The 144,179-nt window shown below is 29.2% G+C and overlaps 1 protein-coding gene across 1 annotated transcript in view; it reads left to right on the top strand.

The window, feature by feature from the left end:
* Window positions 1-1,454, top strand: part of LOC129984295 (uncharacterized) — a 10,580-nt gene extending 9,126 nt beyond the window's left edge. Inside the window, exon 2 of the mRNA XM_056094154.1 lies at window positions 1-1,454. This exon is cut by the window's left edge and continues 1,407 nt beyond it. Within this exon, the coding sequence (XP_055950129.1) occupies window positions 1-1,090 (1,090 nt within the window). The 3' untranslated portion in view covers window positions 1,091-1,454.
* The last annotated feature ends 142,725 nt before the right edge of the window (window positions 1,455-144,179 follow it).

Raw genomic sequence — 144,179 nt, 5'->3', positions numbered from 1 at the left:
TCATCCTATGGCAGGAACCTTCAATTATTTGAAAAGAGGTTTCTACGATCCACCAACAGATTATTATTTTCGTCCTTTGGCATTAGTGCTAGCGGGTTCAACTCTTATACAAAACAGGACAGAGCCTTGTTTGAACTCCCAGTTAGAAACAGACATCATTTATGACTATTTAAGAGATTTTGTAAAAGCAATGGAAGATAGACCCTACTTCGCTTTTGCGATGGTGTCAACTCTCACTCATGATCTCCTAAATTATGCATCTTGGGCTGATAAACCCACAGTGGATCTTCTTGAAGATTTATCGAGTCTAGGTGCACTCAATAGTAGTCTCCTTGTGTTGTTTAGTGATCACGGAATACGATTTGGCAAAATTCGGTATACTTACATAGGAAAATATGAAGAGAGAATGCCATTTATGTATATTCACGTTCCCGAATGGTTTCGTAAGATGCATCCAGTATTCGCAAAGAATCTGCAAATCAATCAGGATCGCTTAATGACTCTCTTCGACATTCACGCTACAATGATTCATCTATTGGATTTAAATAAAACTCACGAAGAAAGATCAGCAGTCACACTTGGCACAAGTCTTTTCGATGAAATACCTGCCAACAGAACATGCGATGATGCTCACATACTACGACATTGGTGTCCGTGTGAGACATTCGAAACTGTTCCTGTTAATGCATCTCAAGCTATAAAGGCTTCGCGGGCCATTGTGAATGATATTAATTTTCAGTTAGAACCACATGACGACATTTGTGAAGTTTTAAAAGTGGAGGAGATAATGAGTGCACTAGTGGGTAAAGCGAATGATATAGTATTGCGTTATATAAGGGCTGAAAATGAAGTGTTGTATAAAAAAATCATACTAGGGAACAAAATAGAGCCTATTGCAGATTACATGATAACACTTGTTACGAAACCTGGTGGAGCAGTGTTTGAAGGTACTGTACGCTACGATCCTGAATCTGATTCATACACCGTTCTGGGAATCAGTAGGCTTAATTTATATGGAACAACATCTTGGTGTATAGACAGTCAGAAATTGAAACTGTTTTGCTATTGCAGAGTCCAAAAGGAATCATAGCAATCTTATTTACAATAAAAACAAGGTTGTTTGCAATTTTTTAAGACAAAAATTATTTATTGTCCGTTTTTACATTTGAATTTGCATGCATTTTCATTTAAAGTAATTCGCATTCTAAATCAATTGCATCATTTATACGGACAAGCTAGAATTCAAAGTGCTGTAATGTAAGACCACAAGCCAGATAGACTTGGTATTTGATTTGAATTCATGTGAAGAAATCAAATATCATTTTATAAAGACAAAAAGATGCTTCAAACAACTACTAAAAGTTAGCTTTGTAAAGGCCATCTTGAAAAAAAAAATGAATAAAGAAATAATCAGAAATCACAAAGTGGTGGAATACTAGACTTAAGCCCATTTAGAATCCTACCAAACTCGAACTTATTTTTTTCTCTTTCACGAAACAAAATTCTTTATTTCAGGAGTATCTAGCTCAAATTTCTGAACAATGTTTCTAGATTTACCACGTTTTGAAATCCAAATTTAAATTATAATCCTTTTGTATTTTAGTAGAATGCATTTCATGATCTTTTTAAACCTACACTTCTCCTCAATATCTGAACTTATCTTTGAAATTCTTTGAAACTGTAGTTTAAATTCTTGCATTGCCATTTGTGGAGAGCAGGAGTCACAAATAAAATAGCACTAACATGAATTTTGTCATATTTTATATATGAACATGACATAAGTATATAAAACAATAGCGAAAACAGGAATATAATCAAGCTTTTTCCTTGAAAAATAGTAAAGTTATCTTTTTTTCAATATTATTATTTTTCCGTTAAATATTTATAATGTGGTATTCATAAAAAATGTAGATTAGGATTTTTATCGGAAGCTATAGAATATTTTATAAATTTTGCACGTTTGTTGATTCTTCTAGTAGTGCTAAACGTGTTTTTGCATACATGCGACTGTTGAAATCAATGTGTTTAGTAATGGTCATTACATGTACATTTTAGTAATTATTACGAATTAAGTATAAAGTATCATATATTTAATATTTAAATTATCAAGCATATATTTTTTTTATTTCAAATGTTTAGTTCTTATTTTAAAAATTGTATACTTTTATTCAATGAAATCACATGTTTTGATTTAGTTTTTAAGTTTTTTAATTTTTACGTTTTAGTTTTTAAGTTTCATAAAATTTAAAAGATTTTGTTATAAAATTTTAATTTCCCTTTTCAAATATAGATGGCCGATATATTATTTTCTCTGATTAAAAATTAAAAATCCAATTTTTTTAAAAAAAATGAAGGCATTTATTATTTACTTAATTATAAAAGTTTAAATGAATAAAAAAAAATATGTTAAGGCATGCTTACAAATCTGATAATGAAATATACTGGTAATATGTAGTGTTTTTGGTGCAGGTCCGAATACAAAATACTGCTGAAAAGAATTCCGAATTGTCATTTGACATTTAAGGTAAACACACAATTATTTTCTTCGGCTTTCATTGTCTTTATTACATCAAGTAAATAAAAAAGTCTTTTATAAATATATTAGTTAAACGAATAAAAGAAGAATTAACTAATAGTATAAAGCGTTCGGACATAGCTTCTTGTAAAATATCAAGTAAGCCAACAAAATCACACATATAATTAGTAAGGAGTTAAGAAGTTTGTTAGGAGACTTGGCCATTTTATGTATATACGCTAACTATGTAAAACGAATTTTTCCAAATCTGATTATACCCTCTTTTTAATACGGAAGAAAATGGAAAATCCGACTATAAGTGTGTTGCAAAAAACTATATATTTTTTTTTTCATTAGAAAAATTTTAGGGTTACATTATCATTCTATTATTAATATTAACATCGCTAAGAAGATAAAACAAATGAAATGTTCATTACGCCGTTAATTAAACAGACTGTTCATAAATATCAACATAAGAAATGAATCTATCTTTAATCGAACAAAAAATGTTTTGACGTTATTTTTGGCGAAAGTGTTAAAGTGTTTCAATTGACATTTTTACATTATTATTCAAACCACGTTTTTTTGTAATAAATCTAATAAAAGATTCTATTTTTTATTAGAAAAACCACATTTCTTTATCAATTATTTCTTCATATAATGACTTTATTTGTTGAAATGTAATTCAAGTTCATTGTCTGACATAAAGTAATCAATAATTAGTTAAAATTTACTAATATTTAAATCAGAAATTCTGATAAACATTATAAACTATGCTTGGCTGAAATTCTTTAAGACTGCTTATAATTTTAGCAAAAAAAAAAAAAAAAAAAAAAAAATGGCGCAAGCCCGCATTTCGGAGGCATATTATTATAGAGAGTAAGATCTTATTAACATATATTAAATTGATATGGAATTTATAAACATTTTAAAATGCATTATTCGATTAATTTTTAAGCATTCAATGTACTTAAGGTAAGCCAAAATATCCATGAAAGCAAATATTTTATACTAAAATCATATCCAATTCCATATATATATTAGTTGAATAAACTTTTCTTTAATAAAATTGATATTAAATCAGCCTATGACATCTCAGCTTTAAGTTTTAAAATCGAAAGAAAAATTACACATTTTTTTTTGTAAAATTAAGAATCATTTGAAAATAGGGCTGAAAGTAAACCAACATAATATAGAGGCATTTTAAATCGCAATAAATTTCCATTTTCGATTCGTCAATAAAATTTTTAATTGAATAAGAATCATGAAAACAAATCAAGCTGTAAGAGCTTTTTTCTTTTCTTTTCTTTTTTTAGATTTCTTTTAATAGGATGGGAATATTTAAAAAACCCCTCATTAATGAGATTCTTGTACTTTGGAACTATAACAAAACTTTCCGCTCTTGTGACAAATTGAGAAAGGGTCGAAAATGCCTTAGCGCATCTTTATAAGGATCTTTTTTCCATCTTATCGATAAATTCGCGGAACTTCATCCACTATAAATAGTTTTTGCTAAGAACATAAAATTGATAATTGCAATGATTATTAAATTTATTTCAATTTAGCATCATTAAATAACATGTTTAAAGAAGGAATTGCACATTTACTAATAAGCAATTTAATTCCTAACTCATAAGAAATTATATACCATTGATAAAATAAAATTTAACTGTTAAAGAATGAAATGAATATTTTAGAAATTAATTTTATTGAATGAACAAAATATTTTTGTTCATACTGCATTTACAGAATTCTATATAAAAATTCTACATATATTCTAAAAACTTAATTGATAACTCATTGGTAGTGATTCTTCAAAGGTATTTCGTTATAGGTTATTAATATAGTTCTTTTTTATATAAGTTAGTGGTAATTTGCAATATTGAATATTTTCACACAGTTATTGACTTTTCGTCGTTTCGATTACTTGGATCGCGTACTGAAACTGATTAATGGCAGTGATTCTAGACATTAGATAATTATTAGACATTATTACCGTCTGGAATACGTCAGATTTGCCAGGAGTAAATTATTCATTACTGATGTGACTGCATTCGTAATGATAGAGAAAAAAAACGCAAAGCACAGATTCACAGAATATATATATATAAATGATTAAAGAATTGGTTGATTGCTTTGAAAACAAAAGAAGTTGCCATTATTTCAATTGAAATATTTAGATTTTCAATATAAAATCTCAGAAACAATATGAAAAGAAACAAAAATAAATTGAAATGTATGAATAAAATGCAAGAAATCAATTTCATATTCATTTCATTGTTTGAGTCAAAGTAAATATGCTCTAAACATGTAAATTCCTTTAAATTCTCAAAGTTAAAATTTATGATTGTCGCGTGTTTGTCCTTTTGACTGGTTTACATCTTTGTTTACCTTATTACGCACCATTCACATCATTAAAATCTAATTCTGCCTTTCTGTTCAACATTTTTAGCTCGCTTTATAAAAAGTTTAGTGCTCTTCGTTCAATGTATTCTTTCATGAGTATGTTTACGAACAACCGCAAATATTTCTTTCTCAGCAACTTCTCTTCATTGTTTGTCAAATGAATAACGTATCTGTTGATTACAATTATATTATTTTTAAAATAACAAAGAAAAGAAGATACAGCATAACTTTCAAGAAGTTCCATTAACGCCTCAAACTTTAGTTAAAATTCTGAGTAAACTTTTAATGAAAGTTTCAAACTCTGATTAAAAGTTTCTTGAAAAGAGCTGCAAGAATAGCCTAAAGTCATACTTTTGTAAACTTCTGACGAAAGAACATAAAACGTAAAAATATAAAATGAAATTTTTATCTCGTGCTCGTTGGAAGATTAATAAAGTCACTCATTTCTATACAGATGAGGAGCTTGAAGTATCAAATCTTTGTATGAATTACAGAAGGTAAATATTTGACTTCTCAATCGTGAAATAATGAGAAAAAAAGTGCAAAATGTGACTTTATAGAATGTACAAATTATTATCTACTGACCCTATTTTCAATAAAATTTGTAGGGAATTTATTTCTTCTGATTAAATAGTACACATATCTTTCTAGACATTGATGTTTATAAATTTAAAATATTCTCCAATTTTTACATTTTGAATATATTTTCATCTCTCTCTTTTCAGTAAAGAGTTGATATTGATACTTACAGTATTTTCGTACTTTAAAAATCTTTTTTCATTTGCTTTTTTTGTATGATTTCTATTTGTTTTAACACAGTTAGCAATGTTGCCTCTTTTCCAAAGCTTTCTTGCTAACGCTGTTTTTTTAAAAACTACAAATATTTACCTACTATATCAAATTTCTATAAAATATAAAACCAGAAATCGGGATAATGATTTCATGATGGCTTTGAAGTATCTTTCTACATTACTAGTTTACAGATCAATTGAAAGAAAAAATAGTGCGGCAAATTCTGTTCCAGTTTATGGTAAGAAGATATTGAAAAATGTCCTGAACATATAATATTCTGAGAGAAGAATTAGTTATTACATGCGTCCAACAATTTCTTGCAATAACTTTCTCAGATCATAAATAAGGTAGAGTGACTTGAAGAGTTTCAAAATTGCAGGGTCCTGATTTGAGAATTACTCCGAATCAAATTAGACTTGCAAACAGGTTTGTGTGGTGTGTTCTGACAGATTAGTGGTTAAAAAATTCTCCTGATAGTATGGTAGAAAATTTTGACGGTGGGTATACCTGATTTATGTCATTCAAGCCATCTGACTCTTCTCAAGAATAAGAAATCCATCCTACGTTTGGACAATATAAGTAATATGACTATTGTAGATAAAAATGGTTATTATATTAGATCCTCCAAGCACCAAATTTCATTTCTATTTAAAATTGATTTTATTTTTTTAATCTAAACACTATTCTAAATTAACTTATTTAAACGGGATAAAACGATTCTTATCTTAAAAAAAAAGCAAAAAGAATTTGTAGATTACGAGAAAAATATTGTTTCATTTACCTTCTAATTTAAAGGCCAGGAATGAAAATTGCATTAGTAAAATAATAAATTTTTCTGCAAAGATAAATAACAAATTTAATAAGAATAATTTTAAAAATATATTTTTAATTCTGTACAGAAAATTAAGATATTTTTTTTATCGAATTAGTTTTGTAATTTCTAGTCTTTAATTTAGATTTCGTTATTATAAATTTTCTAATGCCACATAATGGCGAGAAATTAATATTTCATCAAATTATTTGATTGACCAATAATTAAATTCAGAAATAGAAAAAATAGCGTATTTTCTTCAAAACTCCAGATTAAACTTACAGAATCAATTACAATGATACTTCTTTGTAAATATGAAAAGAGTCAAAATATACATATTTAAAAAGAATAACAAGAAAAACCAAGCTCTTAATCAAAATGAGACTTTACCATTTGCATTATAACTTTTATATTTCAAAAAATTTGATTCCAAAACTTTCAAGTGACGACAATAGCAAAGAGATTTTCAGACTATTTAAATAACTCTTATTTGACCCGAAGACGTCAAAGAGATCAAAATTATCAAATAGAAATGTTATCTATCTATACTTATAATAAAGCTCAATGTGTGTGTTGGCGCTCTACAGGCCAGGTCATTTGACATACAGCTATCAAATTTGGTGCATGTATACCTTAGAGGTCGGGAATGTGCACCTAAGGTCCCTTTTTTTGAAATTTTAATTAGAATTTTAATTATTAATTAAAAACTAACATACCCGCCAAAAAAATCTTCCATTTTCCCCACCGCCAAAAGAGTAAGGCTTCAGTTTTTTTTCTCCCAACAGAAATGAGGCTAGGGTTAACGCTTTTTGGCGGATTATTTCAAACGATTCTGTTTATTTTCTTAACGTTTTATGCATTTAAAATTAAACATTATAAATTAATCCATGTTTCAGATTCATTCTGAAGTACTTTTGAATTAAAATAACACAGAATAAAGGAAATTAAAAATGTATAATCTGCATAGCGTTACCCCAACTGGCGTAGAAAAATTTACGCATTTGCGTTACCGTAAGTGGCGAAGAAAATTCACGCATGCGCATTGTTTTCTGATTGTTGCCATGACAACCATTATCAACGGATGATTTAAATTATTTTTAGGTTAGTTGCATGCTTTTGTAAGTAAATTGTATTTATGTTAGTTATATATTTTTTGTATATGCTTATAGTTTTAAGTACATCGTTTTTTAAGTAGTTTTTTTAAACCTGTTTTCGACCGATTATTTTAAACGATTCATTTCCTTTTCTTAGTGTTTGATGCATTTAAAATTAAACATTGTTAATGAATCGATCTGTTCATGATGAATCTGAGAAAATTTTGTTGACAAATTCTTGAGATATTACATAAATTAAGAAAGATATTCTTTAGTGCCCATAAAGTTTAAACGCTCAGTGACTCTATTATCAGTAATCATATTATTAAAAAAAATGCTTAGTTTCAGTAAAAAATATTATTATATTAATTGCAGATTAATCATTTACACTTTAATTTAAAGCATAAATTCTACGAGGGGTAACAGAAAATTAGAGACATACATATCACGTTATGACTGAAGGCCTTTATAATATTATGATTGAATTATATGACTATCAAAATTTGAAGTTTTAAAATATTTTGCTGAAGAATCTATTAAAGTTGGAATTGTGTAAAATATTTAATGGTACGACCGGAGTTTAACCCCCTGCTTGGAGCAATTTTTAAAAATCGTCAACAACGGCCTTGCGAAATGTTCAAAAGCAAAGGAGCAGATGTTCAATTATAGTGCATAATAAAGATTGCTAGCTTTGGCGCGTTATCGCAACTTGGCGAAGTAGGGGGTTAAACTCCGGTTCAAGCTATTCAATTATTAAAATTTAAACGAACACTAAGATTGGCGAACCGACTGGTCGCCAAAGGCGGCTAGTATAATATAAAGCTGAAATTCGAGATTCCATGATAAATATTTCTGCATAATTTTTTCCTTTGAAAAAAGAATAATGAAAGTGGAATGGTATAATTCAAACTTTTGAAATTTCGATTCTTTTTTAAATCTCCAAGATGGATATTCAGACATTTGCTTATCTTTGGATGATTTTTTGATGTTATATATTACGTATAAAAGCTGAGTCAGATTAGAACAGCTGAATACAAATAAATAACTTTTTTTTCTTATTCAAATTACAAATGTAACTCTAGATACAAATCTATTTTCGTTTCAAAATGTCCTTCATGAATTATTAATCATTTTGCCGACTGCAAAATTATAATTGTGTATTTCGTAATTCAGCATTTTCTTTATCCATTTATTTCCCAGACTTCTAAAATATTTGATTTTATATTCACTTCAAGCAGAAATAGAAAAAAAAAATATTTAACATTTCGGAAATTAGAATTCTTTGCCCTTTAAAAAAACTGATTACAATAAATAAATCTTCTTGAATGAGATAATAGCCATTTTTTAAATTATTCACTGTCTTATCCGTCATTGTTTATCCCTCATTTTCTTAGGATTATACCACATTTGGTTTAGAGCCCATTTTAACCAGTGGGAGTAGTTTCGCCAAAAGTTTCTAGCATACTTTCTAATAAAGGTAATCCCTTTCCCTCTACAAAAAATTTGGAACGCTGATCAAGGCCATGAAGGCAAAAAATGCGCAGGTTTTTATTTTCAGAGCCGCACACATGAGAGTTGCGAGTTTCATTATATAACTTGAACGTAGACAGTGTGGGCTATAGTGGCAAAGACTGTTATCCCTTGGATATCAAGAGATTAGAGTTAATGGATATCAAAATATTCGAAGTCTTGAATAAAGATGCTTAAATGATACTTACTTGCGAGAGATTGGGCCAAAAGAAAGGAAAATGAGATGTCCGCTTTTATAATACAGTAGAGAGAACTGGTACCTATATGTCAGTTTAACGGCACTGGCAATTAGTAGTTATGATCTTGAATATAGCATTTTTATTGAATCTAGCGGGCGATTTTCGGCGATTACTCGAGGTTAGTACTCAAGTACTAGAAAATCAAGTATGTAATATAGAGGCTTTCTTCCCAGTTGAGGGAAACAAAAATTTGGTATAGAAATATAATTGCAATCACAAAATCACATATCATATTTTATTTATTTAAGACATGCTGTTTTTGATATATTTTTTTTGTTGTTTTTGTGTGACGTCAGTTAATAAAAATTAGTCAATAACTGAATTTTTGAGAGGTATATAAAACAATGTATACTTGGTTCGGAAATTTACAAGTCACCCAAAGTCACCCAAAGAATATACATAAATCTATCATACTTGTGAAAATTAATAATACATCACTAACCCAAATTAACGATACAGATGTCTGAAATATTGCAACACTAACTGGCCAGGATTATAATAGGCAAATAATAAGTACCCAGTAACTAAGTTTAGTTTTTTATTAGTTAGGTTTTTTTTCAGATATTTGTATTCGCATTTATATTAAAATTTTAGACGAGGTTCACTCGATTTGAAAATCAAGCTTTCTTTCCATAGAAGGAACATAGTTGCGCTATTCTAATAAAATTTGATAAATAGTTTCTCATTAATGATAAAGTATTCAATAAAATCTAAAACACGATTCTTAGACGAGAAAGAACCAGAACCAAGAAAAGTATCTCAAGTTCATTAATCTTTTATATCAACGCCTCGAAAAGAAAAAGATCTCATTAAAGTGATAAATTATTCAATGTTAATAAAAAAAAAAAATCTAATGTGCAAAAACCAGAACTTATTTTGCGTTATATTTTTTTTCATTTTAATTATCGTTTTCAACAGTATTTTTTCACGCAAGACGATTATTTCGTTTGTTAAGGGTTAGAGAAAAGTTAGATAATGAAGCAATTAAATAAAAATGAGGTGTTTTTTAAATGCTGCTAAATAATGTCTAATTAGCTCTGATAAAAGAAAAATATACCCAGTGTTGTCAATGATAGTATGGTTGTAACATTAACACGTTAATCGGAATTTAAAGAGTGTCTCACCAGTAATGTATTCATTAATGTCAGATGAATCATACATTCTTCACTGAAATTTTTTCTCTTTTGTCTCTTGTTCAGCTAAGATATACAGTGGCTATATAAATTCACGATGAATGGCAAAATAAAGCTTACCGAGCAAGATAAAGAGGTTGATCTACAGTTAAGACAAGATTTTTACTTTATCGTACACGGAGTATAGAGAAAATATAGTAATCTTCAAATAATTCGAACTCGAGATTTTGACAAATCTCCACATTTTAAACCATCCTGAGTTAAAAAACATTTTTGGAAAATGTTCGTATGTCTGTCTGTGACAGATAACTCAAAAACTCTTTGAGCTAGACGGTTGAAATGTGTTAACTGTCTTTATAACAAATTTGCAGATTTTTCATTAGTTTTTGAGTAAAGTACCTACAGAGGAAATTCTTCTGTTCGGTTATAAGTTAACACGATAATTACAAAATGGAGAAATCTATATTGATAAAATTCGGCACACAGGTTTAACATTTATAGAGTAAGCAACAGTGAAATTTTCAGTCAAATCCAACGAAGAGTTGATTGTCTGTCGGCCTGTGCATTCAGAAACATATTAACACCAAAATTCACAAACTCGGTAATAAATATATGGAATTTGGCAAGTGACTTTGTGACTACAAGTGCAGTTTTGTGTCAAATCTTTGTTTCAATCATTTGAGAAAAATGTGTCTAAAGCATAAATTCGATTTTCAGATATTATTAATAGCATACCAGGGATTAATAGCACGTCAAATAACTCGCAAAGGACGACACGATAGATTCAATAAAATGTTATATTAACCTTTAACAAAAAGTTAATATTTCGTAGCTATTACGCGCCAATGCCATTCAAGGCGTTATCTGGCATAACAGTTTATCAGAGAATATTCTAGAAAGTTTTGGGGGAACCACTGCAGCAGGTTTACTTCTTTATTAAAGGCGCATTTTTATATGCTGATTTATTTTATAGCAAATTTCTGAATTCGGGTTGGAATTCATCCATGGAATTAATTCATGATTCTCCTCATCGAGTACTATATCATTTGTTAATTTCTAGAAATTTTGATTTTTCAGAAACTCATTAAAAAAAACATGAAAGAAACCACCATTTAAAAAATCTATAAAAAATTATATGATGAATCTTGTGGTAGGAGGAATTTGATACTGCATTACTTTACTCATTACTGCAATGTTTGCTCTAACATAATGCAATTACAAATAAACAAAAAGAATCAACATGAACGTGTGTTGAATCGCTTGTTTTTCAACGGTCTATTTAACTGTTTTAATCAAAGAGACCGACGAGACACATTTTTCACGTTTACGATTATTAACTTTGTCAAAAAAGTATATTTATCAATAACTATTATATCAATATTTTTATTATTTGGTATGTATAATGAGTACGTCGCATCCTTTGATCCAGTAGGTCCAAACGATTTTTTTAGTTGTTTAGTAGTAAATGTGAAAAAAACAATTGAAAACTAACATCTCCGTTTGAATATTTCACTCGCGTTTTATCATTGAAAGGTAAAAGGGCGACCAGTTAACAAAACATTAATAAATGCATTCAAAATGGAATGATTTCAAATATTCTCTTTATATTAAAACTTTCAAAAAGAAATATTCAAATATTTACATATCTTTGATGGATTTATTGATGTTATGAAAGAAGTTTGAGATGTTAATGCTTAGATAGCAAAATAGTACCATAAATATTTTTTAAAATTCGAAATAAAATATCATGCCAAAAAAATGAGACTTAATTACAAGGTAACTAACTCTTCATGAATTATTAACTATTATGCTAACTACCATTTTTTCTTCTATTTTCACATCAGCATAATTACTTATTTCTGAACTCAGCAGTTTTGGTATGCATTTATTTTTCAAAACATTTTTATGTCTACTTAAGCAGAAATGCTAGGATATGAAAAATATATCAGTTTTAGAAAAATCGTTTGCATTATTCAGTATAAAAAAAATTGTCATCTAACAGTAGGAATAAAGAATTTTCTCGAAATAGAAAATTGTCATTTCTGTTTGCTTATTTTGTCGCCATTTTTATTTTCAATTAAATTTGCAAAGAAATGGCAAAATACAGAAATAATAATAATGAAAAATTAATAATAATTAATAATTAATAAAATAATAATATTAATAATAAAGAATAATAATTAATTAAAAAATAAATAATAATAATAAAGAATGCTCTCGAAATAGTGAATTGTCATTTCTATTTGCTTTTTTTCCTCGCCATTTTTATTTTAAGTTGAAAAGAAATGGCGAAAACTAATATGGATTATTTCTGCATGTTTAACCCTAGAGATCAGAAATTTTTAGAACATTATTTAACTCAAAAAATTGTTCATTATTCATTCCTATCTAGAATTATAATTTATTAATTAGAAAACATATTATAAATTTTAATTATTTATTTTTAAAAAACCTCAATGCATTTAATATACATTTATAAATTTATTTAAATTATCAAAAATTGAAAGAAGTTTGAAAAAGATTGACAATAATTCGAATAATCTTTTTAACCTAAGCTTCGATTACTCATTGTAATCTAAGTAAAAAAATTCGTTTGCATAATTAAAGAATAACAATTACATATCGGAATGTCATGTCAAGGAGATATCAAAATTAAGAAAAGCAATTATTTGTGTTAGCAACAATTGCGAAGTTTAAAGAGGCTTATTAATTAAATAGAAAAAAGAAATAACTGTTTTATATGTACATTTATATGTGCATTTTTATTTTCATTTCGTAATAATGGAATCTAAATAGTTGCCAATCTTTAGTATGGTATCATTTATCAAAACAAAAGACAGTAAAATATTTTTGAAATAAACTGCCGCATTGCGGAAAAAGTTTCGTCTAGGAGGAATATTATTTGGTAAGCATGCGAACGTGCTGTCAAATATTTGAAGTATTTTAATATCGAATTAGTTTAATCAGAATAAATGCTGGAATTCAATTTACGTAAAACTGAATAGAATCCCTTTTGAATATTTTTTTCCTTCGACTTTTATTGGCGAAAATGCTATTTCCTTATCACGAATTTAAAAATTTTAACTCGCCAATTAGTTTGAACAAAGGTCGTTTTGAAATAACTGTGTTCTATGTTCGGAGACATTTTTTTAAAAAAATAATTTATATATTTTCTTTAATGTTATTTTTTAACTACATGCATTTTAAAGCTACAGAAATATTATACAATTAAGTTTCCAAGATGTTATTTTTTAAATTGAGAAATATGACAAAAATTATTAAAAAATTAACCTTATACCAACAACTATAAATAAAATTATAATTTAAAAGTACATAAATATTTGCAAAAGTATATTTTTATGACAATTATTTATATTATGCTCTAAAATATTTCTTGTAAATGAAAAAAAAAAAAAAATGGGATATAGCTAAACGAAGCAACTAAACTGGTAATTTTTTCCCAAACGATGCTTTTTATTTACATTTAAACAAATAAAAATGTTACTTATATTCAGTCTTGATTTCAATTTTTTCCCGTGATCTAGGCGTCCCGGGTTCGAGTCCTGGTTCGGGTATGGTTGTTCTCTTCCTTGTGTTCTTTCTGTGAGGTGCGAGAATGAGCCCCCCTGTAAAAAGGGGTTATGGAAGTGAGTGTGTGTATGTGCTATCTTCATTTGAGCTAGAAGTCAGACTTCTGCCCTCTGGTGCTCAGGGGCCTTTACCCTCAGAAGCTACTGCATAATATTTGGCTTAAATAGTCACACGACAAAAAAAAATATCAATTTTTAGACGAAACCAAAAAAATATTCCAGAGAGCAGTCTCAGAAGGTTTATACTTGAATGACTTTTTAAGAAATCGTTGTTATAACCGAGCATTTTTTTCAAAAGCATCATTTCTTAAAAACAGTATTTAAATTTTTGATATAACACAAAATAATGATTAAACTCAGTAAGAAAATAGCTACAATTTCATCTGCAATTTACATACAGTAAGAAAGCTTATAAAACAAACAATATAATTAAATCATAAATTCGATAATTGCATGAAAATGACGATTTTATACCAATCGGGTACCTTAAATCACGTAACTCAGTTGAATGAAGACTGACAACTTGAAGTAGTCATAACCTAAAATTAACCATATCTTGCTTTTATTGAGAGAAATTAAGTTTTTTACGACTCATCAAGAGGGCTGTTTAAACACATCGTTCATATAATACTATATCCATGATGATCCTAATAATACTATATCCATGATGATCCTAATAATAATATATCCATGATGATCCTAATAATAATATATCCATGATGATCCTAATAATAATATATCCATGATGATCCTAATAATAATATATCCATGATGATCCTAATAATAATATATCCATGATGATCCTAATAATAATATATCCATGATGATCCTAATAATAATATATCCATGATGATCCTAATAATAATATATCCATGATGATCCTAATAATAATATATCCATGATGATCCTAATAATAATATATCCATGATGATCCTAATAATAATATATCCATGATGATCCTAATAATAATATATCCATGATGATCCTAATAATAATATATCCATGATGATCCTAATAATAATATATCCATGATGATCCTAATAATAATATATCCATGATGATACGGCCTGTAATGTATATACTTGTACTGTTTTAATTTTTTGTTTTGTGACTGTATTTATAATAGATTCACGATTAATATCTTTGGAATAGTTAAGGTTCTTACTGAAATTGCTAAGAATACATTAGTTTGAAGCAGCTGAAAACCAGACAAACCAGTTCTGGTTCAAAGAGATGAGCTTAGACAAGACATAGTAAATAATTTCTATCTTCACAAATAACAAAGAAGCATGTATATCTGTGCGCATGTGTACCTATATTTGACAGATCATTTGACCTACAACTATTGAATTCAATATAAATAAACTTCAGAGGAAATCTGCAACCGGGGGATATTTTTAGAAATCTTAGTTCGAAAATTAATTAAAAATTAAAACAAATAGGCATATCACTTTGTAGACCTCCAAAGATATTACTGCGCTAAAACTATTTCTTTCCGTTTGAAAATCTAAAGCATTTTCTTTTTAATGATGCAAATTAATTTACTTCGCAATTTTTTTATAATACATCACCGTTAATTCTAATAATTTTTGCAAATATTTTAAATCCATTTTTGCTTTTTTTTCATCAGTAAGTTTTCTTGTTGGAATAAAATTAAAATTGAGGTTTTCATTTTCCCATCAAATATTTAGTCTCGGAATCTTTTTTCTGCTGCTTGAAAGTTACATAAGAAAGAATCTGCACTTTATATAAGTAATTAGAAAGTTGTGTTATGTTACGTCAAAATACATTGTATGAGGACTATCTAAAAATTATCCGACCTTTGCCCGGGAAAAATATATTACTTACGTGATGAAAACGGGACCCTAATCTACTTCAAAGTAGGCCTCTTGCGCCTTCATACACTTAGCCCACCTATCCTTCCACGCACTCCGAAAACACTCCTGGAAAGCTTCTTTAGGAATGATGTTCATCTCCGTTGTCGCTGCCATTTTTTGAATCGGTTAAACCACATCTTCATTTGTATTGCTTTGTCTCCAAACACTTGCTGAATCTTACGAATTCTTTACCTTTGATAGTGACTAAGTTTTAGACAAAATTTGATGCAGTATCTTTGTTCAATTTATTTAGTCATCTGGAGAGAAAACAAAAATCCAACGAACATTTATGATAGCATCTTACACAGCGGCCAGTAGGCAGGGACTGACACATTCGAATGCCGAGAAAAAAATCAGGCATGCTTATTCAGGAGTCTTTTCACACTGGGCACAGTGACGCCGCTCTAGCATCATTATCGCACACAAGAAAATTAAAGGTCGGATATTTTTAGACAGCCCTCGTATAATTTGAAATATCTTATCCAAACACTTGAATTTTCTATGAGAGTAAGCTGCCCTCGGACTCGACACCATTATGAAAATTCAGCTAAATTAGAGACAGATCATACAAAGCGAACTTAAAACATAACATTAACTTTTGTCACAATTTCAGGCTCAAAAATTCTTTGATAAGGGAAGTATGAACATCAAACTTTACATAGATTCAAATGATAATAAACAAATGAAAATGCCTAAAGAGCCAGTCAGTCATGAAACATAGCTTGTTATTTAACAAACAATAAATAATTAATAATAAACTAATGACAAACTATTGAATATTGAGATAATCAATCTATTTGAAGCTCTTGAATCCCTATTCCCAATTAATTGATTCTTTTAAATGTTTTAAAACTGCAAATATGTAAAAGTAATTCTGTGTTTAAAATTTTAAAAGCTGTATTATATTTGCATAGTTAGTCATATTTGAAGTTGATACCGATAAATATTATGTTTTAGGATAAATGGATAATGATATAGCATTTTATACGTATTATTATAAAGCAATAAATAAAAATTTATTTAACTTGAGGTTACATTTAAATGTGAGTTGAACAGTCCGTTCGGAAATAAGTTTCGATGTTGAATATAAAGAATCAATAATTGCATTCAACATTTTATCACGTTTCAAATTTCCTCTTTGTATTACATGGTATTGCATCAAAATCAAGCATTTTATTAATAAATAAATGGCCTGCATAAGACAAATTAATATTTATTTTTATCATGTGAGAACATGATGTTGTTTTGGTAAGGGGATTTTGAAGCTCGAAATCGCTTAGACAATGAATCAAGCATAAATGGCAATTTTCATCATCATTTAGTCGTGTATATTTTTTACCTGCTTTTATTGTATTACTAGCCGCCTTTGGCGACCAGCCGGTTCATCAATCTTAATGTTCGTTAAAATTTTAATAATTAAATATTTTATGCAATTTCTACTTTAATAGCTTCTTCATCAAAATATTTTAAAGCTTCAAATTTTGATTATCATATAATTCATTCATAATATTATAAAGGCATTCAGTCATAACGTAATATGTATCTCTCTCATTTTCTGTTAGCACCCGTAGAATTTATGCTTTAAATTAAAGTGGAAAGAATTTATCTTCAATTAATATAATAATATTTTTTACTGAAACAAAGCATTTTTTTATAATCTGATTACTGAAAATAGAGTCACTCAGTGTTTAAACTTTATGGGCACTAAAGAATATCTTTTTTAATTTATGTAATATCTCAAGAGTTGGTCAACAAAATTTTCTTAGATTCATTATGAGCAGATCGATTCATTAACAATGTTTAAATTTAAATGCATCAAACACTAAGAAAATAAAACGAATCGTTTAAAATAAACGGTTGAAAACAGGTTTTAAAAAAACTACTTAAAAAACGATGTACTTAAAACTATAAGCATATACAAAAAATATATAACTAACATAAATACAATTTACTTACAAAAGCATGCAACTAACCCAAAAATAATTTAAATCATCCATTGATAACGTTGTCATGGCAACAATCAGAACAGAATGCGCATGCGTGAATTTTCTTCGCCGGTTACGTAACGCAAATACGTGATTTTTTCTACGCCAGTTGGGGTAACGCTATGCGGATTAGAAATTTTTAATTTCCTTTATTCTGTTTTATTTTAATTCAAAAGTACTTCAGAATGAATCTGAAAGATTGATTCATTAACAATGTTTAATTTTAAATGCATCAAACATTAAGAAAATAAACAGAACCGATTGAAATAATCCGCCGAAAAATGTTAACCCTAGCCTCATTACTGTTGGGAGAAAAAAAAACTGAAGCCTTTCTCGTTTGGCGCTGGGGATAATGGAAGATTTTTTTGGCGGAAAAGTTGGCGGTGGGGAAAATGGAAGATATTTTTGGCGAGAAAGTTAGTTTTTAATTAACAATTAAAATTCTAATTAAAAATTCGAAAAAAGAAACCCCAGGTGCACATTCCCAACCTCCAAGGTATACATGTACCAAATTTGGTAGCTGTATGTCAAACGGTCTGGCCTGTAGAGCGCCAACGCACACGCACACACACACACACACACACACACACACACTGAGCTTTATTATAAGTATAGATTATGTATGCTTCTTTGAAAGCAGATGCGTTTTTAAAAGGTTGACCTGCTTTCACCAGTATTGTTTTATTATTAAGTATACTTCTTTGACAACAGATAAGTTTTTAAAAGGTTGACGTAGAATTATGACATTATATCTATTATTTTCATGGAATGTAATTTTTTTTCGGAAGAAATTAAATAATTTAATTTTTAAAATATGTTCAAAAAACTTCACTCGCGTTTAATAACAGTTTTGATAAAAGTATTTTCTCTTTCCCACAATGGGGAAATATCATTTTATTCATTCTTAAGTTGGAAATATTGAAGAATTTGACTCCTGTTTTAAGATTAATCCATTATGAAACTGTTTTATTATCTCAGAAATTAGAAAACAGCAGTTTGTATTTACAAAAATATTGTTTTCATAAAAATTCTAAATAAATTAATATGTTTAAAAATTTATTGGTAAATAGTTTATCATTTGGAAATCGCATTGCGACAGAAACGCTCGTTATTCTGCTTCCAAACGTGGCATTAATTTTTGTGAAAACATATGTTGTTTTGGTTAGGAGGTTTTGAAGCTCGAAATCACGTTGGCAATGAATGGCAATTTTAATTTTCAATCTTTTCTTGGTTGCCAAAAAAAGTTTTGGAACTCTCGTCAATTTCGAAAGAAAAATTAACGCATGCGCATTAATATAATCACGTGATCAAAGAAAATTCTCACATGATAATTTGAAATTTGCGATAGCAGATTTCAATTTTTGCATTTTTTTTCCATTTGTTTGTTGTAGAATCACTAACATAGTTATAATCTTGAATATGTTTTTATGGGTTTTTTTTCAATACTCTTTCTCTCTATTCATATATTCTATACATTGAGAGTATGGAATTGTATTGAAAATTTTAAAGAATTTAATAAAACACAGAAATTTTTTTTATATAATAGAAAGAAATATTATTTATTTCACAAATATACTTCTCAATAATTATCCAATAACACTTATCAACATCGTTCCACATTATTTAGTTTTCTTTGCGAATTTGCTTAATGTTTTTCAACTCGAACCATTTAACGAATTTTGAAACAAGTACAGTCAATAACACAATTTTCGTACATTCACTCCCTTTTTCAGAGTTGAGTCCTTTTTACTAAGAAATAATCACCTAATTAGAAGACACATTCTCTCCTTCGTTTTTCTTATGAAGGCTATTCCTTCCAAATGGTCGATCACAGGATAAAAATAATTATTTTCAGAGAAGCATTCAGAGGTTGGACAACAGGTCGCTAACGAGGACTAAGTATCCATTTTAAGCTAGTATGTAGGACGTAGCGTGGGTAGCTTTATGTCTTTCAGGGCTTTAGATTGATTCCAGTGATGAGAATAATAAGCTTGTAAACAAGTCACCTCACTAACTGTTCTCGGTATTGATGAAAACATCTTTTTCCTTGCTTAATGTCCTGAAAGGTTTGTGAATAGCATGCTTAAGATTGAACCCAGTTTAATCCGAGGAATATTTCAATGAAGCTGATTGCAGAGGGTATTTTAGTTGGTTCCAAGTAATAACGTATTCACGTGGATATTTTGGGGAACTGAATAAGGGATGCCATTAGATTGTAATCGTATTTATAAGTTTTATTTGAATGGCAGAACTCTAAGCAATTTAATGCAATTAGTTGAAATATATCATGGCATTCAATAGTTTAGACCATCTTATTGATAGTGGATGTTTAAATAAATTGAGAATTTTGTATTAAAAATTATAATTTTTGAATTTTGTGCGGGAACAAAAGGGTAAATTAATCAAGATTCATTAAGTGTAACCATAAAAAAGTATATAATTGCTGAAATAAACTTTGGCAATTGAATTAACAGTTAAAGAATGAAAGAAATATTTTAGAAATTCATTTTATTAAATGAAAAATATTCTTATTCATATTCCATGTTAGGATTGCAAATGGCATGCTTAGGTATAAACCTAGTTTTATCCGGGGAACATTTTAGTGAAGCCAATTGTAGTGGATATTCTAGTTCCTTCTAGATAGTAACGTATTTAAGTGGATATTTTGGGCCATTGAATAAGAGATGCCATTAGATTATAATCACCTTTATAAGCTTTACTTGAATCGGAAAACAACGAGCAATTTAATCAGTTAATTGAAATATATCATGAGATTAGATTGTGATAGTCATGAGAGCCCTTCTGATCCTGGAATATTTATAGAAGTTAAGAATTTTATATTAAAAATTTTAATCTTGCTCGAGAAAAAGGATAAAATTAATCTAAGCTGAAATTTTTAAATGAAGTATTATTTTTAATAAGATTTTCTCATCTGTATATATTTTAATGAAATATAATCATTCAAGCTTCAACAAGAGCATTAAAGTTAATAGCAAACAACATAGGAGAAAAGCTTTCTATTTTGAAAACAATTTTTGTACAGTGTCCAGATTAATTTTATGAAATCTCTAATAATAAATAACATTAGTCTTTTTTAAATGGAGTGTTTGTTGTTAATTAAATAAATTGTTCTTAGGATCATCCAAATAATTTCTTGTAATTCAGGAATAAGTTTAACAGCTTTTATTAAGGCAGTATAATAAAATACTATTTACCCCTTGATCTACAAATTTATTTAACTTTCAAATGAGATGGCACATCCTATTTGGGACATTTACTGCTGGTTTAATTACTGTGATAATATAAGAGGAATTTTAAATAATAATAAGTACAAAGATTTACCTTCAGGTGGCGTTAGTTAAATTACTTTATTTAACAATATGTTTTATAATTGTTAAATAAAGTAATTAAAAATGCTCAAATGTTCTCTTTCATTTTCAACAATATGCTCTAATCGGAGAACCATATTTTCTATAGATAACCGAAGTGAGTCTGCCGGAATATTAAGAATATAGCACCTAATGTTGTCCTTCAGATTTGGTAGAGATGACGCTCTTTGATGGTAGATATTGTTTTCTAATAACACCACAACCAAAGTCCCAAGGGGGGATGTCCTGCGATCATGGAGATAATGCTATTGGGAAATGATGGCTGATTACTCGTGTTTCTATGAAATCCTGTATTAAGAATCTCTTTTCACGACGATCAATACGAGGTAGTGCACCATAATGCACGAAAATGTTGTCTTGAAGGCATCCACGCTATAGAAGAGTAGGCATTACAAAATCCCTCAGCATATTATGGTACCGTTGTCCTGTGACCGAACCGGTTTGGATTCCATTTGAAATTATCTCTTCAAAGAAATACAGTCCAATGATAAAGGTAGCTGTAGTACCACACCATACTGTCACTTTTACAGGATGCAACGGTTGTTTTTGGATAATGTGAGGGTTTTCCTCTGCACAAATTTCGACAATTGTGGCTGTTTACTTGTCCATTGAGGCAAAAGTAGGCCTCCTCATTCCACAAAATGTTCCATGGCGAAGTTGTGTCACCCACCATTAGAGCAAATAACTGAAGTGCAAAACTTTTACGGACCTCTAAGTCCCCGTCCTGCAACAGGTGCACAGACTTGATTTTGTATGGATAAAAATGCAAAATCTGCCGTACGAGTTTTTGTGCAGTTGAGTACGGCATATACAGAACACGGGAAACAGTTGGAAAACTCACACTATCATGCGGTGACTGACTGCTAGCTTCAACAAGCGCGATCGCAACATTTTCGACGCTGGAAGAAGGGATTTATTTCGTCCTCTACGTGTAAGAATGACAAGTTGCCCAGTTTTTTCAAATTTCTGCATCATCCTGCGTAGGGACCTGAAGATATCGTATCTCTTCGTATCTGCTTTATACGACGAAATTCCTTTAGAGTTGCAAGTTCTAAAATTCCACTAGAAATTCCTTTAGAGCTTCGGAGTTTTGTTGGTTCTGGTAGAACAATTTCACCAGTAGTGCTTTTTCTTGAAACGTAGACATGATGAACAGAGAAGAAACTAATGTTCGTGCAAAATCCGCCATCTTTTTATCCAAAGAAAAATGTTAATAGACATGCGTTGTAACGCAAATTATGTTTCTCGTTTCCAATATATGCAAATAAATGCCATTTGTGTTACAGTGCCATCTATTGGTGAATTCTTGTAATATTTTTAATTAATAAATATAAATCGCATCATCTGAAGAATCTGTAGTTCAAATTTTATCGTATTTGAACCAAAAGAACGCATTTTAGAGCCCTCTGAAGTGGGTGACTTATTTCTTGCTAACCCTGTACATATTAACTGTGATATGCTAGTAAAAAGTTACAGAGTATTATTTCCTACTTATTTGATGGCTAATTGTTCGTAAAAGAACCGAAAATCATTCATAAACATCAAGATAATTTACTCTTATTTAAACTGTTATCAGAAACAAGATGTTGTAAGCATGATAAATGTAATGTTTCCCCACTTTGTGATTTAAATCTATGTTCAGTTTGATTAGTTTCGCATCCAGAGAAAACTCCAAATGAAAAGATAACTAAATGGTTCTGCTAAGCAAATGTTTCGTTAAATTCGAAGCGGAATCTCTTTGGGTTAATGGATCTATTTCCGGAATTGCGTCTCTGGGGTTCTTTTGGAATGGGTTTAGTTCGGAACCTTTGATTGCGCTTTTATGAGAGCCGGAAAAAAACTCTCTTTACATACGTTTTCAGAATCTATCTCATTTCCATATCAATCTATTTTGTAGTTTAGTTTTCCCCCCCCCCATCAGCAAAATGATGGTGAATGAATGAAAACTCTTATGGAATAATATGCTTTAATGGATGCAATATTTTTTTTACCGTGTACTACAATGGTGTTGCTTTGAGTTGAATGGTTAGTTGATGCTAGGCAAATTGAATAAGCAACAAATAAAGAAATATTTCACTACTATATTAAGACATAAAAGAATGCTTGCTACTCAGCAACCAATAGGAAAGCCGAGTTTGTTTTATTTTTTAAAAATAAAATGGAACTTCGCTTTCTTCAACACAGTTTGAAAATGGTGTTTTTGTTGATATAATTTGAGACTTTAATGCCAAGATTTAACTAAGAGTGAGTTTTCTTTTCAATCTTTTCATTTCAGGAATGATATGACGTATTTTCGTTGTATCATCAAATGAAATAAGATGGAATTTTGAAATTTTTCGAACTCAAAGTTTGAAATAAATATATAATTTCGGTGTCAAAACTAAACGCGAAAATTTAGTAATGTAATTTGTAGAATTTTTGAAATATTGCTTTAGCATATGTATGAATAGACAGAAAAATAGACAGTTATGTACTCATTTGAGTGCCTATTAAATGATAATTTGGCAAATATTTATTTGATGGACTTTCTCTGACACTTAATACCTTTTAGTAATTTTCAAATTATAAAACCGTAAGTTAAATTTCATACATTTTAATCATGACTTTTGATTATTATTTATATTATTATTATTATTTATACATGCACAGAAAGGAAGAAATAGAGATAAATTAGTTTTCTTTTAAATCTTAAATTACTTTGCTAATATACTATGAACTGATAGACAAATAGATAGTCAAATACTGTCTACTTCTTTGTGGGGAATACCTCAAAAGTGGGAATGAGAAATTTTCGGCATGGCAGTTGCTTCTCATCGCTTGTCCTGATTTGTATTGAAATGGCTATGGAGCTGATTACTCCCTACCGATGATATGACGTTCCTCCTACAGGAGGGGTTGTACTGTGGCTCTTGATGGTTTTTAGGACTCAACCAAAGTTCCTATCAATGCTGTTCAACTGATCCGATCATTTCGATTTTTCCAAAGTCTGTAGGGAGAGACGGAGTCGATTTTTATGGCTGTGTTTAGTCAAATACTATCTTACTGTCTAATAACTGAGAATTTATAAAATAATTGTTTAACTAAATGTTGGTGATAAGCTCAGAAATCAAAGTTTGTTCCGTTTAATTGAAGATTCGTGAATTACTAGATTCGAATACATACAAAAGGGTGGGGGAGGGGAGAAAACATTCTTCTTAAGTTTTTGAATTATGTGAACAAACACATGAAGAGACAGAAAAACAGAAAACTAAATATTGTTTAACAATCTGATAATTACTTGAATATTTATATTTCAATTAAAAAGAGTATAAAAACCTTGAAGAAAAGCCTAAAATTTACTTTACTTTTATTCCGTTTTATTATACGTATTTAGCATTTGCATCGGAAGAAAATTTATTTATAGGACAGAAATATAAATCTTTTATTAAGTTATTTCCAATAGTCCGTTTGCATTAAATTTGTACAGTAATAAGCTAAAGACAAAATCAACCTAATAAGGGAATAAATACCCATAAGCATACATTATTCGAAATTTTGCAGTAGCATTTTCCTCGATATGTAAAAACATTGCATTTATATATTATATATATATATATATACATATATATATATATATATATATATATATATATATGGGATTGCCAAAGCAACTCCTCTGGTTCCGAAAGGAGCGAGTTTGAATTGGGAGACGATGCGATAACTGGTTCTTCAACGAGACAGTTGAAAAGAACAGTTGACAACAGGTTTTCAAAACAAGATAGTCGAAAAGAACAAAAAAGAATTGGAAAAGATGTTTATAGGGCAGAGAGTGATCTTTAAATAGCTCGTTGTAAATAATACATTTCTGTAATCACTATAATTAAACATACATATAAAAACATAGTATAGTTAGTGTGTGTGTGTGTGTGTATATTATATATATATATATATATATATATATATATATATATATATATATATATATATATATATATATATATATATATATATATATATATATATATATATATATATAATGATATTGCCGCATTGAAAAGAGTCAGTCGACTCTCCATGGCCGAATAGTCATAGCACTAATCTCATAATCAATGGATTGTGAGTTCGAATCCCGCGATTCACAGTCTGTGTAAATATTTAATTAATTGATTTTATGTTTCCCTTTATTTCATGTTCCAGAAGATTCTGGACATTTCTTTAGTTTACCAGACAAGTGCTCTGGAATTTTCTTACTGTCTCCAGAAAAGTATTCTGGAACTTTCCCTGCTAGTATAAAAGTAGAAGATTTGTCAGTCACTGTGTTCTCAGTTAAGAGTTGAGTTAATAAATTGGTTTAGCTCTACTTCTTGTGTGTGTCATTGCGTTCCACACTAAAATATCTACGTGACAATGTAATATAATTAATAATACATTCTGCATATTCATTTTAGTTGATAAGAAATGGTTTTCCTTACGCGGACAAAAAAGAAACATTTAAATATATATTTTTTTATTGCTGGTAGCAGCAGAGTGACACAGCTATAATGTCTTACATTAGTCACTAGTTAGGGCCTTTAATTGTAACACAAAAGTAAAAATTAAGCTTGTGTTTACTGTAAAACTCTCATGGAATAACAGAAAAATTTACAAAAAGAAAAAAAAAGTCAAAATTTGAGCAAAGGATGGAAAAAAAAATGAAAAAGAGTTTACGGAAACAGCTCAAATTTTTTAAAAAGTAATTTATAGTTTCCCAGATGTAGAACTCTGAAGACATTATCCCATTCACGCCTTTCAAGAGTTATTTTCAACCAGTATACTTTCTACCCAGAAGTTATCATACTTGTATTCATGCCATTCACTATCCATCTTAGTGACTTAATCATTGGATGAAAATAATCTCTGTCTGAGACACATCCAACACCATTGTGTTAGATGTCTGGGATTGGATAAAAGTATCCATTCTGAGTTGTCTTCTGAAAAGGAGGGTAAATCTCTTTATATCCCTCTTGCTATTGTATTAATCCTATCAGGCGAAAACAAAAAGCTTGTAAACAGAATTTCTCACATTGGCATTGCTCTATTCCCATTCCAGTACTGATGGTTTCGCATATTTTTTATTTAATAGTGTGGCATTTAAAGGAAGAAAATATTATAATCTGAAAAAATTCGAACTCACGATTTTGATGAATTTCCACCTTTCAAATTTCATTTATCCGAAAAACACATTTTAGGAATTATGTCTGTTTGTCTGTGAACTGATAACTCAAAAGCAGTTCTGGTTAGATGAATGGAATCTAGTATATTACCTTTAAGCAAATTTGTTAATTTCCGCCAAATTTTGAATGAAGTACAATAAATCTATCTCTTCGAATACAAGACAGCATGATAAATAGAAAGCAAAAAGATAAAATGTCGTACACATTTTAGCAACTAAAGTGTAAAGCTAAATTAAATTTAGTGCCAAATCTAGGGTTTGTGCCTATTGATTTGTAATTTTGCATATATATATAACTGCGATAACTTATATAAATAAATGATGATCTTGCGACTGCAATTGTAATCAATGCTAAATTTTAATCTCAATCAAATAGAAAAAAGCATCCAAAATGCTTATTCGGTTTTCTGGTATTTGTAGTACCACAGTTCAGTGATTATAGTCAATCACACTTATCAAAGATAGTATGCAAATAAGTTCTTACGCAAATATGGTTCGCCAAATGGTATGATTAATTATACACACGTACTTGTTTTCTTTACTATTCTATGAAGTTCATAATTTTTATTTTGATGTACGGGAGTCTAAATGTAAAATTCTGAGTATTCGTGGTATTTTCGATTTTCCTAAACGATCACGACGTTATACAGGTTTGGGAAGAGGAATTAACCTTTATTAGAGAGTAAATTTCGGATTGACCACTTCAGTTGGATTCTGCCTTTGCTCGTACCTTTTATCCAAAGGGAACGAAGTTCCTTCAACAGAGGACTCTAAAAATGCGTTCACTTTAGGTAATGCCGTAGCCATATTAGGCGTTGTAATGTTTATCAAAAGATAATAGCAATTGAAATTAGGACACTATTGAATTTTGATTTAGTTCATGTGGTTTCTTCTGAAGAACAGATTACAAAACGATATCATCGGTCAATCATCGGCCACTGTTGATTCCATTTTGATATAAACACTATTCGCAAGGATAATTGCTGAATTGGCAAGGGGAATTTTCAGTTTAAAAGAAAGAAATATCATCAGTCAATATAAATAAAATGATTCAATTATGGTTATATATTTCATTCGGATATAACCGAATTTCGCTCTTTCTCTAATGCAAAATATAAGAAGAACCAATAGCAGAATTAATACACCATACACCATCTTCTTTAATGTGTACTGCAGTGTATTTACTTATTAAATATCTTCGCTATATGAATATATTTTAGGGTTTTAGATTATTTTGAAGAAATTGAAATTCACTATTATTTACAACTCCTTTAGCGATTAAATGGTTTTCAGGTTTATTCATTGCATTTAATTTCAATACAATTCTCTTTTTTCATAATTTGATGCGCCTAATTCTCTTTAAAAATATTTTTAAAATTCAAATTATGACACATATTAAAGCCATATATGTAAATAACATTATACCAGATCTATTCATCGTGTACAATAGTGAGTCTCTCCTATGGTATCATAGTGCCAATATATACCTAACAGTCAAGGCAGTAACGACTTTTTTAAATCGGACGTTGACTTTTGCAGTAACGTTATTTCACTTTCTTTTGCAGTAACGTTATATGTAAATAACATTATACCAGATCTATTCATCGTGTACAAGAGTGAGTCTCTCCCATGGTATCATAGTGCCAATATATACCTAACAGTCAAGGCAGTAACGACTTTTTTAAATCGGACGTTGACTTTTGCAGTAACGTTATTTCACTTTCTTTTGCAGTAACGTTATATGTAAATAACATTATACCAGATCTATTCATCGTGTACAAGAGTGAGTCTCTCCCATGGTATCATAGTGCCAATATATACCTAACAGTCAAGGCAGTAACGACTTTTTTAAATCGGACGTTGACTTTTGCAGTAACGTTATTTCACTTTCTTCTGCAGTAACGTTATATGTAAATAACATTATACCAGATCTATTCATCGTGTACAAGAGTGAGTCTCTCCCATGGTATCATAGTGCCAATATATACCTAACAGTCAAGGCAGTAACGACTTTTTTTAAATCGGACGTTGACTTTTGCAGTAACGTTATTTCACTTTCTTTTGCAGTAACGTTATATGTAAATAACATTATACCAGATCTATTCATCGTGTACAAGAGTGAGTCTCTCCCATGGTATCATAGTGCCAATATATACCTAACAGTCAAGGCAGTAACGACTTTTTTAAATCGGACGTTGACTTTTGCAGTAACGTTATTTCACTTTCTTTTGCAGTAACGTTATATGTAAATAACATTATACCAGATCTATTCATCGTGTACAAGAGTGAGTCTCTCCCATGGTATCATAGTGCCAATATATACCTAACAGTCAAGGCAGTAACGACTTTTTTAAATCGGACGTTGACTTTTGCAGTAACGTTATTTCACTTTCTTCTGCAGTAACGTTATATGTAAATAACATTATACCAGATCTATTCATCGTGTACAAGAGTGAGTCTCTCCCATGGTATCATAGTGCCAATATATACCTAACAGTCAAGGCAGTAACGACTTTTTTAAATCGGACGTTGACTTTTGCAGTAAAGATATTTCACTTTCTTTTGCAGTAACGTTATATGTAAATAACATTATACCAGATCTATTCATCGTGTACAAGAGTGAGTCTCTCCCATGGTATCATAGTGCCAATATATACCTAACAGTCAAGGCAGTAACGACTTTTTTAAATCGGACGTTGACTTTTGCAGTAACGTTATTTCACTTTCTTTTGCAGTAACGTTATATGTAAATAACATTATACCAGATCTATTCATCGTGTAAAAGAGTGAGTCTCTCCCATGGTATCATAGTGCCAATATATACCTAACAGTCAAGGCAGTAACGACTTTTTTAAATCGGACGTTGACTTTTGCAGTAACGTTATTTCACTTTCTTCTGCAGTAACGTTATATGTAAATAACATTATACCAGATCTATTCATCGTGTACAAGAGTGAGTCTCTCCCATGGTATCATAGTGCCAATATATACCTAACAGTCAAGGCAGTAACGACTTTTTTAAATCGGACGTTGACTTTTGCAGTAACGTTATTTCACTTTCTTTTGCAGTAACGTTATATGTAAATAACATTATACCAGATCTATTCATCGTGTACAAGAGTGAGTCTCTCCCATGGTATCATAGTGCCAATATATACCTAACAGTCAAGGCAGTAACGACTTTTTTAAATCGGACGTTGACTTTTGCAGTAACGTTATTTCACTTTCTTTTGCAGTAACGTTATATGTAAATAACATTATACCAGATCTATTCATCGTGTACAAGAGTGAGTCTCTCGCATGGTATCATAGTGCCAATATATACCTAACAGTCAAGGCAGTAACGACTTTTTTAAATCGGACGTTGACTTTTGCAGTAACGTTATTTCACTTTCTGATTCCTTCCATAATGTAATGACGTTAACAGAATCTTTCGTCTACTGTTATTTAAAAGGTAAAGAAAGGAAATCACGCGATTAAATATGTAATTGAACAATGAAAAAGTTTGAATTTCCTAAAAATGAATTCCTTTTACTAAATATTATGCAAAAACGAAATCGAAAAACTTTTCAAATCTAAGATAAGATTACAGGGTAGCTAAATTCATCACACTAAAAGGATAACTTTTTACATTTTTAAATGGTATCAGTTTTGACTATAAAGTTTTACGAATTAAATTGAATGATGAAAATTAATTAATGATAAAATGAATTAAAATTCTAATTAAAATTTCAAAAACTGACTCTAAGGCAAACACCACTCCCTCCAAGGCACATTTGTATCAAATATGGTAGTTCTAGATCAAAAGGCATTTTTTGTGAAGTGCAAAACACATTTTTACATGCCCGCCCACATGAAAGGCACCCATACATTTAATTTAATATTATTTTTAATTTTTAAAAAATAATTCAAAGGAACAATTTTCTTTATCTAAGTTTACTTCCTCATTGTATATTGTTCAGTATTCAATGAAAAAATTTTCAAAATACAATATTTTTTTAATCACTAGTGTGCTACACCCTCTCCTGCTCGTTCCGTTCATCTCCCCCCTCCCCAGAATCACATTATCATTTTTTTAGAATCACTAGGGGATTCTCGCCATATATACATTTGTTTTTACTTTGCTGGCTCATTATATCTACATATTTCTGAAAATTGTTTGAAATACAAAATACATTCATTTCTAAAAGAATATTTAAATTATTTCAAATAGCATGAACTGATAGTTCCAACGACTTTCATTTTCCTTATTTGTTCTAACAATAAGTTTTTATATCTTCTTAGATATTTTTCTAGTGCTTCTTTTCCAAAGAAATCTTAACAAATTAAAGAGAGTGATGGACCGAAGTCTTTACTTTTAATTCTTTTTGGAAACCTTACATTATTCTTATAAATCTAAACCGTGTTACAACATTGTTTTTTTCACATTGAGTCCTCATTTTCAACAAGTGATCTTTTTTTGAAGAAATAATCACCCAATCAAGCTCCGACTTTTCTTCATTTTCCTCACGTACTCTCCAAAAGAGCAAATAACTGGATAAAAATATTCTCTTTTCCTAGAAAACTTCATCGTTATTGGGTGATAGAGAGTTAAGGCCAGCGTAGTATCCAATCAGAACTCTCGTGAGAAATGAGCGTATCTCTTTATGACCATCCTAACATGGAGAACAACAGGTATATAAATAGTCTGCACTCACATCAGCTGACATCGGAGGATTCAGGTCTTCGTATCGATGCTTCACTATTTTCTCTTATTTCTTTTCCTTCGTGAAAAGGTTCCAAATAGAGTGCTAGGCTATAAAGCCACTTTTAGAGAGAAATCTCTTAGGTGATAATAGCAGGCAGTGCCCTGGTTGGTCTGAATTAAATATAATGTAATGTGTTACGGGAATTCGAAATAATGATTTTGCACTGAACTTGAATGTGATTCTTGAAAAATTTCATCGGAAGAGAATTATAGATTTTCTCTAGATTTAGTTAAAGTTTATTGCTGATGTGGTTTATTAATCTTATTCAGTCTGGCATTAAGTAGATAAATTTAAGAGTTTGAGGTTTATTTTAGAAAAACTTGAATTTGTCTAAAGTGCGCCAAAGGAATAACAAAATTAAAAAGGAATTTAAAATTTAGAAACGCAAGAATAATTTTTTCTTCGAGGTTTTTAATTTTAAAAATAGTTTCAAAATACTGAATCATTCAAAATAGAAAGGAAATCTCAATAAATATAACAAAGAAAAACTTTAATAAATATAAAAAAGGAGGTTTTAAAGTCTTTTAAATAATTTTTTTATATATAAAATACACTTTTATGAGTATTCTAAAAACTAAAATTTTCTTTTTATTTTCATTCATTCATTTTTTTTATTCCTTAGCCTTAGATTTACAATTTATCATCATAAATATAATGAATTTAATTCCGGATAGTATTAATTTTATATTAATTAAGCTCTAAAATATCAAAATAATATATTGTAATCAAGAACACACAAGTGTAGAAAATTTTAGAACTATGAGAAAACCTATGAGAAAAGACATGAAAAATCTACAACTAAATTCCATCTTAACAAGCATGAAACAAATCAAGTTAAATAATGGTATGTAAAATCTGCCTTTGAAATTTTAAATGAAAGACACAATAAAAGTTATTAGAAATCTGTCATTTCTGTTAATTCATAATCTTGATGGACTTTATATATCTCGGTGATTTGTCGGTATGCGCCAACAAGACTTGAGATTCATGTTTTGTACTTGTACTTTCTTTTATACGCTATTTAAAGGAAATATTAATCGTCAAATTTTCGAACTAGAGATTTTGACAAATATCCATATTTCAGATACTCTCAAGTCCAAAAAACAATTTTTTTATATTATATCTTTCTGTTTATCAGTCAATCAGTTGGTATGTCTTTGAATATGATAACTTAAAAATATTTTGAGCTACACGAATTAAATATGATTTATGGATTTAAAATCAAATTTGTAGCTCAATTTCCACTTTTGAACGCATAGGAATTCTATGTGTCTGTTGATAACAAACAAATTCGATAAATCTAAAACGCAAAAAGCAAGGCTGATAAAATTTGGCAGAAAGATTTAGCATCTAAAATATATAGACTTTTAACAAATTTCGAACTAAATCTGTCGTAGGGCTGATCGTTTGTTGGTGTGTATCTTTACATGTATGTAACTGTATTAATTCATAAACAAAATGACTTAAATCAATGAAATTCGGCATGTTGTGACTACATCTGCAGTTCACTGTCAAATTTTAGTTTCATTCAGTCAGCGAAAAGATGTGCGATATTCCGGTGTTCAAGAATATAATGTTCAGTAAAAATATTATATTCCAGCTAAAGAGCTATATTACGCAACTGTTCTTCACTCGTACATTTCAAGGAATTAGCGTCTATTATTAAGGTCAAAACCGCTATACGAAGGAAGGGATCTAGGACCTTAATAGTATAGTACGCGAGAAATTATCGTGGAGACCACATTCTTTGGTTTAAAAATGCTTCAAGATTAATAACAATTTACTGGTTCTTTGTGTCATATAATCACAAAGAATATCTCCGCCTAGCCATAGCAAACGAAAAATCTAAATGACCAAATAACCACAAATAATATGAACTGACCCCCTCGTGAACCCTACCCACATTCTGAGTATCCCATGAACAGAAAATTCATAAAAAGATACACTCTGTTATTGGTAATAATACTGTTACGAAATTTAGTAGGGTTCGTTTGGATAGTGGGAGTTATATGGTGTGGAGAACGCTCAATCAGCAGGCGGCAGTAGAAAACAAAACAACTACGTTTATTTACACGAAGACACACAGGACAGCACAAAGACGACAACTATATACAGCATAGAAGACGATTATCTTCAGCCGAGACGTGCAGCATACAAGACTCTCTACTGCAGACAGTAGCGCACAGCTTAGTTCAGCACTAGCTTGACTCCGTCGCTGCTCCGCTTAGCCTTGGAAGACCAGTTCTTCACCGTCGACTCCACTGGTTCGCGACTACTCGGCAGCTGCAGGCTTCTCCTTTTATAGGTCTCAGGAGGCGGGGCTAGAAGCCTCTCAACCAATCAGGAACGTTCGAGGCGTATCTCGGTTCCTACTGGACGTATCGGGAAAATTCTCGATGTTTCGGGTATAATCTATTTTGGCCTCCAAAGTCGCTGAATTCGCCGCCAAGTCGCCAAGTGTTCTGGGATCTCCTATGGGACCGACTATGCTGGGAAGCCGCATCACGGATTCGTAACAATACCCTTATTTACCTTTATGCATACGCCATATGGCATATCCAAGGTAAGCGAAAACTTGTATAGTAGTTGGATAGCATTTTAATCTCAAACACGAGGTACCTTGTTGAAAAAATATACCCTCCGAAGAGGAAAACTCTTCCTGCCTAGTCATACTGAATATAGGGTTCGAAGCTGAAATAAGGGGACAATAGTCTCAAAAAGAGTAAAACTGCTATTTGTTCCGATATGGCTTTATTACGAGCAGCAAATGCCCAACTTCATTATCGGGGATTTATAATAGAGTTTTTAAACTATAGAAACCACATTACGTTTGACACATGCATCGATCTCTAAGAGGTCAGTGGAGCCGTCATCAGCGATGGGCCCGTTGAATAGGCAACATTGTCATTTCTATACTATCCAGAGAAACAAAGATCTTAATTTATATACGATATATTTGCGATACATACGATATGTTTGCATTCCTTTATTTGAGTTTCCTCTTTCCCTCCAGAGGGCGTTGTGCATCTTATAATCTTATATAGGAAGTTACTTCGAAGCAACGATAAACACCGAAAGAGGTTACAAATATTTAGATGACAAAAATTGCTATATAAAATTGTACCGCAAACAAAATTTTGTAGATAAAATCAGAGAAAAAATGTATAAGATAATGTCTATATAGATGATATCATCAAATGAATAAGATGCAATAATATATACGATGCGATTAATTTTATGTACGATTTGCAATAATATATTCAAAAAGAATTATTTTGGGGTAACTACAATACAACGGTGGCAAAAAATATATAAAATAAAAAAAAATGCATAAAATAAATATAAATTTGAAAAATACATACAAAAATGAGAAAGAAATATTTGCTATCGCATTTGAGCTTCGAAGGAAATGGGATATTGAGATTTTTCCCTTTAATTAATTATATTGAGTTAATATTTTTATAGTCCTATATACTTCATAAAAGAAATATATAATATTAAAATGAAATATATTATTAAAGTACATTTATTTCCTTTAAATTTTATTTATATTGTGCGTTCGTGTAATGATTACATGAGGAATACGGAAATAATGTGACAACAGGAAATAAGAGAATGTATAATTATGATGGAGGACGCGGACCCTCAGATTTTCATACAAATGAGAATTAACTGAGTTAAATCTTTTTTGCATAATTTGATGTTCACGATTTCCTCCATAAATTAATTACATTAAATAATAAAATTGAGAGGAATATATTAAAGCTGATTAGCTGTTTTAATACTTTACACCTGTTATCTTTTAATGTATACATGAACCTTCCTAATGATTTCAAATCCAATGATATATCACAATGACATTAGAAGCTTAATTGTAGAATTTAATTATCTTTTAATTGCACGTTGTCTTTTGCAGTAATGCAATTTCACCTTCCGATTCCTCATATGAACTCTGCAGATAATCAGCAAATCTTTATATCTAAAATTTCAATAATGGAAAAAGATACAAGCGATTATTTTTAAAATAATGACTATGGATTGATCTCTTTGCAACAACAAAATCCATTTTTGAAAATTACGAGAAAAGTTATTTTAAAGAAACTGGCAAAATTGAAGAAAAAAATTGAATGTTAATTGAATTGGTATAGCTTAAGAGGAAATCTTTTAAACTTTGAATTAAAAAGAAAATGTTTTTTTTCTTTCCCAAAAATATTTTTCGCATTTATTACGGAAAACCAACAAAACCTAGTTAAAATTCCAGTTCACTAAATTTAAAATAGAAATTTTATACAAATTATTCAAGATGCATTTTTTTTATTCTCGAAAATACTACTAAATTTGAAAGCTCTAGATCAGACATTAGTCCTGTAAAGCACCAGCTGCTCTAAAATACAAAGTACATATTTACACTTTAAAATAAAATATTAAAAGAAGAAAATAAATATTCCCTTACGGATTTATATGTATTTTGGATTCAATAAAAACAATAATTATTTTTTATAGAAATTCTTTATACGCACCATTAAACGAAAGCAATACGTTGAACTGGCTAGATTCTCTAAAAATTCTTTGAGATTTCCAACTATATTTTATGAAACATTGAATAATCGTTAAATCTTTATTAATCTTTTATGGCATTCGTAAACTGATTCACTAAGCTGTAGATGTCAATTTTTTTTGTAGTTTTAACGTAGCGTTATACTTGTGCAAAAGATGTAATTTCGATAAGAAACGATGATGTTAGCCACCTTCAGAGAAAAGTCATACTGAAACGAGAATGCTATTTTCAATGTTCACATAGCATTCGGTATTCATTCCATTTTAAAAAGTTTGATATTTTTTTTGTTGATAAAAAACGATATAAAATAATATGTCTCGATTTATCTTAATTTTATTTGAAGTCAATAAATTATTTTATTTTATTTCAAGCAACATTATCATTTTATGTTTTTACTATCTCGTGTACGTAGTACAGAGGTAGTTTAGTAATCATCAAAAGTGTTATAATCGAGATTTTGACGAATCTTCATGTTACAGACCTCCCCCCATTCGAAAAAAAAAAAAAAAACATTTCAGGATCATCTTTACCCTTCAGTTTATCTATCTGCGAACTCGATTAAAAATGTTTTGATCTTAAAAACGTTTTGAGCTAGATGGATGAAATGTGGTATATGACTAAAGACCAGAATTGCAGGTTTCAGGCAAGATTTGAATGAAATTCATTCACAGAAAGTCTATCTGTATGTCTGTTCGATTACAAGATATTTTGATAACATCAAAATGCAAAGAGTTAATAGATAAAATTTAGTAAGTTTAGTGTCTGATATATAGATTGTTATAAAATTTTGAGCCCAATTTGCCAAAGAGTTGTCCGTTCGTTGGTCTGTATTTTCACATTCATGTAAACTGAATAATTTAAATCAAAGAAATTCGATATGTTATCTTGTGACTATTATCGTAGTTCCGCGGCAAATATTGACTCCACTCAATAGGTAAAAAAACATTCAAAATACATATCCGCAGGACAGGTTCTATAAAATGGTTAGATTCACGCCAAGCATCTACATTTCATTCTTGCACTAATACTATGCAACTTATTTGCGGCTTAACCCAAGGTAAATAATTTTATACAAAGGGGAAGGAAATAAAGTATGCAAGAAAGTTACGTGTGGACCATTCTCGCTGGTTTATGTAAGAAATCACACTTTAATTTTATTGCTATTATGAGGTTCTTGTTTAAAAATTAAAAACAAAACTCTTCTTATGACAATATTCCTGTCTATCATTTTATTTTGAAATGGCTTCCAGCGATAAGACATACGAAAAAAAAATGTATTTAATATCGTCGCAACGCACTTGCATATAAATACAATAAATAAAACAATGAAATTTTACAAAACACAATTAAAATTATTTTAAACATATATTTAAATTCGAGAAAAATGTACAATAAGTGAAATCATATCAAAGAAAATTTGTTTGAATTTTACAGCGGCGTAAGTGTGAAGGTTTTGTAATTACATACTTTGAAATTGTTGATGAGAAAAAAGTTAAAGTTTTAATTAATTTGTTAATTATATATCTAAAATAGGTTTTAAAATATTTTTTATTAAGTGTTTAAGATTTAAGAAATAACTAAGTGTCAAATTTGATAATCTTAAGTTCAACGGTCCGGCTGGAAGAGAGTTTTCAACGACTTTTTTCCCCATCAAGCACGATATATACCTATCGCAAATAGATTTTATGCCATTGTACAAAACATAGCATATAAAAATAGTGTTGTTGTTGTTGTGACTTATGGCACTTTATAAGCCCGCTGATAGTTATCTGTCAGCGATTTAAGCCGAGTGAGCGTCTCTTGTTTTTTTCAATAGCTCCAACTAGGACCGAGAGTATGACTTAGCTACTTCATGCGTCACATTCGCTTGCACAAACCCTTTTTATAAGGGGGAGGCACATTCACACTCCTCACACATAGAACACAGAAGAACAAACATACCCGAACCTGGGAAGCCCAGATACGGGGAAGACGCGCTACCCTTATACCCCTATACCTCCCCTACCCCAGGACGCCGGGATGTTAAAATAGTATAATATATAAGATATTTAAGATATTAGAGTCTTTATTCACTCATTATACAGAAAAGAAGCGAAATATTTGTTAATTCATGAAAAAGCTGATAATTTTATTTTTCAAAATATGTTTCTATTATTGGACGAATGATCAAGGAGACAAATTATGTGGGCTAGATTAATTAGTTTACTAATCCGCAATTTATTTATTCTCATTTTAACGAATTTTCAGCCTTTATTATCAAGATCTTCATGTAATATAATTTTATATTATCCTTCATGTAAATATAATTTTATCCTAGAATATTTTTATTTAGTCAGCTTATTTTTGTCTTTAGAAACCAATGGATACTCAGAAAGTACGATAAATATGTAGCACGTGTTATTCTTGCGACTTAAGATTTATTTTTTAGAGACCATCCCAAAATTGCATTTGTTCAAGGAAAAAACAAACAAAAGAGTTTTTGTACTTATTTCTCATTAAAAATCTAAATAATTAAAAAGAAAGTCAATAAAATCCCATGACTTTCAACTTCTCACAAATTGAGAAAAATTTATAAAATATGCAACTGTAATTTATGGAGGTATATCACTCGGAAAATTATTTGAAAGCCAAATAATAAAGTAGAAGTTACAAACAAACAGCAAAAATATTTCCACCTTTAACTGTTAGTGAACAATATGAACTCGAATAAAAATTTAATATTATATATATATATATATATATATATATATATATATATATATATATATATATATATATATATATATATTAATTTCAATCAAAATTCTTTTTGCAATTAACAAATTCTTTTTAAAAACACTGAAGACCTTAATAACAAAATGAATACGATAATATCCATTTGAGGTCAATTTTAAACCATTTTATCTAATATTTATTTGAAGATTGCATTACTGTTTGCTGTGATGCCAATTTCTTTATTTAACTATATTATATGAAAAACAACAGTATTTGTCTTGCAACACTGAAGTTCAAATTAATTCATTTTTACTTTAGCTCAGTCTCACGGGGAAGCACCTCTTAATTGAGGATGAGAAGCTTCCGGTATGATGGTTGGTTCTCTCCACCCTTGTGTACTTACACGAAAGAGAAGGGGGGGGATCTGGCCCCTCCCAACGATGACGGAACGCGTTTCCTTAAGGAAGGGTTGTACCGTGGCCGGTGATGGCCCTTAGGATTCAACTACAATTCCCATCAGTGTTGCAGTCGCGGCGGTCTGGTCATTCAAGTTTTTCCGTGTTCTTTCCGGAAGGTTGGAGTAATCATTTTGTGTGATTTGCGATATTTCATTTATTGAGGTTTAAGGTTAATGAAATTGCTGCAGTCTCTCAAAACTTTTTCTATGAATCTCCATGTCATATTTGGTTCTCATGGGAAATAAGGCTGTATTTCTGTGAACAAGACATTTCAAAACTGCAACAATTTAGAAGCTTAAATTTTTGTAGGCAGCCATTACACCAAAATTACTATCATATTTTACATGACATGTGCCAAGGATTTGTTGGATTTTTCTGGCTCAGGAGCCATGGTTTTGATTATGCTGCGCCAAATCACGGATGAAATGCGCCAAGAGAAAGAGTTTTTGCTACAAATATAACAAAACTAAACAATGACTTAGACAAATGAAATTTACTATGTTGTCTTGTCATAAAGTTGCAAATTTGTTACAAATTCGAAAATATTTAAAATATATTTTCAGTTTTCTACATTGTGTTATGTTAGTATATGGGAAAATTAAGGAATGAACATATCAATTGTCTCTGATTTTAGTACATTTACCCTTTGATGAGATATGTAATGCTAAAAAAGCACATTATTTTCTGCCTTTTTCCTTGATATCTATTTAAAAAATATATAACTTCAAGGCACATTTATATATATGTTGTATTCATTAAATTTAACCAATAAGTATATCATTATCTTTCATGAATTCTGAAATCTTAAAAAGCTCCTACATAAATCTTTCTAAAAGCATTCGAAATTGTGTTTAGAAATAAGAATAAAAAATTGTCATTCAAGAACAGTTAGAATGAATGAAAAATTTAGAATGCCTTTTAAAGTCCTAATGCTTCAGTGTTTACTTATTTAAATTTATTTCCTCAAGGAAACGAAGAGATACAAATAACGAGAGAAAATAAATGATTCTGCGAAGCAAAGGCTTCATTAAATTCAGAACGAGATCCATTCGAGCAAATGGAGCTATTTCCTGTATTGCTTAGAATTTTCTAAACATGGGGTTCCGAATCTTTGATGCCATTTTCATAATTGCTAGAATGATGCATTATACATATTTTTTTTATTCTTTTTTAATTTTGTATCAATCTTTTTAGGTTATATTTTTATCAAAATGTATCTTATTTAGAAATGATTAAATGAGTGCTGTCTTCTGAAATGGCTTTGAAGAAGGATACGTGGAATGGAATGAAATATGCGTGACCAAATGGAGAAAATACTTAGATAAATTATTTCTTTTAGAAATAAAGAATCTAAGGATTTAAAACTAAAAAAATAATCAATGGAATTTTTCTTCCATCGATTTTTTTTTTGTGATAACACTTTTTTTTTTTTTTTTTTTTGCTTTTGTTTTTTTTTTACTTTCACGTAGCTTCGTAACTAATGTATACAAATGCCATGCAAGACATTTTCTGATTTTTGATATAGAAATATTTTCATTAAAGGTTTAAAAAAATCTAGTGATTCTATTAAAATTGAGATCAGGCGTTGTTAGTAATGAACACTACGTCCTTCAAAGTGGTAAGATAATCCTCAAACTTATGTAATCTTTGGAAAATCACTTATTATAAATGCTACATTTCTTTGTAATTTTCCGGTTTATTACAGATCTTATATAATAATAAAGAAGTTCAATCAAAATTTTCAGTTTCTTAAAACATGTTTTATGTTTTATATATAACAGTTTTTGAAATACAGTACACTCTCGACTATCCGACCTAATGTGGCGTAAGGGCAGGTCGGATAACAAAAACGGCGGCTAGGCCGAAATTATATGAACTCATTTCTTTGCCCACCAATACCACAAGTCAATGTTTTTATATCAGAACTTACTGTTATAATATTTTCTCACTTCTTAAATGATCATGCTACAAAAAGAAAGCTTACAAACTACTTTATGTTTACGATATCCTTTCAGCATGGTCTTTCTTACTTTTATTTCACCTCCACTAACTCGTGCTACAAACCTCTTTTCAATCTCTCATCGATTTTTTTTCCAGTCTTCCACTGTACTTTTTCAACTCTTAACTCTGAAGCTGTAAGAATCTAGTCACTGTATAGCGCATAATTTCTCATCCACAGTCACAACAACTTTTTATCGTTTATCACCCAATTTCAAATCTTCACTGTGGCACACTTAAAAAAATATTAAACATATCCCAAAATCAATTTATGAAACCTGTACGTACTGTGCAGTTATTATCAGGAACAGCGGCAACAATTAAGGTAAAACTGACGAAACAATGAACGAGAAGAAAGCTGCTTCTTTCCTGACAGAACTTTTATTTTGCTCGTGACTCATAGGAAGATCGTAGCAGACGTCCGCTTCCACTGATTCCAATGCAAAGGCTATCCTTCCTAATTCTATTACAATTAATAAAATCTAAGCCGGATAGCCATGAGCAGGATACGCGGGAGTGCACTGTATCTTTAAATAAAAGTTTCCATTCAAAAGACGCCATTTGTTCTAGCATATAAATATTTCCTGAATTTTATGTATGTTTGCAATTTACATGTAAAGTGATTTATGGACATAGCATCAATAATTTGAACATACGCCATATATAAAATCTACGACTTTTTTTAAGTATCGAACGATTCCTATAGTTTTAGTTGCTCAATACTCATCCCGGTAGATATTTTTGCAAATAGTAAGTGTAAAATTTTTTTTTTTCGCTTTAAGTCTTTTTAATCAGATATGCATTTGATCTGTGCATTTAAAATAGTATTTGTGGAATGATGAGTAAATTGTTTTTTAATACTAATATGGGGAATTCACAAATCAATAGACTAGAAAATGGGACTTAAATATCTATAATTTTAAATGCCGGTCTTAGCTTGCGATAGTATCATTATCTTATATGCAAATTATTTTATTTTATATCATTTAAAAATACTACATACAGTTAGATTCTTTCAATCAGTCTATAAATATAGGCTACAATTGCAAAGCCAAAATAAAGTTCAGTATATATACCTATACAAAGGAACATTAATTAATCAAAATATTTCATTAAAATTTTTTTTAATAAAATCCCCACAAGCATTATATAAGAGTATGTCATGCATTATTTTCTTCTATTGTTTCTATATTTGGAATATGCGGCTTCTACATATTGAATATCAAATGGCTCTATAAATTGAGAATTATTAAAAACCTTATATAATGTTTTAATTTTTTTTATCAGTATCTATTAAAAATTTTCTCTACTAATGTTCTTTGCAACGATGTCATTTAGTTTACCTTCAGTCCTCTTTAAAAAATCTTGTTCTACAAGTGACTTCTCTTCCGAAAAATAATCTCAATTCAGATATTTTCTTAATGTCTTTCACATACACCGTCCTGTCTTAGTAGCCTGATCAGAAGATAAAAATAATCTTTTTCTAATATTTTTTCAATGTTACTGAGCAGCAGTGTTAGAGCATCCAATCAGAATACTCATGGGAAGACGCATAGTTTGCTTTATTTCTTGTCTACCACCAATCCTAGCCGAGGAGATAAACAGGTTTGTGAACAACTTGGTTCTACGCTGACAGGAGACTATTCAGATCTTAGTATTGATGGGCTCTCTTATTTCTTTCCGTCTGTGAAAAGTTTTGTAATCGGGTACTCGGCAATGAAGTTACTTTTATCAATGGCAGATCATATAACCTGCGCTTATTAGGGAACTCTTGCTAATTGTATTAATTCAAACTATATTTTTTGGAGGTTTCACGAAGCACAATTTAGGGAGTTGCGTCAAAATTGAAATTGGTTTAATAATTTTTGCTTCAACGGAAAGAGTGAAAACCAATTGATTCGATTAAATACATTAAGCTAAGAAGTCAGATTGTTTTCAAATATTATATCTGATTTTACTTTTATTATTAAAATATATTCATATTGCATGTAACAGAGTATAATTTTTGATACTCTCTAAAAACACACTCTAAGTATTTTTAAGCATCAAATTGCGATAGGAAGTAAAATTCTCAAAACTTTTCTATCAAGATCAAGCGCGTAGATTTCTACCCAAGTTAAAATGAAATCAATTCACAGAAAGTGTGTCTGTCTATCTGTTCGATTACAAGAGTTTAGTTTAGTTATTTTAAAGTCCCGTAGTATAGGGCTATTTTGGGACGGACCTCGTAATTTTGAACCGCGATCAGATGACGAGGACGACACCTGAGCTGGCACCCCTCTCTCCACACCACACCAGCGGGAGGACGTTTGGTTTGACGGATTTAACATGCAATCGGGTCTCGAACCTGAAATCCTACGGCTCACAAGCTGAGACCTTACCACCAGGCCACCGTAGCCTCGATTACAAGATAATTGTATAATAACAAATAAAAAGAGAGCTGGCATATAAAACTTGGTGCTTATGTTTAGAATCTAAAATATCGATACTCATCAAATTTTGCAACAAATTTGCCAAATGGTTGGCTGTTTATTGTACGGCCAACCATCTATTGTACGGTCTGTACTTTCGCACGCATGAAAACGCAATAACTCACAGATAAAAATCGATGAAATTCGGTATTTTATTTTGTGATTACAACTGTAGCACCGTTTTAAATTTTGGTTTCATTTTGAACGCATTTAAAATACATTTTCACATGCTAGATCTAGTAGATTCTGGTCAAAGATTTACATTTCGTAACTATAATTCGCTAATACAGTGCAAGGGACTCATCAAAGGTATATAATTTTATGAGGAGAGAGATAATATCTAAATGGGAGAGTTTGGTGAAAGTATCAATGAGACCATTCTCGCTGGTTATCTTTTGCTAATCAACAATGGTAGAAGATCATATGAATAAATATTTCAAGGGGAAAACGCTGGAAATAAGTTGAATTTCATTTCATAAATAAATATTACTGTTGAAAATTATGATTTAAAAAAATATCACAATTTGGAAGCGAAAATTGGGATAATTAGTTTAATGCAATTATGTATTTTCGTAACTGCAGAGCAAAAATTGAAAATCCAGCTTAATTTTTATAATTAGAGTTTTAAAAAAATCGCCCTCAGAGTATTAATTATTTTTTGACCAATTAAATGATTTTGAGAGACTATTTATAATGAAAAAAAAAATTGTATGTTTCAGTTTTTGATATCACAAGTTATACAGTTTTTAATATATATATATTCTGTTTGTTAAATATTGTAATTAATGAGTTTTTTCAAGTAAATTTTGGAGTGATTTTAAGCAGAATTCCTTCCTTTCTGATTATATCGGTTTGGACTGTCAAACCTATTTGCAATTCTAATTTCAATAATTTTAGTTATTTTCAATGTTCCAATTCTCTTTAAGGGACTGCTCAAAATGAAATCATTAATATGTGATCTTCAAATTAATAATGCATTTTTTAGAAGATTGCAGTTTGATTATTAATTTCGCATTTCAGTCGCGCAATTATAACAGAAGCTCGAATTTTTTTATAACATTAGTAAGAAATTAAATTGCAAGTAAGTAACTACTGGTTAACTGTAACTTTCTATCTGTCTGGTAACACGCAAATAAAATTTTTCAGATAAATAAAGTTAAATGTTTATATTTAATAAAATGGTTATCTTGAAAGATCATTAGAAACCAGTAATGGCCTATAATAAATAATAAATGGCCTATATTTCGACAAATATATTCCATTTATTTATTGAAGTGCGCTGACAGTAACTTTACTAATTTGTATACTACAATCTGTTGAAACATATGCACTATATGATATTATGTATTTTGCATAATTTTTGTTTGGATTAATTACATTAATATCCTTTTGGTAGCAACTTAAAGAGCTTTTTATTATTTATTTGAAAATTAATTCATTTTTGTCGGTGTAATCTCATGTTTTAAAATTTTTTAGCTTAAAGAAGTATATATTAAGCGAAAAGGAAATTTTTGTAATAAAAACATATATAATTAATTTCAAACTTTATAAGAAATTATGACCAATAATACATGGCATTATTAAAAATGCACAGAAGATGAATATAATATATAAAAATACCTGAAATATTTTTGCATATTTTAGTGATTTTATCTCTTTCGTCTTTTTATAGTTGCTAAAAAAAAAGGTAGTTTTCAGAGAAAATCTTTGTACAAAAATTCTTGACATATTTCACATCCGAAATCTTGCAATAAAAAGAGAACTTTGTTTCCTACGTTGTTTTCGATCCTTTTTCACTTTATATGCTGGTCTCATATTTTTATGAATGCAGGAAACAGAAAACTGCGAAATGTGAAACTTCAATCAGAAATAAGAAGAAAAAAATCTCTTTACTTTCTTTCAAAGCCTTGGTCGATTTGCTGCCACCGGTTCAGTATGTAAATAGAATTTGACACTTTTTAGTTTATTTAATTTAATCAAGATTTTGCCAAGAAAAGTTTCTTTTTTTGGGGGGATGGCAGCAATTCTACGTCAGCTCCGCATTTTTGTATCCACTTACTTATTCTATCTGGTGTTTCAAGAAAACAGAGTTAAATCAGAGCTTGCATTTATTAATAAATTTAATCCTCGACTTGAAGCTAAGCCATATGGAAAGCGAGAACCATTCCACAATTTTTTTATTTTTTGGAAAACTGTTTGCAAGGAATGTATGTAAAATATAACAAAATTTCTGGAACTGTGAGATATTTTGTTTTATAACATAAAACATTGATTTTTTTCCGAAAGGTAGATTCTAAGAATATTTTAGATTTAAGTATGAGCATGCAAATTGAGAACAGAAACAAATTTGTCTTTTTTTTTAAAATTCTGATTTTGATCACGTTAGATACTTAGATATATTATATATCTTGTGTTCCTATGTAGAATAAGCGAAAATACAATAATTGACAGCTGTATGATTTTTTTTCATGGCTGTACCAAGAAATCTGGTGAAAAATATGAGCACTGATTTTTGTAAGAAACTTACAATAGGTTACTGTCTTTTTTGAAAGGGATTATTATTTATGATTCATATGTTATTTACTGATAGTCATTGTTATTATTTGTTACATTTTACGGTTTCATTATGAGTACCCGATTCTGTAGTTCAGCTCTGTAACTAATTTATTTATTCCTTATTATACATTATCTGTATTATTTTTTCTAGCTTTCCCTATTTATTTTTACTATAATTATTTTTGTTTTTCAATATTATTTTGTTATTAGGATGAAATTCAATTTATTAATTTTCCTCTGATACTTTCGTAACTATGATTGCTTAAATTAAGTCTTTAGAGAAACATGTACCATGAATTAGAAATCACAATTATTTTTTTTCGTTAAAGCATAATTGGATAGTGCCAGCAGTTGACTGAATGATAGAGGTGTCGGATTTGAAATATGTCATGATTTTATTACTCATCTAACAGATATCCAATATAATTTAACTTTTCTCAATTTAAATTAGAATTGTACTTCAAATAACGGCTATGCTGGCATTCTTCGGAATATTAAGTGGTTAAAAATAATATAATCTAATCTTAAGGATAAGCCAATTATATTACTGCTTCACAAAATTTATATTACTTTTAAAAAATCTAAAATTTACATTTTCCTTTTACTTTATGGTGCTTTGCTTCAAAACGGGTGTTTGATTTTAATAAGCACAATATTTATAAAGTATTCATGAAATAAAATCCTCTGTGCTCAGATGGATACCATTAATAGCATAGCGTAAAAAATGAATTCAGTAGCAGTTGCATTACAATTCAAATTCTGTCTCCTTGCCGGGACGTCGTCGGAGCAAGAGGGGGAGGATTTAGCAGTTGCACTACTCTTATCTTCTCTTTTGGATACTAGATGGCGATGCCTGTTTAGGGCATCCCATAGTGCATTGCGATTGTAATTAGAATGAGATGTGACGCTGAACTGTGAAGCCGCGCGCGTGAATGTTTTGTGTTTGTGCTTGTTCAGTGTGTGAATGTGATTATTAAAAGAAATGTTCCTACAAACATTCGTCCTGTTGCTTCCTGCACGGATCATAATAACCTACATTCCACCACATTGACGCCCAATGAAAAAGAATTGCTGATGAAACGAAAGTGATGTCGTCCCAACGATCACAAGAAAATTTTCTCGCCACCACAATTCTATTTTTATTTAATAGAGACAGTTTGATATATTTTTCAGAGCAGGGACATCAACACTTCAGTCTTTAATTAATTAACTACTTCATTATCACAAATTCTTTTATTTAATTGCACTGGTTTCAACAATTTACCAATTATTATTTCAGAAATAAAAGAAGAAAATATACTGAAATCACTGCTTATCAAAATTGTGTGAATTCATTAACATAAACTAAGGAAATTCAACCGGAAATATCAAATTATTTCCCTTTGCTATAGCACCAACATTATTTATTGGTTGAATGTTCCACAAAAAGTTAATTAACTTTTCAGCTTTAATTAATTAAATTATAAACTTATTGATAAAAAGGGCAGAAACGATTATGTCAATCGTCATCTAACAAAATCAATACTGTTCCACAACATATTTTAAGCTTCAATAACAACATAGCTATTCAAAAGAAATATCAGATTTCCTCCTCCTTTTTAGAATTGATTCAACAATGCAGTGACACCAACATTATTTTCCTCTTAAACAACTGCCTCCTGGGGAACGTTTTTTCGCCAGATAATCCTCTCTAGAATTCCACTCGAGCACACCCAGTCGTTGTCTTATTGGAGCAGACCCTTCTCTGCTCTCAGCCAATATTTATGCTGTCAAGAGGATGGAATCTGTCTTAGCAGATTCTTTGTTACTGGGGCGTTATGTGTAGAGTGCCTCACGAATAAAATCTTGAATCCAGGTAAGATATCTTTCGAATTTTTTTCTAGAAGAAACGTGTCCCGCTCATCCGAGATCACAGGTCCAGAAGAATGGGAAGGCATAAGAAGAGCTGAGCATTGAAAATATTTTATTTGTCAATTAAGCAGTTTTGAAAAAGATTTTTTTTAGTGATGTATTTTATTTCATAAATATTAGTGAGCATTGCAAGTAGTAACCTATATTCATTGAAGCTATTTCTTGTCAGAGAATTATCTGCCTTACCTTCCGTTGAAGGCTTTTATAATATAATACGGAAATTGTAAAACCTAATTTTTAATGTGCAATTAACAAATATATTCAGATATATCATTTAAAGTTTAATCAACAGATATAATTTCTGTTGATATGCAACATATGTATAATATGTAATGATATCCTAAAATCTAATTTAAATTTAACATATTTAACAGTTTCTAACATATTTTACACTTCATCGCTGTTTGTCGAATATAGGGAACATTTCCTTAACGAAGTATTTCTGCACTGTTCATGAGCTGTGTTCCTGTTTGCAGAAAATAGAAGATTCACACAAGAAGAATCAGGAAACAGTTTTCTTGAATAATCATCCTTTTATTCATATCGACCCAGACCTAATTTTTAAACCATTTCCGATAATCAATTCCATATAACGGTTACGAATATTTTTTAAAGATAATAAAAATTATTTTCTTCATAAACTACTCATTTCACAAGAAACTATATGGGTTTCCGCGTAATTGTTAAAATAAATTTGCTCTGCTTTTCTTCACGAGCTACTCATCGCTGACACTCCACGTGAACGTGTACTTTTCTTGATTGCCAAGCAAACAAGAAATCTTTTCTGCATAACTTTCAAGACAATGGGAATGCGCTGCCTTCTGGGGTCAGGAAGGAGAAAAAATCTCGACACTGTAACATCACAATGTATTATGTCAAAAGTCACACAATTATTATGACATAATACATTAAATATCATAATACTTTTGACATAATGCATTAAATGTACAACATATAAAACTCGTATATTAGAGTAAAATGAGAGCAGATGAACTTTACCTAGACAAGACATGTGCATGTATAAAATGTTTCGGGAAATTTGATGCACTCATTTTGGTAAAATAATGTTGACTTTATAGTATGTTTGACAGCTCTGTAAATTATAAATGCTATTCAGAAGGAAAAAACGAAGATACAACTTATCTCTAAACATATATCTTTAAATAATATGCTGAATACTCTCTTCCTCATCAGTCCTTTTATAATTATTTTGAATGATAAATTCAAAATTTGCAAACCATGTGTGAATAAAAAAAAAAAATGAAAGAAAATTGGATTCAAAATTCGTTTATTTCATCTTTTAATGACCCTTCATACAAAAACGCTTTATAAGAAGTTTTGAATAAACAGTTTTTTTTATTATTTATAATTATGAGTTATTCTTTCACGTGATTTAAAGGAATTTTAAAAAAAAGAAGGAGAAAAGTTTAACTTTCCCATTTCCATTCTCTTCTTATTTTCTACAGGCGATGGAATTGAAAGGAAAATAGGATATATAAAAACATAATTTTACAATTCTTGGCCGAAAAGGAGAGACACTATTGGGATTACTTTCATTTATTTTTTCCATTCATTCGATCATTCCATTGTATAAACCATGGGTGAGAGCACGAATTATACAATGCAATGATCGGTGGAAAAATTTGTCCTTTCACATCTAGGACATAAACGAAAAATACTAGAAATTATTTAAAATTACTTACATATATGCAAATTTCCATTTAATATTTTTAAAAATACTTTATTTATGATTATTACATGTTAATTAAAATCCAACAATTCTTAAATTTATAATTCTATAATTAAATACAACTTGATTTAGTTTTTTTTTTTATTTTGAAATAATTTTTGTCTCAAGTATTTGAGTTATATAAGCATGCGCATTTCTTTTATGTAATATTCAATATTTAAAAAATAACAGATTTGAAAAGTAACAAATATAAATTTCATGACTCGAAAAATATTTTAAATAATATAAAATTTTAAAAGGATTTTTATTTTCTATTTAATATAATAAATTATACTTTCACCTTTGCAAAAATAATATAAATCAAACCCTAAGAAGATGTCTAATGTAAAAAAATCAGTTTATATGCAAAAAAAGATAATTTTCAAGATTTTCTGCGTTGCTTTTAAAAATTATATAAAAAATTCTTGTAATGAATATCAACTTTTGGGTAATTATATGAAGTAAAGCTCACCACTAAAGCTTACTTAATAAAAAGCAATAACCAGATAACACATGAATCTTTGAAAAAGATTAATATTTATCCCTTCTTCTAGATTACTCTTTCAGCTGATTTTATTAATTGAGATTCCTTAATTGAATCTGAGGTCTAACTCTCTGAACTAAATAAAACATCTTTCAATAAAGAAAAATTAATTTTCATAATCCAATATAATTCAATTAACTGCAAAAATGGATTAAGTATAAAGATGCTACGGACGATACTGAGAAGGATTTTTTTCTACTTATCAGTAATTAAGCGAGAGCTTAGAATAAATATATTAGTACTCTATTTACAGAGGATTAATTATAACTTTTGTTGGGGAGACAGGAAGTATCCATAGAGAATTCCCACTGGAAGTGTTTGTTAAGCACTTCAATGGTTTCTTAGACGGGTGCATTGGAGAGTTTGGTGCTCTAGATGCAGGGCAATAACCTCTTCACTATAGAAAGCTTCTCGGAGGAACTACATTTTTTATACATCAGAATATCTAATCTTAATCATGAACATTAACTAATTTCTAATGCGTTAAAGATAAGCATGTGCTTTTAGATGTAAAAACGTTGTAAATTATCTAAAGAATTATATCTTGAGTCTACAAACGTACTTCTGAAAAATTTACGAAGTTTATATTTGTATACGATCCCTCTCCTATCAGTTACCTTTAGTAAAATAATTTTAACAAACTAACAAATTTATTAAAATGTTTCAATAATTTTGCAATATTCTGAGATATGCAGAAGCGAGTTTTATTGTTTTAAGCCTATTAACATCTTCTGCTTCGGCTATACATCTGCTGATTGTTACATTTTGGACGAGGAATTTGTTAACTGAAATGGTTAAAAATCGTCTACTAGTTGATATTCAAAAGTATTTAGAAGATATCCTGCACATCAGTAATCCAGAGTTAGAAACAAGATATTCATTAAATAAGCATTATTTCAAACATTGAAATAGATTAAAACTTGACTTCTAAAGTTAATGTTCCGTTTTCAAGCAACACTAGGGCTATTTTGGGACAGACCTCGTAATTTTGAACCGTTGTCAGATGACGAGGACGACACCTGAGCTGGCACCCCCCTCTCCACACCACGCCACACCAGCGGGAGGACTTTTGGCCAGGACGTTTAACGTGCATCGGACCCGCTTACACGACGGTTCTTCGGTGGAATCGGGTCTCGAAACTGAAACCTCCCGGTTCCGAAGCCGAGACCTTACCACCAGGCCACCGCGGCCCTAAAAGTTTTTATTAAAACGTTTATGTAGGCAAGTTTGAAGACGGAAGGAGGCGTTTCCCCAAAGGGATAAAAGAAAATTTTACATTCCATTATTTTCATATTCAATTTCGTTAAGATTGGAATTATGGTAAGAAAAAAATGGGGAAAAGAAATTCACTGACGAGAGCTTTACAATAAAGTGTCTCATTTATTAGTCAATCAGAGAGATTACTTGCCCAAAATTTACTAGCGTACTCCTTAATAAATGCACTTGGTATTATTAATCGGACACCATTGGCGAAAAATAGTTACGAAAGACCCTATTAGGTACTTCAGCTAATTTCGGAACTGACTGACAGAATTTTGAAAGTTTTAATTCAAAGTCTGGTCATATATCCAAGTCTGATGGTAAGACAATATGTAGAAATCCATCAATTTTCCGTTGATTGGTGATTATGGATATAGCTTTCATTTGCGCACGAAATGATTTTCTTTTTACTCATTGACGAAAATGTAATACAAATTTTTAAAATCTAGAAAAGAACACATACAAAATTTCATTAGTTTACTTCATTCCAAGTTTGTGTACCATATTCATGCACAGATTAACCGACCGTCATAGAAATTTCTAGAAATAATTTTTTCAGCCTTTCTTGCACTGAAACTTAGATTAGAAATCTTGCAACTGAATTTTTTGTTATTATTTAAATACTTTTTCTTTTATCTTTTATATATGAGAAAACAGAGTTGAAATAAATGTAAATAAAGCTTAGGTATTATTTCATTAGGGCAATCAATTTACAAATAAATTTTTAAATATATACGTAACGGTACGTTTATTTTGACAGTTGAATAGCTTGTTGCGATTGCAGATATAATAAATTATTTATGTATAGCCAAAGTTAGTTTATTTATTTAGCTTTTAGAGAAACATTTTGCTAGAAATAAACAGTTTAAATCAATATATAAATATATATATGCCCAATTAGTAAAAATAAGAAAAACTATTTTGTAAATCTTAAATTTTAATCTTAGAAAAACAAGAAAGAATTTATGCTATTTCGATGGGCATTTTTTCCCAGAAAAAATGAGTACAGATTTAAAATCTAAAGAAAAAAAAATACTCAAACTGTTAGTAAAATTATGTGATAAATTTTTGAAAATTTTGAAATGAAATATAAATAAATAAGTGCTGCTCCAGCAATAATTTCTAGCATATACATCACGAAATAAAAAAAATTCTTTCGTTTAGGATAAAAAAACAATGCGCAGCCAAATATTCTTTTGTCTGTAAGAAAATTGCAGTTTGTTGGAGAAAAATTCTGTATACCTCCTTAGATTTCGAAATTGTCTGCAGCGTATATTTAAGAATTTCCATAAAGCTCCAGGCTTATTTCTTTGAAAGAGACACTATAAAAGACGGGAAAAAAAAAGCCGACGGATTTTCTCGAAGGAGCAAATAGATACCGAAAATGACATCTCTGTTGTTTTCAAGAGCTGTTGCAGACGTGTTAGTCAATTGAATGGATATGTCTGATGAAAGAATGAAGACAGGGGAAAAAAAAAGATGTTAGATCTTTGACCTTGTAAAGAAAGGGTTTCTTTCGGAGTCAATTATTTTCCTGCTGATGCAGCCTTATATTTTCAGGACGGCAAACAAACGTTTTCCGATAGGACACAAAGAAGACTGTATTATGTTTCTTTTGTATTTTTTTGTAGTCAAAATGTTATTTTTACTTAACTGATTCCGTGTAAATTTACAAATAACATCTAAGCTGAGAACGCTGTTAATTAACCCTTCATTTACTGACGATACTTAAGTTCCAATGACTTAAAGTACCATTTAATTCCGGCTTATATCTTCTTATATGGTTATTTTTTATGATGGTATTCAAAAGAATGCGGAGAATGTAACCAGATAGCAAGTAATTCATATAAGTTAAAAGTAGAAATTAAAAATATTTAATTATTAAGTAAATTAATTGAGATATTTCGAATAATTAAAAGATTTCTTTGGTTCCCTTGGAATATTCTACATGGAAACATAGCTACTGGTGCAAAAATAAAGTTGAAAAATTAATGTTAAAATAATTATGTAAATATAAGGCTAAAAGGATATTTAAATAAAACGAATTAAAAATATTTAAATTTCACATATTGTGATATATATATTTTAAGGGACTATATAAACATTAAACCTTTAATTTTTCGAAATTATTTTAAGATTTCATTTAACAGCCAGTTCTGAAAATTTTCAGACATTCAGAAAATTGTTTTTGGATTGCACTTGTGTGTATGTTTATTAATTTAAAAGATATAGTCAAAAACGTGAGTGTTGAATTTTTCATTCAGAAACGTTTGCTTTAAGAACATTTTTCTCAATACTACATTTTCAGAGCTTTCGTGCAAGATTAAACAATAATGATTCATTGTATCAATATGAAATTTTCAGGTAGGCCTACATAATAAAGAGAATCGTGTAAAATCAAAGCCCTATTATGTATACTTTTTCAGTGCTTCTTAATATGCTAAAAATGTTTTTTAAAAAGTGCTATCAATTTTTAACAAAATAAAATAGTTCCAGTAAATCTATATAAATATCTATGATTTTGCAAGATTATCCAGTTATTTTCTTTATGAGTAAATTGGGAAAACATTTGTTAATATAAGTCGCTTATTTTTTTAAATTCTTTGCTCAGAAGCAAATTCTATTTTCGACAATTTATATGGAACATGTTTTCTCACATATTTCATTTACTGAATTTTTTAATGATTTAAATATTCTTAATTATAAGATTAAATGTCTTATAAAACTGCGATAAAAAATCTACTGCGCTTCAGAATTGATTTTTTTTACGTAAGGGGAGTCGCATTCGACTAAGCTGTTAAAAGTCCAATAGCTTCTTAAACGAAACAAATGTTATGTGAAATCAAATCTTATAATATGTATGCATGCTGCATTTAATATTAAAAATGGAATTGGAATTCTCATATTTAAGCCCAAATTCTATGGAAATTTCGAATTTTGCATTATCGAAAACGACAAATGCTAAACAGAAGTAAGTAAGACAAGCATTAAAAGCTTCAAACTAAAATAATTTAACCTATATGAAAGGAATGATTTGATGAATTTATAAAACTACGGTATATAAATAACACCCCATATATATAAAACGGTTTCGGTTAGCAGTTTATGGAAAACAAATTACAAACATGTTAAGTACTGTAAGTCCCAAAAATATTCATGTTAGTAAAATTATAAAGTTAAGATCTTAAAGTGCACTATATTTTCATAACGTGGACAAACGATATAACATTTGTTAAATTTTGAGAAAATGACATTTCGGCAAATGAGAAGCATACATTTACGGTCAGCTATCTGGACAATATTTAAAAATTTCAAAGAATCTAAGTGTTAGAAATATAGCAAAGAAAATCTTTCTATCAACAGAATTCTATAAGAGACACGGGCATGAAATGTTGAAAAGCTTTCAATTCTAATCCACATCGATCTTTCTTTGCAATTGATATAACTAACCACAATAAGTCGATTTTCACAAAAGAAATATCGATTATTTATAACATAGGGAAACTTTACAGTTTAGGTTTTTGTGCTTTCTTTACCAAAGTCTGTAGGGTTGTGCAAAGCTTTAAAGGAAGAAATGAAGGATTTTCAGTTTAATTTTACTGGTATCATTTTTCATAGAAATCCTATTCCTCTATGCGATAGCCTGAAACTGCCTTTTTTAGGCCCAAAGCGATACAAACCGGAAATTTAATGGTAACTACCGTAAGTTTAATCTCTGACAAAAAGTTATTTCAGGAGCATTTATTTTGTGCAATTCTGAAAGAGATTAATTGCACAAATGTTAGAAGAACTAATACATTTGTAATACATACTAATACAAATGTTAGAAAAGAGTTAGTAGTTTTACTATCGAACTAATATTTTTCTGATAAATTAAATGAATTTATAATTCTAAAGTATTGATTTCCCTATTGAATAGTTAGAAGTAATTGTATAGAACTAGGTATTCCACAGAATAGAAAAAAATAAGAATAATTTTTGGAAGCAAACAAGGAGATAATATTTTTCAATTTTTATGAGACACAACAGCAAAAAATTAATATTTTGAAATATTTATTGATGATGAAGTGATCACTGAAGGTGCAAATTTTTATGATTGTTAAGAAAAATGCATTATGAATTCAACAAACGGTATTGAAGAGAAGAAGAAACCATCCATGGCGATGAACCCTTTCGGTCTCTTAAATGCGGTGAAGAAGGTGGTTCTAGAACCAGGTTATTTAAACTTATTGATTGAAAAATAAGTTTTTCATTCACAGGCGTAACAAATCGAATCACAGATTTTATAAAATCCTGTGATACATAAATAATGTAAAGTTATATGATGCATAAAATTTTTATAAATATGTAAAGTGATCTGTGGACTTTTATTTGAATAAATGCAACAGCCTCGCTCAAAAAAAGAAAATAATATTTAAATGAAAAACAAAGAAAGATATATAATTAAAATGTCAACGCAAATAACTCTCAGTGTGAAAATACGTGCTTTTCATAAGATAAAAAATTAATGAGACCGCATGATTATTTCAAATGGTAAAATGGCTCTGATGAAATTCAGTGTTTCAGACACAAATAGGGAAAGTTTTTCATATGAATTGTGTACAGAATTTTGTTAAACGTTTGAGTTTACAAATATTTTTGGGTTGTATTTATAGCAATAGAATAGGTAGCTTGTGATTTCTGATTGAAATTTTCAGTCACATTATTCAGTCACAGTTTTGATCAAACAGTTCAGTCATATTATACGAAAAAGGTTTCTTTGCCCCACTTTTGATCAATTCTACAGAGTGTAGCTGGATCATCAGGAAAATTTCAGCACCAGGGAATTTCAGACAAAAATTACATTTTAACACTTTTAGAATGAAATAATGAGCAAAATCGTCTGCTAAATTTTTGGAATATCTCGTTAAGGAAAATATTAGGATACCGAGTAAAACTCTGATTTGAATCTTAAGGAGCAATGAGGTTTCCTCCTGAGAAGCTGCCAGGGAGCTATTGCAGAGGGAAAGTTAACTGCAGAATGCAATGATTCTTCTATAAAATCCAGCAATCAATCTTAACTTACATTTTTAAGTTACTAATTTTAAATAACCGAAACTATGTTTTTGTATTGCAATGTTTGTTTTGTATTAAGAAGTAATCAGACTCTACCTCCTCTATGACTACAGCTAATTGCTGAGTTGAAGTTAGATTCAATTCTCCCCATATTAGAAGCACAATGCCCCAAGATGATGTCATCGGCAAAAAGCCCCACGTTACAGTAGTACTGATTCGATACCAGCAATATATAGTGAAAATAATAACGGGCTCAGTACTGACCCCAGAGGTAAAATTATATTTAAGTTACTTAAGTTGCTCTGAAATATGATTTTGGAAAGAAATAAAGTATAACGTTTTCTTTAAAATTTTTGAGTAGTTTTGCAATTATTGATTTAAAGCCAATAGTTTATTTATGTAATTTTTAAAGTTTAAAGGTATCTTAGTAAGAAATTATCTTTGAAATCACCAAAACGTTTTATGAAATTATTATGCAACTATTTTGAATAATTTGACAATGCTTTAGAAAGTATTTACATTAATCGTACAAGGATAAAAATATACCCCCATGACGATATTCTTTCTTAAAAACATTCTTAGAAATGCATTTTTAGAATTCAGGTAGACATTCGTAAAAAATTTAATATTCGTAACAACAATTTTACAATTTGTAAAAAATTAAAACCTTAAAATGTTCGAAAAGAAATGTAAATGAATAAAGCTTCGATATCCAAGAAATCACTTTTTTATAAAGATTCTAATATATTCTAACAAATCATTGAAAAGTTTCAAAAATATATATGAAGCATTTACCGTGCAACTTGCCGTCCTACTGAAGCCTTTTTTGTCTTAATGATAAACGGTGAAAAAAGCAAATAAATGCCAAGAAAGGGATGTTTTTAGGAGGTGTTTTGGAGGTATCGTTCAACAGAATAGATGACAATGATAAAAGAATGGGGTTGAATAAATGTCAGTTCCCTGACCTTGTTATAAAAGGACTTCTTCCTTTGTTAATGTACTTCCTTTCTCAGAAACATATCACTTTTATTTTCAGTATGGAAGGAGACGGCCTTCAGACTGGGTATGTAGAAGACTCAAATGTTCTAACTTTCTATTATACCTGAATCAAACAGCTAGATTTCAAATACTATTAAGAAGTATGTATGTAAACATTAAAGCTCGAAAGCCGTTAGTGTGCAGATTACCTAGATAATCTGCAGATTAATTGATTTGTTCCGTTAAAGTGCGGAATCAAGAGCTTTACGAATTTTAATTAGATAATGTGCATATTATCGGCTTCCGTATCGTTAAAGTTCAAAAGTTTGTTTATCTCTGTAGACAGAGAAAAACTAATGCCCACTCGATTGTAGCTGTGGTTCTTAGTAAAACAGAGAATAGGTTTTATCACTTGGTACTAAAACGGATATTTTAAAACAATTATATGCAAGATCTAAATTCAGTTTTTTCAAAGAAAAATTTTTAATGAAAGATGTTTCTACTGTAGAAATATCCTGACGTCAAACAGCAATAAAACAAATCCTTGGTACCTGGTAGAGCTTCAAAAAATGTGACTGCCAATCAAACTGTACCACAAATAGGTGTGCTTGTTGCAAAAACCAATTGCTGCGCAATTCAAAATGCCACCAGTCTTTAGATTCCACTAATAAGTAAACAAAATTTTATCACATGTTTCGCAATTCCAATTCCTTAATAGTAATAATATGTTAAACTATTTGATTCTTTGTATTTTAGTTTTTTAATTGATTGATGATTGATTCTATCAACTAATTTGTTGTTTACTTGACTGTATTAACGTGATTCTTTAAATATCAAAAAATAAATAACATTATATTAATTTCCTAAATTCAAATTATATTTTTAACTTTTTGATTCTTTGTATTGAAGTTTTTCAACTGATTGATTGTTCGATCGTATTAACCTAATTCGTTAGATATCACAAAATATGTAAATAACATTTAATTTAAGCGTACAGAGACATTGCTGTCGTTTCAGGAAAGATCTTATATCTTCATTTTAACGAAGGCCTAAGTAACTCGGAAATTCGCAGATTATCTAGGTAATTTGAAAAATGAAACAACTTTCACCACTTTAATGGATCACCATAGTTAATGTTCAGCTTAACTAGTTAATCTGCAGATTAAATGATTTAGAGGTAACATATAGACAGGTTTTTAAACTGAGAAAGCTATACATTTGATTCGAATATAATTATGTAATTTCAGATAATGGAAAATATTGCAAATTATGATAAATTCATAAATGAAGAAAATGTTAAATAAAATAAAATGCTAATTTTTATTGCACTTTACTTTATACCTCTTATGGAGTTCTTCATGTCGTATTTACGTAAATCGGAGCTTTCGAATCATGCATTATTAAATACAGGTTATTGGTTGTATATTACGCAGACCTGAATATCAAAAATAATTCTTCTTATAAATGGTTTGAACATTTTTTAACAACAATGGCAAATACATACGTCATGTGTATTGAAAAGTGATGAATCACGATTTCATAACTACTGATGTCTACTGAATTTTTTTTTTTTCTACTGACACATTTATAATTTTTTGAAAAATATAATTCAAACATACGAAATAGTGTAATCAAATGAATTAACACAATAATTGCTTAATTTCGAGCAAATGATAGTATAGTAAATGAGAAGCATGAGCGTCTGATCAAAGCTCTATTCATAATTTAAGACTACAACTATTTACAAATCAAGGATACTTTTTTTAATAAACTTGGTAAATGTAGATTATCAGCTGGTTGCTTTACTGGCGCAAGACCAAGGACCTTTGACTATATTGAGCCAAGTATATGGTTTGGACCCTTGGAAAAAAATCATTTACCAAATATATAAAAAGAGAAGATAATGATACACCTAGCACACTGGTATAAAATGAATGTTTAAACATTTAAAAATTATGAGATAAAAAAAAGAGGAATAAAAGTTTAAAGCAGAGATCTCCATAAGAGATCTCTGCTTTATGAAATGAAGATCTGTTGGTGCAAATAATAAATAATAAAAAGAGCGAACAAAGTAAGAAATGTTAAATTCATACAAAATGCCTAATAGCCTTTAAGAAATTAAAAATGCTTAAGTCGATGGGATAGGAGATGAATTTCTCGTGAGTTCGCAAAATGTACAGACTAACTCTATGGCAAAGGATACCGACGTGCTCTGATTGGTCGATTTCTTTCGCACAGACTTTATATGCTGTAGCTGTGGCAACCCTGTTGCATTGTTTGGTTTCTACGAATTTTTTTCCCTGCCATTTTTCAAAATGGAGGAATTAAATCTTCCAGAGAAATACAAAATTGAGATTGATGACATAGACCTATTTTTCATATTTCAGATCTTGTAAATAAAGAATTAGCACAGGTAGCAATTTTTCTGTGAACTATTATTAAAATAAGACATGAAAATTAGTCTTTTATTTTATGGGAAATGATCGGCCAATTTTTTAATTAAATTTTCACGTTAAAATCAGTACCATAAATTATTTATATGCAAATATACTATATTTATTAAGATATTTAGACGACATTAAACGGAATAGAAATCATTATAATTCTTATTGAATATTCATGCAAAATAAAATAAGGAGATATTTATTTATTAATTTCGTATTCAAATTATTACCATTAGATGTCTATCTTCAAATGTGCTATATTTGTTAAGATATTCACATTCATATAGTTATTAACAATCTAATTATTAATCTTGATATTTGTTATTAACTTAATATTAAGATTTATAAATATATAAATAGTTTATACATTTCTTTTGAATACTTATTTTTTGCATTTCTGTAACACATATTTTAGGAATGGATTCAAGAATATCAACAAAGATCAGAAACAGTTTGGCAAGGTCTGAGCCAAATAAGCGATAACTATACTATAATGAGTGCAAAACATTGCCAGAAAGATGCCAAGGTTTAAACCAATCAGAGCACGTCGGTATCCTTTGCCATAGAGTTAGTCTGTACAATTTGCGAACTCGCGAATTGCTCTTAATTTTATTCGGAGGTAAACTTTTATAACAAAGAAAATACGCAACAATCAGGCTCTGTTTGTAGAAGACAATCAACATAGAAACCGCAGATTATTGGGACTAATTGAATCCTGTAATTCAAGCGCAAACATGGAGCTTTTAATGTGGATTGTATTTCATGAGTTTAGGGTATTCTTCTCGTTTCAGAGTTCTCAGATGCTCTAAATTTCCATCTCTTCAAAATCAGAATACCATCAAAGCAATTAACAGATTGCATCTTCAAACGGAATTTGGTACGAAATTAGAAGAAAAGTCTATTATCCAATTCTGCTTTAGGGTCTGAAAATGATAGGTGGAAGGATTTATTTCTCCTGCGGGTATTAAATTTTAATTCATTCAGATAGAAACAATCGACACACTTATCTGTTCAATTTAAGAAATTTATATCTTAAGGGAATATGCAGCAGGCCCTTAGAATGCACTGATACTGAGAATTCATCATTATATCTTGGTCAAATTACACGCATTGTAACAATAAATTACAATACTTGTAATATAATCAAATTTTAATCTTATCGAAGATGTAACAAACGTAAATAAGTTTTTATCATATGTAAGAAATGTAAATAAGAATTTAATTATTAAATTAAATTAGGCAAAGCACTTTCAAATAAAGAAAACATGACGATTATTTTGGTAAATAGATTGGTGCATCGACAAATTCAAGTAAATAGATGGTTCACATGTATAACTAAATAAAGTTATAACGAAATACGCAAATATGAATCTAAAAAACGAGATTTCAATTCAAAACGTATTATCTAGTTATTTTTATGTGTATAAATTTATTAAATAACTTCTTAGTAGTTTACAAAATAAGTACATTAATCTTAAAAGTAGACAATAGTCAGATTTATCCAAATATCCGTTTCTTCCTAGGAAATGCTCCAAAATGCAGCTTTGAAATGCGAGAAAACACATTCGAAAAAGTACTTTTATATCTTCTTACAAATCCTTGAAAAGTTTCAAAAAGAGATAAATAAATCCGCGTTGAAAACGTTACAGCCAGGATGACATGCACATTGGAATAACAATAATTTGAAATAGAATTCCTTCTCTTGGGTTCCAATTGAGCGCAGCGAAGTAAAGCAAACATTTCTTTTTATTGAGTGAGCATTGTAGTTTATTTGACAACGCTTCAGCAAAACCCTTATAGATCTCGAAATTGTTAATAACTTAAAAATTACTATATATGCAGAATTGTATTTCTTACGACGAGAGATATCGTAAAATACAAAAGCATAATATCCTTTGGATGTACTGAGTAGAAAAAAATCAGTACTGACAATGATTTTTCTGGTATTTTTTTCAGTCTTCAACCCTTTTTCTGTTTTTTTTCCTGTTTTGAAGTTTCGGTCAACATTTATGATGAAAAACTGAGATTGAATAAATGTTAGCTCCTTCATATTGTGAAAAAAGGGTGTCTTTTTTCACAAAAGCAGCTCTTATTTTCGACAGAAGGTTCAATACCGTTTTGCCGATTGAATACAAATCTGTAAAATTGATGTTATTCGATCATGTTGTAATGTGAATGATATGTTTACATTACTGTTCAAAAAGAAGTATATGCATAATGTTCTAAACTGAGGAGACTACAAATTTATTAGTGGCTGCATAATAATAATGTAAAAAGTAAGTTAATAGCTAAAATTTTGATATTATGACTTATTTATCATGGAAATAAACCTCAAGCTAAGTTTAACTTATAAATTTAAGTTGTTTTCACATATTTTATTTAAAATCCTAAATGGTATTCGAAATTTTATATTTTGTCCAGTCGGAGATTTCGAGCTTTGTGTAACTTAAAACAGAAAATGTAAGATGGGCTAGGATTAAGCAGGCATTGATATCTATTGTCTAAAATAATTCATCTTATAGGATGAGAATTATCCGATAAAATTCGACTGCAAAAACAAACAAAAAATGGGCCCTGTTCATTAGAAAGAAACAGTTTAAGATTTTATACATGCAAGATATTATCTGGTGAGGTACTGAAAATCAAGCATCACTATTTTCTTTTTTTTTATTTAAAATAATTTTAATAATGAGAAACAGAAGTAAAAAGTGAATTAATAATATGTCTTATTTAATTTGGGTATTTTTGGGTGTTGTAAACGAGAATTGTTGTATTCTTACGAGAATCAGTCCTCTAGGCAATATTTGATAAAATTTTAAAATTATTTACTGATTGAAGATACTTCCTTCTGGATTTAAAGATGTAGGGAAAATGTTTGTGCGTCCCATGAAACTTCTCAGAATTCTAAATTCAAACAGGTTTGTATTCATTTATAGCTGAAAATCTGGATTAAAACGTTTTAAACCATAATTTTGCTTATTAATTTTAAACAGCATTTCTCCCATATTTGTCTTCTCTTTTAGAGGGCATTGATTTAAATTATGAAACGTTTAGAGCTGAAATAAAGCTATTAATTTAGCTAATGTAGTATAATTATATGGATGTTCCTTCTTAAAGCAAAAATAGGGCTATTTTGGAACGGACTGTGAAATTTTGAATCACTGTCGGGTGATGAAGATGGGATCTAAACTGGCATCCGTCTTTCCAATTTTTTGCTCCATACCAAAGAGAGGATATTTAGCCCCCACGGATTTAACATGCAATGATCCTCTTACACTGCGATTCTTCGGTTGAAACAGGTTCCGAACCAGAAATCCTCTAGTTCCCAAACTTAAGACTTTATCAACATGTAATCAGGTCCTAAGTAAGACTAGCAATATTATCGATAAAGCTACATTTTTTAGAGCGGCAGAGATAGAAAACCGAAATATTTATATTTAAAGAAAAAATATGAAAAATAATTTATGAAAGCAGCAGATAAAAGTAACTTTTTTCATCAAGAGAGGTTGAAAATGATTAGAACAAATTATGCAAACAATGAGGATCCATTTTCATATGGCGCTCAACATTTTTAGAAGCTTGTCTAAAAGATCGCAAATTATATTATATATATATATATATATATATATATATATATATATATATATATATATATATATATATATATATATATATATATATATATATATATATATATATATATCCGTATTTCAATAAATGATATGGGCACGAGGAGCTGAAGGAATTTCAATACAAATTCACATTGATCTTTCTTTTCAATCGGCTTAACTAAATTGCAATAAGCCGTTCCACAAGAAATGAATATCGATTATTCACTAGATGGGAAATGTTACGGGTTAAGGCTTTATCCTTTCTTTTACCGCAATCACATCTGCAAAGTTATATAAGGCCTTCAAGGGAAAAAAAAATAGCATTTGCAATCTATTTTTCCGATACCATTTTTTTATGAAAACCTTCTGCTCAGCCATAGTGCTCTGAAACTTCATTTTTATATCGAATTTTTTACTGTCTGTCTTAACGGTGAACGTCGTAAGTTTAACGGCAGAAACTTACACAGTAATTCATTTTTTTTGCATTTAAGGGAATAATTTAAAAATAGTAGAGAATAAAACTATATTTGGTTAAATATCTGAAAAGAGATCTGGCATCAAATATCTATTAAATATCTGGCATCAAATTAATCCATTTTTTTAGTTATAAAAAATTATTGATAGTCGAAATATGCAGCACTTACTTCCTAATTAAATACATAAGACACAGATGTTAAATTTGGTTTTCTTCAGAAATAGAACAATTTTTACAATAATCACCAATAGTGTTGATAAAACTGATACAAAATTCATATTTTAAATTACCCGTGAATGCAAAATGGGAACATATATTTGCATCATTCTTTAAGTATGTATTAAGTAAACTCATGTATTAAAACAATATTGAACACAAGTCAAATACTCTAGTTTGTGTGGTATATGTTAGAAACATACCTCTATCAATATTTTGCAAATAGAGAAATTTGAAGCAAGAAATTTGTTCAAAACGATCAAACAAACAAAAGCTAGATCAAGCCGTCATCACTCGACTACTGAAAAAAATATAGAGAAAAGGGAATGCGAAAAGGAACATGAAACTTGAAATCAGTAAATATCATCTACAAAAAAGATTTTCATTTCAAAAGACTTTTTTTTTTCTCAAATCTTAAAGTAAACTCTGCTCAGTTGAAATCAACTCAGTATACTTGTAACGATTTAACTCATTTAAATATATATTTTTCTTTTTTTCTTTTGACAAAGCAAGAGAGAATAGATGAGAAATACAGCTTATTTAGCAGAGCATTTTTTACCTTTGTAATTCTCTTCAAATAATTACTCATTTCTTTCTGGTGAACACCATTTTATTTTCGGACACATTTTTTGTGCCACTTCATGTAGACTGTTACAGATTAGGACACCTCTCACAGTTGGATGCCTCGTCTCGCTCACAGAATCGTTCTTACACACTCACTACGTTCTGATACAAAAAGGAATTAACAGAACTTTGTACTCGACAGATACGCCATCTATCGGCGTGAAGCTGTAACAACCTTTACACGCAATAGTCGTGTAAATCTATATAATTGTATGCAAAAACTAGAATATATCACAAACTAATTTTATTCGGTATTTAATTCTTTTAAACTAAGATTAATTCTTTATAAAACATGAAATATTTCACACACCTTCTCTTTTAAAAAATTATATTTCTCTCTATAAAGTGATAAAGTAAATAATCAACAATTAGTTGTTGAATATTAATTAAAAAATGTCGAAATGATAGAAATGCACATATTAGGAGCAGCACAAGGCAGAAATAATTCACAAGGAATTTCAATGAATTTAATTTTCATTATGAAATGTAAGCATTTCTATTTTCATAAATTGCATATAAATTGTTGAAAACTATTGTATGGGATGTAATTTCAGAATGAATCATCACTCCTAACTCAGAAACTGACACTCCTTGTATTGAAAACTAAACAAGAATATGCAAGATGGTGGAGTCGCTTTTAAAATTAAAATATTTTCATTGAATTTCTAGTTATAGTCACAATTCTTCTTTTTTATTATATATATTAGATATATATTAATTTCCTTAATACAACCGGTATTAAAAAACGCATTTTAATAAAACGGCACTAATTTACTGGCATGTAATTTCAAAGATTTAAGACGAGTATTTTTAAAAATAGAAGTGAACAATAGGCCTAAAATTAGAATCCTGATTCGAATGCAAAAAAATATGTAATCACTAAAAAGATACTCACCTTCTTAAAATTTGAATCAAGACTTTTAGGCATCTTAAAAAAGTTTTTATCTTTTTAAATCATATAACGATATGATCTCGCATCACATTGGCAAACACAGTTTTCATTATCCAAAAAAATATACTGATAAACACACAGAAATAATTTATATTTACGATTTGAAGCCTGTTTCAACAGAAGAATAAATAACGGTATTTCCTTTCTACAATAACAAAAACATTCAATTTTTTCAAGACAACACATCGAACAATATCAAAATGGTAACGTCACTAAAACAAAAACGTAAAGAACAAATGTCGTCTAAATGAATGTTGCCAATTTCAGATTTAGAAAGAAAATAAATATAAAATCTTTGTTTTTAACTTAAAGCAGACGACAGATAAAATTAACAGACAGTACGATAAAGAATAGAGTTTTTATTGCAAACAAACGCAAATAAATTCTAAAAAGAAATAAAAATATCAGCGTAAAATAATGAAAAAAATCGAACAGTTTTATAATATAAACATCAAGAAAAATATTGTTTGATATCATCTAGATAAGTTTAAAATATTTGTATATTCTTTAAAAAAATCGAAGAATCTCGGTGACCTAGTGGTAAGGGTTTCGACCTCGGAGCCAGAAGTCTCCAGGTTCGAAATCCGATATCGCTATGGTTAACGCGTTAACTCCAACGTTGTGGGGTAAACGTCTATCCACAGGTGTGACGCGAAATCTTGAGGTGGATGCTCCAACTCAGTTGTCGTCCTCATTATCTGACCGGGACTCAAGTTTGAGAGGTCCGTCCTAGTGTTGTTTTCAAAGCGGACTTATTATAACTAAACTCAGCTTTTTCTTAACTTTTTTTATGACTAATGGGCAACAGATTAGAACTTACGGAATTTTGTGGCGCTTTAGGAAATTAAAGTTCTCTTAAAATTATGAAATATTGTTTAACTTTAAGAAATTATTTTCTCTTTTATTATGATATTTGAGAATAAGCATAACTGAAAATTTCGCATATTTCTGGCAATTGCAATTAGCAACCGAAAAAGTATCCATCATTCGCATCTACCATGGGTTAATTTACATATTACGATAAATGTTTGATCGATATATTTCAAGACAACTTTGGTAAGAATGTCCTCTCCATGATTTTCTAATTTACTTTGTAAAATAAAGTGTGTTTTGTGTTAAAATAAAGTCAATAGAAGAAAGTTGAATATATAATTTGGTACTTTTTTGCCGGACCAACTAAATCTAAAATTTGATGCATCCAATTCGTTTTTATTTAACCGTGCGGCTAATCTCATCTGTTTTGTTTATTGCTTTATTTTCTTTACCATGTTTATGTGTGCGAGGCAGATGGATAAACAAGCAATGTACCCGTAGACGGCTTTCATCCAAAATTGGATTATTTTTAATTTTTTGCAAAAATCATATCATCAAAGATCATTTATCCAAATTGTAATATTTGCTGTGTTTCATGACTGCACGCAAACGGATGAAAAAATCTATAAGCTTTGATATTTAGTCATATTTGATCCAAAATTTGAAAGAGATGTAGAATTCTGACAAAAGCCTTATGGCAAACAAAATTTATTTAAATCTCTAGGATTTTTAAATTACTATAATTTCCAAACTTTGAAGAAAAAGAAACACTCTGTATTTTATTGCTTTCACATATACATTGTATAGAGAAAGTCTAGTGATCGTCAAAAAATTCTATCTCGAGATTTTGACGAATCTCCACGTTTTAGACATCCTTGAGTTCGAAAACACAATTTTGGAAAATGTCTGTGACAAAGATAACTCAAAAACAATTTGAGATAGACAGATGAAATTCTATATAGGTCTTTGTCCTAAATTTGTAGGTTGCTATCAAATTTTGAGCAAACTCCGCATAGAAGAATCCGTCTATCTGGCTACTCGAATATAATTTAACAGAATAATTTCAAAACTAAAAGAGATAAATAGATGAAATTCCTTATATAGAATTAAAATATATAGTCTAGACATCTGTCATATCTTGTGCCAAATCCAACAAGGGATTTATCATATGTCGGTCTACACTTCCAGAAACATGTAAAGGCGATAACTCAAAGATGAATAAAATGCATGAAATTTAGTATGTGGTTTTATGACTAAAAGTGCAGTTTTGTGTCAACTTTTTGTTTCAATCGGTTTTGAAAAACGTACCTTAACAACAAATTCGATATTCAGATGCTATTAACGGTATTCCTGGGTTTAATCGCCAAGTATCTCGCCAAGGATAACACGATAGATTAAATTAGTCCCCGATAGATTAAATTAACACTATTCTTGCCAAAATTTAGTATTTCATAACTATTATACGCCAATGCTAAGAAAGGCGCTCTCTGGAAAAATACATTTATTAGAATATGCGGGAGAAAGTTTTGGATAGACCACTCTGTCTGGTTTGATATGAAAACCACCAACTAAATATATTATATTCTCAAACCTACTTGCAAACTAATTAATGATATTTTACATTTTCTGAGGAATTTAATATTTGGAAATTAATCAAAATATCGAAAACGAATTATTGATGATTATAAGATTGTCATTTTATATATTTCTTATTTTAAAAAGTAATAAATTTGCCGAGGTGTCTGATAATTTGTCATAGCTCAAACAGGTCATTGAACTATCTTTTTTAATTTTAGAACCTGAGTTCAATAACCTCCTGCTTTCATTGTTCTGCGTAAAGAATGAACAGTAATAAATTTTATTGTAGTTACAGGGAGACCGTTTGAAAAGCAGGGTGTAAAATATTATGCCCCTCGACAAAAGCTTAATAAATAATTTGATGTTTGCAGAACGTTGTGAGAGTTCGATTTTGCCACTAGAGCGAAGAAAATTCGTGAAATTTGGCGTAGTTCTCTTTCGGTTTCCAGCTTTAAAAATTATTAATATATCCCAATATTTTTATATTTGCTAGGATAAAGAAGATGAAAAATAAATTACCCTGTAGCTACTTCAGAAGAATTGTGTTTTATGTTTTCCTACATTTCTTACAGATTGAATTTGCTCCGAAAGTTTTTATTAGTTTTGCTTCTTATGTGTTTTTTTATGTGATGACAAGAAAGTTTGAAACTATTTCTTTTATTAACTTCTGTGACACTGTACTTTATTTTTATTTTCCTTTAAACAAATTGTTGCCTTAAAGTAAATGTTGAATTTCCGTCGCGGAAATTAGAAATTAGAGAAGTTTAAACAAGATGTAAGTAATTGTATGCCTTTTTATATAAATATTTCCGGTATTTCTAATTAAAACATTTTTTACAAATAGCTATAAAATTAAACTTTAAATTTCTAGAGGTTTGGTTTGGTTTAGTTGTATTTACATTCTTATTGAAAGAACGTAATAGCTATTTTATGACGGGCGTTACCAAATTGACACATTGCATTGCGAGATGATGAAAATTGTATACTTCTCCAAACTCTGAAGCAAATCATAATTAATATATAATTAATTTTAGAGAAATTGAGAAAGAATACGAATATTATATTTATATTTAATGTTACATGATGGATGTTTGGTTAAATCATGTTTCGAACCTAGCATTTTCTTATACAGAAAGAAAAAATTCTTTGGCCCAAATTTCGAAAAGATAAAATTTTTATATCTCATTTTAGAACAAAATGAGTGGCCTTGAAAGAGATTTCTCTCTTTTTACTCATAGGAAATAAGACTCGAGTTGGCTGCCGATAAATATACCCATATCTATTCTTGTCTCTATTCAAATCTAGAAATTACCAACAGAATGAGGAAATGGGAAATTTTTCTAAAATTATCAACATGGTAATTAGTAGACAAACGGATAAGCTCCACTGATAAAGTGGAATTTTTATATAGTCATCTTAGTCATATAAATCATATCAGCCACTAGCCATATAAATTTGTTAATGCCTTTGTAGCTTACGGATACAGAGAATATAAATTCTATAAAATATTAAAAACTGCCAGTATAATTTGTGTTGAATATGAATTGTATACAATATTTAAAAAATGACGAAACTTCAAGCACACTTTATATTGAATATAACAATGAGATGTTCTGACTGATTCTTTCTCCTAATGCATTATTTTTTAGTAAAATGTTAAAGGGAAAGTCATTGAACTGAAGCAACTCTTCTTTGGAGCTCTTTATTCGTTACAGTTACTTTTAGAGAATTCTTTCGATACCAGAGTTAAAATATTTGTGAAACTGAAGATAATTTGAAACAAAATTTGGTGTAGACATAACTAGTTAAAGATAGAGACATTTGCAGCTCAAATTTTCTTGAGAAAGGAAGTTACAATCAATACAAGATTTTCTGTCTCGCAGAAACCAGTGGAAGTGTTAACTTCAAATATCCGTACTCTTTCCTGGAATGAAGTAAACACTTCGGAAAGATATATTTTTTGTACGAATCTAGCATTTTTAATCAATTTTCTTACGAAAGTTAGCGATTTTTTTGGCGTTTATTTCTAATTAGCAATACATGAGCCCCAAAAGATCGAATTTGCATTTTAGTATCTTTTTTCCTACTAATTAAAGCCCTAATTTCATAATAGAGCTACAACTATGTTTCCAAGCTCATGCCAAATTTCATTCTATTTATGTTATTACATTTGAATTAACGCATTTATATGCATACGAAAAGTACAGCCCGAAATAGGTACTTTTCCTTTAACCGGGCGCAAATGTCGCCAATTGTAAACCAAACGCGAATTTGGCGGATTTCCACACTATTTGGCGATTTTTCGCTTGCGCCCGGCTAACGGATTGTGAACCAAACGCGAATTTGGCATAAGAAATTTGGCGGAATTCTACATTTTTGGTGAATTTTCGCTTGTGCCCGGTTAACGGATTGTGAACCAATTGCGAATTTGGAATAACAAATGTGGTGGAATTCTACATTATTTGGCGATTTTTCGCTTGCGCCTGGCTAACGGAAAAAGTACCCAACCTACATATTTCTTTGAAATAGAAGCACAAAATTTCAATTTTGAGCTCTCATGTTCACTGCTTTAATTCCAAAACTGTGTTGCAGGACTTTCTATTTGTCTATTTTATATACGAGAAAAGAAAAAGAATGACTGTAGAGTGAGATAGTTGGATGGACTTCAAAAATTTCTGTAAAACTCCAGCTCTATTCCTTCTGACAAGAAAGTAAAAGATACAAATAAAATATATGTCGAATATGCAAAGGAAGAGCAATTAAATAACCAGAATGACTGACTTCTCTGGAGGTTTTAGGAAAGTATCGAGGAACGGAATCGAGGATTGTAATGAAAGAGTGATGTAGAATTAAAGCCAGTTCTCTGACTTTCTAAAGAAAATGCCTTTAGATTAGAATTATGCTATCTTTCTCATAAATGTACCCCTCTTATAATCAAACTGAGAGACAATTGCTTTCGGATTTCACGCAACGAAAACATGAATTTTCTTTTTTTTTTCGGTGATGTTGGAATGAAAATGATACGATTACATTTAAGTTCAGAAGTTTGCAATAAATATTTTGAGTTGAGATAATTTATAAAAGATTGAAACTTTAGAACAACATATATTAAAATTAAATTTCATATATTGTGATTTATTTAAAACAGATAAATTTCAAGCAAACATCAAGAAATATATTCACGTTAAATTTATATATATATATAACGTTCTGAATGTGTATATATATATATATATATATAGTAACCAATCTAAAGTAAGAAAAAGTTTGAAAACGAAACTAAAATGAAAACGAAACAAAACAGTTTCGAAATCGCAACTAAAATTTATTACCTATTTAAACTAAAACCAAAAAGGAACTTCATAGTATTTAGAGAGCGCAATTGCAGCTACTTCTAAAACACAGATGAATTTATACAAAAGTATTAGAATCATAAATAAAAATTAAACCAAAAAAATTATTAAAAAATATTAAAAAAGAATCCGGCCTGAAGACTTTTTCAAGGGTCACCCTCAGGCAGGGATTCAAATTTTATTTGATTTTTGTTTTTCCTATTAACTTGATTCTAATACTTTTGTATATATATATATATATATATATATATATATATATATATATATATATATATATATATATATATATATATATATATATATATATATATATATATATATATATATAATTTATGATTCTTAAATGGAGTCAGGAATTCCATTTTTACATCCAGCGGAAATTCCAAATCTTGCGTAGTCCAAAACAGTGAAAATAAGATTTGTTAACATATAACTCGACAACATTCGATAACAAAAGCAAATAAATAACATGTCACATGCAAAGGAAAGTGACGATTCACAGTTTCAGGCACTCCAGACAGGCATTTGAAATATGTGGGAAAAAAGTTTGTCGTTTGCCAGAGGAATTTGAAAAACTTCTGCATAAGAATATATATATATCTGGCATTTATTGACAGCTAAAGATCAGGCTAAAGAAATTTTCCACTTGTTTCAGAGTATAATATATCGTATATTTCAAGCCTGTTTTTACTTTGCAATAACAGAATTTCAATGCACATTGAAAATGAGTTATAATTAAAGTAGAGTCATCAACACAAAAAAATACATTAATTGGTAAACCTCAAAGGAAAACAGATTCATGAATATTTAAAGGAGGTTTATTTAAAAAACGTTATCGAAACTAAAGAAGATAATTTGCTTAAAGCAACTGAATGAAAAATTGATTCATCTGTACATATTTTATATATATATATATATATATATATATATATATATTCAAAGATGTCAATTTAAATTCAGATAGACTTTCTGTTTAACTGATGTAATTATTATAAGCCATTGTATAAGAACTATGCATCGATTATTTCTATCATGAGAAAATGTTATAGATATCCTGAAACAATCATTTTCAAATTCGAAGCAATATAAATCGCGAATGTTACAATAATTTTCCAGAACTTTATGTTGGCAATATTGATATTTTGCAATTCTCAGAGAGAATAATTTATATGAAGTCTGAAAGTCTAATATACTTGGAGAAATTTTTGAAAAATACTTATATTTCTGGTAAGCAAGTGTATATCACGTTGCACTTTATAATTGTAAGTAAAATTGAAATAAAGATATTGGAAATTAATTAATTGTATTGCTCATATATCAATAAACCTTCATGCTTGCTGAAAAAAAAACCCAAGAAAAATATTTTGGCAAATGCAATCAAGGAAATATTCTGAATTCAATTCTGAGAAAATTCAGTTCAGAGGAATAATTCAGATATAGTTACAAGAGAAACTTTAATTAGTAACAAAAATCAAATAATAATCGTTGCTAACCAGAAAATGATCTTTTCCTTTCTATTATTAATGTAAAAGTAAAAGAATTTGGAAATTTTATTTTTCCTTGCTAGCTTTTCGAGAAATTTATAATTCTGAAAAGAGAATTTTTCTCAAAACCTATACCAAACGTCTTCAGTATATAAGATAAAAACTGATGTAAGGTTACTTCTCTTTTGTTAAATTTCTCTCAGGAAATATTACAAATATTTCACTCATATATATTTAATTATAGGAAATGAAAATAACATTCAATATTGAAAACACTGGGAATGAAGTCCCGGAAATAATTTTTCTGTCATATCATTTATAATTTCATTTTCAAATGTGAAATTGGAGCTAAGCATTTCTAATTACCCTTCTGTCTATCGTAAGAGGGAATAAAAACAACTTTGAAAACTGAAAAGAGAATATTTTTTGTTTAGAGAACGAAAATAAATTTGATTTTCATCAGATTAATTTTGAACATAGGCAGATACATTTAGAAAGGCGAAAATTTGCAGAAACCAGATCAAGGTCGAAACAAATTGAAGGATTTTTAAAGGCGAGATTTTCGAAAAATATAGTTAATTGGCAAATGTATTGTGTAAGACGCCAGAAAGACGTTTTCCTTCCCTAATGTTCAATGACTCTCTTGAATGGTTGGAAATGGGTGTTTTGGGTCAAACAGATTAAGTTCTAATTCCACTGTTAAAGGAGGAAAAAATGATTGCGCAAGAAAACATAATGCGTGGTGTATAAATAGAAAAAAAATTATCTTTTTCTATTTTGTAATTATCTAAAATTACATAGTTACGTTTCAAAAGTAGCTGTATTCATTTTATCCCATTTGGTTGCAGCCAACAAATAAATTTCAGTAATTAATGCGCCACGAACACAGAAGAAGTTATATAAGAATGCAATATGGACACATGTGGTTGTAAATGAAAATCTCTAACGAGGCAGTCGAGTTTTTAACATGCATTAGGAATAGACACTTCAAAATGTTCCATCATTTGAAAAATTTTCAATTCTCTAATAAATCTTTTCGTTAGGTTGCAGAAAAAAATGATTCCCTATAAAGAGTTGCAAATAAGAAAAAAAAAATCACATTCTTTTATCCTTAAATGATCATTTTTTTCTAGCAATGGTATATTAAAATATTATTAAGATTAAGTTTAAATAAAAAATGTTTAATCAAAGTTATAATTATTTTGATTTGTTGATTGAATTGGTTATTTGACAAATTAAGACAATCATTATGGTGGGAGACGAAAATAAATCCTCTAAAATTTGTTTCATTAGAAACTTTGATGAGAATATAGAACAAACGACATAACTGATAAACAAAAACCTACTTAAGTGCAAAATTTGTTGTTAAGTATACTTACCACGGCCTTAGGAAGGATTAAATGAATTACAAATTGCTCTACAACTTTTTACAATTTTTTTTCTGCGATGGAATTATCGTCAATTCTAGTAATTAATTAAAACAAATAATAAGTTGTGAAATCACTACTTGCATTTTTTTGATTTTACTAATGGATTTTTTGAATTTGAGTTTCAAATTATTTGTACAATTTAAAATTCGACTCAAAGGAATTGAATAAAACTCAACTCCAGGAATTCAATAAAATGATCATAGGATTTATTGAAACAGTAACAAGGATTTAAAGAACAATAAATTTAAACAGAATAAAACTGGAACAGTCACCCAACAATGCCTATATGTATTGTTGGGCAACACCCAACAATGAATATCAGCATTAGTATGTAAGTTAGCAAGCTGATGAAACAAGATGAGGAGACAACGGTCAATATACCTTTAATTTCCTTTCTTTATCTGTATTTCCTTAATTGCAAAGCACAAAAATTATGCCTTAATAACTTTGTGTTTAGAGAATGAAAAAAAAATTTAAAGGCAAGCTGGCTTTATTGTAATTTTATACATTTCAATGACTCGAAATGAAGGAAAAGCAGAAAGAGGAGAGATTGATTTTAATCAAAAAAATGAGTAACTATTTGCATTAATTCCTCGTTAGTTCCCTAGGGAGCATTGACAATAAAAGTTAATTTCAATATCTTTTTAGACTAGCAAAACCAGCATCTAATACAGCTCAAAGAATCAGTAGTGGAAATAAGGTGTATTAAACAGCTGGCATTTCCAATAGATGCATGGAGAGGCTCCATTCTCTGATGGCCATTAGCCGCAAGGTATGATAAGGAAGAATATTTAACTTTTTCTTCTCGATTGCGGCATTGTTTTTCTTCGTTCTGAGCCTAAAATCATAAACAAAACATTAGTGGCCTACTCAGTGTGGTAGTGCCTATACTCATGATTGACTGAGACTTAGAGCAGGTCGAAATGATTTGGACTGGAATGATAGGGACATGTGCTAGCAGTGCTGATGTCATGGAGCTGAAATAGTGGTGAATGGATGAATTAAACATCGGAGAGGAGACGGTAATGTACTTTGTCTGTCTTCAGTGTAATATGATTACTTGGGGGGTTGCAAAATCGGTTGGAGGCTCAATTGGTGGCGTTAGTGAATTGACCAATGGGAAGGCTTCAACTGTGCTGTAGGCTTCATATTATATGTAATTTTTTGCGGGATGAGTGCGTTTATTAAGTTCTTTCTTACTGTTTCCTGTTTTCTTGATTAGTCGAACAGCTTGCAGCAGTTTGAGAATTCAAATAGCAGTTTATTTCTTTCTTTTAATGTATCGAGTAATTTTTTAAATTCTCCCAAAGCTTGTCTGAGGTTTTCATTAGCAGATGCAGAAAAAGGCTCTGAAGCTTTTTCCTTTCTTATTTTTGTGGGTATGACTTGGCGTAAGTTTTCATTGATTGATTGAAACGCGATGAGAATAGGAGTTTTGGCAACAAAGGCCATTATACCCAAATGCCAGAAAGGTGCATTCAATAGATATTACAAAAACTACAGAGATTGAAGTAGGATTTGAAGATACTGCTTATTAGAAACCCAAGTTTTGAATGAAAAACAAAATTGAAGATTGAAATTAAGTTTTTCAAAATGTTTTGAACTATGAGTTACGTATTTAGAACAAAACAATAGTAAATGTCCGATGTTATTGTCAGGATTACTAACTTGACAATGAGGATAATTGTGTAAACCAAATCTATTCAACAGAGCTGGAATAATAATCACTGCGTTAAGATTTCATTATGGTTCTATCGTTCATTACGTGACCAATTATATGTATCTATGGCGTCATTTCTCAGTGAAGATCCATCAGTACTAATCAGTAAATGCATTTTATCAATTCCTTTATAGCTTAATTCTTAAATTTGTTAAATTTTCATCTTACATGTTAGTATTTAACTTTTAATGTCTTTCCAACTATTCCTGAAATCAATCAACCAATCAATTTGAGAAATCCATAAGATCAGTACAGTTACAGTTGTAACTGTACTGATTTACAGTTACAGTTGCATTACCGCCATAAGGAATTGAAAATGCCATAATCCATTTTTAATTTCCTTAGTTTTTTTGCTGTAAATTTTCAATTAACCTTTTCAGCAAAAGCAACTAATAGATGTCAAAAGATTTTGTGGAGTTAAAAGCTTGGGCAAGATTTAAAAGAGATAAAAAGAAAGCAGAAATTCTTAAAAATCATTTCAATATAATCAGTTAACACAATATATATCAGTTGAATTGAATAGTAAATTTTCTTAAAATGATTAAGCAAAGAAGTAGGCTCCCAAATTTATTTTTCATTTCACACTCATTTTCTTACTAGGATACGGCATTGAAAACATTCAGAACCAGTTTAAAGCAAATTGCAAATTTGCAAAAGAATATTTTTACAAAGTTTTCATTGTTTTCCAAATACAGTATGATCCAAACAATTTAGAGTACTATTGCAGAAAGTTACTTTCAAATAAATATTTAGAGATACGTATGAGTCCTAGTGATTATTGTTTTACTGTTAATTTGCTTTTTACATTTACATTTAATATCAGTAACTTGTGTAACTAATTTACTCATACAACTTTTATGGAAATATTAAGCAAAGAAGCACATTTTAAATTTAAATATATTTTCTACTTATTGTTACAAGAATAAATACACTAAATAACGAAAAGATTTTATAACGTAGATACATAAAAAGCAAACGTAAATATGCAACCTTTTATATTTTATCCTCTTAGAAATTCCCCCAAAAAGTGATGTTAATAAATTCATGATGAAAACTTTACTATCGAGTAATTAAAATCTTACATCGAAACAACTTCCTCGAAATAATTCTTCCCTACTCACGTTCAAAAACAAAGTAAAGCAAAGAAAACGATTCTTTTTATTTTGCGAAAATTGTAGTTCATTTGGGGAAAATTCTGTAAACTTTGTAGCTAAGTTCTAAGAATTCTAGCATTCGATGAGAAAAGGCTTAAAAGAGAAAACTATTTATGGGTTGTATTGAGAAGAAGCAAATAAATGCCGAGAATGATTTTTCTGGGAAGTTTTTAGGAGTTTTTTCGGATGTTTCGGTCAACAGAATCGATGTGTGAGAATAGGAATTAATAAATGTTAGTTCTTTGACCTTGAAAGGAAAGGGCATACTTTTTGTGTTGCTGTATTTCTTTTCTTAGAAACGTAGATATATATATTTTTTTCAGAATGGAAGGCGCCATTTTTTATATTGGATACACAGAGGATTAATATTTTTTTTTTTTCCGTTTTGTTGAAATCTCCTTGTTACGCTTTTATTATTTCTCAGAAAAAAAGTATATAAATGGTTTTTCAAGCCATAAACTTTGAAATAAAATAATAGCACATAATAATGTTGAATAAATTTAATATATTATAAATTATTTATGTAGGAAAGAGAAGTTAAGGGAAATTCAAAACACTAAATTATAATCATACAGCATATTTTACTCACAAATTGAATCCAAAGTTTCATATTCACTCTTATATAGAATATCGAATTGTAAGCAGTTTAAAATGGGAAATATAGAAGAGGTTATGATTAACAGAAAATACAAAATGGTGTTTAGAGAGAAATAATTATTAATTTTCACATAAGGTTTGGGGTTTGTAATTGCTTGTTTAAAAGATGTCTAAAAAATTCGTTCTGTCTTTGGAATTCAAACTTAAATAACTACGATCTAAAATTTTTTTAGAGTGGAAGCGATTAGATAGAATTTGACAACAAAGGTAATCAAGTAACATGTCTATATGATTTAACTGCCAATAAACATAATTTAACCCTTAACTGGGGAGGTAAAATTTTAGGATTTAACTGGGGAGGTGCGGTCTACGAGACCGCATTTTATTTACACTCAAATTAAATTTTCTAATGAATGTGTTAGTATGAAAAACTGCCAATATATTTTGCAGATATTTTTCTTGATATACAGATATGTTGTAGAAATTTTTCAAAATATATTATCATTGAAAAAAGTAAATGCATTGAAATGTACATTTTCTTCTCATATTACATGTTACAAGGAATAATATTCTTGAAAAAAAAATGTTACTTTTTACTTTTTAAATTTTACAGTATATGAAGGTATATAGAAGCCAATATAATGTAAAATTCAACAATTATATGAAAAAAAAATGACAATGGGTGAAATTGGTCCTTTATCCGCTTGTGTGACTTTCATAGCACGGTTTTCTTGGGCATTTTAAACATACAGATTAAGAACTAGTATAAAAATCAACCTATAAATTCTGTATATATATATATTAGTATATTATTATATTTTATAAATTTTTCAAAATACATTATCACTAGAAAAATTAATTATGTTTGAACATTCATATCAAAATCAGTTGAATGCGAACTTTCATCGAAAAACTCTTCTGTACAATTACCCTTATCACTAAAATCACTTTCCGCTTCATTTAAAAGTGTTTGGAGCACTGCTTCATAATAGGATCAGTTAACTGGATGATATTTCGGGGCCCAAGTTTTAGAGCCATCTGCTAAGCCTTGTTCATCACTGGGACACTAACAGAGAGGTGTGGTCTTAGAGACCGCGCTCGAAGAAATAACTAAATTATTTTAAAAAGCATCTGCTGAAATCGGTTGAAAAAGTGTACGTTTATTCAAGGTCACAAAATAGGAAGCTACAGAGGTAATCCATTCAATTGACCTAAAAATAGAATAGGGGTGATAGAGAATCCATCGCTAGCGGTCTCACAGATCGCACGTCCCCAGTTAAAGGTTAATAATTCAAAAGTACTTCGAACTGTATTTGATAAACTTAAACATTGCTGATGAAACTTTTAATAGAAACTTTTATTTAAATATATGGAATAAACGTTTATCGGTTGTCGGTTTAAAGGATATTTAAAATGATTGTTCAAGCGGTTAGATAAAGCATTTATTGACATCTGAAAAAAAAATAAGAAGAAGAATTGAAAAACACTATAGAAAATTTCAAATTATCATGTGACAACATTATTTATTTTAAGTCACGCGGTATCAATCCGAGAGAAAAGCAATATCATGTTCCCGTTCGTACCCATTTTGTGGTTACAAGAACCCATCACCCTGTGCATCTTCTAACGATAACTTCTTACAACTGCTCTTTATTGGCCAGACGGGAGAATCGGCTACATGGCGGACATGGCCAAGTTGTAATTTTTTGTTGATGATAAGTTGTGACAACTCTCTTTATGATTTTCTATTAACCCTAAAAGCGAAAATTTGATGCATCAAAAACGACAAATTGCCAATTTTCTGCAAATGCATTTTGTGGTTACAAGAACCTCAAATGAAAAATCATGTTTTCACATGATAAAAAGTATGCAGTAAGAAAAAAATAGTTTTGAACATTGCATACTTTATATTTATTTATTTATTTCTAAAATACAGTCCTTCAATGCACATTATCAACTGTTTACAACTGAAGAAAATTTATATTAAGAACGGGAACTGAGATAAAATCATTTACTTTTGCAGAAAAATAAAATTAAAAAAATAATTAGTTTAAGGAGATCTATTTAATATTGTTATTAAAAGCGAAGAAATGCGCCAATTATGAAAGACGAAGTTAGAAGAAATTATATGAGCCATGCTTATACATCTTCAAATAAAGTTGAAGTTTTTGAAAGTTTATCTAAAAGATAATAAAGAGATTGTATGTATCTTTGGATTTCAATAATAGTTACTTGCATGACGAATTGATAAGATTGCATTACAAATTCACATCGATATTTCAAATATGTGTAACTAAGTTAAAATAAGTATCTGAATAAGAAAATAAATATAAGTTCTTTATGTGCTAAGAAATGTTACACTTTCAGCTTTCGTGCTTTCCATCAATAAAGCAAAATCTGTAAAGTTTGACAAAAATAAAACCTTTAAAAAAGAAATAAAGTGCTTTCAATTTATTTTCTTCCACGTCATTTTTCAAGGAATTCCTCCTGTTCTGTGCTGTATCCTGGGTCTGCCATTTTAAAATCCGAAATGATATAGTCCGGAAATTTAACGGCGACCGACATAACTTTAATCTCCGGCAGAAACTGATTTAGAAAGTATTTATTTTTTCCAATTCTATGAGCGTATAATTTTAAAATGTAAAGACATTTTATATATCTGATGAAATATTTGAAAATAGTTCATATTTCTCGCATCAAAATAACCATTTCTTAGCTGCATGAATTTCTTGATTGTCGAATTATTCTATGCTCATTTATTATTAAATACATAAATCGCTTGTTTTAAATTAGATTTTCAATTCGAAATGAAATAAATTTGAATTAACAAACAACAGACAATAATTCTTTTTCATTTTTTTTATTCTATGACACAAAACTGTAACAAATTTAATGTTTCAAAGTACGCATAAATACAGCAGTAATCATTGAAAACGCAACGATTACATTTTTTTTTATTAAACTGGCACAGCAAATTAAATAAAAAAAAAACTGATTGAATTCAAGTAATCTTAATCGGTTTGAAAACGGTACACATGAAAAAAGTACAAAGGTAAATCATTTTTAGTGTACTTCCTTTATAAAACATTATGAAAGCATAAATTAAATATTGCGACCTGCGTGGTAAGTTTGTAAGCTATCTCAATCAATACCTTTAAAGTATTGTGTATTAGCTGCCCTGAAACAATATACATATTGTTTGCAAGAACGTAATTTAGAATTGCAATTTCCTTCTGCCTTTAACCTTCGATTAATGAAGAAATAAAAAGAAATAATTGATGAATGTAAATCCTCTGACGAACTCTGTTCCAAATTTGACTTTGATCTATATTTTAGATGCTAAACGTATTTTGTTCAAAATTTGATAGAATCTACAAATATGACGCCAAGTCCGTATACCAAATTTCACCCGTTTAATTCAAAACAATTTTTGAGTTTCCATGCTCACAGACAAAGAGAAAGAGCGAAAGACAGACATATATTATTCTAAAAATGTGCTGTTTGATTTCAAAAATATCTGACGAACTTTGTTCCAAATTTGACTTTGATCTATATTTTAGATGCTAAACGTATTTTGTTCAAAATTTGATAGAATCTACAAATATGACGCCAAGTCCGTATACCAAATTTCACCCGTTTAATTCGAAACAATTTTTGAGTTTCCATGCTCACAGACAAAGAGATAGAGTGAAAGACAGACATACATTATTCTAAAAATGTGCTGTTTGATTTCAAAAATATCTGACGAACTTTGTTCCAAATTTGACTTTGATCTATATTTTAGATGCTAAACGTATTTTGTTCAAAATTTGATAGAATCTACAAATATGACGCCAAGTCCGTATACCAAATTTCACCCGTTTAATTCAAAACAATTTTTGAGTTTCCATGCTCACAGACAAAGAGAAAGAGCGAAAGACAGACATATATTATTCTAAAAATGTGCTGTTGATTTCAAAAATATCTGACGAACTTTGTTCCAAATTTGACTTTGATCTATATTTTAGATGCTAAACGTATTTTGTTCAAAATTTGATAGAATCTACAAATATGACGCCAAGTCCGTATACCAAATTTCACCCGTTTAATTCAAAACAATTTTTGAGTTTCCATGCTCACAGACAAAGAGAAAGAGCGAAAGACAGACATATATTATTCTAAAAATGTGCTGTTTGATTTCAAAAATATCTGACGAACTTTGTTCCAAATTTGACTTTGATCTATATTTTAGATGCTAAACGTATTTTGTTCAAAATTTGATAGAATCTACAAATATGACGCCAAGTCCGTATACCAAATTTCACCCGTTTAATTCGAAACAATTTTTGAGTTTCCATGCTCACAGACAAAGAGATAGAGTGAAAGACAGACATACATTATTCTAAAAATGTGCTGTTTGATTTCAAAAATATCTGACGAACTTTGTTCCAAATTTGACTTTGATCTATATTTTAGATGCTAAACGTATTTTGTTCAAAATTTGATAGAATCTACAAATATGACGCCAAGTCCGTATACCAAATTTCACCCGTTTAATTCAAAACAATTTTTGAGTTTCCATGCTCACAGACAAAGAGAAAGAGCGAAAGACAGACATATATTATTCTAAAAATGTGCTGTTTGATTTCAAAAATATCTGACGAACTTTGTTCCAAATTTGACTTTGATCTATATTTTAGATGCTAAACGTATTTTGTTCAAAATTTGATAGAATCTACAAATATGACGCCAAGTCCGTATACCAAATTTCACCCGTTTAATTCAAAACAATTTTTGAGTTTCCATGCTCACAGACAAAGAGAAAGAGCGAAAGACAGACATATATTATTCTAAAAATGTGCTGTTTGATTTCAAAAATATCTGACGAACTTTGTTCCAAATTTGACTTTGATCTATATTTTAGATGCTAAACGTATTTTGTTCAAAATTTGATAGAATCTACAAATATGACGCCAAGTCCGTATACCAAATTTCACCCGTTTAATTCAAAACAATTTTTGAGTTTCCATGCTCACAGACAAAGAGAAAGAGCGAAAGACAGACATATATTATTCTAAAAATGTGCTGTTTGATTTCAAAAATATCTGACGAACTTTGTTCCAAATTTGACTTTGATCTATATTTTAGATGCTAAACGTATTTTGTTCAAAATTTGATAGAATCTACAAATATGACGCCAAGTCCGTATACCAAATTTCACCCGTTTAATTCGAAACAATTTTTGAGTTTCCATGCTCACAGACAAAGAGATAGAGTGAAAGACAGACATACATTATTCTAAAAATGTGCTGTTTGATTTCAAAAATATGTGAAACATAGAAATTCGTCGAAATCCCGAGTTCTTGGATGGTAATTTCTCCTATGCATACTTCGTATATAAGAAAGAAAGCAACAGGAATGATCGACACGAAACGCTCTCACATACTTTTTATTAAAGGTGTCATCATTTCCCTCTCCCTCTTCACATAAAATAGTAAACTTTAACTAAACTAACTAACTAAGACATTAAACACCATGAGTGCTCGGTTCTTCTCAACTGCCTCCTCTGTCTTAGAATAAAAAAACACTGTACTTGTTCATCCACAGCATGCCATTGGCATACAATAAATTCGAAAGATCGGAAGGAATTTAGTTGCTAACTTTGGTGATTTATGAATTAACTTTGGCGATCGATGAAATATCATTAATATACAATTACGAAAACAAGTGTTTCATTTATTTAAGTCATTACGCTTTTGTGTACCAATTTTACATGAATGAGAAAGTATAGTTGCGCATTTCCTCAACTGATTCAGTTAAAAATGTGACAGATACGCAATTAAATGCTAAATTCATGAAATAATTATTGCCTGTCCTGCTCTTTACTTTGTGCAGTTATCGTATTTCCTTGCACTCAAACAGCCGGATAGACAACTTAACTTTTAAAGGGCCATTTTTTTCTAGTCATATTATGTTAAAATATTTTTAAGCTTGAAATTAGAATAAGAAAAAGGATTCATTTAGCTTATTAGATGAATTTAATTTGATTAATTAATTAATTTGGTCAATTAATAATTAAGTATCAAATCAAGACACATTATTTTGTGTAAAATAAAGAACTAAAGCGTCTAAGTTACTGTCTTTCTAAAAAAGTTTGTCAGAACTGATGCCAACCTACATAAATTCATACAAAGATTGATAAATTTGATGGGAAGCATACTTCCCACGGCCCTAGAAAGGGTTAGTACATTAGAATTACTTTATGTACATCTAAGTTACACTATAACGCTATTTAGAGAAAAAATCGGTTTGTGAATATTATCGTGTTAATAAAATTTTATTTACAAATGAATGGAATTTCAATAATTATTGATATTTAACTGATAATTTGATTTTTTAAAATTTCCATAACATTTATTCAACCAGATACAATAATGATGCTAAACAATATTTTTTTTAAACTTATTGCCGATAAGAATTTAAAACTATCGGAATTTCTATGAAAAAAACTTTAAAAAGTCGTTCAGTGCTTATTAGTTTCTGCATTCATTTACTTTAAACGCTAAAATAAAACTACATATACATTAATAGCAGTACATTTACAATAAAAATATCATTGCATTAAATAGTACAGACAGTTATCATATAAGTGTAGTAGTAAAACATTTACATTAGAAACATTTAGAAGCTGTACATTTACATTAGCAACTTATGTTTTTTTCAAAAGAAATAAGCAATAAAAGAACAGATAGCAATATTGCTCTTTCTTTGCAATATATCAATAAAGTGAAGTTACCGATAAATTATATATTTAAGAAAATATATTATCTTCAAGATTATAATTAATTTATGATTAAGGTGCTTAAACAACAATTCTGGACTCAAGTATCTGTAAATAGTACAGTTTTGAAGTAATTAAAATTTCAATAGTAGTTTATTCTTCTTTAAACCTCGTAAACTAGGATAGTATTATAATATCCTAATTATTTTATACTACAATATTTCCTAGTTTATTAAATTAATGGGATTAATTAATTCTATTCATTATTTTTTTTTCAAAAATAGATAAATAAAATAAAATTAGCATTAATTAAATTAATTTTTTTACAAAAACTAAAAGCAATCAAATAATAATAAAATTAATTTATAAAGCTAGTGATTCAACATTTAATTTTTATCAACATCAATTTATTAAATATTTTCTTTTATGCCAAAATATACACGTTTTTAAAATTATTGGTTCCATACACAATATCATAATTTAAAATTGAACGAAAGCTATTACTTTGCGAAATTGTCCGATAAATCTTTACAAAGAATAACTGTTTGTATGCTATATTTTTTTGAGATGCAGAGCTATTTATTATATATGAAACAGCCGTAGTTAATTGAAAGCGAATAGTAAGCGACTTCAAAGAGAACATTTTGAGGAGAAATAATTTTTATATACATTTATTTAACATGATTTGTTTCATGTTTAAAAGATGTCATTACTTAACCATTTATATGTTTACTTTCTGAGGTGGTAAGTTTGCAAACTTGGGTGTATTTGCGGAGATTGCGTATACTGGTTTAGTATTTTCTATACTTTATTTATTTACTATTTTTGAATGTATTCATAAGTTGGACGAATTAAATACACTGAAGTTCACGATATTAGATGGGTCTATCTCTACACGGGCTCTACACGATGGGGGGCTCTACACGATCTAATATCGTGTAGAGCCCCCAAGGACAAGCAGAAGTGCCGCAACACGGCATGGCATGGATTCAACAAATTTGTGAAGATATTCTGTGAACAGTTCACACCATGATTCCTGCAAGGCAGTCCACAAAGCCATGGGAGTACGAGGAGGTAGAGAACACTTAAGGACAGCACGTTGCAATTCATCCCAGAAATGCTCGATAATGTTCATGTCAGGGTAATTAGGTGGCCAAGAGAGGGAACGAAATTCAGAAAAGTGCTCCTTAAACCCCTCGATAGCTACTGTAGACCTGTTGAGTGGTGCATTATCCTGTTGGAATTGTCCACGCTTTTCGGAATGCACACAGGATATGAATGGATACAAGTGGATCAGATAGGACATTAATGTACCTCTAACCTGCCATGGTCGAGTCCAGATATATCAACGGTCCCATTTGAGGCCAATTGCACACGATCCATACCATCACAGAGCCTCCACTAGCTTAAACAGCTCCTTGTAGACATGAGGGATCCAGGGATTCATGAGGTTTTCTCCACACATGTATACACGGTCATCCGCCCGATACAATTGGAAACGTGACTCGTCAGACCAGATAACGTTTTTACAATCATTAAGAGTCCAATGACGGTGTTGGCGACTCCAGGCAAGGTGTATAGCTTTGTGTCGCTGAGTCAACATTGGTACACATGATGGTCTGCGGCTGCGAAAGCCCACATCAATTAGGGTACATTGCACAGTACGTACGCTAACACTTGTTGATGAGCTTACATTCAAAGCCGCAGCAATCTGAGGAAGTGTTGAACGTCTATCTCCTGTAACGATTCTTTTCAGTCGTCGATGATCCCATTCTGTCAAGATCTTCTTACAGTCGCACCGCTGTCGGAGATTTGAAGTTTTATAGCTTGAAGAAGAAACCTGAAGAAGCCTGATATTCGAGGCACACCCTTGAAATGTCCGTGTGCTAAAATCCAAATTTCATCGCTACTTCGGAAATGCTATGTACCATCTCTCGTGCGCCGACAATTAATCTCCGTTGAAAATCACTTAAATCTTCATAACTTGCCATTGTAACAGCAAAAATCGATGCATTAGCTTCTTCAGACACCTGTTGTCTTATATACCCCTGTCGACCGCATCGCGTTACGCTGATTAGTCGAATCCTTTATTTGCATACGACCTGCTATATCAGTTCTTTTGGCTCTTCAGTGTAGATTTCAATCTCTATTGGGCGGTAGTTAAAGTTAAGTTGAAAAAAAAAATGATTTTTTTTTATATTTTAATATTTTTAATCATGAATTAGGAATCGAAAACTAAAGGTACTATAATTAAAAAAAACTGAATTTTTTATACTTTAATATTTTTAATCATGAACTATGAGCTGAAAATTAAAAGTAGTAGATAGTTTTAAAAAATTAATTTTTTTAGAATACTAACAAATTCACACTTGTCAAAACAGTTTTTGATAAAATTATTATAAAAACAGTCACATAGTTTTTTCCCTTAAATTTTCCTTTGCATTATCTTTACTCTATATAACTACTTAAAAACAGCCTTACTTTCAGATATAAAAACTAAATGGAAATTTAACTTTTAGATGGAAAAAACAAAATGGCAACTGGTCCCGAAAGATTCCTGCATCTTTTTGTAAAAAAATATTTATTTAAAAAAGTATGTGAAATTTTTAAGCCATTTATAAAGATAAAGTATAGAACAGTTTTTATATATAAAAAAGGAAAATACTGATTTCGAAAGTGCAGATTTTGATTAAAAATGCATGATATGATAAAAGCAAATATTACAACTGAATTAATTAGGTTAAATATTACAACTGAAATAATAAATTATGCCATGGGCTTATTTCGAATAAAATAAAGATATTGTTTAATTATATTAAAAAAGATTGGCATAACAATTTATTCAATAGTATTTTGGAATATTGATCAAAATTTGGGATTATCCCGCCCACCTGTCAATGCTCGTGAAAATGTTCCAATCCTTTGGCGCCATTATAATGAAAAGTAATTTGCGCCTATTGGCGAAAAGTTACCTTTTGGTGATAATATCCGGTTTGGTGAAAATGGTTGACGGTATAATCTCAAGGTACCAACATTTTGTTTATTTCCCCAATGTGCCCAATAAAATTCCATACGTTAATAAAGTTGCGAAGCTTGAGAGTAGAAGGGATCTTTCCAGTGAATGTATTTTCCACACAGTAAGGTTGCTTTCTGGTATATAAAGATTCCTGAAAGTATGAGTTTTTTCTTGAAACTTGGAAAATTTGTTAAAGGCATTTAATAGCAATGTTTTGGTCTTCTTTGTCATTTCATTTGTAAGGATTCCTGAAGTCACCAATGCTAATTGATAACACAATGCCATAATGATAAAACAGATTAAGATGCAATAATTTATAAAGGATGAATTGGGGATGAATGCCACTGTATAGCCCATTCGGAATAAAGTTATCATTGTGATTAGAATTGTGATAAAGATGCTAAAAGAAAAGTGATCATCCATATTGCTCAAGCATGACAGCATGACTTCATGATTGCTCAATAAACTCTCAAATTCTTCTCAAGAAATATCTTTGCTAAGAGGCACCAGAAAATATTTTTGAAAAATAATTCGGAAAACGTTACAAGTAAAACTATAATATATAACAAAAAGGCAAACAGTGATACTTGATACCAAACGGAAAAGTGATTCCAATCCTTTATTAATCCAAAAAGAATAAGAAGTTAGAATACTTTCTAATATCGTGGCTAAATTCTCCAAAACCATTTTCTGATTAGGAATTCTTCTATCTTCTCTAAACCAAAATAAAATAATGCATACAAATATGACAATGCACAAAAAAATTAAAAAGATTATATAAGGATACTTTGTTTTTGTTAGATTGTTTTTAGGATGTATTTTGAATATTTTATTCAGAATTATCGTCGTCCTAATTATTTGTCTGCGTTTTCTGTAAATTGATACATATAGCACTATGTGCAGTATTTCCAAAATCCAAAATGTGAATCCATACGCCCAATCTCGTGTAAATAGCTTGAAAAATGTTTCATATGCAACTTTTATTGAAAAAAGTACAAAAACCATAGTAGTAACAAGATTAGTAGAACAAAATCTCGAATAAGGACTCCTTTGATTTCCACTGACATTTTCTTCTATATTTCTATTTAGTTTTAAAAAATGTTTTATTTTTATTCCTATTAGAGAAAATGGAATAAATATAAAGTTGAACTCTTTCATAAGAGAATTTTATGCGTTTGGAGATTTTTTGAAATAAGTACTTCTATGTTTCGCAAAAATGCCACTTGTATGTTTCGTACACCTTCTTACTCTTAAATTGTAAAGAGAACGATGATTTGATTTGTTTTTCATCATATCTTTCATGAATATACGATTAGAGCTCAGAAATAATTTTTGAAGGATATGACAACATTCAATAAATCTATAAAATGTTCTTCAAAATATCGAAATACCAAGTTAATTAAATCCTTGTTATCGCTTTCTTCAATTATTCCAATTAAATACATAAAAGAAGACTTTTTCTTTAAAGTAAAACTTCCAGAGAATTACAGTTGTTCTAAGTTAAATCGTAAGAAATTAATGATAAAATTAACAGCTAGTTTTCTTGAAATATTGCATTCGGGAACAAATTTATAACTTTTGGTCTCATTATTGAGATCGATGTTTCGGAAAATAATAGATTGTTATACTTGTCTCTCATTTTTTAAAAATATTTATAAGCAATTATATCTACATAATTTTGATTATTTTTTAGAATAATGACATGCGGCATTGAATTTCTCTCTTTTTAATATATAAATTCTGTTGTATTGTAAGTTCTTCGATTTCAATCAGTTTCCATTCTTTATAATTTGTTATTATAAGAACATTGTTATCGAAAGCATTTTGAAAGATTACATTTCATTCAAATTCAGTGATCTGTCACATGAATGACAAATCATTTCTCCTTTTATATTCAGCTACTATTTTATTTCAATATTCTTTTTCCATGTTTTGGATAATACAAGAACTATTTTTTACATGGGTTGATTTCTATTCATGTTTTTTTTTTATTTAGAGTGCTTGACATCAATTTAGAATAATATTGTGCGCAATATAATTGCATTTATTTACCTGAATTTTTTGCTACGATTACTGAGCAATTAGAGCTCTCCAGCATTATATGTGTAATACAACATGCAATTCAGATAAAAGATGATAGCCAAAATAAATTTTAAAAAATGCGAAATTTAGTACTTTTCTTAGAACAAAAATGAAATAAAACAAATAAAAATCAATTTTATTTGCCTACTTATCATTGCAATTTAATCATTTTATTTATTAAATACTTCAACGGTGGAAGAGAAGAGAGTAATTGAATATTTGTACAAACAATGAAAACAACCTATTACTCAGATATATTATTATAAACCAAACAATTACTCAGAAAGAATGATAAGAAAAATTGTAAATTATATTTAAAAATGCTTTAAAAAGTGGCAAATAAACAAAGAAAAAAGTAACTATTAAATTGGCATTATTGAAAATAATCATTTGAATTATAAGAAGATGAAGAAGTTATTGTTGTACAATATTTTCGAAAGATATTATTACTTTCTGTAGGATATTAACTCACAACATTATTATTAGCTGAGTAACAGAAATAATGCTCTAAAATCGTCTGCTTATTGTAGAGCTAATATATTCAGCTAATATATTCAAATATTATATCCACACTTTAGCTCAAAAATCTATTATTCGAATAAAAAAAAGGAGATAAGAGGATAATATTTGGTCTACAGTTATTACACCAAATTATTATGAGTTCTCGAATCTTCTAGGGAAATTATGTCTATATATCCATCGGTGTGTATGTGTATTTTGGATAGGTAATAATACCCATTGAACCAGCTGTGCGGGTGGCATTCGGCATATTGTATTCTAAGAATTGTAGAACTTCATCTAAATGGTATACCAAACGTGTCATAGGATTGATTGTCTGTCTACTTGTCCATTCGTATCTGTATTATATTCACACACACACACACACACACACACACACACACACACACACACACACACACACACACACACACACACACACACACTATATTCAAAACAATTTATCACTCTGATAAATTGTTTAGTATAATATCACATTATTATTTATAATTAAATAAGCATTATCTAGGAATTGATTTGAAAGTTTTTTTTCAGAATTTTAATGCACTGCCGAGTTCCTTGAGTTCTATTGTGAAATCAAGTTTCGGTAATTTCCAAAATTTAAAATCTATATGTCAACAAAGAATCCTTATTAGAGGGACATATGAAATAATTCTTTCGAAATAAAACATAAATGACAAATAAGCTTGATTTCAAACTAACAATTTGAAAAGAATTTCGTTCTTTGAATATGATAATTCGATGAAAAATCACATTTGGGAAGAATAAAAATAAAGGATTTCTGTACAGTCTACACCAAGAAGAAAAAAAAAAGAAAAAGAAATTTCCTTCAATACCTCTTATAGGGCGATTCTTTCATTTTTTTAAGCATACCTTAATTTTTTATATTTTATTTACTAGATATTTTTTTCTTTTCTTTTTTTTACTATCTTAATTTATGTTTGCTGCTTACGACACTTAGTAAGGATCTATTAATTCAATAATTTTAATATTTCAAAATTATTAGCATATTTATTAACTTTGACATATTTTTGAGCCTATAACACTCTAATAATTTTGACACTCTTTTTTTAGGCTTTTCTCTCTAAAACATTTCTCAGGAAAGTCATTATTAAAGCATAACAAAAATATTCGACATGGATCATTCATTAGATAAAATTTCAGTAATACCACAAGTATTAAATTAAATGTCAACACGCTTTTTAAAGAAACTTTCAGCGCCTAATCTGTCTTTGAAAGATGGAGTTCCCAGAAACACAAAAAGAAAAAAAAAATCCTGCGCCAAGGAATTATTTTCAGCCGTTCAAGCAAAGGCAAAAGGTTTTTCAAAACCTGACGATCAAATAACATCGGTTGAAAATAGTTCTAGGTAATAGGATCAATACTTTATTCCAGTTAGAGCTAAAAATAGCTCATAGCTTTTAGTAAACAGAAATTTCGCTTTTTGGACGCTTTTATTTCACCCATTTATTCCACATTCGCAAAGTTCGAATTTTACTATCGATTTTTCTTTGATTATATGAACGATCCTTTGTTAAATTTACGAGCTCTTAATCATTATTAATGATATTACATAATTTTATTATTCTTTGAAAGTTAATCGATTAATTTGAATAAATTTAGATTCTGTATTCCATAAGTGATGGCATCAAGTAATAAATCTCAGAAAAATTTGATTTCAAACTTTGTCAAACTTTAAGTACAGGATTATAAATTTAAGCATAAAAATAATTAAAATAAAAAAGAAATGCATTTTAGTATACTTATGAAAGATCATACTAAATTTTGTTTCGCTAAATTTGTTGCATTCTTGAAAAATTATTTAACTACTTCTTTCTATTAATATTTTCTATAGTCCCTACTTATTCTGTTATACGTTTCCCTAATTTATTGTTTACTTTTTTATACGTCCAATTATATCAGAAAATCCTTAAAAAATAAAACCTTTACCCTTTTTATTATCTTTGTTTGATTTTGAACTCAAACCTTAACTATAAGGCCAATAAGACTTCAAAAAAATGCATTAAAACTATATTTTATATTGAAACCTATTCAATATGAAAAAAATGAGCTCAGTGTTTAGATCTTCATTACAGAAATGGACAAAACTAGCGTAGGGTACTGGCAGAAACAATAAGATCGATTTGAGCTTAAAGAATGAATAGTATTGCTGTAAAATATGCTTAAAATATTTTGTAAAAATTCATCAAAATTTTTTTTAATGTAGCAGAAATTTTGATATAACTGAAAAGATATTATTTGAATATCTTTTCAAACATGATGTCGAAAATGACATGATGTAAAAAACTTCTTTTTCTGTTTCACTATTTTCAAAACGCCTCACAGGAAGATTCCAAAATTTCATTTGATTTCTAATTAATTAAATTTGTAATTAAATTTTAAAAATGTCTTTGAGAAGCACAACTTTATTCTTCAATGTTCACACGACAAATCAAAATGTTCACTTTTTATGGAAAATCAGGTGATTGCTTCGGCGTAATTGATTAAAAAAAGCGAATTTTAAAATTTCCACCAAATTTTATAATATCTCTTGCTAATAAAGTGTACAAATCTGATTTTGAATATTTCAATACGTCAGTAGTAAATTTCTTTTAGTTTGCCTTTATATGATAATTAACTATATATTTACTCTGCATGTTGTTAGTGCATGTCTAGAGGTAAGTCGTACGGAACTTAAGGAAAGAGGAAATGGTAATTGAAACAAATTTTCGTTTCTCTATAAATCCTATGAATATCAAAGGACTATTCAAATTAGCGGAATGCATTGTATAATAGTAATGAAATTAAATGAAAAAGACTATACATTCATCATTTATCATGTCTGCATGGATTTTTAAACCAGTAATAATCAAGTAACTCTGTCTGCATTCTATAAAAATGGTTAAACTGGAATTTAAAATTCAGCTACTGGATGTAAGAAATAAAAATTTTAACAATATATGTATTAAAAATGCGTTTTAATTTGAGATTCACTTGCAAGTGTAATATTTAAAACATGAGTTCAATCGAAATCGCCTTATCTGCTTTTAGTCATAACCTTATTCAGTTTATGTATGCGAAACGTGCATTGCGTCGAAAGTGAAGGGATATATATGAATGTCAGGCAGTTAAACATTTCGTGCGGTGTAATATTATCAGTTACCTGAAATTCAACGCATAATTCGTAGATCAGGTAGTCTGATTTCCATAAAGCCGGAAGGCGAGAGCCAGAAATTAATTGCTAATGTTCTTTAAATTAATTAATTGTTCTTTAAATTGCCAATGTTGCTTTGCATTTGATACATCTTAAACATCTAGTACATTGTTAAACTTCTGATAATTTTCATGGGAATAAATGGCTTATACAGGATTTAAAGCGCATAAAAAGATTACTGGCTTAGAGCTATGAATAACAAAATTGTAGAATTCTGTAAACAACAAAGTGTGCACATAATGTAGTTTTTTAATCTTGATATTTAAGCCATATAATAATTTATTGTTGGCATATAATAATTCATAATCTACACACACACTTTCTGTCAACTCTAGAAAAGATAGATCTATTGCACTGTTATTTTTATATTTTAGGGATACACATTCTCGTTTCGAGATTTTCTTGTAGTATATCTATTTATTATTCCAATTCGATTATCATAGGTCTATTATATACATTTCTTTCAATTTCTTTACATAGCACGCCAATTATCAAAATGTAAGGAAAAATTTAAAAAAAAAGCTTAAACTCAGTAAAATATCAAGACAGTCCGTATGAAATTTATATATGTTGTCGAATAAGAGTTTCTGAGTAAAACTGCAATATGCAGCTTAGTGGAATTAGAATCGGAATACGTCATATGTGAGGAGCATGAAATTGCATGTTTGAGTACAAACCTCAGAATTTTGACAATGCGATAAAAAATCGGGGACAGCCAATTTATAATAACGACCTCCAACTTCATTTATCCACCACCATTGTGTTTTGCATCATCTTAAAATACAGCAAAAAAATAGCTATCATTATAGTAAAATCAATATCATTACCTGTACAATGTTTTTATAATTTTTAAAATAAATTTTCAAAGAATTTAAACAAATTTTAAAAATTGCATTTTTTGAGGTAACTATAAAAAGTACGGCTTACAAGTACAGGTGCTTTACATTTTCGTACATGCATATAGAAAAAATAGAATCAAGCGAATCTACGGATAATAAAATAATATAGTTTAATTTAATAATAATATAGGATAATTTAGTTTAAAATAAAACTAATAAAAATTAGTACATGCCAAACATTTTAATTCATAAAACAAAGTTTAATTTCCATTTAAAACCCAGTAATTACTGGGGTTTGCACATTACACAATTGTTTACTTTGTTACACATTTGCTGATTTTTTATGAAAACTCTTGTGCAGATTTCTATTGAAAGCAATCAACTATTTTTTTCCGCTGTTTTGAATATTCTTTTGTCCAAGTAGTGAAGACCAGTTCAAAAATACAAACAGAAGGCAATTATTTCTTATTCAATAAATTTATGTAACATTTGAACAAAATCATTTTGGCTTTTGAGAAAGAACATTCCATTTTCTGCAGGAAATTGATATTCAAATTCTGTTTATTTTAATAGAATACTTCAAATTAAGTTTTGATAAAAGGGGCAAAATTATAGCTTTATTTCTATTAAAGATTTTGCACTGCTCTTATTCCATACGAAATATTTTCGGATTTATAATTTTTTCTTATTTATTCAAATTGCTGTTTATCTAAAAGTCATATTTAAATTTCTTTAGTAGTTTTAATATCAAGCAGTTTCTGCAAAATTATGGACTAATTCCTGTTAGCTCGTAGATATACATACTGAATAGATTAGCTCGTAGATTCGACATACTGAAAGTCTTCAAACAAAAATGTTATGTAAAATAAATTTGAAATTTAATATCCATTTATAAGCAATTCTGTAGCATGTTATCATTTGAAATACATATATATATATATAATAAAAATGGAATGATATAATCCAAGCTATTCTGAAGTTGGATTTTTTTTAATATGTCCTACTATACATACATATTTTTGACTGATTTATTGATGTTATGTTATTCAAAAAAGAAGTTGCAGATTTTGATTGCTGAACTCACAGATTTTCTGATTTAAATGCAGACAACTTCTAGAAACAAATCCATTTCCTTGCATAAATGCCCTTCATGAATAATAAATTATTTCGTGGTAAAAAAGAAATATAAATGGATTTCTTTAATTTTTTTTTACATTTATTTTTTGTAACTTCGCATTTTCTTTCTTCATTTGTTTCTTAAACTTTAAAAATGCTTGTAATGTAAAATTAAAAATGTATAAAATAAAAGAGTTAGATTGTACGAAACACATAAGAATCAGGGAAACAGGATCCTATTTCTTTTGTAAAAAGATTGGAAAAGAATATAAGTAGATCTAACATTTATCTGAAAACTGACAATTCATTATAAATTCAAATTAGTAATTAAAAGTTTCAAACAATATAATTAATACCAATCGTAATATACAAATAATAAACAACCAGTAATACTTTTAATAATTTATAGATAATATTTTTCTAAATCTTTATATCACATTTAATTTGAAATTTGAGGAAAGATTCATTAAATTTGAAAAGCAAGTTTCATTTCCATAAAAGGAAAGAAAATTGTTCTATTTCAGTAACATTTGCTTACTTAATTTTCTACTAATGATAGAGTGTTCAATAAAGTCTAAAATTATGATACTCAGGGGAGAAACGGCAGGAATTAAGAACATCATCCAAATCCATTAATATTCTTAAAAATATTTCCGGAAAAAATTAATTTCATCATTGTGATAAATTCTTTATTCTTAATAAAATAATTTCTTATACGCAAATTCCAAAAGTTATCTATTTTGCGTAATACGTTTTATCATTTGAACTATCACATTCTATGTCGGACATTTTTTGCTTGTTAAGACCTCAAAAAAATTTTGAATATGGAAAATGTAAATAATAATAGGATATTGTTTTTTAGGCAACATTAAATAAAGCCCGATTAGTTAGGATAAAAAAGGACCGATTAGTTAAAATAATATTCATTGCTGTATGCAATCATATGGATGCAATATTTAAAAAAAAACTTAAAACTACTGAAAACTATCATTTCATTATAAATCATTTCCTATCATTTTATCTTTGAAAAAAAAGCCATCAGTAAAAGCATCGGACAGGAAAGGAATGATTTCAATTATTATAACTTCAATTATTATATTAAGTATTTCTAGAAGAAATATTCAAAAATGTAAATGTGTTTAATAGATTAATACATTTATTGATTTCATATATTTTGGGTAAAAGTCACTAATTCAAAAACTGTAGTTTTAAGGTGTCGCCAAGTTAAACATTTGATTCGATAGGAAAAATAGTAAATTTATTTTATATGCTTGCAATTTTCATGAATTATTCCTTATTAGACTTGCAGCTTAAAAAGTTAAATAATTTGTATTCCACTATCTCATCCACTATTTACAGACATTTTCATACCATTTTCAATCTGCAAGGACTATTGTCTAGAATTATCATACGATTCCCAGAAGTACGAGGCAATCACAAAGTTATTTTAGTACCACATATACCTGTCTGTTGAATCTGCTAAAAGTTATTTTTACTTGATTATTTGATTGTGTTTCACTGTGTCATCCACCATTTCCAGTCATTTGACGTCCAATTACCACCTTCAAGGTCTATTGACAAAAATTATCATACTACTCCCGGAAGTATGAGGAAGTCACGAAGAATGCGTAAATAAATGAGGCACATCTTTTAGTTCCTCATATACTTATGCGTTGAATCTACAAAAGGTCACTAAATGACTTTTACTTGATTATATAGGATTAAGGTCGGTGGATTTAGAGACTTATGGTAAATGTTACACAACAGTGAAATTTCAAATGAGCTAAGAAAACTTATTAGATTATGGAGGATTAATTGGTGATGACGATGAGGCATACGTTTTAAAATTGAAAAATATGGATTTAATGACTTTTACTTAAAGGACAATGATGTATTACTCATTAATGAAAATTCAAAGCTGAAGCGATACAGTTTTAGGACAATGATTAGTTCTCAGATAAGAAGAATATACTCAATACCATGAAGATATAATATAGATGTAACATTCAAATCAACTGGAAACAATTGTTCCTTATAAGCATTTCAGTAAATATTCATCTTTGAAAGGGAATAATGACATCAGTAAATAAAGTATCAATAATATATTCAGAATAGAAATATTTCAATTGTTCCAACTGTGAAATGAAAAATTTTCCAAAGGAATATTCAAACATTTGCATACATTTGATGGATTTATTGATGCTGTATATTATTGATATAAGAAGTTTCAGATTTTAGAAGCTTTTCTAGCAAATATTAATCTTTTTTTTTGTTTCAAAATGCAAATAGCAATATAAAACAAAAGAAGTTTGAAAACAAATCCGCTTTTTTTTTATAGAGTATTCTTTATGAATAATTAACTATTTTCTGTCGGAAATGGATAGAAAGAGCTTTCTTTTCTTTTCCGCTCGCATCAACATAATTGTGGATTTCTGAATTCAGCATTTTCTGTATGCATATATTTCTGAAATATTGTTATGTCCACTTAAGCAGAAGTGCTCGAAAGCGAAAAATATTTAATGCTTAGAAAAATCCCATGCTGTATTCAGTATAAAAAAAATCTTGAAGCAAAAATATAAATAAAGAATCTTCTCGAAATTTTAAAATGCCATTTCTTTTTGCTTATATTCTCTTCACCATAATCTTATTTTAGAGTTGAGTGAAGAAAATTAATATTCATTATATCTATATATTTTCCTCTAAAATTTAGGATACTTTTAATTTTTAAAATGCACATTAGAAATATTTTGCCCCCATTGTTACTGGCCGTTATATTAAATTTTAAACTCTTTTTATACGTAAGAATCATCAGCTTATTTGTATATTTATAAATCTTCATAAATTTTCAGGAATTGAAAAAAGTATAAAAAAGAATTAAAATAACTTAAATTATCCGCCTAAAGTTAGCCAATTATATAAAGTATTCTAATGACAGAAAAGGTTTAATGTGATAGCAACGAAATGAATTCAAGAGATTTATAATTAGGAATGTAAATCAATTAATATGATGTATTTGAATTTGAAAATATTTTAATAGAAAAGTAAATTTTATGGTAAGTACTCTTTTGTTTTCATTTTCTGATAGTACAAACTCAAATATTTGCAATACAATTAATATAAAATCATTTATCAAACAAAAAGACAGATAGACACTTATGAAATGAAACTTCCAGACAGAAAAAAATCATCTGTGGGGAAACTTTAATTCTGGTAATTATTCATAAGTGTGATCAAGTACTTGAAGTGTTCTAATATCGAATTGGTTCAATCAGAATAAATGATGAAATCCAATTTGCATAAAAATGGATAAAAATAATCCATAATGAATACCTCATCAAGAAGATTGCTTAAATTATTACATTATGACTATTTCTTTATTTTAAAACCATTTTAGTCGGTAATATGCTATCTTTTCTCTACTCAGAAATTTGAAAATTTTAATTCAGCAAGATGTTTTAACAACGATCGTTTTGAAATATATGTTCTATTTTAAGTCATGTCACTTAGTTGTGTCAAAAATTTTAAAATTGCCGGATTTGAAACTAACATGGCTACAAATCAAATAGATAATTTTGAGCATCTTTTTATGATAAATAAAGTTTTTATGACATCACATCGAGAGTATAGCTTAAATTAATCTTTCAGATAGTATTAAATCTGTACTATATCCATCATGTTATGTCTTGCATACTTCACAAATAATTTCAAATTTATTGATTTGTAACAATATTTGTTATGTAGGAACGGTTATTAATTCTGGCATAATGAAAATTATCTCTGAAATTGCCCTGATTGTGTTTCATCAAGAGCAGAAGAAACCAAAAATGAAAAGCCAGTTTTGGTTTAAACAGATTAGCTTTGAGGAAACACGACAGTAAATCTCTATATTTACAAACAATAAAGAATGATGCGTGTCTACGGGGTTTTGACGATTTGTTAGATCTTTACAGGTCATATCATTTTACTTAACTATTGAATTCAGCAAACTTCCGAGATGTGGAACTTTGAGCAATTTTTTTATTAGAAAATTAATTAAAAATTAACAAAATGTCAACATTTTTATTTGGAAATTTCCAAAAACATTATTGTTCAATACATTTTTTTATGTTATTTGAAAAATTAAAATACTTTCTTTTTAATTATATCAATTGAATTATTGTGTAAATGTTTTTTTTTAATATGCCAATTTTTTAAAATATATTTTGTTTAATCTTCATCAGTATATTTCACTGCCGCAAACAATTTCGAACTATTTTCGTTCTTTCAATTATTTAATCGCTTAATATTCTTCCATTGTAGAAAGCTAATAAATAAAGATTCTGTAAATTATCTACGCAATTTGCTTGAGGATTTAGCAAGTGAAACTACATTACAAAGATAACGTGTAGCTTGAAACACATCACTCTGCCAATTGAATTTTTAATGTCATTGTGAAGTTATTGAATTCGACACCATTAAAAAGGTCCGGTTAAATAACATACGGAATAGAACAGATGAAGCTATTAAAAAAACAAACCTTTAAAGTGCATCCCAATTTGATGCTTAAAAATATTCTAATTAGATAATATGTATATAAAGTAATGCATAAGAGATTTTATTGATATCAAACAAAACCAATGCATTTTTTTATAAATTAACTGCCCACCAAATGCAGTTAGTTATTTAACAAATAATAAATGTATTGTTAATAAGCAAATGGTAAATAATTGAGTTTTGAAATCTATAGTCTATTTAAAGCCTTTGAATGCAATTTCTCGACTAATTGATGTCATTAAATATTTTAAGTCCGCAATTCCATACAAGTTATACTGATGTTTAAGCTTAATTGTATTGAGATTGCACAGTTACATTCTAGCATTTAAAATTATCATATTGTGTTTTAGTGCAAATGGATAATTATATAACATTTTGCATGTATTATTAACAAAATAATAAAAACATTGAAAAAAATTTATCTCGCAGCTACATCTGAACGTATGCTGAACGTCGTGTTTGTAAAAAAAGTATGAATGGAGGTATAAAGAACAGATTTCTACTTTAAACATTTTATCACATTTCAAATTTTCTTGATTTATCTCAAATGGTACATTATCATATAAATAAATGGACGATATAAGAAAATTTACAGAGGAACTAATTCAGTCGATGCCTATATATTTAATAATATTTTTAATATAATTTGAGTCTTAATTAATTTACAGTTTCTTATCTTAATTTCGCCCATATTAACGTCATTCTAAAATGTACTCTTATTCTCTGATCCAATTTCCACATTTAATTTAATTCTACAAGCGCTCTATAAAACTGCCGACTTTAGCATTTTCTCACGCTCTGACCGTGTTTTAGCTCACATTAGCTCATGTGAGCTAATGTTTACAACATTCTTTTAAAGAGACCTAAGATTTCCTTTCCTAGGTCTACAAGTATCAAAGAAATCCCTATTAAAATCTCGTAGTAAAATCACTGAAGCGAAACATTTCTCTCTCTTTTACTCTTGTGTCGCGTTGTAAACTGACATCGCTTATTGTTTCTTGCCTGTACAAATTATGCTCTATTAAAATCTCACAGTAAAATCATTGAAGCGAAACATTTATCTCTCTTTTGTTCTTGTGTCGCGTTGTAAACTGACTTTGTTTATTGCTCTTGCCTGTACAAATTATACCTTCCGGATTGAAATAAATCGAAATTAGAATTCTTCTTGCCCCCACAACTGCTAAAATATGTTTACATATATATATTGAAAGAATGAAATTACACTATGGAATTCTTAAAAAAATTAATTAAAAAAAGAGCAATTAAAAAAATATAACATTAATTTCACAAATAATTTTTTTAAAAATTGAATGTCACACAACTTCTAAAAATTAAAATGTTAAAGAAGCTTATTTTTTACTTCTTTCTTTAGACACTAATTTCATCCAAATCTGAATCTTTAAAAAAATTTTAAACATGCGCAATCAGTAACATAATTTTCATTCCACTAATTTCCTTTTAGATCTCATGCTGTGGAAGAGATCATTTTACCTAAGAATAATCTTCCAATCAGGCATGCTTTCACTTTTATGATGCTCACGTAGGCCATCCCTTCTTAGTGATCCAATCACAGGATGCAAATAATTCCTTTCCGAGTCGCATTTAATGCTATTGGTTGACAGGTTGCTAATTAGGGCAAGGCACTCAAGTCGCCCTCTCATGTGGGATACAGCGTGGGTGGCTATAGATCCTTCCTGACTTTGCATTAATTCCAATTATGAGAATAATAAGCTTGTAAACAGGGCACATCACTAATTGACGGCGGGCTATTCTGTTCTCGATATGGATGAATCCATCTTTTGCTTTGCTCTGTATGTTTTCCTAAAAGGATTCTTAATGGCGTGATTCAGTATGAACCTAATTTAATCCCGGAGTATTTTAGTGAAACTAATTGCGGTAGACGTCCTAGTTGAGTGATATTAGGCGTAAACGTATTTGCGAAGATATTTCGGGAAACTGAAATAAAGCCATGCCATTAGCTTAAAATCGCCTCTAAAGGTTTTACTTGAATAGGAAGATAGGAAACTAAAGCACTTAATTGAAGCAATCAATTCTACTATAGCATAAGATTAAACTTTGTTGGCCATGAGCATTCTTTTGGTCATGAAAAATTTAAACAAGTTGTGAATTTTACAATCGAATTTTAATTTTTGAATCTTGTATACGAAAAAAAAAAGTGCGAATTAATTTAAATTGAAGTATTTAAGTGAAATGCTTAAGATATTTTAATAAGGGTTTATCGGCGACATTATTTATAATGTCATATCATCTTTTATAATTCAGTAAGCGCAATATACTTAATAAGAGATCATACTGAAAAAAGTGCTCTAATACATTTTAAAATGGAATTATTTTTTTACAATATCTTGTTGAATTTTACAAAATAGCCCTATTTTGAAATTTTTATAATCTCAATTAAAAAAGTAATAAATAATATCAGAAAAAATTTATATTTTTTACTGTATAATGCATGTATGTTTCATATATTACCTGAAATTCGAAGTTTTTGATTGATATGTTTTGAATACAACATCAACTATCGCAATATGCATTTATAAATGGAATAATTATTTATATTATATAATATTATCTATGCAATGGCAGATGCCTTTCAACATATGATAATGAACTTAATAATTTTACTAAAATGTTTGGTCATGATAGTTATTAAAAGTAAGATTCGTCTAAATGAATCCTAGCATGACTATAAAAATGAGAAGAATAAATTTATAAATAACCTAGCTATACGATAAATAATAATATACAATTTTTGTTCTTTATACTATCATTAACAAGAAATTACATAGTGAAATTTTTCTACTTTACTCATTTGTTTCTTGATTTTTGCTTTAATACATTATATCACCCTTTCCTTTACATTATTCCAAATAAACATGGTGACTATTAATTTGAAACTGAAAGCTAAATTTCGTTGCTAGCTCAATTTGACTTGAATTTATAAGGATCATTTTCAACACTTCTCATTTGTTTAAACAAGATATTAAAAGCGTTTTTACAACCGTGGTTATACACAACAATAATAAAAAAAATGTTTTAGAAATGCAGTTGTTTAATATTCTATCAAAATATTATTTTAGCTGTTCTATATTATTATATATTTTATTCAGTTATAAATGATATTATTAATTCCGAAATTCGAGGTATATCATTGTTATTTTATCCAACAGAATATATTTATTAATTGTAAAGGTTGTTTGTTTTTCATTCCAGGGAGATTTGAGTATGTAAAATATCTCATGGAGAGAATTTTAAAATTATTTTGAAATGAAGTTGCAATTTATATCCAATGCTGAGTGTTGACTTCTTTCACTATTTATCCAATTGAAGTTTGAATAATTGGAAAACTTTAATTACTAGAAAAAAAAATGAATTTCTTTGATTAAAAAAAATGCTTTTAATATATTTTTCAATTAGTTTGTTAAAGAAGTTTCTTTACTTACATATTGAATTATTTTAGTTGTACATATTTAGCAATACATAGCATTAGTTGTACATAGTTAATAATATATATATTTAATTGAAAGTGATTTGTATATGAAAGAACAGAAAGTCGTCCGCAAGTATCAACCTAGTTTACTGCTTTTGAAACTGAAAATCGGAAACAATGTAACAATGAACAAGTTGTATACATTAGCTAAGTACACGCTTTAAACGTCTTATGATTTAAATCTATGTCGTATGGAATTGGCTTTCATTCATGGAAGTCTCAAATAAAGAGATAATCAAATGGTTCTGTCAGGCCAATGTTTCGTTAAATTCGATACAAAATCTGCTTTGATTAATGGATCAGTTTCCGGAATTGCGTCTCTGGGGCTCTTTTGGAATGGGTTTAGTTCAGTACTTTTGATTGCGCTTTCTCTTAGAAGCGTTTTCAGATCTACCTCATTTTCATATCAAAATATACTGTTGTTAAGTTTTTTTTTCATCCGCAAGATTATTGTAAATGAATGCAAATTCTTAAGATATAATGTGCTTTAATGGATGCATTGTTGTTTTTTTATCGTTAGTTGATGCTAGGCAAAGTGAATGGGCAACAAATAAAGAAATAGTTTGCTACTATATTAAGACGCAATATAATGCTTGCCACTCAATGATTAATAAGAAAACTGGTTTTATTTTATTTTAAATGAAATGAAATTCCATTTTCATCCATAATGTTTCATAATGCTGTTTTTTTTATACTTATAATTTGAGATTTTAATATTAAGATTAAACTCTGGCATTAAAATCTGAAGTTATCGGAACAAAATCTGCTTGAGTTAATGGATCAATTTCCGAAATTCGACGTCTTGTGATTTAAATATATGTCCTTATGTAATTGGTTTTCATCCAGGAAAGTCCCAATAAGAGATAATCAAATGGATCTGCCTGACAAATATTTCGTTAAATTCGGAACAAAATCTGCTGCGATAAATGGATTAATTTCCCGAATTGCGTCTCCTGGGTTAATTTGGAATGGTTTAGTTGGAAATATTTGATTGCGCTTTGCGATTATGATAAACACATTCTGAATATATTTCATTTCCATATCAATAATTTTTGCTGTTTAGTTTTTTTTTATTTACATCAAAAATGACTGTAAATGAATGAAAACTGTTATGCTATAATGTGTTTTGATGAATGCCTTTCTTTTTTACCATGTTCTAAAATAAAGTTGTTTCAAGTTAATGGTGAGTGGAAGATACGCAAATTAAATAGTCAATAAACAAATAAATACTTCGCTACAATATCAAGGCACGTTAGAATACTTGGCCACTAGTCACTAATTAAATAGTGGAGTCCATTCTATTTGAATAAAAAAAATATAGAGATTTCACTTTTAGAAAATGTTTTTGTATATGGGAACTGAGATCTTAATAAAAGGTAACAAGTTATTAAACTACGGGATCGTTATATTATTTGTTTATATGGCTGAATTTAGAAAATGAAACTGCCCATAAGTACGTTATAATTTGTACAATCATAAAATAAAGGCAAAGTTAGGATAGCAAAAATGTAAACACACATAAGCATACATTATTTATAAGAGTTTCACCACGGATGCAACAGCAATATATTTCACATATACGGTTTAATTAGCATTATATTTACACACACATTTTAAATGATAAAAAGCTTCATGCACATATTTGATACAAAACGGATTTTAAATTGGGTTTTTATTTTACTATTGTAAAAATTATATTTTCTAGATGGTGGTTTCAACATAAGCATACATTATTCATAAGAGTTTTACCTGGAATATAATAGCAAAGTATTTCACATATACAGTTTAATTAGCCTTATATTTTACATACATTTTTAAATGATAAAAAGCTTTATGCATATATTCGAAACAAAACGAATTTAAATTGTGTTCAAATATTTTACTATAAAAACTGTTTGTAGAATATTTTAACTAAGAAGAAACTAAGTTTTTGTAGAAAAAGAATTTCAACTAAAGCATAATCATCACAATTGTTACTTTGAAGGGTTATTTTCAGAGAGAATTCTTTCTTACAAGAAATTGTTACGTGATCACACTTTTATTCATGACTTTCACGTTCCACCTAAGTGACTTAATCACAGGATAAAAATAATCTCTTTCTGAGGAAACCCCAACTCCATTGGATGAGATGCCATTAACAACTTCGGAATATCCAATCCTAGCTGTCAACGAGGTTGGAGCTTAAGACGCTTAATATCTCTCCTGTCATTGCTTTGATTCTATCGACCATGTAAACAACAAGTTTGTAAACAGAGCTTTCCAATAACTGACGGTGGATTATTCAGGTCCCAGTATTGATAGGATCACCTTTTAAATTTTCTTGTTTCGTACCTTTTCTAAATCGGGACCAAGCTCATTTAATAGAGAATCTTATAAGCAGTTTTAACAGAAGTTAATGTCCTAAGTGCATAAAATAATACAAATTTTATAATGAAGTTTTAGAGTCTGAAATAGGGATCTTTAAACTAATTACTTAATAATAAACTTTAAATTGGACCAGGAAGATTTAATTAAAGAAGAACATATGACCAATCGATGTCAACAACGTCTTTAATCCATAATTGTTGAGCCAATTTTGATATAAACAATGTTCATAAAGTCAATTGTTAAATTTTAAGTTGGATGTGGAAAGTTTTAGTTGAATAAAGGAATTAATAAGAATCTTCTTAAATATAATAATTTAGTTATTAATTATGATTGTAATAACTTATTTTTGTGGCTTGTCTAACAAAAAATATAGAAAAAATTAATGATGGAATCAACATCCATTTATCATTTGCAATAAATTGTGCTTTAGTGTATTTACCTATTAATTATCTTGCTTTTGTTAATATATTTAAGGTTACTAAATCTCTTTTGAGGAGGACTTTTTTAACTTTATTTTTATTTATTGATTTTGGTAACCAGATGATTTTATTAAATATTCATTTTGTTTTATTTTTATTAAAAATCATATGAATAATTTGATGTTTATGATTATCTCAACATAAAATTAAGATATTTTAATCTCATTTATTTTATCAAATTTTTATTACAGTTTTATTTTTGTTATTCTGTATGAAAGCGTTACTAAGAGAGCCGTTCCTATTATAGTGCCATTAAAATTGTAACCGTTTGAATAATATATTTGGTATTGCGTGTTGCATTTTGCAGTAATGATAATTCTTTTCCTGATTTCTCAAGTAGTTTGCAGAATTTTTCGTCTTTAAATAGCAGAAGAAAAATCACGTAATTTTTATCTCACGGAGCAATGAAAACGGTTTGAATTTCATTGCAAAAATGAAAGCTGCTTTTAAATATTAAATAAAAACATGTTTACAAAATGTGAGAATTAAGGAAAGATAGTAGAGTAATTAAATTTATATTATTACAAAGACAACCAATAACAATTTAAAACAGTGAAAATATCATTTCTGAACTATAATATTTTTGAAATTATCGATGTAAAACAAGAAATTTTCAATCAGTATTTAATGAATTAAAAATTCAGATAATCGCTCCAAGATGCATATTGCCACATTCCAAAGTATATTTGTGCCAGATTTGATCGTTCTGTATGAGCCCGCTGTGTAAAGTGTTAATACATACGATTAAATTTATAAAATCTTTAATTAATTAAATATTTTATTTATTTAACTGTGTGAACTGTTACTTACTCATACTTGTTTACTTTCTTTATGTTTAATGTGGTTCAGTAGTTAATAATTGGAATAAAAAAAAAGAATCTGAAAATTTAATATCTTATATTTAATCTTTTATTATTCACTATTTCTAATATAAGTACATGGCAATTAATGTGACATTTACATATTTGAGGTGCTGTTTTTTTTTAAAAAAATATTTTTGTGTTGCTTTATATAATATTTGGAAAAAAAATAAAAGATTTTTGATATTTTGTGGACATATCAAAATATTCTTCTATAAATATGGAAATAAACGTCTCAAACCACACAAACACGTGCGTCCTCAAACAAACACGGACGCACTCACACATACAGTTCTATCAATAACTTATTCTTCTTGCGTACAGCCGACCACCCCGCCACCACTGAACGTAGCAGTATCGACAGGATTTGTTGTGGCCGACTGCTATCTTTAGCATTGTCCATCCTTGCATTGTCCAATTTGTCAAACTGACATTCTCTTCGAGATAATTGACCACAAAGTGGTCAATCACTGTCCTTCCTAATCTACCCATAAAACAATGAAATGGCCATCATTAAGAGAAAATCTCCGCGAAATTCAAAATTCAAATTCAAATTCTGGTTACACAACAACAGAAAACTGAATGCTTTCAAACTCATCATGTCCTTCAGAGTTTTAAGATTACCTGATACCATCAGTACTGTACTTAAGTTATTATTTACAATTCTCTGATTTTTTCTTAACTCCGAGATTTCAATACATTCCTTTAAATAGTGGTAAACATTACCGACTCCTCCACAAATGCATTTTTCTGCATTCTTCCAAATTTTTAGAAATATGCAGGAAATGTCCTGATATAATTTGAATTATCAGTGGACGGTAACTTCTATCAACCATAATACAGCGCAGCTATCTATAAGAATTCTTTTTTGGGATGAAGACCATAATTTCATTCCGAAGAAATGAGTCAACTTTTCAATCTTAATTTTAATACGGAATATCAAAACACACACACACACACACACACACACACACACACACACACACACACACACACACACACACACACACACACACACACACACACACACACACACACACACACACACACACACACACACACACACACACACACACACACACACACACACACACACACACACACACACAAATTCTTTATAATGATGCACTATACACTCGCTTCTGATTATTAGTTTATAACGCATGAGGTTAATTGCTTAACTGTCATGATTTATTTCTGTTCTGTTTCTGGTTACCAATAGATATCTCTCTACGAAAAAGTTTTCTGATAATGCTTTGTTTTTGCTCTCACCTATGTATTCCATTTTATATTCGAAAAACAAAAGCTATTGAGGCAGAACAACTTTAATTTGCAAAGTTAACTCCTGAATTAAAACTAAAGGCAAATGGTAGACGTAAGTCTGATTTACGTTAACTTTTAAAAAAACTGGATTTTCAGATCTGGTAAAAGAAATAAAAGGTATTGTTTTTTTTACCTATGATGTCTGTAATTTTTGCAAGAAACATGAGCAGTGCAATACGGAATCAACTGCATTTTAATGACACGAGATTCATAATGTATGAAGATAATTATATACGAATATTATAATTTTGAAATGAAGCATCAAGAATGTTATGCTTTTATTATGTTTAATTTTTGGTGATAAATAAATTAGATAGGTATTTTGAAAGATATATTGTTTGCATAGTAGAATTTTAATAACTAAGATAATAACTTTATAATACCTCTTATTGCAGAAATTATATTGCAATTTATAGTTTTCTCAATAGTAAAGCAAAGGTTCCGATTACAAAAAATTATTCAATATCACGGCCTTAAATTTTAAAGGAGGGGTAAGAGATGCAAAGGCAATTTGGAACCACATTGCATTGAATGATTGAAAATGCTTTTTTCACGAATTAGGACAAAAAAGAGCAAAGAGAAGGCAAGAAGTGAAACAGCAGTATGGCATTTAAAAATAATTTTCATCATGGATTAATAATGATAACAAGGTTTTCAGATAGTGATTACAAAGTGTGGACTTTAAATATAGAGGACTAACTCGGGAGAGTGAATTGTTGATAAAGCTACATGCTTTCACGCCTGTAAAAAGTTTTTAAAAATCGAATTAAAACCTGTTTATTATGTTTTGTTTCGATTCCTTATATTTAAAAATAAAATAAAAATAATTGTTTTTTTTTAATGTTAAGGCAAGCAGTTATTAAATTAACGATGACAATGAATATAAGATTGCACTTTTATTTTTTTTATGTGAGCATTAGCTTACTTTCCTGAATTTAAATGTTGTAGCAATGCCATTTTCGTCATATTTTCCCTTTAAAGAATTGTTTAGAGCAATTGATGTTTGTTTACAGAAATCATTAACCAAGTAGTCCCCTACTTTATTTCATGTTTCTTATATCCCATCTGAAAATTGTAATAAATGGACAAAAATATTCATTTCCCGAGAAAATTATCATTATTGGATAACATAGAATTAAAAACAGTAGGGCATCAATTCTGGGCTTCCATGGGAAATGAGCGTGTGCCCTTACTGCTGGCAATGATAACAGCATGTGAGACAACAGGTATTACATATTCTAGACTAGCTGAAAGAGGATTATTCAAGTAATTTTCTATTTTCTTTTGCAGCTTGAAAATTATCTAAATAGCGTACTTTGCTATAAAGCCACTTTTAATGCGCAATATTCCTGAAGATGATAGTTAGCAAAGCGTTAGTTAGACCTTATTAAATGTGATGCTTAAACGATAATTAAAAAATCGAAATAAGGGCACTGAACAAAGTATTTCCTTGGAATAGGGTTAGATATTAATGGTAGATGTAAATAAGTGTGTAAATGATTAATTCAGCTTAGTTTAGATCCTAGGAGTTAGTCAGCTTCAGCAAGAATTGGATAAGAGTAAGCTGCAATAAAATAGTCATAAAATTTAAAAAAAATGATTTTAACTTTGTAGTATAAGAGTAATCTTTAACAAGGATATGAAATTGTAATCTTCTAAAATCCCATGTCAATTTAAATATTTAATAAGTTAAAACAAAAGGATAACACTCTTAATAAATATAACAGACGTAAGTATTCAGCGCATTATTGTAAAAAATTTTAGAATCTAACACATTAGGACAGAAGTGGAAAATCATTTATAAATCAGTTTTTACAAACATAAAAAAATTATATTATGTAAGTGCATAAAAAGTGTTTAGAAGTACACAGTCTAATAAAAGTATAAAAGAAATGAAAGACATAGTAAAAGTCGTTGGAAATTGAATCATCTGTATATATATAAAATGCTAACGTATGTGGCACAAAAATAGCTTTATTACTTACTGTAGAATGGCAACATTCAAATATGAACAAACCGTCAAGCGAATTTCAGACTGCTTCATTCATTGAATATTTTTACAATAATATTAAATCCAACGCTTCGCTCAGTTAATTAATGGAGCTGCAAAATATTATTAGATATATTTTGGAGAAGTTTCGTCATCTCACCAAAAAGTATATTCAGTCAGAGGAAAGAAGATATAAGTAAATAAGAGAAATAGATTTCAAACAAAAAATTTAATCGAGCTTAAAAATTTGCTTAACCATTTGGAAATAAGTAATGCGGTAAAGTTTCAGATTAACTAACGGTTTCTCGACAAGTACATCAATATCGTCTAAACATTCCACTAAAAACTACTATTCTGCTTGGATACCAGAAATGGTAACAAATGGGTTTTAAAAACTACAAAAAAATAAAAATGGCGACAAATAGCCTCAAAGTATTTCAATGTTGGCGACCGTATATTAATTTTAATTTTAAGTCTAGCTGTATCGTTATCCCTTCCCTATGGAAATTTGTATTCATATTTTCTAAAACAATTATCTTACAACAAATGATCCTTGTATTATCTTAAGATTCAAAAAAATATCTTTTTAACGATATCAATTTTTCTGCACAGATTCCTCTTTAAAAGAAATAATATTTTTAATTCAATTTGGTACATTATCGGAAAAAAAATGTTTTTAAATGCTATGAAGGAATTTGAACTATATAGCAAAACATTCAATCACGTGTTTTTACCAATCATTAACAATATTATATATATATATATATATATATATATATATATATATATATATATATATATATATATATATATATATATATATATATATATATATATATATATATATATATACACTTTTTTACTTTTTTAATTTGCAGTATACTGATTGAATTCATATTTTTTTAATCATATGAAATAACAAATTAATCATTTAACAGTTAAAAATTCGATAAAAATGGCGAACGAACTAGTCGCGAAAGGTGGCTGGTTTCCTGTTAATTCATTATGAACGTGGTTTCTTGTATTTCAGCATTTGTAGTGTTTGCAAACGAGACTTCATGAAAGAACGAGAAACAAACAGTTTTATTTTATTTATAACGTCTTGCATTTTAAGAAATGTTGCTGAATTCATAATAATTTTCCCCTTATGTCCATCATATAAAAAGAAAGAAATTACTCCAATTAAACATATAAAAAAAAAACTCAATGATCAAATGTTGGAGAAAATACCTCAACATGAAATTCAGTTATGTCAAAAAGTAATATAATAGTAGTATTTCCGTTTCTCCATATTATCACTCATTACAATCTTTGTTATTTCGTTTAAAAAATTATGTGTGTTTTTATTGAAAACCCCTCACATCCTTACATTTGAAAATAAAATAATAAAAGGAAAGTAGACGCATATAGATTCATTATTTTTATTTAATAATAAAATGAATTTTTCTGATAATATTAAAATATTTCAGCGCTCGTACCATTTGGCGTACTCAATACATCATATTCTCTAAAAAAAATCCAACTAGGGTTTATGAAATTTTAAGGAATCGACATATCGTTATTAATATTTTATATCCTTCATAAATTTGATTCATCTGACTGGATTTTGAATCACATCACACTCAATTGTAGTAAAACCATTTCTACAGCTCTTGAAATTCAAAAATTAATCTTTCAGAGATAATCTATTTTAATTTATTTTCAAAAATATTTTTCACCATATTTTATAACAATACTTTTAATTGATTTAACTATTATTTCTGCACATAGGTATCTTGCGAAATAAATGAGTATTCTTAAATGCGCCTTTTATTAGCTATAAAGAAATGTTAGCAGAAATCTTATACAAATAGACGAATCAAGCCTATAATATTATCATGATACAATATTTTGGATAATGGATTTGAATTTTTGTATTATTTTTTTTTAATAGCGTTATCATGAATTTTGTATAGAAAGAATGAGCTTAAAGAAACAAAGGCTTTCTACCTTTATATTTAATACATTCTGTAAACATTGTGTACTTAACAACATATATAAATCTTCGGGGAATTGCCGAAACTTAAGTAAGCTAATGCGTAACTGCTATTAAAACTAATCAAAATTCTGCCTTAAAAGTAAGCAAAATTACTCTCTATTTTTCAAGGACAATTTGAATCGATACAAAAACTAGAATTTTTTTAAGTTCGCAATGTTTCAATATCTGTTCATTTAAATCTTTGTCCTCACGTGAATTAGGGAATGCAAATACGTAGAATAGATGAATGGTTCTACGAATCGAAACATTCGCTTCTTAAAAATAAATGCGGAGAAAATTACCATCTGACAAATGGATAAACTTTCGGAATTATATTTCTGGAATTCTATCGAAAAAGATTTAGTTTGAAGCCTTTGATTGCTATTTTATGATTGCTAAAAAGATGTTTTATTCATATGCTTTTAGTTTCCCTTTCATTTCCATATCAATCGTTTCATTATTTAATTTTTATGAGAAAATAATTATTTTTGAAAGTGATAAAATGAGTACAGATTGGATATTAGTTGTTGAGATATATATACATTGTTTACAAAGTAGGCATTAAAACTATTTTCTCTCCTAGATATATTGAAAACAAAAATAAAAACATAGATAATAATTAACAAATAGATAATCAATTAATTTTATAGTTAGAGTTATCAAACTTAAACTTCATATCTGAGGGTTATATGAATTAATTATGTTAAAACACAAAATGAAATAAGATTTTTTTTTTTTTTTTTTACTTTTTATGCGATTTATATCTTAAATTTTTAAAACAAGAATTCAAATTTTGTTGTATCATGAAGAAAGTATCATCATCATTAACAAATAACATAATAAAAAACGAACATATTAATAACAGAATGCGATCTAATACTCATACCAAATGAGAAAAAAATTTCGGAAACATTCGATAATGACCACAGAAAATGCAGTTTTTTTTAATCGCTTTTCTAAAATTAAGGAAATAGTGCTAAAATTAAGGAAATAGTACCAGTAATATCGCTGGTTAAGCAGCAATATGTAAGTTTCGGCAAATCGTTGAATAGAAATGGTACTTTTTTCTATAATGTTTTTGATTAATAAAGCCCTTTTTACTTTTTCATATACGAAATATGGAGGAAGTACTACAATCTTCAAAAAATTTGTGTCTCAAAATTTTGACGAATCTTTACGTTTCAAATTTCCTTGAGTCCGAAAAAGACATTTTTGGCATTAAGTTTGCTGTTGATCTCTCTGGGAACAAGATAGCTCAAACCGCTTTGAGCTAGATGAATGAAATTTGGTATATGGATGAAAGCCAAATTTGTAGATATTCGTCACATTTTGCAGAAATCCATTCTCAGGAAATCTGTCTGTTTTTTGTTTTTTTTTGGATGTTGGATTACGAGTGAAATTGTTAACTCTGAAACACAAGGAGTTAAATAAGATATGGTGAACGAGTGTGGCATTTAAAACAGAGGTATTTATCAAATTTGAACCAAATCTATCAAAGTTCTGTACTGTCGGTTTGTACTTTCATATGCACGTAAGCGCAATAACTCATAAGCGGAATAACTAATTGAAATTCGATTTATTATCTTATGATTACCATTGTAATTTCATGTCAAATAGCCAGTGAAAAGGCACCTGAAATAAATATTATAAATATTCTAGCGATATATTCCCGCCAAGGATTTATATGTTGTAACGATTGTTCACAAATCCAAGCAAGCTCTTCTCGGCTGTATCCATGGCCCCTGGTGCACAATTTTATGCCAAAATTGAGGAAGAAGATTATAATTGGAAAATACTAGATAAAATTTCAAGGAGACCAATCCGCTCGTGTGTTCACAGCATCCCAGTGATTAATCTACAGAAACATCTGCCAGTATCATACGCTAATTATCTCTTTCGTAAGTATTATTTGCCAGTGGTATCCGGTTAATGATATGCAAATACATTAATTAGAGAATACGCGAAAAAGTTTCGGTGAGGCCAATTCCGCCGGTTTTTAAATATAAAAGTTCACACTATATTTTGAGTTCTTTAAAATGCGAAACTTTTTGATTTCTTTTTTAATATAAACTCCCATTATTATATAAAATGATTTATGGATTTAACATTTATAATGCGAACGCACCAAAATTAAAGGCGATTTTTTTAATAAAATAATATTTTTTGATGCTGGGAATGAACTGCCTCATTATTTTCTGTTACCATTGATCAGTTTTTACACATTCTTTTGATAATTTATAAAGAAATAACATTGAGGTATTTAATTGTCGATTGATACTGTTTAGCATAAAAGAATTTCTTATATCTTGAACATACGAGGGGTGATCCAAAAAAAGTTTACAAGAAGCAGTATTTGGAAAGTAGAAATTGTGGATGGGAATATTGTTACCCAGAGAGGAGATATATGGCACTAGTTGTCTTGGACCGATCGTTTGAGCAGATAGTGTTAGTACACTGAGACCTGAAACAGCGACAGTAATGGCAAGACATCTAGAGAAGGGGTCTCGCACAGAGGGGCGAGCCGTGATACGTTTTCTATGGACCAAGAATGTATCCCCATGAGACATTCACAAACAAATCGTTGAAGCGTACGAGGGGTGAAGCAATGAGTAGACAACAGATGGTGAAACGGTGTCATTGTTTTGAAGTTGGCAGAGAGATTGCTGGGAACGTTTAGGTGGGAGGTCTGGAGCCACCCCCTCCGCTACAGCCCCGATTTAGCTCCCAGTGACTATTTCCTTTTCCCGGCATTGAAGAAAATCTTATCCGAAACGAGGTTCACATCAGACGGTGATGTTCAGAAAGGTGCTGAGAACTGGCTCAATAGCCAGAGACCTGTTATTACCAAATCGGGTTAAACAAATTAGTCCAGCAGTGTGATAAATGCTTCAACAGGTTTGATGATGTTGTCTACTCCTTGATAATAAATGCCTCAACAGTGACCGTCACATATGTCTCTTAATTACCATTTGTATTCTGTGTCTATTGTTAATAAAGAATTTTCCCTTTGCCTTGTAAACTTTTTTTTAGATCACCACTCTTACTTTGGATCACAAATCCTCGTCTCTTTATAAGTTGACACCTTGTAGAAAACATTTGAGTTATTTCAAATAATAATCATTATTATACATCAAAAATTGATTCTATTTATTATTTGCGACTTGATAATGAGGGCAAATTAGAATACTTTTTCATAAAAAAGTAAAATTTGGGAAGAATTAATTTCCTTCAAGGATAAATTAAACATTTCGTCTATATCTCAATTTCAGTAGTATAATTTGTTAAATAAACTTACATTCCCAAAAATGGCGAACATAATCTGTATAGATTATTACATGTTAGAAATGTAAGCTGTCATTTCCCGCACCACGGATAACAGTTACATCCTGTTCAATAGATCACTAATCCAAGTTACTCGGAAATATTTAATGTGGTCACTTTTAAATAATAATATGCTACGGAGTCAGATAATGGAAGAATATAAAATATTGATCCAGAAATCGGAAATAAGCAAATAAATGTGTGTGTGTGTGTGTGGTAAAAGAGAAAAGCAATGTCTAGAGAGTTCTGCAAAGAATAAAACATTAAATGTACAGCTTCAGTACGGTATTTGGCGGCTTTCAAGAATTCAAATCAAGTATTATGTTTGTTACAGGTAGCAGAAAAATATATTCTGAAAAATAAAATGAGCTCTGAAGAAGAGAATACAAACAAATTGACTAAGATGAACTACGGATTGAATAAAAGAATTCGGAATATGTCATATAAATTTGCAGTGACATGCGACAAAATAAGACATCAAATAGAAAGAAGAAACGTTTGGAGAATTGGCAAGGCTATATGTAACGAGTTATATTGCAAAATTATCTAATACAAAATCAGAAAAGACAAGTTTGTCGCAGGAAACAGCTTTCAGAACTACCTATTTTGAAACTTCTTTTAAAATTTTAAGAAGCACGGTTGTGGTCAGGATCTTTACTCCTTCATTGCATTTGGAATCGATCGAAAACCGAACTAAGAATTGTATAGAACTAATACAGTAAGACCCACTGACAAGAAGGTGTAATCTTAAGTACAAGACTTTTTTTAAAAAAAATTTCTGCATGCAATTATAATCTTACTTAAAAAAAAAAAAAAAAAAAAAAAAAAAAACCTTGCCTTATTTTAATTTTCATAATAGAGAGATCTAGTTGCTAGGAATAATATTAAGGTAGAATGGAAATAGGATATATATAATCTAATAACAATAAATGAGCAATTCTTGTACATATTTAAATTTATTTCGTGTATTTCGGAAACCGGTTCTAACGATTTGGATCAACTTTTATATTTAGATAAAGCTTTGCTTTTTAAGTTTATCTATATATGTGTCTTTCCTGACAAAACGAGATTTTACCCACAATTTTTTTTTTATATAACTGACTATTATGGCTTTTTTTTAATCCGTTCTCATGTTGACCATGTCATATCGGACCCGATTTCGTCGCAGTAAAGCTGAGTGTAAGTTCAAAAATATAAGTAATTATAGATAATCTGTAAAATGAATACTGTTATATAGCAGATTGTTTAGAAGAATGTGTTAAACTAAGTGCATTCAATTTTTTTTTTCTTTATTTAAATAATCTGTTCATATGTAGGTCAAATTGAAAAATATTCATGTGTAATCAGTATGTGATTCGTATCTAAATATTTTCACCAAAAAAACATGATTTTTTTTAAATACCTTGCGAAGTTCGGTCTTCTAGATATTAAAAATGTGTCATTTGTTTAGTTTGTAGATTTATAATAAAAAAAGTGAACCGAGGTAAAGTGTCTTTCTAAACATTATTTATCAAATATCTAAATAAATTGAGAACAATAAATTTTCTAATATACTTTTAATTTTTTATATATTCCCATTCCCTACCCAAAATTTTTACAACAATCTCTTTTTTTTCTCGACGGTTTATCCTTAAAAGGTCATTTTTAGTGAGCAGCCTTTCAGTCGAGAAATAATCACCCAATCAGACATTTTACTTTTCTTCATGGCTCTCACGTACACCGTCCCGTCTAAGTGACCTAATCACAGGATAAAAATAATTCTTTTCCGAGAAACCTCCATCGTTATTGGGTGGCAGTCCACTAACAACGATTGAGTATCCAATCAGAATTTTCCTGTCGGAGAGAAGAAGAATTTCTTTGTGCTTTTTGTACCAACGATTTCCGTTCGTGATAACAACAGGTTTGTAAACAACCTGGCCTATGCGAACAGTAGACTGTTCAAATCTCTGTATTGATGATTTCTCTTATTTCTTTTTCAATGTGAATATATTTCGCAGTCGGGTGCTCAGTAACGGAGACATTTCCACTCAGCTAAGATCGTATAATTTGAGCTAATTAGGAAAGATCTTCCTAATTAATGGAAAAAAAATTGTTAGGAGGCTTTAGGAATTAGAATTTAGAAAGTTATGAAAAAATTAAAACTGGTTCCTGATGTTTTGCTTGATTAGAAGTTACGAATACTAATTCCTTCGAATAAACAAACTGAGAAACTGAGCCAAGTTTATTGAACTATATATATATATATATATATGTATGAAAAAGGAAGTAAACCCTTATGATTGATATTGAACATGTTTTATTCCAAATATATTATTGATTTTTAATATGATGATGATATCATATCCGCGTTACCACGGAAAGGGGGTGCAGTAGCTTCTGAGGGTAAAACCCCTGAGCACTCCTAGGCAGAAGATGAAACTCACACTTTCGTTTGCACAACCCCTTTTTACAGGGGGGAGGGGGGTACATTCACACACCTCACAGACAGAACACAGATGAAGAACAACCATGACCGAACCGGGATTCCAACCCGGGACGCCCAGATCATGGGGAAGATGCGCTACCCCTATGCAAGGAAGCCGGCGATTTTTAACATAAAGTAGATATATACAATTGTTAACTTATTCATCTAGGATACAACAGCTTGTAAGCGCTTAATTAAATCAAAAAACAAAAAAGGAATTATTCAACTAGAACAAAAAAGCATCAAATTTCATGCGTCAAAAAAAGTAAATAGAGAACATTCATACAGAAAAAAAACAATGAAAGCTGTAATATTAATATTTTGTATGCAGTCCTTTAGATTTTATCATTGCTTTTAATCGTCTAGGTATTGACGTGATCAGTTTTTTTTGTTAGTCCGGGAGGAGTTTTTTGCCATTGAACTGTGACAATTTGTTTCAATTCTTCATAATTAAAAATGGTTCTTTGACGGGCATTTTCCTCAAGATATACCTATAAATTTTCAATGGGTTTACATCTAGTGACTGTAGAGTATGGTCCAAATTCTTCACAGCACGATAGAGTAACCATTCTTTCACAATGTTTGATGTGTGTTTGAGATGGTTATCATGTTGGAAGATCCAACTGAGTGACAATCCCAAATTCGCTGCACTAGGATCAACATTCTCTTTTAAAATAATTAGATAGTCCATTCTGTTCATTGCAGATACAACATATACCAAATTACCGACTTCTGCTGTCTACATACACCCCCTAGATCATAACAGATCCCCCCATGTTCAATTGGGTTAACTGAATACGGTTACTGGATTCTCCATATTTTTTTGAACTTCTGTGCTTCAAACAATTCAATTTCTTTCTTATCACTAAATAAAATATTATTCCATAAAATTAAATCCTTATTAAGGTATTTTTTGGCAAACAGCAGACGCTTTTTCTAGTTCGATTTCGAGATGAATAGTTCCTTATGTGGAATCCTGCCATGTGACCTATGTTCATAAAGAGTCCTCCTCATAGTGCTTGCACTTATTGTCTTCGTTGATTTTTTGGGAGATGCTTTGAGATATTTTAACAGCATTTACAGCTGGATTAGCATTGATCTTTCCTATTACTGCTTTCCCTTCTATTTCAGGAAGTCGTTTTGGTCTTCATGTTCTCTAAAAATCTTTAATTTGTCTGCATTTGAAATCTTTTCAACAATTTTCTTCGCGTTGCAAGAACTTCAATCACCAAATTTTTCTATTTCATGTAAGGATTTACCATTTTCCTTCAAGTTTATAATTTTTTTTTTCATTTCTAGTGTTGTTTGTTTTTTCATCTCAGATTATGTAAATTTCTAGAAAAATCTCTCAGATTTTTCTAGATATTTACATTAATTCAGGCAGAATATTAGACCTTAACTTATATCAAGATCCTGTAAGAAAAAAACGTGGTGATATCTAAAAAATTAAAACATTTGAAGGAGAAAGAGTTACGAGTGCTTACTTTTTTGACGCATAAAATTGGATTTTTTAAGTTTAAGTTGAGTTATTTCTTTAAGTAATTTATTTTAATTGAATGTTTACAAGTTGTGCGATTTTAATTAAATAAGTTAATAATTGGATAGGTCTATTTTATAGTATAAGTCAATAATATATTTGAAATAAACACATTTTCTAAATCAATCAAGGATGTTTACTTTCTTTCGATTCTCACTGTATATATATATATATATTGTTCCAGGATAACGTGAGGGTTTTCCTCTGCCCAAATTCGACAGTTTTGAGTGTTTACTTGCCCATTGAGGCAAAAATGGGCCTCATCACTTCACAGAATATTCTATGGCCAGGTTGCGTCAACCACCATTCGAACAAGGAACTGAACTTCAAAAGTTTTACTGACCTCTAAGTCCCTGTCCTGCAACAAGTGCACAGACTTGATTTTGTATGGATAAAAATGCAAAATTTGCCGTACGACTTTTCGTACTGTTGAATACGGCATATCCAGAACACGGGAAACAACTGGTAAATTCACACTATCATGCGTCGACTGACTGCTGGCTGCTACGAGCGTGGTCGCAACATTTTCGACGCTGAAAGATGTTTTTTTTTTCTTCATCCTCTGCCTGGAAGAATATCAAGTTGCCAGTTTTTTTTTCAAATTTCTGCATCATTTTGAGTAGGGAACCTAGAGACATTGGACATATTCGTATCTGCTTCATACTATGAAATTCCTTTAAAGCTGCAACGGAGTTTTGTTGGTTCTGATAGAACAATTTCACTAGTAGCGCTTTTTCTTGCAATGTAGGCATGACGAACAGAGAAGAAACTAATGTTTGTGCAGAATCCGTCTTCTTTTAATCCAAAGAAAAATGGTAATAGTCATGCGCTGTAACTAAAATTATGTTTCACATTTTCAATATATACAAATCAATGCCATTTGTGTTACATCGTCATCTAACAGTGAATTTTTGTACTAATTTTTTTATTTAATAAACGTAAAACGCATCATCTGAATAATCTGTAGTTTAAATTTTATCTTATTTGGACCAACAGAACGCATTTTAGAACCCTCTGTAGTGGTTAACTTATTTCTTGCTAACCCTGTATATGCAATTCACAAGATGATCTGGGAAGATAGATGGACGGAATAAATGGTCCAAATTTTATCTTATTTCTTGCTAACCCTGTATATGCAATTCACAAGATGATCTGGGAAGATAGATGGACGGAATAAATGGTCCAAATTTTATCTTATTTGGACCAACAGAACGCATTTTAGAACCCTCTGTAGTGGTTAACTTATTTCTTGCTAACCCTGTATATGCAATTCACAAGATGATCTGGGAAGATAGATGGACGGAATAAATGGTCCAAATTTTATCTTATTTCTTGCTAACCCTGTATATGCAATTCACAAGATGATCTGGGAAGATAGATGGACGGAATAAATGGTCCAAATTTTATCTTATTTGGACCAACAGAACGCATTTTAGAACCCTCTGTAGTGGTTAACTTATTTCTTGCTAACCCTGTATATGCAATTCACAAGATGATCTGGGAAGATAGATGGACGGAATAAATGGTCCAAATTTTATCTTATTTCTTGCTAACCCTGTATATGCAATTCACAAGATGATCTGGGAAGATAGATGGACGGAATAAATGATCCAAATTTTATCTTATTTCTTGCTAACCCTGTATATGCAATTCACAAGATGATCTGGGAAGATAGATGGACGGAATAAATGGTCCAAATTTTATCTTATTTGGACCAACAGAACGCATTTTAGAACCCTCTGTAGTGGTTAACTTATTTCTTGCTAACCCTGTATATGCAATTCACAAGATGATCTGGGAAGATAGATGGACGGAATAAATGGTCCAAATTTTATCTTATTTGGACCAACAGAACGCATTTTAGAACCCTCTGTAGTGGTTAACTTATTTCTTGCTAACCCTGTATATGCAATTCACAAGATGATCTGGGAAGATAGATGGACGGAATAAATGGTCCAAATTTTATATTATTTCTTGCTAACCCTGTATATGCAATTCACAAGATGATCTGGGAAGATAGATGGACGGAATAAATGGTCCAAATTTTATCTTATTTCTTGCTAACCCTGTATATGCAATTCACAAGATGATCTGGGAAGATAGATGGACGGAATAAATGGTCCAAATTTTATCTTATTTGGACCAACAGAACGCATTTTAGAACCCTCTGTAGTGGTTAACTTATTTCTTGCTAACCCTGTATATGCAATTCACAAGATGATCTGGGAAGATAGATGGACGGAATAAATGGTCCAAATTTTATCTTATTTGGACCAACAGAACGCATTTTAGAACCCTCTGTAGTGGTTAACTTATTTCTTGCTAACCCTGTATATGCAATTCACAAGATGATCTGGGAAGATAGATGGACGGAATAAATGGTCCAAATTTTATCTTATTTCTTGCTAACCCTGTATATGCAATTCACAAGATGATCTGGGAAGATAGATGGACGGAACATTTATGTTTTAAATAGCAGTATGAGGTCATGATTACAGTCTACATCAGAAAAATTCCTCTACACAATGAACAAAACAAGTACAAAACAATTAAAATAATATAATTTAATGTCTGGCTATTTTACACAATCATGGACATGAAGTTATATATAAACAATTTGAAGAAATCAAATATAACAAATAAACCCGGTGTACCAGATGATTGCTGAAAGTAACTAATGCTAAATAAAAGTACCATATAGAAAACTAAAGTAAAAAAAAGTACTCTGGAAAGTTTCTTTATATTTCAGTGTTTGTATACCTCTTGATATTTTTATAGTAAGAGCAAGAAATAATACTTTTCTAGGCAAATTATGGAAAAAAATTTGAAAGATTTCACTGTCGAAAAACGTACAAAAATAAATCATGCTTTGTTTTTGATGCTATTTTCGTCCCTTTTTCACGTTATATGCTAGTTTCATATTTTTATGAATAGCAGCGAAACAGAAAACTGCGAAATATGAAACTCCAAACATAAATAAATAAATAAATATCTTCCCTTTCTTCCACAAGCATCAATCGATTTGTTGCCTCCGGTATGATGCATAAATAGCATTTGACAAAGTTTGTTTTACTTAATTTAATCAAAATTTTCCAAAGAAAAGTTTCGTTATGTTTCTTTTTTTGTAAATAGCAGTCATTCTAAGTAAGTTCCACTTTTTTATATCCACTTATTTATTCCATCTGGTTTTTCAAGAAAGTGGAGTAACGGGACAGCTTGCATTTATTAATAAATTTAATTTCGGCCTAGAAACTGAGCCATATGGGACAACAGAATTCTCCCATTTTTTTTCTTTTACTTTTTATAGAAAATTCCTGCAAAGAGCATGTGTAAAATGTAACAATCCTTCTTCTGTGAATTATATATGTTTTATAATGCAACACATCTAAAAATACTTCAGATTTAAGTATGAATATGCAAACTGGGAATCGAAATATTCTAATTTTTAATTCTGGTTTTGGATATAATAGATTTTTACTTTCTTTTTCAATTTAAAATGAATGAAACTGTAATATGTAATAGTAATTTGATTTTTTTTCGTGACTTTTATCATGAAATTTGTCTAAAAATATTGTTTTTTTATGAATTTATATTCGTTTATCGCTTTTTTTTTGAATTAGTGCGATTGTTTTCGATCTAGAGTCTTTGGTAAAACTGCCATTGCATGGTATTATTATTTGATGCATTTTTATAGTTTCGTTATGAGTTCACACTGTCATTTGTTAACTGCAATTATCTTGGCATGCATTTCTTTTATGTCCTTTTATCCTTTTAATCATCATAATTTTGATTCTTTTGATGCTTTTCGGTATTCCTTTCGAAAAATGAAAATGTTCAGTAATTGTATATCTTAGTACTTTCCGAACTAAGATAATTTAATTTTTGCATTTTAGTTGCATATTTTCAAAATTGCTTATTTGAACATTTTTTTAAAGATTGAATCTTGAATTAAGGTGTATGTACACAATAGAAGATTTTTTTTAAATTTTAAATTTAAAAATCCAGTTTTTTCCCAGTAGGTCATTAATATATGTTTAAACTCATTTCAGTAAGAAAAAACCAAATTACACTAATTATTAATTAATTAAATAATATTGAATGAGCTAATTAGCATATTTTTGAAACATGATATCTTAAATTCTAATTTGTTTAGTCACACAATTCTAGTTGGAAATTATGCCTAATATTAGTCTTCATGTTGTCTGCCTCAATCAAGTTATAAATATATATATATATATATTTATAAGTTTTTTTTACCAACGATGAATAGAAAAAGCGAGAATTTTTCTGTAATTTTAAATTTTAAATAGCAATTAAAAATTTATTTCTTTAAAAATAACTTTGATTGAGGCGCAAAATATCCGCTACTTCATATAGATTATTTTGATACATAAATAATTGTATTTGGTTCATTTTTTGTTGAGTTATGATTGTTTGAATGAAGCAACATAGTGGGAAAATATCATTCTTCATAAAATGAGTTTTAAAAAATCCGTAACTAGAGAATTTAATGAAAGCGCCTCAAGAAAAATAATTATAACTCGAGAAATATTTCGAATATTGGCAACATCTTGGCATCGTTTGAAAGCTAAATGATCAGAGAACATTATTAAGAAATAACAAATATGCGATATTTTGAACGATTTTTGAAATTTCAAGTGTGTACATACATCTTAAATAATTTCTCAACTCTCTAATAATTTCTATTTTGTTCAACAGAAATTATTCGCATCAACATTTGGTTGTATTGTGTGAAAGTATCGGGATTAGTATGCAGAAAGTCTTCATTAATTAATTATGCGATACCTACAGTAACTTTTCAATTAAAAAAATTACTTTTAATCAGTTTTGTTTCAAATTAAATTAGAATTTTATTTCGAAAATCAGTTATGTTGGCGCTCGAAAATGCTAGTAGCTGAAATTTGTGTGACTTTAAGAAAAGGTCAATTTAAATTACATTATTATACAAATTACTTATCCATGATTGATAAAAAAATGGATTGGTGATTTAACAAACACAGAAGTGACTTAGTATCCAAGGAATAAATATCTCGAATATTAGTGGTGCCATTAATCATAATAGAACATGATTAATCTGTTAGCACTAAATCAGAATGCGTTTCTACACGCATGTGTGTGGCATTCTACAAAACGCAACGCTTAAGTTTGAATTATGAAATTTGGCTCAGTTATAACTTTGGAGGGTCGAATTTTTTTGAAGTTTTAACTAATTAATAACCAGGTGATATTTTGGCATTTTTCAATGATACCTTTAAAGCCAATTGTCACATATAACTTATTTTTTCACATTTTAAAATGTAAAGAAATGTAATTTTAATGTTATTTTTTTAAATGATGCAAAAAAATTTGTCGACAATTTTTTTAAAAAATTCTTTTTTCATACGTTTTAAAATAATATATTTCTTAAATTCGGATCATTCATTTGTTTCATGAAATATTTAATCATAATTTTCTTTGATTATTAGAAACAAAGGAAGACATATTCGGTTAAAAAAGTGTTAAAATTTACATGATTAGTAGGAAAGTGAAGTTAGCTGTGTGCTGAAGTTAGAAATTAGGTGAATCAGATAGTTATGTTCTTAATACCATATGATGACACTGGCGTTGACTATATTAGAATGGTTTACGCGTATCATGAACAGAACAGGTGCAAGGCTACTAAAATTATACATGTTTATTTTTATTTACAAGTTAATACTTAAAAATTCATTGTTAATAAAATCACGGACATTAATTTGTACATAAGAGAATTGAACTGAAGTTAGAAACAGCCAACATTCCTAACGAATCAAATGATCGGCAATGGATATTATTATTTAGCAAATACCACATAACATTTTTTCAAATAACAGTGATATGAACTTTATTTATAACTTAAATAAATGTCAGGTATTTTTAAATTCATTTATTTGATCAGAAGAATTTTCTTAATTAAACAATAAAAATATTTCCTAATAAAAAAAAGGAAGAAAAGTCTGATATAAAAATCGTGCAAATTCTTGTACATATATCGACTAAAACTTCTATAGAGTTTAAAAAAATCGTTGCATTTTCCTCTTGCAACGATGTTAGCATCTTTTTAATAAAATTTTTCTATAACAAACTTAGTTAATTAGCTTTGCATCTTTAATTAAAACAATTTAAAAATAGACAAAAAATGTTGTAAGGATGTATGGTGCATTTACAAATGGTACCAATTTATCAAAATATTTTGAGCTTCAATAACTGCGCAGCTGCTCAAAAGATATTAGGAGATTTTTCATCGAATTGATTCAACAAGGCAATGACATCAACATTATTTTCCTCTTAGATAACTACCTTCAGGGGAACGATTTTTTCTCCGAATAATCCGCTCTAGAATTCCACTTGAGCACACCCAGTCGTTGTCTTATTGGAGCAGACCCTTCTCTGCTCTCAGCTAATATTTATGCTGTCAAGAGGAAGAAATCTGTCCGAGCAAATTCTTTGTTACCAGGGCGTTATGTGTAGAGTGCCTCACGAATAAAACCTTACGCCAAGGAAATTTTTTTCGAGTTTTATTCAAAAAGAATTGTGTCGTGGTCATCTCAGATCACAGTTTCGGAAAAGTGGAAAACAATAACAAATGCTTAAGATTAAAAGTAGTTGATTTGTGAGCTAAAGAGTATTTAAAATGACTTTTTTTATCAGTGAAAGTTGTTAAGATTGTTTTAATGAATTTGAACATAATAGCGTTATCTAATTAGGAAATCGCAAGTAAAAGACGTACAGATTTTTTCGAAAAATTTTGTTTCATTAAATATATATGCAGCTAATTTGTAAAACAAATAAGGATATAGATATCACAGAGAATATGTTATTTTAGAAGCTAAATTATTCTAAATCTAAATTTAAATGAATAAATGGAACATTAAATAATAATAATAAACATGGAGATATTTAGATTTAAATAAAAAGAACATATTAATCGTTTTTTTAAACCATAACATTTAAACTTAATAAATAGAATTTTTAAAAATTTCAATTATTATATCAATTGAAAATTGTTAATTCATATCTTCACAATATATTATCTTCTCAAATAAGTCTTTTTTACTCAGAAATACCTATTATTTGTGTTCTAGCTTAAAATTAAAATACCACTTCCCTATACCTTTCTGCAGCTTAAAGAGACATTTAGACGAAGATTAAATGTAAGTTTTGGTTTAATTGTAACAAAGTTCGTAGTTTGAAAATATTGATATTGCTTCTGAATATCCTCTAAAGAACACTTTAAATTATAAAGAATATCTTGAAAAAAAAAGAACTTTTTAAAGAAAATAATTTTATCGTACAAACCTGTTGTTTATAACTTCTTAAATATTTCATACTCATAAAGTATTTCGATAATGAAGTTTGCATAGACTTTTTTAATTATGATTCAGTAAGAAAAACGCACATTATAAGGTAAATAAAAATACATCCAGTTTCCCTCGAACAAAAACATATTTCAAGCATTATATATAAAAATCTCTGTCATCTAATACATGCTATCAACATTTTAATTAAAAAAATGGTTTCAGAATATGTATTCTATTTGATACAAATTAAAAATCACAAAAATGAATTTTACATCGAAGTAAGCAAGAAATTTATTCAAATCTCCAAAGCCTGCTAGATATTGCATTTCTATATCTCATATTCTGATATGAATTAGTTTTCATATAGATGAAAATTTCAAGTCCAACGAAGAGTTCTAATAGCTGGTTATGCCAATTTATTTTCCATTGAAAAATGTAAAACAAATGAGAACTTTTTCTTAAATAATCTTACAGTTGACCAGTTTTTGGAATTTCTTTTGAATTACTTCAGTAGAATTCCATTTTTCTTGAATTACTATTCTGAAAATAATATTTGAGCACTTTTCACAATTATCTCCTATACATTGGAAAGGAATTTGGCAATAGCCATTCTAATTCACTTTTCTAGTTTCTTTCGGTACTTTGATCTGGTTTATAATGCTTAAATTTTCGTGTAACGGGTAGGTATTAATTTAAATACACAGAAAAATGCAATATTTTTTATATTTTATTTTGAATCCTGTTCCTTATTTGCATTGATTTATGCTTACGATACATTATTTAATGTATTATATATTTACGAAATTATTTAATTAATTAATATTTTATAAATGTAACTGCTTTAGCTCTCAAACTAACTCTCATTTTAAGAATTGCTTAACTGCCTGTCAATTTTTTTGTCTGTTCTGTTGTATGGATACATACATTAATTTTTAGGTATTATTTCGTTTTATTTACATGTGACAATGCATTAATTTTGACCATGATCTCTTTTGACTATTTGCTTTGTTTTATATTTATAACATAGTGGTTAATTGTTTCACGAAATTAGATCCGTTAATTCACACAATATAAAGCAAAATTTGACTTTCTATCAGTAGTATATAAAATGTGTGCCATGTCTAATATTCATCAATAAAATGTTAGACGAGGCATTTAATTAGCCATTACGATTTAAATCTTTTAGAGCTGTTCTGAGTTTTTAATAATCCAAGTTGTGGCATTTTCTTCTTGCTATTTATCATAATGTGGTAATTGACAGTTTTATTATTAATAAAGGAAAAAAAATGAATAAATAACGAAACAGGATTTTAATAGAGGATATATATATATATATATATATATATATATATATATATATATATATATATATATATATATATATATATATATATATATGCTTTTCCTTACGTTATAAATGTCATTTGAAGAGGATGTTATTAATTTGGCTTAATCATAATCCAATTATTAAATATGTAATTGAATACATTTTAAAAAAAATCATTAATTGATTAGCGAATTTTCTTATCTCTACTGGTCTATTTTATATATCCTTATGATAGTTCACATTGAAATATAAATATAATTAGCTTAATTTCTATGATTTATGCACAAATTATTGTTCTTGCTTTTTTACAATTAAGAATTTCAGCTGCGATTGACAAATAAGTAACAGTTTTGAAACAGTTTTCAAACATAAAACATAACAGAAACATAACAGTTTTCAAACATAATTTGAAATATAGAGAAGAGTTCATATATTCATCCTTTTTTGTATTTTGTCTTCATATGCATGACTTTCAATTTTATCTCCAAAATCCTTCAAATAGTAGCTTTTATTATAGTAGACAAACACATATTTTGAACCAAAATTATCAATTTTCCTATTATTTTATTAGACGAATAGCCAATATTTATTGAGACGTTTTTCTGGGAATTATCTTTCTTAAATTTCCTTAAGGGCTTTTATAATAAAAGAGCTTCTTAGTACATAATTGACATGTTTTAAAAAAAATTTAATTAACATATTTATATTATTTATAGAGCTTTCATGGAATCAGAAGAGATTTGTATGCATGAAAAATATAGCGTAAGTAAACGAGGGGAAAACGCTTTTGAAACATTATAACCCTGCTTCTGTGCGAAAATGTTAACATACGCAGTTATTATAAGAAAACTTCTATGTACTTTCTGTATGAAGATCTTTTTATACCTTTGTTTTCTGAAGACATTCACTAAAAATGTAGCATGCCGTTCTGCTTCGTAGAATAAGAAAAGGTATAAGTATTTATATCGGTTCTTTCTTTATATTTTTATTCCACTTATGCTGTTACCATTTCTTCGCAGTTGGGGCCCCAGGCAACAGAATTCTTCTTTGGTGTAGAAAGAGAGAGAGAGAGAGAGAGAGAGAGAGAGAGAATGTTGAATACCGTACACGTAGTGCAAATGACTTTATCGATCCTAAAAGTATTGTCATTATTTTTATATCCAACGTTCATAGATGAATATCTCTTACATTCCAACTGAAAAGAAAAAAATAACAATATTTAAACATAGAAAATTCTTTCTTTTTTTTTGGCCGAGAAATAGTTTTCTTAAAAATATTCGTAGAGTAAAGGTAACTAGGAAAAGAGCATTGAAACTAAATGTAGCAGTGGTGTCTTATTGAAATATAGTTTTTCGGAGCTGAGTAGGCAATATCATTTATATCACTTTCTCAAATTTTATATTCTGAAAAGGCAACTGTGATATTTTCCCACCAAAGATAAATATTGTGGATTTGCTTTTCAGAAATATGGGGCCATAATCTGTTTCAGAGGGTAAAAGACTCGCCATATTCATTTTAGGTTGCGAAAAATTTATTTTTCCTCTTATCAAATATGGAAAATCGAGATACGCAGAATTTCTTAGTCAACTACGTTTTTCTTTATTGCTATTTAAATAATTTTCATTAATAGCCTATGATATTAAAATATATAATAATTTTCAAAATGTTTTTAATTTTTTAAAAGGAATTTAAAGCAACGAGAACTCGTTCTAATCTCTATTCATATAATTCCACAGTATGATAAGTCATGCATTTGTTATGTAGGGAATGAATTCGGAATGCTAGCTTACGAAATAGCTTGAATATGTTTCGTACTAATATGAAAGCCAGGTGGACTCTAACTCATTTCTACTTCGTCATTAAAATGCAGACTGAGGAAACAGCTGATATCAATTTTTGCTGGCACGAAATAAGGTGGCACGAAACTATCCAATGTGATGCACCTCATAATTAGTATACGTACAAAGCATCGTGGATATATTTCGCACCATATGATAGCCTAGAACAAAATAACAAGGTTCCGCCTTATTATTATTATACAAACAAAATAGCCGGGACATATTTTATACTGGATTGAAAGAAGTGCGATATTACATCATATTACATGCAAGGAACTGGAGAATTCAGATTAGTATATGATGTTCCGCTGAGTATATACAACAATAAAATTATTTTTTCGAAATCGGTTTTTTCATATTTTAAGTGATTTTAAAACATATTTCTAAAAATTAGGAAATGTCACTAGTATTATTTTTCTTCAAAATTTGAAATTGGAAAGAAATAGAAGTAAATTGTTACGTTACATAGATCAGAGATAAAATATTTGGGATTTTGTCATTGCTTAATATAAGGCATGTTTAATAAGATTTTATCTACAATAATTGTATGCTTAATTGTATCTCTAGAATTTTAAAATTAATAAATCTATATTGAGGTATAATTTTATTTAATTTACTAATTTAAAATCATTTTGGAAATAAATATTTGAAATTTATACATGATATATAATGTACGCATATATAAGACTATATTTAACTCTCATTTTTTTAAAAAAAGAATAATAGTTTTAAAAATAACAAAAGTCAATCTTCCATCTCAAAGATATTTTAGGTTGCATCTTTTAAATAATTTGAAATTTTAAAATCTTCTCTTATTCATAATTTAACTTAAAAAAGTATACATTCGCCTATCAAAAAATAACATTATCCGACAATTTACACAAATGGCAAGTGTAGCAAATCAGTTAGTAAATATTTATAAAAGAAAAAAAAATCTTGAATTTCTGTGTTATTTTTAAAAATTATGCCAACAGCACTTATTTAATGATTGTTAACTTTTCGATAACTACATAAAATTTCACGACTAAAGCTTATTTATAAAAAAATCAATAATCTAATATCATTGGAATCTTCGAAAGAGATAAATATTTCCCCTTATTTCTTTAAGATTAATATACTAAACGATTTTATTAATTGATCTTTCTTAAGTTTTTGTTTAAGTTTGATCTTTCTTTAGTTTTTATACTCAGGACTAAACAAAATGAATTTTAAGAAGTAGAATTAATTTTCATAAAGCAATATAATTCTATTAACTGCGAAAATGAATTAATGAATATATAGAAAAGCGATTATTAAGTAGAATTTTCAGTATTATTTATTAATAATTAAATGAGAGCTCAGAATAAATATATTAATATTCCATTCACCAAAAATGAATGATAACTGTTGAAGGACAGACGAGAAACATCTATAGAAATTTCAGTGTGGGAGTGTTTACGTGGTGCTTCAAAGGCTTCTTCTATCAATGCATTTGAGACTTTGATGTCCTGAATATAAGGCAATGACCTTTTCTTCAATATCGTAAACATCTCACTGGAACAATATTTTTAATATTCGGGGTTTTCAATTTAACTATGAATCGATAGCAAGTATCTTAAACATAAGCATGCATTTCCGAATGGTAAACTGATATATATATATATATATATGAAGTAAAAAATTATTTTTTTATGTTGCTTAAATCAATAAACATATTTCTGAAAAAATTTACGAAGAAAAATTTTTAGACTATCCCCCAGTTTAATTAATTAATTAATTAGTTAATCTTCCAGTCATCTTAATTGAAATATTCTTGATAATCTAAATTTTTTTAACAATAATTTCAATACTTCTGAATTATAAATTGATCAAGATATGATTTTTTAAATTTCATTATTTTAGGCCCACTAACGAATTCTTCTCTGATGTGTCCACTAATTTACAGACCTCCCCTCAAAGCGTTCGATGAAATGGTTGAAATTATTTTCTTAAATAATGATATTCAAATGTATTTGGAAAAATATGTAGCAGATTTTTTTTATTAAATTTACTAAGAAAATATCCATTAAACGCCTGACTTGTTGTTCTGAAATATTAATTAAGTTAAACGAGAATTCTAAAGCCTTTCCAGATTGCACAGCCTATTGTACAATTGTGTGAGATATTATGGAATTCAATTTTCAACAAAGTTATAAAAATTTGTGAATATTTTTAATATCGTACAGCATATGTATAGTGTTAGAGTTAAAAATAATTCCTATTGGCAAACCGGAAGTCGGAAGTTGAGTTCCTCGTTTTCTTACGGACATAAATAAAAGAAAATTTTATTCTTTTACAATTATCATTTGCAATTTCATCACGATTTTAGCTATAAGAATAAAAGAAAGCTGAGAAAATTTTCATTAATGAGAATTTTCTATGAGAAACATATTGCATTTCTTATAATGCAATCGAAAAATTATCGTACGTACTAACAGTTCAGAAATTAAGGACAACAAAGCCTTCTTTAATCTCTAATTTTTAAGGGTTTTTAATATAAAATGCGTTAAAAACTAAATTTTATATTAAGTTGAGATGATAATTCTCCTAGTGTGAACAAACATTTTATCCTAATGGAAAAAAGAAATTCTGAGAAAATGGAATTTCAACTTCTTATCTATTCCATTCCCTTGAAGATAATTGGATGACTACTTACATTGCCGATACTTTTAAGCTTCCTAAACAAATCATGATAAAATGTAATCAGAATTATTTCTAATTTCAAGCCCACATCGTAACATCGGCAAAGTCTAAAAAACAGACGTTTTTCGTTTCATGGTGAGATCCTTTGTCTAATAACAAAGAAAATTTGGAATAAATTCTTTTGTAGAATTTATTCCGAAATATTTCTTATATTTTGTATCGAGAGTTCTAAAACTAACCCTATTATTATTTAATTTGTCTTTTCTTCCAACTTCTTCCATTTTGATTTTCGTTTATATACTATAAAGTATGTAACAACAATAACATAAAAAAATAATTATTTTCATAATTTATTTACAATATATAAATGATATAATTATGGATAAAACAATAATTATGTATTGTACAACAAGAAATGTATAATTAAAATGAAAAATCTTATTATTTTCTGACATCAAACTATTAAAAATATAATTCATATTCAAAATAAGCAAAAGCCTTATAATGAGTATAAAATTTTATTTCCACTTGATTTCCGTTTTTTTTTAATTTTCAAATTACACATTGATAGAAAGATAGACAGGCATTCTTTTGTAGAATTTATTCCAAAATATTTCTTATATATCAAAACTGTGCCGTCATCAAACAACTCATCATCAAACCTATAAAAAGACGGATACTTCATTGACTCATTTACACAAAACTTTGACAGCAGATTTAGACATTTAATGAAAAGATCACGTACAAAATTTTATTACAGTTTTGAGCTATAAATATTCATAGTTATAAATATAAATATTCATATTCATAAATTCGGAAGGTAGAAAGTTGTGGCCGAAGGAATGGAACAAGAGATGGTTAAGCTTATTCTTAGATTAGAATCTTATCAATTTGGGGGAAGGGTTGCATCAAATGATTAAAGGAAGCTAATTATATTAACTGAAGAATGTAAACTTCAGTATTCTTTTAACTTAGAAAAATGACTTGGGAGGGGGGGGGGGATAGTTGTAACAAATTTATGAAAAATCATCCGTGATTCAGTGTGTTGATGTTAAAAAAGTACAAAAACACTTGCACGTAAAATTAACACTTAAATAATGGAAGCAATATAATTAGGTTCGGTTAGTTTTGCTTCTTTATTCTTTGGTACTACTTAAGGCAATATATAGTATGATTTACAATAAAAGTCCCCATAGTCATATCTTTTTGATTTTCGATATTCTTTTCAAAAACACAAAGAGTTTCATTAAATAAGTTACATATTTCATCAGTTATATTTTTATTAAAACATTCATTGAATAAGAAAGTTTTCAACTAAGGTTTTGATTATAACAAAAATGTCTCTTTTTTTAATTTGCAGATTTCCGATCGTTTCGCAATTTTTCTCAGATCGAACGATTTGAGAAACTTTCTCTTAATTCGTTTACGAGAAATCAAAAGTGGAATTAATGTGAATGAGAATTTAGCTGTTAACTTAAATAATTCAAATTATATTTTCCAATAAATATTTGGAAATGATTTTTTTTCCTTTAAAGAAACTTGCTGCAGTTACAGATTTAATACTATCAGATTATTTATATGCAGCTTTAGAAATATTTAACAATCAATGCACCTTTATATAATATATAAGTAGAAATGTTTATATATATATATATATATATATATATATATATTGCACATATATACATATAAAATATAATTTTGCAGGTGCAGAAAATAAAATAAAAAAAGTTTGGAATTAACTTTATTTTACACGGAGTCCTAATTTGTACAGCAGGAAAGTCAATCATCAACAGACTTCGGTTCATATCTGGATACAAGAGCAAAGTGTCCGAAATTTTTTCCTTCATTGATTTTACTACGTTTTCACTGATTTCGTTGCCACGTTTCGACTTAAACAGGGGACTTGGTTCATTTGTAAGGTATGTTTAAGTGTTCATGGTGTGGAAACGCCGGAGTCAACAATTTTGTTAAACACGTGTTAAAAATAATTAAATAAAAAATTGGTAATTGGAATTTTGAAAATAAGAATACAACTTAAAATCTTATCCGAAATGTGTTTATAAAATTGTCTTATACATCTTTAAAATGTTCGTATAGAAATATAAATAAATATACGTACTGCAATGTTTACTAATCCAGCGGTAGACTCCTCTAAATATTGACATGTTTAATTACAAATATAAATTAGTTCCCTTAGATTCAAAAAGGCCGAAGCTTAGCAAAAATTCATTTTTATTGAGTGAAAGCGCAGTTTATTTGGGAAAAAATTTCATAAAACTGTCTAGGATTTAGAAATTGTTTTCAGCTTAGACTTACATATTCATATAAAACTCGAATACTTTTTTTTGGACAACATAAATGACAGAATCAAAACGTTCGTTGGAATTATTTGCTAAAGGAAATAAAATACAGAAAATGACTTAACTGGGTTGTTTTCGAGAGATGTTTTGCAGACGTATTGACCAATGGTACATATGGATATGATGAAAGAGTCAGAATGACAAAAAACGTTAGATATCTGACATTGTGAAGAAAGAGCTTTCTCCTGACTTACTTAAGCCCTATCACACAAATGCAGCTATTTTATTTTCAGAACAGCAGACGATAATTTTCCCAATAGGAGACATAGAAGATTATAATAGTATTATTTTATTATGATGGATTTTTTACATTCCTAGTCAAGAAAAAGTGTAAAAACAATTTTCTAAGTTGTGAAATAAAATAATTTAAATGATATAAAAATAAATATTAATTTAAGAAAATAATGTTGAAATTTCGCATACTTTGACATATTTATCAAGGAAAGAAATTTTAAGTAAAATCAAATACTAAATAGTGTTCGCATTCTGAAACTTATATTTAAAATGGAATTCATATGTTTGTTCATACATATGTTCAACAAACATTTCGCATCTTTCACAGTCCGAAAAGAGAATACAAGATGGTAGTATATTTTTTAAAAAATGAGGAAATCTACAAATTATGTTACTTTATCCTATAGGATAGGAATGGTTTCATAAAATTCGAGAACATTGGCAAACAAATAACATGCCATATAGATAGGATAATAGTTTCAGGTGATCAAATTACAATCAAGTAAAATTTTAAAAGCCCCAGCAAATATTCCTTATGTTTAACAAATAATATAATAAAAGTGTGCAATATAAGATAATAAAGTAGACTAAAGACAATAATAGTTCAATTTGGAGAAAATAGTACTGTGGTAAACATGAAGCATGCTCCTATGGCGATCGGCGCAGATGCTATTTTATAATGCTATGGTTATTTACTTATTAAAACTACTTCTTCCTTATATTCATATATCTGGAAAAAGGTTTATCGTTTGCAAGAGAGAACTTCAAGGACATTTAAATAATTGTATGTATGCATAGGTATGACATTTATTGAGATTTAGGTTAAGAATTTTTTTTTAAATTCTTAACCTATTTATTGTTTGAGATATTATATTTTTCGTCTAGCTTTCCTCCTGGAGTATACACTTTAATGCACAATAACAATGGCTTTTAATTGAATAAAACAGGTTATTAACAATATAAACAATGGCAAAAAATGTATATCTACATAATAGCAGTAAAATAAAAAACTGAAATATTCATATTTAAAGTATCTCTGTTTATAGCAATTTTTTGTTTGTAAATATGAAAGAATGATTTTCCAATATAAAACATAAGTTAATTGAAGTAAACAATATATTCCAAAATGGTACCTTTGTTATAACATTCAAAAGGGTATGAAAGTCTGTTAAAAATAAAGCAGAAAATTTATCTTTTTCTATGGAATTCACTAATAAATATTAGGTAGAACGAAAAAAAAAATAATCATTCATTACAGTTAGGGATTGCAATACCGGGATACCGAATACCGGTATTTTGAGCCATTTGTACAATTTTGTAATACCGGTATTCGCAAGTTTAAATACCGGTTTTTCGGTATTTACTAGAAATTTTTAAAATTGTCTCCACTATATGTTCAAGGATCGTCAACATAGCAAAATAGTATACATTTTTGTTTTTATGTCTCCCTAACGGGCGAAATCAATTAGCTAATTAATGGCTTAATAAATTGCTTGAATCCAAATTAGCGAAACATGGATTATCCCTGAAAGAAAATATTGTATCCATAACGACTGATGGAGCAACAATTATAAAAAAAGTTGGAAAGTTGATTGGTGCAAATCAGCAGTTGTGCTATGCACATGGAATTCAATTAGGAATAATACATGTATTATACCAAAAAAATAAAGAACAGAAGAATCCAAATACTGTGGATAGAGAAACTTCGGATTCCAACTTAGAAGAGAGTAAATGTGAGAGTGATATTGACAATGAAGATAATGACAATGTAATTGTTGAAGAAGATATTGCTAATGAGGATGAAATATTAACCTATCAAGAATTGCTTCCTATAATTTATAAAGTTCGAAAAATTGTTAAGATATTTAAACGTTCCCCTATAAAAAGGATATATTACTAAAATATATACTAACTAAAAATAAAAGAAAATATATGTTAATATTAGATTCTAAAACACGTTGGAACAGTTTACTCCTAATCATGGAACGATTTTTGAAACTGAGAAATCCAATCCAAAAAGCAATTAATTTTTCAGATAGTGAATTCGACTTAATATCCAGAACTATATCAGCTCTACTTCCAATAAAACTGACTATTGAGGTATTATGTCGGAGAGATTCTCATTTATTAACAGTTAATGCAACAATTTCATGTTACAGACACTGAAAGAACAGCACACATCATTATCTAAAGAATTATGTATTACATTGAAAAATCACACAGAAGAAAGGCATACCAAAATAGAAAATATCTTATGGTATTTACATAATTATAATGATTTTAAAAATGAAAATGAAAAAGAAGAAAAGAAAATAACCAATTCAAATCTGATGAAGTTTATAGTAAATTTTCTTAAAAATTTTTATCCACAAACCTATCCACATTCAGAAGAATTCTGTTAAATTATCGAAGATTATGATGTCACTACTGCCGATAGTGAAAAGGAATTGTCTCTTGAACAAAAATTAGAATTAGCGACAAATAAAAAAATTTCAACGAACCAAAATACAATACAGAAATCAGCTATATCCAAAACCATCAGCTATATCCAAACCCATTAGACAAGAAATCGATTTATTTGAAGATGAGAGATTTAGAGGTAAATACTAGGAAAAAGTATATTGCGCATTGCTATGTGTACCACCAACTAGCGTAGATGCCGAAAGAGCGTTTTCGACAGCTGGTCATTTTTACACAAAATTACTTTTCAGGCTTAATGACAGTACAATGGATGCATTATGTTTTTTAAGATCACATTTCAAAAATTTGTAATAGTACCGCAGACTGAATAGTGATATTTACACTTTTTTGTGATTTAAATAAATAAGATGTTTCTTTACTTTTTTGTGATTATATACTGTTATAATTTATAAGTTACAAATTATTTTTTGGGATATTTACACTCTCTATCAAAACTGGCAAATAAAACAAAGAAACACCTGTGTTTTCTTTCTCTATCTAAAATTTCTAATACCGGTATTAAAACCGGTATCCCGGTATTAAGATTTAAAAAATACCGAATACCGGTATTGAAATTTTGGTCCGGTATTGCAATCCCTAATTACAGTTGATGCAACTCTATATAATAATTAGGTTCTTAGGAAAAGAATATCGATTAAAAGAAATGTTACATATTAAGTTTTTGTGATTTTATCACATCAGTAAATTCTGTAATGCTATGAAAGGCCACAAAGAAAGAAAGAAAGTATTTTAAATTCTTTTTTCAGGTATAATTATGCGATATCTTGAAACTACCATTACTATTTCCAAAGCGAGATAGTCCAGATCAGTTGAATCTTTGAGAGCCATATATATAGGTAGTATTTATTTAGTGCAGCTCTAAAAAAACAATGTCAAGAAAGAGGGCTCTACATTGGTTAAATATTAGATAAGAGTTCTTTATTTTTGACATTGAATCACATCACATTAGTCTATTAGTAGTTCTAGTAATATACTTAATAGTCGAATATTTCAATACTCGCTTTCTGACAGCTTAGAGTATTTAATTTCTTCGTCGATTTTTTTTTTCATATTCTTTACATTTTATTAATAATACATCCTTAATATTTCTTTAGTATCACATTTTCATATAATTCTATTCGCCTTAAGTATCGAATTAGATACGTAACGCAGAGCACTTCATTTTTACTTCATAAAAGAAACTACGCAATGCTCCGCATTTTTATTCATATTGTGCATTACCACGATCATCCTTACAGTATTTTGGGACTCATGACATGTTCCAAGTATTTTTATAATTATTATCAAGTTTATATATAATCATATTTATAATTTTCTGTTATTTGCTATTAATTGTATTGTAATATATTTTCTTATTTGAAGTAAGTTTATCTATGCTTATTATAAACCAGATAGCCATCTGAACTCTAGAGAGGAAGATGTTGTGAGCTGTTAACAATTTAAAAATTCATTTCTTCATTAAATATCTAAACTCCCAGAGAAATAAAAAAATTCCCAAAGAAATAAAATATCAATATTCACCAGCTAAAAACTTAAACCAATACTTCTTTCTTTCTATGAGACAAAACGTTTCCGAAATTAATATTTTTAAATTATCATTAATACAGAAGTCACCTCTTATAATGTATCACTCGCATTTTTTTATGATTTTTTTTATTTTATGATTAATTTTTATTACATTTATTATAAAATTATATTAAAAATTATGCAATATTCTGTCTTTAACCAATCAATAATTTAACAATAAGCTATTGTACAATATATTAGTAGCGTAGATCAGCAAAAAGTAGATAAATAACCAACATCATTTGAAAGCAATATTCAAATTCAAAAGCAAGATAACCCCAATTTCGGTAAAATGGTAATTGGTTCTGTGGCGATCCTGCTTCCATCAAAATGACTGTATTCGAAAAACTATTTTCCTAACTGCGCACCGGAAGTTCGAAGCAGTTATCTACGATCAAGAGCGCAAGCTGTGCGAATTAAAAAAGATCAATTTCCGGTCTTTCACAAAAAATCTGTCGTCTGTCGATGTGTTAGCGTTAAAAATTAAAAGATGTTTATTTTTATATAAAAAGTCGTCGCTCATTCTTTATGTGTGGATGTAACTTAACTATCCCAATTTGCAACCTTCTCCACTAAAACATCCCACATTTGGTGACTCGAAAAGTGAAAGGATAACATTCCCAGTTTTCTTTATGCATTAAATGGCGCCATAGCGCATTTCTACCTAATGGCGGTAAGCGTATCGTTGAATATTGATTCTATTTTCACAGCCTAAATAATTTCCATCGGAACTTCTGTTATATAAATTGGATTAGCATTTTTTAGCCCATACCATATTATTTACTCTGATTATCAGTATATTATTTGTATTTTCGTATTTCAAAGCAGTTTTGTGAAATTATATTTATAACGTGCCTTTGATTTCTTGAATAAAACATGCCAGGAGATACTCCAAATTCCGCCAACAACGACGCAACAGTTTCTCGTGTTGGCGTCAAACTTCCGCCTTTCTGGAAAGCTAACCCTGCATTATGGTTTGTTCAACTTGAGGCGCAATTCGCCTTGGCGGGAATTACTGCTGACGATACAAAATTTAATCATGTTATTTCTGCCGTTGATTCTGATATTTTGAATTGTGTAAGCGATATAATATTGAAACCTCCTGATACTGATAAATATCCAACATTAAAAAAACGTTTAATTGAGTTGCATTTTGAAAGTGAAGCTTCGAAAATACGTACGCTGCTACAAGGCCTAGAACTTGGCGACCAACGACCATCTCAGTTATTAGCTCGTATGAAAACATTGGCGGGCGATACTGTTGGCGAGCCACTCTAAAAATCTCTTTGGCTCGGAAGACTGCCAAACAGCACACAAACTATTTTAACTGCTTTGAATGAAGATTTAGCTGGTTTAGCATCAGTTGCAGATAAAATAAATGATTTGGCTGGCCATTCAAACATTAATTCCGTTACTCCTCAATCTTCGAATAATCAAATAGCCCAACTTGAAAAACAAGTCGCCCATTTGACGACTAAAGTTGGCGAGCTTACTACAACAATGCGCCAATCATGCTCTCAAAGCAGAAATAGAAATCGACCTTTTAAAAACAGTCGTAGTTGCTCTCGAGATCGCTTAAAAAAATATAAAGAACCTGCTGATGGCATTTGCTTTTATCATACAAATTTTGGCACAAAAGCAAAAAAATGTAGTTTGCCTTGCTCTTTCAAGAATTCGGGAAACTAAATCGGCGGTCGTCCACTGGCCTTGGCCACGATCGCAAAATTAATAGAATTATGCTGGCCGATAAAGTTAGTAAATGGAAATTTTTAGTGGATACAGGCGCAGACGTATCTGTTTTACCAAACAATTATGCTCCTAAAGCTGATTCCTCTAATGAATTACTCCTCTTAGCTGCTAATGGCACAAAAATAGCTACTTTTGGTAAAAAACGCCTTACGCTAGACTTAAATTTACGGCGAAATTTTACTTGGTCTTTCATAATTGCAAATGTGAACCAACCAATTATAGGTGTTGATTTTTTAAAACACTATAATCTTTTGGTTGATGTTAAAAGTAGTTGTTTGATTGATGGCATAACTAAATTAACCACTCAAGGCAAATATACAAACACAGATTCATTAACTTCTGGTATATCCATTTTGCTTGGTGATTCAGAATTCTATGACATTTTATCGCAATTCCAAGACCTCACTAATCCATCTCAACCAACATAAAGCAAAGTATCAACTAAAATACATCACTTTATTGAAACAACTGGTCAACCAGTATTTTCGAGACCTCGTCGCTTATCTCCCGAGTTGCTAAAAATTTCACGTCAGGAATTTGAATTTTTAATGTCTAAAGGTATTATCCGTCCTTCTAGTAGCCCATGGGCAAGTCCTCTACACATGGTGAAAAAGTCTAATGGAGAATGGAGACCGTGTGGCGACTACCGTCGTTTAAATTCAATTACCGTTCCTGATAGATACCCAGTTCCTCATATTCAAGATTGCACTCAAATGTTTTTCAATAAAACCATTTTCTCCACCCTGGATTTGATCCGAGCTTATCATCAAATTCCTATTAACCCAGCGGACATTCCAAAAACAGCAATCACAACCCCATTTGGTCTTTTTGAATATGTTTATATGCCCTTTGGTTTAAGAAACGCGGGACAAACCTTTCAACGTTATATACATCAAGTTTTGTCAAATTTAGATTTCTGCATTCCTTATTTTGATGACATACTGATTGCATCAAATAATGTAGAACAGCACAAACAACATTTAAAAACAGTATTTGAACGATTATCTCAGCACGGATTGAAACTAAACTCTTCAAAATGCGTCCTTGGGAAGCAATGGGTAAAGTTTCTAGGTTGTCTAATTACATCTGAAGGCGTAAAACCTTTACCGGAAAAAGTTCAAGCCATTTCTGATTTTCCCAAACCTCAAAATATATCTGAGCTAAAGCGTTTCTTGGCCATGCTCAATTTTTACCGTCGATTTTTGCCTCATGCCGCTCAGACTCAAGCTAGCCTACACGAACTTTTAAAAAACTCTAAAAAGAATGATAAGCGACTTGTTCCTTGGACTGACCTCACTACAGAAGCTTTCGAAAAATGCAAATCTGATATTGCAAATGCAGCTACTTTGAACTTCCATTCACCTAACCAGCAATTATCTATCATAGTTGATGCTTCAGACTCAGCCATCGGATCTGTCCTCCATACAACTACGTCTAATGGTCAACAACCTCTAGCATTTTATTCCCGAAAACTTACGCCCTCAGAACGTAAATACAGTACGTATGATAGGGAACTTTTGGCGATATATGCAACTATCAAACATTTTCGACACTTGTTGGAAGGTCAAAATTTCATAATATTTACAGATCATCGGCCTCTTACTTTTGCTTTCACCAAAAAATCTGACTCTTCTTCTCCAAGACAACTAAGATACCTTGATTTCATTGCACAATTCAGCACCGACATCAGGCACGTATCGGGCTCAAAAAACGTTGTAGCTGATACCTTATCTCGTATTAATGAAATACAGTTACCAAAAATAGACTTTTCTGCCATGGCGGAAGCACAAGCATCTGATGAAGAACTTCAGACTATTTTGGCAAAGAATGAACTGTCACTTTGTTTAAAACCTCTCTCAAACGACCCCAATTCATCTAAACTTTACTGTGATGTCAAGCAAAACAAAATTAGACCTTACGTCCCAGAAATTTTCCGAAAGAAAGTTTTTCTATCTTTGCACAATATTTCCCACCCAGGTATCCGTGCCACTAAACATTTGATTTCAGAGAGATTCTTTTGGCCGTCCATGCAAAAGGACATTTCAAATTTCACCCGTTCATGTCTAGATTGCCAAAAATCTAAAATAGCTAGACACACCAATAGTCCTCTTAAATCTTTTCAATTACCTGCAGCCAGATTCGATCATGTTCATCTAGATCTCGTAGGACCTCTTCCACCTTCAAACAGTTGCGGATACCTACTTACCTGCATAGATCGTTTCACACGATGGCCTGAGGCAATTCCCATTCCTGATATTTCTGCTGAAACTGTTGTGCGTGCATTCATAACTCATTGGATCTCACGCTTCGGTTTGCCTTCAATAATCACGACAGATCAAGGACGACAATTCCAAAGCAACTTGTTTTCTTTGCTCAGCAAACTCTTGGGTGTCCAAAAGATCCGAACGACCCCATACCACCCAAAAAGCAATGGAATAGTCGAGCGATTCCATCGATCTCTTAAACAAAGCCTCCGATGTCATGCATCTACGAAATGGACCGAATCAATTCCTTTGGTTTTGCTCGGACTCCGAACCGCATTAAAAGAAGATCTACAGTGCACATCGGCCGAACTAGTTTATGGCTCAACCCTTAAACTACCATCAGAATTTTTTGAATCCCCTTCAATTAACGTCGAGCCTCATGAGTTCCTAATAAATTTACGGACCTTGATGGATCAACTTAAACCTG

This window comes from Argiope bruennichi, chromosome 9 (genome assembly GCF_947563725.1).
Source record: "Argiope bruennichi chromosome 9, qqArgBrue1.1, whole genome shotgun sequence".
Classification (NCBI taxonomy): domain Eukaryota; kingdom Metazoa; phylum Arthropoda; class Arachnida; order Araneae; family Araneidae; genus Argiope; species Argiope bruennichi.
This window is presented reverse-complemented; position numbering and strand designations above follow the sequence as displayed.